The sequence below is a fragment of the Alosa alosa genome, chromosome 12, assembly GCF_017589495.1.
Source record: "Alosa alosa isolate M-15738 ecotype Scorff River chromosome 12, AALO_Geno_1.1, whole genome shotgun sequence".
Taxonomy (NCBI): domain Eukaryota; kingdom Metazoa; phylum Chordata; class Actinopteri; order Clupeiformes; family Clupeidae; genus Alosa; species Alosa alosa.
Genome location: NC_063200.1, coordinates 25,142,215 through 25,279,975, shown reverse-complemented (window position 1 = coordinate 25,279,975; position 137,761 = coordinate 25,142,215). Strand labels below are relative to the sequence as shown.

Here is a 137,761-nt window from a genome sequence, read left to right as displayed (position 1 = left end):
TTCAACCTTCACACAGAGAGACATGCACAATGCTGCTAGCTTAGACATTTGAATATGAGTAAATCTAACCACCAACACATCCACATCACCCTTGACAGTGAGACACGCACACCGGACACAGTGACATGCGGGGCCACATCTCGCTCTTCCCAGGAAAGTTGCGTCAGGTGTGTGAATGGCATGGTCAGCAGATTCCCTGGACGAGCAGAAGGGTTGGGTGGGTTAGAAACATGCTGAGTCCAGCACTTCAGCCAGGAAAAAGGGACATGACCGATCTTACACACACCATGCCATACGCCATACGCACACACACACACACATCCTCTCCTGGATCACAAGCAAAACACACACACACACACTCTCACACACACACACACACACACACACAGACACACACACACACACACACCACCTCCACTTGCCTATTCCACTCTGCTTCCATGCTCTCAGTGCCTACACTCTTCACCTACACACCAGCTGCAGCGCAGCACTCGCCATTCAAACGCTTTGGACTCTGACCCCACTCACTACGCGCGGGGAGGGGGGGGGTGGATTGGGTTTCCCCGGCGCGAGCTTGTGTTACACCTCCCAGTAGCTCTCCGGGCATGCTACACCTGCACTGAAATGACACGGTGGGAGAACAGCTTGCCTTATTTATGACGACAGTTCGGGGAGAGACCGGGGCAGTCCCTTCCCCAGGAACGACATACTCCCAGCAGCGACACTCCACCAGCCCCACAACCCCTCCACTTCACCCCCCAGCCCCCCACCCCCCGCTGTTCCTCCTAGACCCCTCCCAACATTGGCGAGCACGGGACCCCCCACCCCCCCAATCCCCGGTTTGCACCTTTGGATCCCCACAGCTGTGGCGCTTCTCCGAAACGTTGTTATGATCGTTAATATTATAATCATTGCGCTCATCAATGAAAAATCTGTTTGGTGTCAAATCCCGCTCTGATTAATATGCAGATTCCGACTAATTGGGAGCCTAATTAATGCAACGGGGCCTCCTTAAGGTGTTTGGGTCTGAGGCACAAAAAATGTTTTCGGGCTGTCTGAGAGCAGACCGGGTCCCGCCCTCGGACGCGGTGTGGAGGATGGGAATGGGCTCGAGGAGGTGACATCTAACCTCCACGCAGGGGACATGCAAAAAACCACAACAATTATTCATCACAAGCAAATGAAATGCAAACAATGGGCATTCTGAAAAGGGGCGCTAGTATTGACATACGGATCGCTGCCTCTCTGGCATAATCTTAGACCTCTCATGGTAATGCTGTCTGGCACAGAACTGACTCCAAATAGGAGCCATATTGCGAGTAATTAATGATGCGAGCAAAGCCTTGATGAACCAATGGTGTGATTCAATGCAAATTTATTTAAATGTTAGCATATGCAAATGAGAAGGGGGGGGGGGACCCAGACTATCGTCCTCTCTCATCTCGCTGCTTCGTTTAAGCACCTGCTGAGAGGTGTATTCAAAAAGGATTTCTTCACTTCAGATGTGGTGTTTTTTCTTTCTTTCTTTTTTCCATTTGGAAATTCTTTCTTTTTAACCTCCTTCCCCCTCTCCTCTCGCCACCCCAACCCCCTCCAACCCCCCCCCCAATATCTCATTTTCTGCGAGAGCTCTCCACAAGCATCCCACCACATTAAAAATGAATCTTCCTCACTGCTGAGCAGGAGAAACAGAGGAGGGGTGAGAAAAGAAAAAGAAAAAGAAACAGAAAGAAAGAGAGAGACAGAGAGAGGGAGAGAGAGAAAGGGAAGAAGAGAAGAGGGGGAGAAAGAGCGAGCGAGAGATCGAGAGACCACCTAAATCTTGGGCACTGCGTCCCTTTCCTGCATTATGGAGGAGCTCGTCAGACGGCGAGTGGCCGCCTACCTCCTCATCCTCAGCTCCCTGACTCACAGCTCATTCATCATTTACATGGCCTCCTCTCCAGCCCTCTGTTCCTGCGCCTTAACCCTTCACTGCCCACAGCTCTCCACAACTCTCCACAACAACACCACCACCACCACCACCCCTCCTCCGCCTCCATCTAATCCATTTTGGGTGGTGGGCATAACACATGACAGTCTGACGCCGTAATCACAAGATGCTACACTTAACACCTGTAGTGCTTAGGTCCTCAACTGAGACAAGACTCTTGGCCATCTCTTGTGCGTGGCTTGGAATCATTTAATGAAGGACGCTCTCGACCCAAAGGGAACAGGAGTGAAAGGCAGACGAAGTCTTACGCAAGTACACTCCAACTGTTCACTTCTTCAAACAGTAATAACTCTGCTGCAGCTCCATTTAACCTGGGCTCTGTATTACCTTGACTTATAGCGGCTATGGAATTAAGTATATTGATATGAAGTATTCTCCGAGACTCTACGCAAAGACTACAAAGACTACAAAGCTATGCGTGCAAACTGATTAGCTACAACCCAGAAAAATGGCAAGTGTTTTGAAAATCATATTGAGTGGAGCCCGTCGCTGAAAACGAAAATGTACCCAAAACGTAATGCTCAGAACACCACACAATGTTTTTTTTTTTTTCACTGCCCCCTAATCCATTTTAAAAAACGAGAACATGAACCGGACAGGAAGCTCGAAGCAATTCAATCTCCAATTCCCCAGCTTATTATGAGCAAGTGCCTGAGTGCTGGCTAGCAATGAGCTCACGGCTTAGAGATGGCCTGCAAGACTGAGCCATGTGTCTCAGCCAGCCAAGCCCATGCAGCGGGAGAGGAAGTGATGAGGGAGAGAGGGAGAGAGAGAGAGAGAGGGATGGAGAGAGAGAGGGAGAGAGAAAGGGGGATGGAGAGAGATGGAGATGGAGAGAGAGCGAGAAAGAGAGAGAGGGGAGAGAGAGAGGGAAGGTGGAGAGAGAGATGGAGATGGAGCGAGCGAGAGAAAGAGACTTGGACAAAGATAGAGTTGGACAGAGATGGAGTGGAAGAAGGACAGAGGGTAAAGGGATTGAGAGAAATCTGTCTCCACTGGTGTCCCACACAGACTAGAGAACCAAGAGGCACAGCCCACGCCAGAGCTGGTGGTTCTGCTTATCACGCGCCTCTTGCCTGTCCTCCCAACAAAGCCTGGCACAAAGCGCCGCAGCAGTGAATACGGTCCCCCCTGATCACCCGCACAGACTTTAATCCAGGGAGAAAATACCAGATCAGGAGCCCCCAAACACAGGGGCTCAGAGCACGCTTCTGATCCAGACACCAGAGCACTTTGAGAGATTCTTAGGGAGCACTTAGGAGTATTTTTCCCTTTTTCTCTCTCTCTCTCTCTCTCTTTCACTGCAGGCTAGCCCTCTATGTGTATGAGTATCTGCAGAAAGGACCTGTAGACCATGGGCTGGTACTAAGGCCTTGTGGCCACCCATTGGGCATGGTGTTGCCTGCCCTGTTTATGCCCTGCTGCTGGGTGTTGTGGTCATTTCTATGGCATGCCTGTGGAGTATGCTGGACAAGAGGCATGGTACAGTAAGTGAACCGATATTCTGGGGATGGTACCACTACAGTGTGCTTGTTGAATTCTGAGTGCCGGCCTCAGCTGCTTCAACCAGGCACCATCAAGAGTGAATAAGGAATGAAAGCACACACACACACACATCATCTAATTTACTCCTGCCAACGCAAACACACACACACACTAAACTTACAATATGGCACAAGCTGACAAAGTCAAAAAACAGCAGGACCCACATCAAAGATGTACATGTCAAATTCTCTTTATCAAATAGCACTTGGTGTCAGCATCAATTGCTACTTCGACTGACGTGACCCACTAAATCTTTTCTTCAACTTAACTTTGCTATATGCTGACTCTCTTTTATTGACATAGGGAATAAATGAGACATTTGACAGTATCCACACTTTTTGTCTTTGAATTTGATCTTTGAGGCTGTCAGCTATCTATCAAAGCACAGATATTCTTTAGGACCCTTAAAAGAACCCCACCTCCCCAGACACCAAAATACTATCGTCCGTGCATGCATGTCTTTATAACGGATACTTGTGACATGCATGCTTGTGGTTTTCAGAGAGGAAGTGTGGAGCCTTTGATGCAGACCGGAAGCAAGTTCTTGAGGGACGGGCCTCCAGTTGCTGATCGAATTAGACCCACATTTGGGTCAGATGATCGGCAATTATCCTGGAATTCAATACCACTGCAAGTGGAGGGGGAAAAAGAGGGATGTCAGATGCACGACGATGACGCCTCTCCCAATATCTCAAACATCCTAACGCACTGTAATAGGCAATAACTGGCCCAGTTCCATTCATGCTATGCTCTACTGGCAGAAAATCATTACATCAGATACAAGTCCATGCAGGAGAATGAAGAAGTGACAGCGCAGTCAGAGATCGGGCTTGAGGTTTAGAACTCAGCGGCCAGGGCTAGTTGCCCTTTTGATTCAGCGGCCAGGGAGAAGTAGCCCTGAGTTCAGAGTGCTGTGATCCACTCCGCTGACCCTCGACAGGAGACACTGACTGTTTGACCTTGTCTAGAGTAGTGCCCTCCAGACATTTAACTCTCACTCTCTCTCTCTCTCTCTCAAGCTCTCGAGTGTGCTCTTGTGTGTCTGTCTGTATGGCTGTGAACATATGAACAACTCTTTGCTTGAATGTGCTTGTTACAATATTTATCCAGCCTTTATGTATGTGTATGCGTTTTTAAGTGTGCATACATTTGCATATGTGTGTGCATGTGTGTATCTGTATGTTTTTGATTGTGTGTGTGTGTGTGTGTGTGTGTGTGTGTGTGTGTGTGTGTGTGTGTGTGTGTGTGTGTGTGTGTGTGTGTGTGTGGTGCACTCTCCCTTAGGGAGGATGAGGAGAGGGGAGAACAGTAGTGAGCACTTACACAAACACTAACAGCACAAACACAGACACACAGAGCAAGAGAGAAAAACTGCCGCAATTATACTTCCACACCAAAAAGCAAATTGAGGGACACACAATTATCTCCAGTGAATAGCAGACATTCTTTCAATTGTTTGTGAATGCAACACAAAATAAGATAAAAGATTACCATTGTAATGACGATTGTAAACAGGATCTGCATAATTATTGACTGGCTCATATCGGTTCATTTGTATGTCACCATGCCAAGCAGTTAAGCCCTGGCAATTTGGAGTGATTTACAAGACGAACAATTCTTCTGCCCAAATATAGCTGTATAATAAATGCCTTTTTTATTTTCTGCTGTTCATTCGACTTGCAATTAGCCGTACACAGAGGATGATCTCTTGCTTGCAGACAGTGTAATTTGTGAATCTAAAGCAGACTGTAATTACTCTTGGTTTGCTCGCACTCCAGAGGTACTCAGAGGCAAAGCAGATAATTGGCATTAGAGGAGGAAATATGAACTTGGGACTGAAGCACACTCACACGCACAGACCCACACACACTCCCAGAAAACTTCTTGATCACTTTATTTGAGTTGTGAAGTTAAGAAAATGCTGTTTGGTGAGAATTTGGTGAATAGAGGCCAAACTATTCCAGCCCATATTCTTCATATGAGCCCAAAAAGACCGTAGTGATTCTCTATTAAATACCTTCCAAATGACAGTGTGCCTTCCAAGTGCCACTTTAACTGCATTCATTTGTCTGTTTACATCGCAGTGGCTTTAATTGCTGTTATTTTGTAATCAGTCGCGCACATAAAGTGTAGGTCTGATTGGAGTATTTTCCCTGTCACCAAAAAGCATCTCAAAGTGAGCACCACTTGTCTCGTTTGGTTTATGCATCTATGCTGCAGATGACCGCTGACCAGCACTCCACTGCTGATCCCCAGGGGCTGCATGAGATCAATCCTACAACAGAGGTATTTGTGGTGCAGTTTCAGAAAACAAAAATCACTTAGTGTCAACCACAACAGCGTGCAGTCACTATCGGGATGACTTTCATTATTGCTATGCGATGAGAGGCAGGAGTGCCAATGGTCGACACATGTGAGCCTCTTCATATTGACCTCCAGTGACCTCCAGTCAGCCCACTCCTGCGTGTCCAGGGACCTGAGCTCATGTCACTTCTGGGAGGAGGTAAATGAATACCACTTCCTCCCTGAGACATACGGTCTGCGGCCGTTGCATCACGCCTCTATCCACATCCTGTCTGACTGACACATGTTCTCGCTGGCTGTCCTGACCTAATGCTTGTCCAATGCAACGCTCTGCTACAAGCACCCCGCAAATAGAGAGAGAGAGGGGGGTGAGAGGGAGAGAGAGAGAGAGAGAGAGGGAGAGAGAGACAGGGAAAGAAAAAGATAGAAAAAGAGAGGGGGAGAGACAGAGGAATCCAATTTGCATAGAGGCTCCAAATTCGTTATGAGAGACAAAGCTAAACCACTCAGTGACACCTGGTCCATGCAAAGCATCAGCTACACTTGCACCGGGCAACATAGAGGGAATCCAAGCAGCAGGAGGAAAGCTCGCCCAGTCATACAGTCACACATTACTCAATGGTTTCTCTCAGTTTCTCTCTGTTTACTGACTCTGAGTAACATTCTCACTCAGTGACCAATTCAACGGACACTCCAAGTATGTCCTCACTCGTGTCACTCTGAAACTGGCAGACTTGCCCACCATTTGTCTACTGATGACGTGCGATGCAGGATTTGTGTGGTGATTGCAGTGTGTTGACAGACATCCTGGCGTAAGTGTCCAGTGTACTCACGTAGTCATGGAACGCCTTGGCTTCGCTCGAGTGCTCGCATGTCTCTCGTCTCTCAGGTGCCGCACAGTACAGGTCCCAGAACACACTACGAAGAGCAAGCAACACTCGCAACATTACTATCAGGCACGCTGCTTATTAAGTGTATTTATCTAAAAAATACAATAAAGTCTTTTTATAACATGGCCATGCTGTGTAAACCTATTATATCCCACCTAGCTAAGCACAAGAATTATATTGAAATTGTACATTAAGTTTTCATAACAGTTATCAGAACTCCCCCTATTACCGTCGGTCCCGTATTTCCACCGTCTTGCGTGTATGTCACTTAATATCTATTTCTATACAAACCAAGACAGCGGATTCCTAAAGAAACGCAACCACCCAAACTATAGGTGTATCTAAATTAGCTATGCACCAAAAATGAAATTTTACCGTGACTAGAAGAGCTGTAAACAGTGTTGTAAGGCTGCGTGTACACAACCGCTTGGAGCTCCAGTGGAATTTTAATTTCATGACGAGAATTCTCGGTCTAACCGTTCATGTGCCGTTGAAACGGCGTAAATACGGCGACCCATCAGGCCAGCACTATAACTCCGAGTGTGGTAAACAAAATCAGATATTTCAGGCAGTAAATGCTCCCTTTAAGAACCAAACCAGATTTTGTTCAAATCTACACACCTATGGCTACTGAATAATTTATCAATTTATCAATTTCATTTAAAAAATGTTATTTTGAAGTGTTAAAAAACATTTCAACGTTGTTTTAGAATTTCTGAACAGAAGTGGTGATAATTGGGGGTGTTACGATAGCAACACTGAGTATATTCTCATTTGAGATTTCAAGGATTCAGTCTAATGAAGGGCCTTTCTGTTTGAATCACAATCTCCCTACATTTTTCATTGACAAGCAAACTAAAGGTATTCTGGCTTCGCCCACCTTCTGCACCTAAATCAGTTTTCGCTGGGATCACTGCTCCCAACTCAGATTTTCGATGGATTATTTTTTTGCAAGAAGAATCGATGGGCCATTCTGAGGGGCCCACCAATCACTGACCAGATGGGGTGGCTAAGTGTGATGATGCCTGAATGAACTATTTGTTTGACATTAGTTACAGCAATGGTGGCACTGTGGCAGTGTATGGCTAAAGCTAAGTATAAGTATAAGTATATATATACTTTTGATCCCATGAGGGAAATTTGGTCTCTGCATTTATCCCAATCCGTGAATTAGTGAAACACACTCAGCACACAGTGAGGTGAAGCATACACTAATCCCAGCGCAGTGAGCTGCCTGCAACAACAGCGGCGCTCGGGGAGCAGTGAGGGGTTAGGTGCCTTGCTCAAGGGCACTTCAGCCGTGCCTACTGGTCGGGGTTCGAACTGGCAACCCTCCGGTTACAAGTCCGAAGCGCTAACCAGTAGGCCACGGAAGCACTACGAACAGTAGCACCGCACCGCACCACAGTAGCACCGCTACTGAACTGAAGCTGGAGCAAATAAAAAAAGAATGTGTAATATTATTAATTGAATCAACAATGTTCCCTTACTGCCTATGGGCATACGTCAACTTGCACCAAAAGTGGTGAAGTAGGGGAAGCAGAGCAAGCCCAGAAGGCTAGTCCTGTGGTTTGGCTGAAAATGAACCCCCAGTCTACACCCATTTGTATACACTGACAGGAGGCAAACCCCTCTGGGGTGAGGCCCGGTTCCACTCACAGAGTGAGTTATATCAGGCTAAGTGAAACTACCTGTGAAGGTTTCATTAAGAGGTGACTAAAACTGAGAAAAGAAAAGGAAACACATACTCACCACCACCACGAGTGTAGGAACCCAGGGGGCTCCCCTAACGTGATGTTCTTCTCCCATCTTATCTGGAGAGGAGGGAGAGAGAGCACAGGGTGAGAGCATGGAGGACACAGCTAGGGACAGAGGAGCCTTGGGTGTCCATGAGGAGGGAGGCACTACAAATGGCTGGCTAATGGGCCTGGTCAAAATGCATGGAATCTGCAGGTGTGTGTATATGTGTGTGTGAGTGAGTGAGTGAGAGAGAGAGAGAGAGAGAGAGAGAGAGAGAGAGAGAGAGAGAGAGAAAGAGTGTGTGTGTGTGTGTGAGCAACTGCATGCATAGCCAGGAATGTGTTGAATGCATTTGTATATTCCTTCTCTCTGACTCACACACTTGATCTTGTGAGAGCACTAATAATCTGAGTGGCAGTAGGTGAAACCTGAAAGCAGTTGAAAGTCCCTCAAAACCCTGTGACGATGCCATTTTTTTTTTTTTTTAACTGCCATAACCAATTTGGTGAGGCTCTGCTCAGTGCGGTGAATGTCATGGCATAATCTGTGCAATACCTACAGCATTTAAACACTAAATGCTACCTAGATCATCTCTATCCCACATTAGCTCCTTAATCAAACCACATTACACAAGAACTGTGTAAAGCTTCGTCCTTCGTTGAAATATAGAAATTAGTTGAAATGTATTGTACATGGTCTGATGACTCATAAGTAAACATAGGAGATTAGTATAGGAACTTAGGTCTTAGTGACTAAAGGCAGAAGAAATGTCAGAGTTGTCTATTTTTGAGGACAGAGGCACTCACACAATGTGTTATACTGTGACAGTATTGTCTTCTTGGGAGGGTGCCACATTATCCTAATGCTGACAAGCATACTATACCCGCGGAAAAGCTTTATGATCATTATGCTGTTGATGTCACTCCGCACTCACTTTGCCAAGGACATTTCCTATCAGTGCAATACTGAACTGAGAACTGAGCACACACACAGCCTTATGGAAAATATATGGAAAGCTATTGTGACATTTACATTTAAAGAATGAGATCTCAAGCCGATAATCCTCATCATGCCAAATAGCTGATTGTCTTTGCTACTGTGAGAGTTTTACCAGTTTATAAGCATGCACCACCTCGCATCCAATCCCATTAAGTGGACACCAAACAACTAATGCGTTCTGCTTGCTCAGCATATCGCCTGCATGTAATTAAATTAGCCGCCAAGGCCCCAGGAGTGCCCGCCCGCCCGCCTGCCACTGCTGCCTATGAGGCTCCGAGGCTGCCTGGATGGCACTCCAATAAAGCAGTCCTTACATACACCCACCACCACCCATACCACCCCCAAGCCCCTAATCCCAGTGTGTGGCTTACCTCTGACAGGAACGTCTGTGCTGACTTCTGAGCACCGACATGTAGCAAATACTCGTACACATAGAGCGCTAACCTAAAGTGAGAGAGAGAGAGAGAGAGAGAGAGAGAGGGAGGAAAGGAGGAGAGAGAGTGGTGAGTGGGGGATGAAAAGCATCAGATGTGTCTGAAAGCTCTCAAGGCTGATCAGCTGCCAATCAGCACACATCAGTCACTTCCACCTCAGCCTCTCATTACAACCCGGGGGAAAACAGTTATCAGAATATTTATTTATTTGTTTCGAATGTGATTACATCAAATGTGTCGTCTTCATCTAGTCCAAAAAGGTCTGTTTACATCTCACTCTAGCTCTCTGACTGATCTTCAGCTACTCAGGGCTGTGCTGGGCCGGCTCTGCTCTGATCCAGACGTTAAGCAGAACAAGAGCCGGAGCTGGAAAAGGTTACGTCTGAGATTGCAGTTCCACTGAAGCCGACTGAGGAGGTCTGGCAGTCGGCGCACAAGTGTGCCAGATGTAAGTGATCTATCGGATAACACGGGAAATAACTTTTTACTGTCAGCAATGCGTTGAACACATCACTTTGTCTCAGTGGCGGACTAAATGACAGGGGGGGGGGGGCTGGAGAACATAGCAGGTACAGTAGGGCCTATTGATCAGCCGTGCTTTACTACAGTGGAGGAGATAGAGTTCGCGTCAGGACACCCTGCAGCAACACCAACACTCCAGTTTGAGCCTTCACTCTGAAACATTTCTGTGCCATAACGCATCCCTCTCCATGTGCCTTATTTTCTTCTAAAAGTTTTGTCGCACACATATCTTTTCTGCCTACCGAGACAAGAGAAACCCACCGACAAAAAAAAAGAGACATTAATTATTTACACACAAAACCACTGACAACGAGTCCATTAACCAGTTGTTTATTTACCTCTGATCCACTAGTATCTTTAATGTCTCTATAAACTTGGGCACCTTTGATGGAGTGAGGCCAGAGGGTCAAATAGAGGATCAATATTGCATGGAAAAACAGCCAGATGCTTTGATCAGCTCCTGCAAACAGCATGATTGAGTCCCTGACCTGTGCTCAGGAGGATCAGAGAAGCAATTCTGCTGCCCGCTGAATTATGGAAGAGTCCATCAAGCCGTGAGTTGACCTCAGTGTTATAATGCAGATGATCCATTAGTCGAACACCACCACAGCACAGCGCAGGCAGCAGAAACACGAGAGCGGCTTATGTCTCAAGGGCAACACACTGTCGGTTCACGGCAATGCCCAACCTGTGCAGATCCATGTCGACACATGCAGGTTAAATCGCTCCCCATGTCTGGTCACTACGTTTCCATAAGCATGGAAGAAACAAGAAACTTTTGGATGGGAGTGTGTCAAGAGTGTCTTATTTCTAGTCCTTGCGTCAGCTCTACATGACAGAGTGTCTCTTACAGGAGAGGCGCATGGTGGCTGGCTCCCTGGCTCCTGCCTGCCGCCGTCACCATCGGCAGAGTACCCACCGCGGCCTCTGAGCCCCGGCGCTGGGAGCGACGGCTGCCGTTACGTCACCGGCGGTCCCACGCCAGGGCTGTTTCATAAGTGACGCTCGACCGGGTTGTTCACACATGGCACACGGATGAGCTCTACAAAACATCGGATCGGATGCTCGGGATGCTGGACCGATTCACCTGCCATAAAGCCTCACTTTATTTAATACTTTGTTACTTCTTTTACTTAATACTTTTTATTTTATACAGAAAGGAGGCAAACAAACTGGGGTGCAAAATCCCGTTGGATTTGTCCAGTTACACAGTCACCTGTGCCCACTCAATGACAGTAACTTACGGAGACATTTCAGTCTCTTTCCAGGTACGAGGGTGGGTTAAGAGAGAGAACAAAAGGCATCGCGAGAGTGGGAGAGGAGACAATTGTACTGGAACAAAAGGATTGCGAGCTGGATAATAACTGGGGATACTGACGCAAATAGTGACAGAGATGAAAGGATCTGGGTGGGAGGAAGTGAAAGGGAGAGAAGAGCAGAGGAGAGGAGAGGAGGGGAGGTGGAGTGAGGGGGGGGGGGGGGTAGTTGAAGGGGGAGGTACCAACTAATACTCCAAAGGTCTGTAAACTTTTGGTATCGCCATGGTGATGGGTATGACAGGGGGGAGTGGTATGGTTGCGAGCGGCATGCCCCCTCCTTCCCCCCAACCCTGCTCCACATAACCAGAATGGAAACGCTGGAGAGGAAAGATCCAGAGCGCAGCGAGAGTCCTCACTTCCCCCACTTCAGTCCCCACTCCACACAGCGACACAAAAATGTGGCTCACAGTAACGGGAGGGGGTGATGAAACACCGCTCAAAGATTTATGTCCAAGTCTCCTTGAAATGTACATCATACACAACATATTCATATGCTACAGAGAGTGAGAGCAAGAGTAATCAAATTTGTTGTTGTTGTTGTTTTTTAAATTAAAATGCTGCCATGTTGCAGAATTTTACACCACTACTCCAAAGCAGAAATCTCTACTTCAACTTCAACATCCAACAGAGGGGCTTGGCACCGTGGTACCATCATGCCATGTGGTTTGCCTTAGTTTCACAAAAAAGTCCAACAACATAGGGGGCATGGAGGTGCGGCGAGGGTTTCATTACAGAGCAGGGTGGTCTGAAAGGATCAAAGGAATACGTGAGAGAGGGCGACAAAAGAGAGAACAGGTGACCCGAGCGTGTCTACATGCTGCTTCAAACGCCTCGAGTGGTTCGGGAGAGAAACAGTTCCGCTGATGTCACTCTGATTCCCATGTTCATTCAGTGGTAAAAAATATGCCTAGAAACATGTTCCAAGGTGTCTATGAAATCAAATTCACAGAGTCCAGTTGGAACAAGTCTCACAGGTTTTTTTCTTTTTTTTTTCCAAATCAAAACAGAGCCTTTCTTTCATTTCTCCTCCCTTCGCTCTCTAACTGTCCACCTTAAAACTCCAGACTCCTTTTGCAGACTGCCCGGACATCAGTAAACAACTCCCCCCTCCCCAGTCGCCCTTTTGGAGGACAACAGGGAGGTCTGTTCAAACCTAGCCGAGCAAAACAGATTGTCTGGTGTGCCGTGCAGGTAGTGGCTGTCAAGCTTTGTCATGTTCACAGAGACAATAGAACTGTGTCCCTAAGGGGAGAAATAAGGAAATCCAGCTGGCGTTGCTTGGTGATGGTTAGCAATTGTTCGGTAAAATATTAAACAAGGTAATCACACCATCACTTCACCAGATGTGATTGAGCATAGAGGGAGAGTCGAACTGGGGGAAAGTGGGGGCTGATTTTGGCTGACTCACAGCACCTGAGTCAGGAGAGGAGTGTGTGAGAGAGAGAGTGAAAGAGAAAGAGAGAGTGAAAGAGTGAGACAGAAACAGAGAGAGACAGAGAGAGAGAGAGAAACAGGAAGAGTTGAAGAGAGAGCAAGCGAGTGAGAGAGTGAGAAAGAGAGGTCAGGAATATTTTGTGTCGCAGGCGCAGTAGCCTCTCTCCAATCTGCTCACCCCCCCCCCCCCCCCCCCCTCCACCCCCACTCCCCGCAGATCCCCTCTCCAGCCCAGGCTCCCATTATCTCCAGCAGCAGCCACACTCGGGCAAGCCGCAGCTCTGTCAGCCTGGGGGAGCACAAGCTGAATGGGGTGGACTGGAATACGCAGGAGCAGGCTGGGCTGGGCTGTGTGCTGGCCTGGACTCGCCTGGACTGAACTGGCCCGTACTGTGAGTCAGGACTGCAGGGGTGGACTACAATTACTAGCCCACTGGGTGAAACAAATAGACTAGACTTCTGGATTTGTCTTGACTCCTTCACTACACTACTGGGCTTCACCTAAGTCGACCAGTGTTTGCTCCATTATTTAACTGGACATGAATCCTTGGCTTTGCTACTAGAATGAGCTATTGGACTGAAGTTGGAGCTGATCTCGCTTGGGTTGAACTGTCAACTAAGGTTGACAAGAGCAATGGTGAAATATCTGTTATCTGTCAGGCCCTTCTGCCCACTCTTGCCTTCTGCCCTCCAACTACCCACCCATCCTCTCCCCATCCTTTCCTCCCACCACACTCCGAAAAAGCTGGGCAGCAGCAGACGGGCACATTGTTTTGGCATCAGTGCCGCCATAAAGGAAAACAAAACAACATAAAACAGAAAGATAAATAGCTTTCGGACTGTGTTAACCTCAGGGTTTGCATTAGGCTGCGGTGCCTCCCACATCACAGAGAGTGGCACAGAGTGGCACGGCCCTTTGAAGCTGAAGTGGCTCAGAACAAGTGCTCAATGTAACAGGCTGATAGCACTAATAGCAGGGACAATGATGTGACAAATTGCTGGACCAGCTTTATGAAGATGCGTCTGTAAGTGAAAGCCTCAGGTAATGACTTGGCTCCAGAATAAACAGGCTGTAACACAATAATCAAACCAACATTAATTCTGTTCCATTTCTAATCTCTGACATGCTAAATGCTGACACATTGACAAGTGGTACAGTAGACTTCAGTTGATCCAATCTGCCATATCATACAAGCTTACAAGCCAAATGTTGACATAAGGTTTGTCCTTTTCATTTTTAAATATTATGTCAACACTGCTGAGGAGAGTAAGCCCTAAAGTAAATCAATGTCGTCTTGGGAACCAAGTCTTAACCCAAAACAGTGATCACTCACCGAGGCTATGCAAAATCAGCGTTGACGACTGACCTCAGATTACCCATGCCACTGACAGAGCAGCAGGGTGAGAAAGACATGGCACGTAAACAGACGGTGGCATTAAGTGGCAGAGGTCAAATGGCCAAACTGACGTCTGTGCTCCTGATGTTTGCCTTTGATTTGCTGCATGCGCTATGATTCAGCCAGTCAAAACGTTATGAGTTGAAATTAGACAAAAGCAGCAGTCTACCCAAAACAAAAATGTCAGTCGACAGCTCAAACAATGCAGTTGTAAAAATGTGACTGGGCATGGAGGCTAATGTCTCTTGGCAAGACAAATTACCTTTTTGATCTGATTTGACCATTACTGAGTGTTTTCCTCTCAAACGTGGAGAACAATTCATGTGTTTAAAAAAGTAAAGGGCTATCACTTCAAAAGCAACCGTTGTTTCCTCAATTAGACTTCTGTTGCATAAAGGAGAATCATAACAACTATTTTTCTGGTGGGGATAACAGGAAATGCCCCCAGCTTTTCGAACAGAGAGGAAGAAGAGAACCAGGAGTCCATGACTTCCTGTAAAAAAAAAAAAACTATGGAGAACACTAAATAAGTTCAGCTGTGAACTTTGGTGCATAATGAACACAAACTGAAGAAATAAGAGAGCTTTTTAGGTTGCATCCACTAAAGGCACTTAACCATTGTTCAAAAGGATCATAATTTGAAGCCTGCTAAGCATCTCTCCAAAGTCATATCCTCAGTCTGGTAGAGAGTATTACTAAATCAACTAAATTAATCAACAGTCAATTAATATTGATTGGTCCAAACATATACCTTAGTTAAGACTTTTCCAGAGACATTGTCTGCAGATTTAATTCTCATAAAAATGACAAAAAAAATGAGTTCATATGGTGCATATCGTGTAATGTACCACTGGACCCAAAATGGTATTAAACGCAAGGTGAGTTCTGCAGCCCCAAATTGTCAGTGGTTCATTCACCCCAATCAAAAGGGATTCATTCCAGAAAGAACACTTGCAAACATGGAGTGACAGTGAGGATCGAGCCGCAGTTCTACAGCACTGCCTAAGCTTCTCTCCGTCACGCATGCTTAACCTTGCGCCGCTGTGTGGACGATGCCACTTGCATATTAATGTGGGCAGATATTACAGAAGTCTACTCTCACCCTTCTCAGCGTGAACAAGACAGTGAGGAGAGGAGAGACAGAACAGTGGATTGAGAAAGACAGGCAGAAAGCAGGAGAGGGAGAGATAGAGAGAAGGGGATAGATAGAGAGGTGTTTAGAAAGAAGTCAAGTGATGGTGACAGAGAAAGAAATAGGGAGAAGACAGAGAGAGAGAGACAGGAAAAGGTTGGGAATGTGCTACAAAGACAAGGATGTAAAGACAGAGTAAAGTGATTACAAACAGGACAGGGGAAATGCAGGAATTACCAGAGAGAGTGAGAGACTAACGTGAAGAGAATTAAAACAGACTTCACTCCATCACAGCAATACACTCCAAAAAGCAAACAGAGTGACACATCAGGTTACTGATCCTTGGGGTAAGGAGAATTTTAAAGTGTAAATAGGATCAAGTGGTCTTTAACACCATGTGGGCTAGAACCGTCACCCCAGCTTATCAAGCAAGGTTAAAATTTGCCAAAAATGTACAATATTACAATATTTGATAATGCTTCAACGTCAAATCCCCAAAAGGATCAAAGGTGTAACTTTTCAGGCTTTGTCAGGCTGTCAGTTAAGCTAAATGACAGAAGTCTATTGGTTGCATACAAACTATAGCCTATTAACTCTACAACTCTACATTAACCCACCGAAAAAGCTTCATGGACTTTTTTTTTTTATCACATCTGACACTATCACTGAGATATAGAAGAGAAAGACAGCTTTGTTGGATTTCAAATTTACATTGACATGTCTTGTTCAAGTCATTTATTCATTATTCAGAGACTGACACCATTGAATAGCCTATCAACATCAGGCTCTGATAAGGCCTGGATAATGAAATGTCATCAAAACCTTAAAAATAAAAATAAACAGGCCTAATGTAAAATTCTCCCACACATAAAGCAAAGTTACAGTTAACAAATATAAAAATATTTGTGCTGACACATTGCCTGTGAGTATCTCTGTAGTTTACCTTCATGACTATAGCAAAACATTGTCACACAAGATAACCATATCTCTACTGTCAAAGTAAAAACATTGCCATGTAGTAGGGGGGCCTATGTGTCTAATTTGGAGGCTTGTGGGATTCCCATGTTAATTTTTGGAGAGTATTATATCTTTGTTCTAGGGGTTCTTAAGAGTAAAAAAAAAACATGTTTTGAAGGTTTTGAAGGACCCAAATCAAAGGTCAAATTCAGGAAAGGTCAAATGTGGTGTTTTGTTCATAAACCTCACATTGCTGGTATTATAGCATAGGGTTTGGTGCCAAAAAAAAAGCAAAGATATTCTACAAGGTAGTGTGCAAAAATGGACCACATAAACAATACAACATTATAAAACATTTTTAGGCTGATTGATCTCTTTAACAAGACATTGTGCCTAAAATGCTCAAAATTGTCCGCTTAAAAAAATAATACTTCAATATCAATACTATCAATTCATGCCTATTTGTGTGCTTGAGTGTAGGCCTAGCCTGCTCTGCCAGTTCTTGTCTACACCCATTCAGAGCGCAAAGTGCGGAGATCTCTGTTATATCAAGTTTAATAGACTTTTACATAGCTTGTACCAGCTGAAGTCTGTAAGGCCTTCCATAGCCTATGTAAGTGTGAAGAAAAGAAAGGGTAAAAGGATCAGATAGAAAAACAGACAGGTGAGTGTGTGTGTGAGAGAGAGAGAGAGAAAGAGAAAGAGAGACACTAGCAGTGACAGTTGGCTGTTGATAGCTGGCAGTTATAGAATTTAGAATATCGAATTTTCATTTTCATTTTCATGGTTCATGGTGGCACAGTCTAGTTAGGTTATATTCTGAGGTGTGTCTTTCTGTTAGTCAGGTGATGGCACACATATTCTCTACAGCAAAAGAAACAGATTTTGGGCTATGTATCCAGTGCCAGATATGTGTGGACTGGTGAATGACCCTATGACATATGCCAAATTTCTTGTTTTTGTCCATGAAAGAGTATGGAGATGGTGATCACAGATCACAGAACGATTACAACGTTACAATGCAGTTATATTACAACAGAACAAAGCAGTTTGGCACAGGAACTGCTACAAATCCACCTGTAACAGTGAGCATTTGCTGCATGCTAAGATTCGCTACTAGAAATCATGTTAAGCAGGCACGACTCAGTGGCTTCAGAAAAGACGTGGTAGACCATCTTCTGAACCTGCAGCAACACCTGCAACTGCATCAAGTCCATCTAGAGGGACTTTGTACACTTGTTCAGCAGCAGCTGCCAGCATAAATGCTTCTTCTGTCAGAAGCAGACAAAAGACCATCTTCATGAGGTGTCCTCTTTCAATGCAGGCAACTTTTTACAGGTAGCCAGTGTAAAGATGCTAGGATGGGGGAAATAATATGTTCATATTTTTTGTGTGTGTGAGCAGCTACATTTTGTATAAGCTGTAAGCTCTTTAGACAGGTATTATTACAGCCAGCGTATAGAGCATTGCAATAGTCTACCCTTGAGGTGACAAAAGCATGGATTCATTTCTCAGCATTTGGTAAGGATAAGGACTTCCTTATCTTGAAAATGTTCCTTAAATGGTAAAATGACGTTTTGGTGATCTGTTTTATGTGATTATTTAGTGCTAGGTCCTGGCTTGTGGATGAAGTCAGTGGAAGATCACTATATAGCCTGTGATGTGGATAGGATATCCCTCATCTTTTTAGGACCTAAAACGATGACTTCTGTTTTATCTGAGTTCAAAAGCAGGAAATTATTCGTCATCCATGTCTTTATATCTCTTATACATGTGTCAAGTTTGGCTAACGGGGTTAATTCATCAGGTTTTATGGAGAGGTACAGTTGTGTATCATCTGCATAAGAATAATAAAAACAACAGGGGCCCCAGTATACTGAGCCTTGAGGCCCTCCATATTTTACCATAGTCAGGGTAGATGGCTTATTATGGACCTGTACAAATTGTTGACAGTTAGGAAGGTATGTAAACCAAGCGAGTGCTGAGTTTTGATGCCTATCAAATTTTCAAGCCTAAGTAGTATGTCATGGTCTATGGTGTCAAAGGGAGCGCTGAGGTCCAGGAGGACCAGCATTGCTACAAGGCTAGGTTTTTTGAGGGGCTTAATAACAGATGTCTTAAACGACTGCGGTACATGCCCTGATAGCATTGAATTATTTATAATCTAGAGCAAAACATTATCCAGGAAGGGGAGAGTAGTCTTAAGAAGGTGAGTAGGAATAGGGTCTAGTAGTTGTAGATTTTGATGAGGAAATTGTGGAGGTGAGATCTAATATGTTTTGTATATGTAAATGAATTAAATGTTGTTCGAGGTCTCATCTGTGATTCTGTTATGTTTCTCCTATCTTTCAGCAATGGATTGGTTATGTCTATTTGGTTTGAAACAATCATAGGGATGACATACATTTATAAAAATAATCCCCAGTCCCTGCATTAGGCTACATGAAGTAAGTTTGTTCTTCAGACTTTGGGAATTGTCAAGAGGAAGTGAGGTGGGTAAGACAGCGAAGCATTTCTCTGATTGACTGACAGAACATAGCAATAAAGAAAATATCACTTCATGCAAGTTGGATTCCTTACTGAACGAATAGGGATAGTTTCTAAACCTCCAAAATGTATTCTTATCCACAGTGATGAACGACATAGACTTTCTCATAGGCTACAGAGCCTCACTAATAGAGAAAAAAGCCTACACAAAGCGTTCCATGTCACAATGTCAAACTTTTCATGCAGAGCTAACACAGCAGTTGTCACATAAAATTGTCATTCTTGCAAAATAATTGTCAATCAACTTTTGAGACAACACGTCAATCTAGCCAACAACATAAACGTTACATAAAACTAAACTGACAGCAAATCTCTGCTGCCGATCTCTCCTGTCAGTTTAAAACGTCCATACACAAAATCAGCAAGTCTTCAACGCGAAGCACCACTAGTCTCTGGTAGGCTACAACCTTGCACTTAGTCGTAGGCTACAAGGCTACACAGTGTTATCGTACACATATTCGCCTACGTGAGATAAAAAAATGAATGGTTTCCACTTCCAGACAATATGTAATTTTAAGAAACCGTCGTAGCCTAAACACAGCCTAATCCCTGTTGTATACTGGCATACCTTTTGACACTGATGCCCATGTATTTTACCTGCAACCTGCCAGATCATGTAAACTGGCTATCATTAGGTTATGTCCCGTTAAGCGCTAACTCAAAACGCACCTATACAGTTCGAATTCATGGAATGAAACTATATATCAACTCACCTCTTCCCAGCATTCGCTACAATTACTCCATCACGCGCTGAAGAAATCCGCTAGATATGTCTGCCTTAACTTGATTGAAACTTTTGACTGAACGCATGCTTTCATGATGAAGACAAAACTGCGTGCATAAGTTTAAAATAATGTAGCCTAGGCTACACATGTCAACCGTTTGCATTCACACAACTAATTTTCAAAATCGACATTACCAAACAAAACCCTTGCATTGCCTATGCCGCAACAGAAACTGTTGAATATCATTATTATCTCCACTGTTCTCACTTTTCCAAAAGCTGACAACTGGCAACAACTTTCTACAATCTAACCAGCTCTTCTGTTTCTCCATTAAGGGTGCCGTGGTTATGCGGCGGAGTTTGGAGTCTGACCGCCCCGCTGTCTTCATTACAGTGATTTCCCCTCATAAATAAAACTTACTTTTCCCTGGCTTGGCTGTCGGACGGCACGTTGTTACTCTTGCCTTTGGCGTACATGCTTACAGAGAGCTCCGATTGTCACGCACCTGTCAACCCATCACAGCCTCCCCGGACACAACCCCGTCACCATGGTGACTGCGGGACCGATAGCTCCCATTGGACAACGGGCACAGAAGAAACGCCCATTCTGTTTGGTAACCCCTCTGACTGACATGCCTGGCCCCGCCTCAACTGAAACGAAAGCCCTCTCTTATCTTTCTTGCTCTGCCTGGCGCGCACACGGACGATGTACGCATTGGCTACAACGACTCCCTCTGCCTCACTCCTCCCCCTCTCGCTCTTGCTCGCGCGCACACACACAAACACGAACACACACACTAGCCATAAAGGGGAATTTGAAACAGTTGGAGAAGGATTTTGAACAACTGGCTGTTCCCTTCGCAAGCAAACCCTCCCTCTGCTATCACAGAAGTGTAATGTGTGGTGAGATGGAAAATACGGAATGGAGTTTCCGGGATTAGCCAGTTTGCCATGCATAGGCTATGTCTAGATGTAGCCTCAAAATCCTGGAGATGTAGCCTATTTCATAGACATATAATAATCCCTGCATACTTAGAATAGGTAGGTTATAGCACCTTTAATAGGTTTACAAATCCATAGATTATGAAGGCGTTTAAGCCTTTGAATACTCCTGTTGAACTGTATTAGGCTCAGTGAATACCTTCTTGGCAGGTAGGCCATGGCTGTAGTCTAAATTGCTCATTATACCCATTGTACTCATTTTCTTTATCTTTTTAATGGTAGAGTGCCAATGATTGTCTGCCTAGTCATATTCAGGCCAGTTCGTCTGAGAATATCAAATAGATAACCCAGTGGTGCACTTGCAATCGCACTGACAACATCTAGCAGTTTGTCGTTCAGTGTTATTTTAAACCGGACTGTATCAAATGAACCATCAGGCAACCAACTCTAAGGTTATTTGGTTATTTGGAGAGTTACTGTAACAACAAACTTGTTTGATTATTAGTTCATTTGTAATTTCTGAAGTGTTTAAGCAACATGCACTAGCTCCTGTTTAGCCACGTTGTTAGGAACCTTTTAGGCTAAACATCGTATTTGGAAAAGATGCAATACGCAGGCTTTGATAAGCCAAGTCAAGTAAGTTACAGTGATGTCTGTCCTCTACCGTTCTACAGCCTCCACTGTTCTTTTCTCTTTTTTTCGAAATGGGCAACTTGAAACCGTCCGTGCTGAATAACATTCGCTGTTCCAACAACCTCCCTCCTTTTGCTGGATCCCGGAAGTGCCTCGGTAAGACACGAGTTCTGCAGACTCGTACTGTGTTCAGCTGAGGAATTATATCCGTAGCGTGTTTTAGAACAGGGATAATATATGATAACAAGACTGGGCATAGGCTGTATGTATGGCATACATTGCTATTCGTGGCATACTTTGCAGGACATCGTTGGTTCTGTGCTGTCACAAGACGCTGTCCAACAGCGGTTACGCGCCGTAGTTTTGCACTTGGGGCCCCTCAGATGCGTCGAACTCAGCTTAGATTACATTAAATACTCATTTTAGGTAGGCCAAAGATGAAAATGCCATGAATTGTCTGCCTGCCTACGTGATCTTTGTGATAACAATCCAGACAACATCACTTCACCTTTCACAGCAGTTCTGTAGCATATAGCCTGATGAAATCATGCTGTACCAATGTAACTGAAAATATATGCTCAGCGTTGAATGAAACCTAGAATAACTGTTAATTGATGTTTAGTTACATAGTCTACTTCAATGCGGTGCCGTCTTTTGACCAGACTTATAAGATAAAAAAACATATATGACAGATATGATATTGATAAGGAATCAGCAGTATTGATTGACAGTTTACACTGACTTTTTTTGAATGGTTCTTGCTCTGCAACTTGATGATGTGGGCCTTGAACTATGCACTTGACTAAAGACAGCTACACTCCATGAGGAAGAGATTGCAAGAACTGAGTTTCCTGGATGTCAGATGACACAGACTTACCAGGTTCCAGCTGTTACCTGGATGAGAGGACCTTCCGTCTCAGCTGCGGACTCTTCCTGGAGCATTCCCATTCCCTCAATGATGGATGGGCCTGGAAGGAAGTCAATGTATGTTCTAAACCAGAGCCTCTATTTATACACCCACCTCATTGTCTTAATAGTATTGATAGAAATGTACTGACAATAACGCATTCATATAATTGTCAGGCACCATCCAGATATAAAGTGAACAATTGTGCATGCATGCTAAAGTTACATTTGAGTCCATGTCAATTATTTTATAAGGGGTCAGAGGCCGAAGGCTACATGAAAAAAACAGTGATGGTTTCCTGTCAAGTCAGTGGTATGCCATACCAGAGCAGCCAAAGCAAACCAGTGGAAGCCAGTGATGCCCTGATGGAAGATGAACAGGTACTGCAATCTTGTATGCATGTAGGCTATCAAATGCCAAAAACGTTGAAAAGGCTCGGCCTGGTTCAATTTGCGCTAGAAAACTTTGAAAAAAAGGCCCTGATTCAATTTGCGTTAGAAAACTTTGAAAAGGCTCTGGTTCAGTTTTCACTAGAAATTGATGCCATGTCCTGTAGGACTTGATCACTTAAATATGTCTTCATGCATTTGCTTTTTGCACCCTGAAATGATTGAATCAGGTAATAACAGGACCGTGTTCTGTGTTCCTTGTATAGTTGATGTAAGAATGTGGTTTGGTACTTTGTTTGGCAATCTGTAGACTGAATTTGTGTTTGTGTCCCGAAGAGAGCGGGGAAGGCAGAGAGGGAGAGGTGGATAGATTTGTGTTACCCTCACACACTGAATCAATTACCTGAAGGAAACACTTTAACTAAATCCTGCCATTTACAATGGAGGTCAGTTAACTTCTGAAAACCGTACTAGAGTGGGCATTTTCTCTCACTTGACCAGGTGGGCATCTCAGTCTACTGGTACACACATCCATGAGATTGCACACACTCGATCTTTTCTTTTAATTTCAGTTTGTTTTTCTGTGCTGTAACATACAAGGGCAAATCTGCATATTGCCTCTTAGCTACAGCACATGAGCAGCAACATTACTGAAATCTTGTTTCGTGAAGCACATTATCATTTTTTATTTATTTTTAAATGGAAGTTGTGCCTAGTGAATGATTATTTTTTTCCTTCTCGCCCATTTCATTAGCGTGGCCTTCCGGCAGATTGCAAATGACTTGACTCCCCTGGATATTTACATTCCACTCACACACGAAACAAAAGAGCCAGCTCCTTTTCCCATTCTATGAAGTAGATTCCATATTTGGCTGTATTAATCACAGTAGAGCAAAACATTATGATGTTTTTCCAGCCTCTACCTGTTAATCTATTGTGCATTTAAAGGGTCCATCCCACACATCACAATGATTCAATTTAAAATTATTATTATTATTATTATTATTATCATTGTTGTTGTTATTATTGCTAGATTCTTTTTAGTCAGTTTCACCAACTCATTATTGTGTCTGCCACACAAATTGTTGGGTGGTCGTCAGTCTACCATGTGGATGAGCAACCTGAAATGTGTTAAGCATTGAGAAGAATTCTGAAATACTCCCATAAGTTCCACACAACGTTTTCAGTAGTAAGTCAGTGAGTCAGTAATGTCATCCATGCAGTGTGCACCATTAGCACCTCAATGCTTCAGACATAAACTTCAAATAGAGCCAGTGCACCTATTGAGAGGAGGAGAAATGTCAATCAGTCTGAGTGGACTATGCCTGCCCCGATGCTGCTGCTTCCTAAACAAATACTAGCCTTAGAGAAATTGAGCATTTGCATAAAGAGGACCAGAATGCATTAAAGCGGCTGTTTGAAGGAAGATTTGGTTGAGGGAAGGCATAAAATCAAAAATCATAGCAATGAAAGTTCATATCAAAACATAGTCATTCATTTTTTCATGTGTATTCATTTGCACACATTTCTAATTGTATATAATAATTTCACTGGCTAATGAAAATAAGTTGTATATACCTTGGCTCATACACTGTCTCCATATGGACATTTTTACAAAACAATAGTAGAACTTCAATTAAACTGTGGTTTTATTGTATTTGCTTACAATAGAATTTTAAAAAGGAAAGGAGTTTTAAAAAATGTAGTTCTTGTTTGTTGCTGCTGTTTTTAGAGTTTTAGTGCATCAAAGTTAAACATGCAACAAAATCAAGGTGCTTGCAGATTGCTATCAACATGTCTATACCAGATAGTGCTGGAGAGAGGCATAGGTATAGTTTTGTGCTTTTGATGTTTTGATGCTTTTGAATAGAGAGGGAGCCCAACGCCCTCTGTGATTCTTGGTTTTGACATTTAACTTTCTCTATGAAAGGAGTCATCATGTGTCATCTGTGACAGAATATATTTGCTGTAGCTAATATTGACGTGAGGCATTAGTTTTATGAAGCCTTTACAATTAATGTCTACCAGTTGCTACTTACTAGTGTTATCTTAGGTATATACAGTATTTGAATATTTAAAAATGCAATGTAAAATCCAGTGTAATGTCTAATGAAGCTCTGTTATTCAAATTAACCTGACCTTTTCTTTAAGTTATGCCATAATCAGTATAACATTGTAGTCTTACAGAATTGTTTGTCTTCCTGGTTTCTTAAAACTTAGTCTATGAAAAAAGATTTGAGGGGAATTGTATTCACTGATGGTTGTTTGCTCCTGAAAATATCAACAATGACATTGGAGCTACATTTCAGAGAGGTCTAGCAGGCTGCTGCCTTGAGTGACACAGATGTGTTTTTCACCAAAAATGGCAATTTGGTGTTTATGCCAAGCAAATGGACGCTCAGTGACTAGTCCCTCAAAGTGCTTTATAAACTGTTTGTACAGCTTGTACAACCATTGTATAAAGTTTTTTTCAACAGAGCTTGTAACATTTTTGCTACTTTTCTAAAGCCATTGCTTAAATGTCCATTGCAGGATAGCAAAAGAGAAAGCTGAATATTGCCCCTGAAATAAAATTAAAAAAACAACAATATGGTTCTCAACAATATTTTTTAGTGTTGACATGTGTATTGAACAAGTTTAACTGAGGACACCATGCTATCAGAAAGAAGCATCCAGTGTCCATGAAGTTGATTGCCCTTGTCCTAAAGCATATTCCTTATGGAAAATACACTCCTCTGATTGATTCAGGAGTCAGATAATAATTGCTAGTTTCATCAGAAAAAATGGTCTATTTATCTTGAAACCTTTGGCCAAGTTCTTCAGTGCATCTGGCACAGTGTTGAAGAAGACATCACATCTGTTGAGCTAAGCCTTCCAGACTCGCTGTGAAAACGGATGTGCTTCAACTCTTGAATAATAAGTGTGAGTCAAGGTCAAACACTTTTCAGTGGCAGGTTGTGCTTTTCTTCCCTGAGTACCTGTTTTATATAATTGAATTTAATATGATCAGCACACCACTTAACATTCTCTTAAAAGTACACAGTACATTGTTTGACCTTCAAAAGGACTCCAAACTTGAAGGCAGCAGCAGGCAAGAAAGCTCTCCTAGCCATTGTCCAGGAAAGAGAAAGAGAGAGAGAGGGGGGGGGAAAAAAACAATTTTCCAAAAGATCTGTGGGGAAGATTAGGAAAGCCAAATGCCTTTTTTGTGGCTTCCTGTTTTGGTGGAGGAATTCTTTGAGGCAGCGCATAAATGTCTCACTCAACAAAAATCCATCAGGGTTAACCCTTTCAGCGCTTCGTCCCTGAATCTGTACTATTCGTCTTGAATGTTTGCCTTTGTCTTTGGGCACCTGTAGGAGGACAGGTCATCACCTGCAAATCAGTATATCCAGACAGAGAAGCCACTCTATGTAAACTCTCTATGTGCAGTTGCTGTATATTGAGAAGCTCATTTTCACTATGAACCAAGACATTACAATCATTCCTGAACATGTCTGCCTGAAAACACCCATTATACCTACTCCAAAAGAAGCATGAAAAAAACTGTGATGTTTTTAAGCCATTCAATGCAGAGGCTACAAACAGAATTACTGAGGTAATTAAACCTGTAATTAAGGCTTGTATTTAAATTAATGAAAAACTCCCATCCTTCTTTTTCCTTTTAAATTACACACTTTTGTTGAGTAGAGTGCAGGAAACGTCTGATGAGATGTTTCCCCACAGCCGATTGTGATCCTCTTGTCTTTGTGGTGAATGAAGAGCTATTTCATGTAAATGTTGGGCTTTTTGAGATCAGCTTAAATGTATTAAGGGAGCCCATGTTAAGCAGATTTTGATCTGAGTATGGGACTTTTGGATTGTCAAATGGTTTACTGGAAACAGTTTCAGTTTCAATATGTACTATCAATTTTTTTACTTGTATGTGTGAAATAAAAAATGGCTAGTTTGTTTGTTTTGCTCAGTTACATTACCATAGCTGTATTGAGACAAGTGGCATGTCCAATGAGGGCTTTGTGCAAGAAAGCCTAGGCAGCTAATGCATGAGAGGCTATGAGTAGCCTTTAATTGAACTTGACCTCTGGTGCCATGGCCACCATGTTGAACACAGAGTTAGCAACATAGTCAGGTCAGAGCAGCCTGATTAGAATTTCTGCCTCACATTTGAATGCCAAATTCCCAGAGTGCTGAGGATAACGAGTGGACGAGTCAGTTATGCAAAGGATCAGTGTGCAGGTGGACCTCTCGTGAATGCCGTCGCATCATGTGAAACGGCATTTGTGAAAAGGGTTGTTTGTGCAGACTGCCATTTCTGTCCTTGAACACAATCAAATGTGGTGATTTCTGATAGTCTTTACCATGTTTCCATCAGTTGGTCTTCTTTCATGTGTTTCTGTAATAAAAGTGTAGTCATGACTAATGCCTGCTTTGGTCCCCTATGGAACATCCTGTTGGGAGGTCTGAGAAGTTGAGACGAGGTCTGGAAGCCAGAGCCCATGTAAAAGGGGTGGGGATGGTGTGTGTGTGTGGGGGTGTGTGTGGGTGTATGCGGGTGTGTGTGTGTTTGTGTGTGTGTGTGTGTGTGTGTGCGTGTGTGTGTGTGTGTTTTTGTGTGTGGGGGGGGGGGAGCAGCACTAGTATGTCATTGTTTTTATAGCTTACGTGCCTGTGTCCCATTCTTCCTGTCTTGACAGACGTCGGATGTGAAACACTAGTAGTTTGTTTCTGGGCTTTGCCCGTGTAAAGGAAAGAGGAGATGTTATCTGTGTGTGGGAGGAGTACTGAGACAGCACAGAGATACATGGAGAGACTAGGAGCCCTGACTCCTCCGTAAGCAGGACGGCAGCTACACACCAGCGTGTGTGCACATTTGAAGTGCTGCTAGCACACTGTCTTTAAATCAGAACATGTGTCTGTGGAAACAAATATATTGCTTCCTTTAAGAGCACTCAGTTTTCCTAGCTGTGGTTTGACATGTGAAAAAGCACATGGCAACCCATGCTTATGAGCCCAGTGTTAAGCCGTCACAAGAGTTTGTTGACTTGTGCCTCCCGCCCTCTGTGAAATAGCCATATCCACTTAAAACTTTTGTGTTTTCTCCTAAAACAGGGATTCCCAAACTGTGGTATGGTACACGAGTTTCCACTGGGGGGTACGCAAGATGAAAAGGGCAATGTCGGAAAGGTGTTGAATTTTTTAAATCTTAAGCCTATATCTATAGCCTTTAATTATGTGTCGGATGGTGGTGGTACATGGGGGGACTGCTGTCCTAAAACATTGTTTTCATTGTTTCTGTGCATGTGGACAGACCTTTAGTCTGCCATCTTGTCTGTTGAAGAGGACTTACAAATAAGAGGAAAAAAAAAAAGTGGAGGTACAGAATATATGTTGTGCTTCCTGTGCTGTGGTCCTCAGGTGTTCATCTGGCTCCAGTACAGAATACAGGTCCTGTGGCTGTCCTGTCAGAAAATGAATGAGTGATGGAGGCAATAAACAGAGAAGTTTGGGACTTAACAGAAGCTGACACGAAGCGATGTGAATATGAGTTGCTCTCACTGATTTCATTTTTAAAGATGCCTATAGCCCGAAGGTGGATGTTGAGCTTGAAGTTTTGTATTCTGTCTGCCTCTTCTCCTCGTCTCAGTGAGAAGGAATGAGCTTTGGCTGTAAGGCTTACTGGAGGTACTCCCACCAATTCATATCAAGTGATCGGTCTCAAAGCGACTGAATGATTGATGTCTTAACATAAAACAGAGTGTCACGCCAGCATCAGATTTTCTTTTATGCCAGAATCAACCTATGGGAAATAATTATTTCTGATGCAAACTCTTGACAAGACCTTTTTCATGAGTTGTTTCATGATTTGTAAAAAGTACTGACTCTCCAAAAAAAAAGTGTGTGTGTGTGTCTGTGTGTGTGTCTCTCTTTCTCTCTCTCTCTCTCTCTCTCTCTCTCTCTCTCTCTCTCTCTCTCTCTCTCTCTCTCTATCTATCTATCTATCTATCTATCTATCTATCTGTCTGTCTGTCTGTCTGTCTGTCTGTCTGTCTGTGTGTGGTGTGTGTGTGTAAACTTCTAAAGTCACAAAGTTGTGCAACACAAGTCAAGTCCAACTGTGTGTATCCCCCTGCAGTTGTGTTGTGATCAGGAGGAGGCCGGAGGCGAGCAGACAGCAGTGGCTGAGGGCCAGCCTGTGGTGCGGTACGAGTACCACGTGCTCTACTCCTGCAGCTACCAGATCCCCGTCCTCTACTTCAGGGCGTCCACGCTAGGTACAGTACGTGACCATGGGCCTCGTCTCAAAATCTGGCCAGCCTCAAGGCCAAATTAGTCACTGCTGAGCCGCCATGCCAAATTATTTGTGGTCAGACAATGCATCAGAATGACCATGAAGGAAAGGGTGTAAGCAAGCATCAGTTCAGTTTACACAAAGGATTTTACAGACTATGGAAGACCATTCACTTTTTTTATTACAGAGGGACGATCACTGTCATTAGACGAGGTGTGGAATAATGTCCACCCCAACTACCAACAGAGGCTACGGCAAGGTCCATGGGACACCATCACCCAACAGGTTCGTAGGTTTCCTCTTATTGTTTATTTAAAATATTTCTTGTTGGTGCTAACCATGTTTTGGTGTTTTACTGCCATCTGGTATCAGTGTTAGATTTACAGAGTGGTCTTTTTCATTCAAAGATGGAGAACATTCACAGTGACGTTGAGTATACATTGAGTCACTCATATATACAGCTGGTAGTGCTGAGGTCTGTTTCCTGGTTCTCTGTAGATATTGCTGTGGAGACCATGAATGTTCACATAGAATGAGTCTCTTGTTTCCAGTAGGTTCTTCTTAAAGCCTTATTCTGGTATCAGTGGAGAATATCTTCCCTGAAAGATCTGAATTGTGGCTGATCGAAAATTGTAATTGCTGAGAGCAGTTATTTTTGTCGAGCAGTATCTAATCATCCCAATTGGAAAAGTTATAGTTCCACACACAATCCTCCTTAAGAGCACTGATGTAGTCCTTGATGCCACAGACAGTTCTAAATGCAGTCCATGATGACATGAACACTGATTGCACAAAGTCTGAATGACAATTGAAAGTTGATAATGATCGGAAATTATGATCGGAGCCTGTCTACTGCAGTCTCTTGGCCCACTGTGTAGAAATGGTAGGTTTAGTCTAATGTGGTGCCGGCGGGTTAATTAAATATGAATGGAAATTAGGAGAGGAGTGACGTCAGCGGCGAGCTTTATTAGAGGTGGGAGTGGAGAGGGGCGGCCGGGCCGAGACAAAGCAGCGGAGAGCCGGGCGATGGCAAGGGGGAAATGTCAGGAGAATGGAAGCTGCTGTGACTGCGTGGCAGAAAAAACAGTGGTATGGTGTGGGGTCACAGGGGTGAGCAGGGTGGGTGGGGGAGGACTGTGCCATCTGACGCAGGTAAACATGGGTGACTCACACCAGGGGTTTACGAAGTGTGACGCCAACACTCTCTATCTCTCTCCCTCTCTCCCTCTTTTTCTCTCTGTTTCTCTTTCTCTCCCTCTCTCTCTGTCGCTCCCACCCCTCCTCCTCTCTATCTTTGCACTCATCCCCATCCCCCCTCCAGTCGTTCTCAGTTTTCTTAAATTCAAATTGGTTTCTCACCGTAACAAATGGGATCTTGCCATTGCCAAAGTAGTTCAGAGGGAGACGGTGTGTTCTTACTTGATTTGTTACAGCCTATTTCCGAAAAAATACACAGAGACACTAATGTTACAATGTACCATCTACATAAAATTATCTTTTATAGGATGGAAAATAAATATGTGCTCTAAATTAGGATGACGCTTGAAATCATTATCTTTTTGCCCATCAGCCATAACAGCTTGCTAGGACCTGTAGGGGAAAATATTAGATGTCCTTTTTCATATTTCATGTCTTATTCAGTAGTTGATAGCTGTCTATCTGGAGGCAGGCATACAGCCACATTTTTATTTGAAGAGTGCAAGCTGTTTTCATGCATTTCAAGCCTTTCACTGTTTCCTTGGTTCCCGGTGAAGGCAAAAACAACCGTCTCCACAATCGGAGCAGTGGGATATTGACGACGACAACTCTACTCTTCAGATTAATAGAATTCCTTTTGTGAATTAGGTGGTGTTGTGCCGCCGGCAATGCTATTCATTTATGCTCACAAAGGTCAAATCCTCCGCGCCAAATAAATAAAGAAATCAACGTGAACAGAGAGCGATAAGTGGGAATGAATCATCGTGACCCGCTCATGATTGAGACGGGAAACCGAGTGGGTTTCTGAAAGGCTGCAATCCGTCGCCATGGAACAGTTTGCTTCTCTCCTCCCCTCCCTGAAGGATTACTGAAGTCATCTCTGTTGCCTAAGCTGTGGTCCAGGAAGTCTTGGGGCAGGGCCACAACTAGGGAGGGAGTACGGAGTGACAAGAGAGAGAAAGGGAGAGGAGTCTTTCAAGAGGTCTTTACATTACCTCTCAGAAGCTGTGAGGCACTACAGACAAAGGGGTGTGCCATGCTATAATTACCAACTGCTAAAACTGTTTGCAGATATGTCATGAAAGGAATGGAGGAGGGCCATCTTGAAAGCTGGTGGACTCCAAACAGTTTGTGCTTTGCTAATGCGAATGCTCATAGGAGAATTAGTCCCATGTCTGAGATTGTGTCACAGCAGGTGACCGTATCACATTATTCATTCAAGACATCCTAGTGTGATGTACACACTGTGCAGGGTGATGTTAATGTTCTCACAGTGAATGTTTTAAGTGATTGTGTGTATTTAAATGCCGTCTGTAACCAAAAGTGACTTGTGCTAGTCATGGATTTTTCTTTTTCCAGGCTGTGTAAGCCAAAGCTCAGACAGGTAGAAAATCACAACACAGCCATTGTTCATTTCAGTGCAGTCTCCCCATTCCCTTTCAACCGCCACGATCCACATTCACGTCAGGTCAGGGCATAGCGTAGGTGCTGTATGTATGTTGCTCTGTGTAGAAGGAGAAGTGCTTTGTGGAGGTTAAGTGCTGTCGTAGTGCTTAGGCACAGACGCTGCGGTTCGCTCCCTCATTGTGCTTTACTGCCCCCCAGTGCATGATGGGATACCAGCTGAAAACAGCGCAGCGTCGCCCCAAGCAATTCAATATGGACACAATTAGCCTCCAGTTGTATATATTTGGGTAGACTAAAAAAATGACACTTTTAGAAGTCTGTCCTTTGATATACATTTTTTTTGGTAGGGGTGGGGGGTAGCTTTGAATTTTATTCATCTGAGCAATTAGGGTTTGGTTTAGTCTAAGTGTTTGGGAATGGAAGACCATCTGTTTCACACAAATTGCAAAGATTGGATTCTTGTTTTGAAAAAGTAACTTAATCACACGCTTCCTAGTCACACAGAAGAAAGCTCATGTCTCATGGCTAACCAGAGTTCTCCTGGTCCTCTCCATCTCCCTTGCTATCCCTCTCTTCTGTCCCTTCCACCCACCATCTCTCGGCTCTCTCAGTCTATATGTTTCTTCCCATTCTCATCTCTTGTGTGTCTGACGGCATGTCAGTTTGTCAGTACGTGTCTGCAGTAACTGCCTGTCTTTGTCACCGCAGGAGCATCCACTGCTTGGTCAGCCGTTTTCATGCTGCACCCGTGTCGGACGGAGGAGTTCATGAGGCCGGCGCTGGAGACCGACGCCAAACAGAAGTAAGTGTGACGCCATCGCCTCGCTGTACCGACGATTGTCTCCAACTGGCGCCATTCATTCATTTTGGTCGTCTTCACAACAAGTTTTCCAGGGCTGGCCAGATTAGGATGATCAAGCTGACCTCTCTGTAGTGGGTGGCAATGTTTGGACAGAACTTAGTCAAATCAAGAAACACGAAATGAAGGGAACCACTATTATTCAAAACAGTGCTAGTCGATTGGATTTTTTGACAGTGTTCATAGATAAAGGCAATGCCAGTGAGAAATATTTTCCCCCTTTTTTTTCCTCAGGCAAATAGAAGTTTCATTGTCTCATTAAAAATGTAAAACTAACTGTACTTTGAATGAAATTAATTAATGTTATAGGCTGATGGAACAAATTTGCCAATGTCTTGGCAAACAAATGTGAATTTTGGTGGTCACAAAAATGTAGACTAGAAAGTTTTGGTGTTTTAAAGATTACCATTCTTATAGATATTAAGGTTAAGGTTTTGAGTGGAAATATTTACCCTTTATATCATGAACACTGTGTTTAAAATACTGAATATATACTGAACACTATTTCCCCTTCATTATATGATGGATTAGATTTCTTGTTTCTAAATCAGCCAGAGCCTTGGAGTTTGCCCAGTTTTCATCTGCCAGTGTTGGGTGAAAATGCCAATCCCTTCCTACGAAGGCAGCACAAAGAGCAATCTAAAAATAAGCAGGAACATTTGATTTTCAGGCAGGGACGCGTCACATTGTGCACCCAGCACAGACAGAAGAGAAGTCAGTGCTTCCTCACGCAGCACATTATAAGTGCACTAAAAAATCACTGGGCCTTAAAGATCAATCCAGATAGCAGCGGATTAAAATGCTGCTTCATAATTTTTTTTTTAGAAAAGTGGCAGCGTTCTTTCCTGATGTCTCCTCCAGCTTGTCTTGAACAAGCCCCTCTCCCCCCACCTAACAGGGAGAACAACTTTCACCCTCAGCAGGTGTAAACTTCCTCTTCTTCCTCTTCCTCCACAGGGGAGTGAATTACATTGTGACGTGGTTGAGTGTGGTGGGACCAGTGGTGGGACTGGATGTTCCCCTCAGCTACGCACTGGCAGTGGGCACGCCTGCACCGAAGGCAGTGGCAACAGTAGCAACACCAGCATCAACACCGGTGTCAGCAGCAGCATCAACATCAACATCTGTCCCGGACTGAAGCGAGCCCCCGGTCTCTCCCACGCCATCTGTGAGAGCCCAGGCCCCGCCACCACGTGGGGCTCACACGAATGGAGCCTCTCAAAACAAGCTGCCTGCTTGCATCCCTGAAGAAGATGTCGACTCTGCGCTACCCCCTGCTGTGGCGTGTGTGTCTGTGAGGCGACCCTGCACGACCATGTCGTCTCAAACAGAAAAGATGACTACTTTAAATGGCTGGAGATCACATCAGCATGTTGATATTTTGCCACAGTGGCTAAGCATGGTGTGCTTTTAATGCTCTTGACATTGACTTACAAAGGCAGATTACTGTCTGTTCTTCAAAGGGTAATAAACATATTGATTTCTCGCTCTCTCTCTCTCGCACTCTCGTTGCGAGCTGCCTCGGAGTGAGTGTTCCTCCATTACGTGCCTCACTTGACATCAAATGGGCTCCAAATGACATCACTTTTTCCCAGGAAAAAAGCACAACGTCAGTTTCCTGGTGAAGCCCATTTCACGGCGTCAGGAGTGAACAAGCACTGCGAAGCAGCTCACTGCGGTGGTGGTAGTGACGGTGTCGGCACTGTTCCCCTGTCAGTGTGACTGACTGGTCAGATTAGCCTTCCGACATGCTCCCCTCCCCACATGCAGAGATGAGAGGCCCCTGCCCGGCTGAATGGGAGCAGAGGCACAATGTGTTATTGCACGGCTTGTTTGTTTTTGTTTATCTGTGGGTGGGTTGTTTGGTCTGAGAGAGAGAGAGAGACAGAGAGAGAGAGAGACAGAAGCTGCCATCTTATGTGTAGGTGCCTGTGACTCACTTGTTTTTTTTTTTTCTGCTGGTTATTTTGAGGGAAGGTTAGCTTTTGATGTTGACAATAATGAAGGGATGTTCTTCAGTGTTTATGATTGGAGTATGAATGTGTGGGAAGACCTATAAATAACATTCTTACTGAAGATAAAGATGGAGAAATGGTGAGGCAGAGTAAAACATGTGAGAAGCCACATTCTGTAAGCAGATCCAAATGAAATGGAACATGAATGCCAGAGACATAAACATGCAGTGATGTTGGGGAAAAGGTAGGGACCTACTGTACTTTATAAAAGGTTCTCTTGCTTGAATAATGAGGGTTTGTTTTTTTTTTTTTTCAACTACTGCCACTCGTTGGCCAAAAGCAGTGAAACTTAACAGATACAGTCCTCAACAAAGCCTCGTTCACAATACAGAATTTGATTAAAAAAATCAGCCTACTAGACTAGCTTACTACTAGTCACAAAGACTAGTGGCCTCATGAGCCAAGGCCATTGGACATTTGATTTGTGTGGAGAAGTCACAGAGACTCTGAAATCCTTTTCATCATGTTTTTTTTTTATATATACGAGTAGATTCATCTGAGTATGACCTCATAACTAAAGCTCCTCATAGATTGGGAAGTGAAGTGAGATGAGGGCAAACTTGGCTTTCATAGGTGATTTTCAAAGTCCTGATGGTTCTGGCCCAAGGTTTCTGGCGTTTTTTGAAACGGTATGTATTTGTGTTGATTCATTTAGCTGATGCTTTTATTCAGAGTGACATAAGAACTAGCATTCAAGTTATATTGCAAAGGAGTCCTTAGTGTAACAACAAATACTACGTTTACAGCCGCCACCAGACTATCAGAGGATGAGAGTACAGGAGTTTAAATACTAGTCAAAGGACATAATAGAAGTATGTAGAAGGTTGTAGAAGGAAGTGCATGGTGTATTGGATGAGTTAGTTGAAATGAGTTACAATTGGAAGAGTTGGGTCTTCAGGAGCTTCTTAAAGATGGAGATGGACGCCTCTCTTGCAGTAGCTCTCGTTCCACCATCAGGAATTGGCTGGAAATACATTCAAATTGCTATCCTAGTATCTGAGCACATTTGCAAACCTATATACAAGGACAGAGTAATCAGCAGGTATAGTGATTTGACCCTCAAAAGAACAGACTGAGTAATGCACATCATTCCATCAGCCCACTCAAATTATATCAGTTTCATTCTGTGTAGGAAAACATTGTCCTCTAAAGGGAAAGCTCGAAAAGCTAATATTAAAGGCAAAATGTTGTGGTTGAGGATGTGAAAGTGTATTTGTGTTGTGGACTGCTGGTATGTTTGGTTGGGGGAGGGAGGGAGAGTGCCAACAGGGAAAGTCCTCACTCAGCAGGACTAAATGGGTCAGGCTTCTCTCCTGGGGACAGATCTGTATCGGTAAGGGGGTCAGGCTGTTACCCAGCACTGCAGTACTTATTGGACAGGCTGCTGTTTGGGTGGATGGGCTTAAATGAGACAGCTTTGCATCCCGGGCAACACCTGTACTACTGTGCAAAGACCGATTTTTGAGAGCAATAGAACGGCAGGAATCAGAGACCATTGTTATTGAATGTGAAATGGAAGAGTTGTAGAATGATAGAATTGAAGAATGATAAAGCCAAGTGCTGTTATACCTTAAATAAACCACCAAATTTGGCACCCTTGAATCTCTTTTATAAACAGATACACTTCTTACTCCAATGCTTGAAAAGATTCGTTATTATTCAAAGTCAAAGGGATTAGTTTTCATTTATGTCAGGGTAAGCCAAATCACCACTGAATGGGGGCTGTGTTGAAAATGACAAAAAGCACTACTGACATCTGTTGGCAGAAGAGCTCCCTTACAATCATGTTTAGTTGTAGCTCATTTTGAGGATCACCACTAGATGGAAACACGTCAATATGGGAGGGATATGTTGATATTGGAACCACCGTCCAAGGACATAAAAATGTTTTAATTGGTTTAAGAATTGCTGTTGATTTTGGAGTGTGAGATTGAACTGTAATTCGAACCAGGTTGTTTGCTGTTTCCCGACGGTGTTTTCTCTGGCCGTTGGAGACAAACAGGAGGTTGTGCATCCCCTGATTACCGGCATCCTTCAAGTCAGGTCAGATTGGGACTCTTGTTTTGCCTAGTCTGTGAGATTAGACAGGACATCGTAATAAACTCCGAAACTCCGTCCAAAGTCCTGTCTCTGTTGTTAGGGGTTTTTTGCTGCCAGTGCTCCCATCATATCTCTGAAGATGTAAGCCCGCGGCCTCGTCCGACTCCAGTCATCTGCGTTTGATTTTCCACTGCTCTGTTCTCAGAGCATTACAGCGCTCTCGTGTCCAAGAGCGTCCAGAGAGAATCATCTCCCATATGCATTAACAGGGAGTCTAATTCAGATCAGGAACATTGGCACAAGACCCTAAGACGAACATCTCTCCCCCTAGACTGCTGGATGCGGCAGAAGGGAAGAGGGGGCTTTGTTCAGGTCGAGGCCTGTTTGATTCCAGGTACACGGGCATCAGAGTACAGGTAATGTCAAAAGATCTCTGGCTGACAAAAGATGCCAACAGGAAAAGGGTATTTTATTTATTTTACATAACATAAAACACCACTGCTAGCACGAAAGGCTCAGGTTTCTTATGGTTAAGTAGCACCAAGACCATAGGTGTAAGTGACTATTTCAGCATGTCAGAAATAAGTATGTATTCACACACACCTTTACATATCATTCTGTAAGTGATAGGGGGGCACAGCAACAAGTATGATTAAGGTATGATTATGCATCAATATTTTAATGAATGGAAGTGATCAGTGCAGTAGAACATGAAAATTGCAAATATAAAATGTATAATGTCCGGTGTCTCTTTACTCACAGTGATGGGCAGGGTCCACTGTTGAGTACAATATACATGCTTAGGTCCTGAAAATAACCAGTAGGCCTACATATAATGTAAGGTGCATCTGTCATGCTTCTGTCAAGCTTGTCCAAATGAACTTGTCTGACCTGACAACAGTACCAAAGGGGGCTGAGACTTGGGAATGGTCAGTTAATCATATGAACACTGTAGGCCTAAAATTACAGCAGAATGGATCATTTGTGATGGACATTGTTGGGGTTTCTCACTGTTGTGGATGAAATCATTGAAGTAGGCGATAGTTACTTCTACTATTGACGGGTGATAGGTGAGCAGACTATAGGAGATGTTAGTTTGAATACCTCATAGGAAAAGATCAATAAAATATTGGAAAGAGCTTCTTTGTACAACTTCCTCGTAGACATTCAGGAAAATTGTCAGTACCTGTTCATATGTGGAATGACTTAAAACATGATAAATGTGGTAAGATAGAAGCTTTGTTTTATTTTAAAGTTACCTAGGTATTTCAGGTGAAGAAAAAACTGCAGAAATGGCACATTTGCATAAGCAATTATACATCTTGCCATAGGCACCTTTCAAAACACTCCTAACCTTGAAACATGACATGCCTTCATGATTAAGGAAAAGGGTCAAATTAATCAGAGCAAAACATTTTAAAAAACGGAATCCAAGCTGACTCTCTCTCTCTCTCTCTCTCTCTCACACACACACACACACACACACACACACAGGCAGAAAGTGTGTCCGTCTCATGTAGAAATGACACCACTCTTATACAGCTTGTTCTGTATTTCCCACAGATATTCACAGGCACACATGCAAATCTACATGTCCTCAGGGAGTTTTGACAAAGGCAGATTACTCATTTTGAGTTCAATCAGACTTTTTTCTGCAACTTTTAAAAGGAAGCATTGTTTGCAGAGTTTATTTAATGCCAACCTACAAGAAGCAGCAATTGAAAACATATGGCTCTTTCTCAAGCTACTCGTGAACATTGACCAAAACGCTTTTTGGTGTGTGTGTGTGTGTGGGGGGGTCGAGTTGCCTGGCTGTTGTGCTTTGTCCTTTTAAAAGCAGTCGGCTTAGCTTTGAATAAGAGGACCCTTTTGATTCCAAAGGTTTTTTTTTTTTTAAATAGCAGCATACTGCACATGTTATTTGTCAACAAGATGTCAAGCAACTGCGGTGGTTCTCACAACAGTGGACTCACTCCCAATACATTTGACCTACATAGAGAGTTTTCCCATTAAAGAAGCATGCCTACTTAATCTCAGTCATTTTCCTGTTATGTATATCCTATATACATTGCCTGGCATGTTGCTGTTTGCATGTTGCTATTGTGTAGTATAGAAAAGCGGACCACCTGGAACGATGACCCACCCGGCATGTAAAGACATGTGTTTATCTAGCACTTGGGACTGAGTCGCTGACCTTGTGTAATGTTTTCATAAATATTACTGGTTTGGTTACACTGCAAAGCCAATAAGATAGATCTCATTTCTCACATGCTTTAAGAAATCTGGTTGGGTATCCAGACATCCACACATCCTATTTACACACATAACACAGATGGAGGTTCAAATTAAAGTAGCCATGTAATGAAAATGCTTACATCCATAAAAGATTAAAAGGTTGCCATCACATCCACTGTAAAGCATGCGATATCCATGTTCATGTGTTTGATTGGCACTCTGTGAAAGTACGGATGTATTTCACCAAAAAGGTAGTTCTAACTCATGGATGTTTGATCAGTAAAGGCTTGAATCCCAAACTGATGATCCCAAAATGAATTACCTATCTTATGGTTGAACTCTTAAGGTGAACTCTTGGCAAAAAACAGGGCAATGGTTGAAGAATCTATTGTATTTCCTTTCAGTAGTCTTTATGAGAACAATTAAGTTAAAGTGCTGTGGTGTTGCCATCAACAATCCAAACGATCGATCAAAATCAAAGTCTCACAATCATGGCCCTTTCTCCCCTCCCCTCTCCCCCTCTCTCTCTCCCTCTCTCTCTCTCTCTCCCTCTCTCTCTCTCTCTCTCTCACATACACACACCACTTCCCATTTACATTTATCGTCCCCCACACACACTCACACCACTTTCCATTTACATCGCTCACATTTCAAGAGTGCTTTCATTTCAAGAGCACTCTGCGCAAAACTGCCTACATGGCCGGTATGACTGGGGGCACATGAACCAGTAGATGGCCTCACAAACCATGGCATGGCCAGCAGTCTCACTCCAGTGACTCAGTCTCCATCCATTGTCACTGCACAGGCAGTCTGGTGTTGCCAGACTCTAGCAAGAATCAGCTTCTTAACCAAACATCCGCGATAAGATATAAAATAAACAGTGGTGAAATAAATACCATGGCTGAATAGTTCTGGTTCAAATCGGGCAGTGTACTAGTAGATGTTTCAGAATAACGAATCAGAACAGCCCATTGTTATTGTATTACACCCATGGTGGAACCCAATCCTGGATGACCTGCGGAGTCTTCCAAATAATTTCAAGCAAGTCAACAAGTTAAAATGAACTATCTTCCGTTTGCATAACATTGTTTGCTACTTGATAATGTTGTCAAACCTAGTTGGAATCCAGGTGGAGTTGTATACAGCATCAGGGGCGGGGGAAATGATCTCCCAAATGGGGGCGGGGGAAATGATCTACAGGAATGAGACAGAGAGAGTAGAGATGCATACAAGTAGTCATGATACTGGACATGATAAAGCCAGCATATTCTCTTGACTAGAAACAGAGCTTTTGCCCTTAGAGTTTTTGTAACCCCAAATTGCATGGTCTGACCTATTGGTTAACCTTCATGTCTAAAAAAGGGGAACAGTGTCAGGTAGGGTTCCCCAAAGTGTGAGAGTGTCAGATATCACCTCTCCACCCAGGGAGACATAACCCTCCATTGTTATTTCTATTAGTTACATACCTAGGTGCAACACGTGCCATAAAATCATGCCGATTATGGGAAACTGTGGCAGGCCACAACTGTGTAAATTTTGGACGAAAGAAAAGACCCCCCAGGGAACCAGAAACAGGCTCCACGTCACGGATGATGTAAGATTCTGAATGTCTTGTGCTGACTGCCAGTTTTACTTTCTCTTTGCCTTTTTGTCTTTTCTTTTTTGACACTTGTGGTACACCATATGTTTCTTGTTAAGCACTAAGTTGGACCTAGTGCCCGTTTTTATACTAGAGCTGTACAGAGGTATGCCAGGATACAAGAGAGGGATAATAGAAAATGACAGCCTTGGTTTTATTCATTCTGTTTTTAGGGCCATTGTTAGCTCAAAAAACGTGGTACGATGAGTGACTAATCAATAGGTTTGTCAACAAGTGGTCCATCGGAATCAAATCAAATATCTTGTTGATTTACACTATGATTTACACACAATCCATTGCCTTCATGTGTGCTTCTACTGGTGTTCATAGAACACCCTGTTTGATTCTGTATTGACCCCACTTTGCCCAGCCGACTAACCCCCACACACACACACACACACACGACCACCACCACTACCACCCCCAAACACACACACACACACACTCATACTCCTACAAAGCAGCAGTGGTGAGGGTGGGAGAGCGAATCTCATGCTGGTCCTGTTAAAATCACCCCCTTGGGTTTGGCAGTCACATATGGACCAAATTACTACCAGTGAAGTTGACACATTCAATTCACCAAGTGAGATAGGGAGAGCCAGTACTGCAGACTGTGTGCTGCAGGTAGACCTCACACGGCCACCCTTAATGTTGGGGAAAGATTTCATACACCTACAGGTTTTGAAAATATGACTCTGTAGGCCATAATTATAATCAGGACTTGGCCCAGGTCCTGGCTAGAAGTACTGCACAAAGGAAAAAAAAATAACGTTCCACAAGGGATGTCAAAATAAAGAGAATTACAATATATCAAAAGACCGAGTGAGAAAGGGGTCGAAAGTGCATGTTTGCTTTTGAATGTAAAGTGTAGATTTCCCCATTTGGAATCCAATACCCATTTCCTCTCCAAACTATGGACACTGTAGTGAAAGCAATACTTTATAGACACATGCGATACTTACTGTAGCCTACTGTCCACTGTCTTCATTTGAACCTATTTCCAGGTTTGAAAACACTCTGGACTAGGATTTCATTATCAGAAACAGGATGCATTGGAGTGTTGCAAATGTGTGTTCTACCCTAGCACAGCTTTAACCTCTGCCAGTGCATTGATATAAGACCTTGAACTTTGACTATGTTGAGAGTGCCAGATCTAACAACTGAAGAGGCGGGAAACATTATGAGCTCTGTATTGTAGCTTTAAACAAACATGCAGGTGTTTATTTATGTGAAAGACATGCATAAATATGATGTCAGAGAACATGGTCTAACTGACTGGGAATCATTTCATTCTAAAGCTCCCAGAGCCAGTCCAATCCACTCTGTTAACTAGTGGCAGCTGTGTGTCCTCAAGCAGTGTGTGTTTAGAGATGTTGACCGATCAGACTCAGTTCAGAATCAGTTTCTTGGTAGACATTAGATTCATACGTAGAACTGATTATAGTGATGAAAGCAAGCCATAATCATAAGTATGTGTCAATTATATGAAATGATTCATGTGTTAAAGATGTCTGCAGATATGTCAGGACCTGTCGTGCGTCCTCCACTTATGTACAGAGAGGGGTGTGGGGGGGATTTGGGTCAGCCACTTGAGATGAATTGACACAGTGCTCACAACTGTTGCTTGTTAGTGTGCTTTGCACAGGATAAATAAAGTAGAAGAGGAAGGACAGTCACATTTAAACGTCAGTAAAAATGAGTTATGTTCAGTTACCCAACTCTTTACGTCCGAGCGGCCGCAATGCACAACGGTGGAGAGCAGCAACACATGTATGTCTGTCAGTGTGTGTGTGTGTGTGTGTGTGAGGGCCTCAGTTGGGCCAGCATAGTCACTCTCCCTGCCTGCCCTGTTTGGTCTTCATTAGAGAGGCCGCCCCACGATAGCAATCAGGACCGCTCGGCCACTTCCCCCCCATCGGGGAGGGAGACGCTTAACCTGTTTCCGCGAAACCCAAGATGCCGCTTGTTAAAAGTTTACAGTCCCTTTTCAAAGAGAGGACTCATGTGTTTCACTGAAGCTGTGTGATGAGTCATTAAAAATACAGGCCACATGCATACAGTGTACGTATGCTGGAGGGTGACTCGCAGGATACAAGGGAGGCATCATCCCAAACTGTGGTTGCATGCTAAGAGAGTTGGTGAAGCAACACACCAGTGTGCTGTTTTTGGTGACATTTGGGGCGTTGAGATGACTTGCTGTTTGCCCAGGCATACCTTATGCAGATTAGCACATTTATGCTGGCATGGCATGGCATTCCACAGACAGAATATATCAAGTGAATCGAACATGGACAAGGGCCCTTCTGAGTTGCACATCTGTGGGCAGCAGAGTTATGTCCAGCATGGGAAGCCCCAGTGATGTCTTGAGTCACGTCTGAAGGTCTCGCAAACACTGCAGCTTTTGTGTGTCATTGGACAGATATACTGCGTGGCCACGTTCAACCAAACACAACATTGCCAAACCGGGGAGGGTTTAGTACTCTATGGACACCCCCAGTGTCAGGGTGAGATTTATTTTAATAGATTTTGGGCTGAGCGGCTTAATAAAGATGCAATGTCTGGCAACGGGGGCAGTTGCTCAGCGTCTGTCAAGTTGTAAAGAACAGACAGCTCGTTTGGGAAACTTGGACTGGATTGAGGTGATCAGATTACAATTACAATGCATTTAGGAGGGTGAATTGCAAGCACATTTGTGCTCTCTTACTGCTCTCTGACAGTTCACTTATCCCTCTTCTATCTTTTCACACTTTTGTTTACTAAACAACAACTGTAAAATATCTCTTTTTTTATCAGTCTGTCTGTCTTGTCAATTGTGAAAATAATGTATTTAAAATAAAGTAAAGAGTGTTTGATGTCCACTGATATATGCACTCCAATGGAGCCTTCTGCTCAGCCTTTATTTGCAGACACTTCATCATCTGTGCTGAACTGTTTAGTGGACCTGGGGATCTTCCTCTGTGGTTGGTTGTGGAACTTAGGAAACATCTGCTTGACTAACCTCTGACCTTCCATGTCTTTCACCTTTCACCTTCCAACCATATTTTCCATCACCAAGGTAATTTATAATATAAGCCCCATAGACCAGGTTTTTTTTTTATCAGGCTGTTAAATACACCAGGGTGAAACAGCATGGGAATCTAAACAGTTAAGATATTTGTTTGTTTTCTGTCTGTTGTCAAGGCATTATTGAGTTTGGGAGTAGATACGGGAAATACATTCACTGAATAATCCCCTAAGTATAATGGCTGAGAATTAGGCAAGGCTAAGTAAGACTTTGCTGTCTTCAGTATAGTTAATATTCTTGTGAGTCAAATATTTTCTTTTACATCTGCCAGCTAAGCGTTGTGCCAGTAAATTAAACTTTAATTTACATTTCAACACTGTACAGCTGAAAAAGAACAAACGAACAAGAACAAAAAAGATGAAAAACATCTTTTACCAAATCGAAGTAAACTATGAATCCATGTCGCAGTGAGTGTCTCACCTTACCAACCATAAACAAGGCCTGGCACAGGTGTTCCTCCCCACACTTTCATGTTTGACACCGCATCACAAACACATCCTCCTCACTTCCACCTGCGCGCTGTTAGAGCCTTCGAAGCTCACGTCACCAGCTTCTCCAAACCGTTTATTACAAGGGCATCGCTTCCTGCTGGCCGATAAAAGAGCTTGAGATTGATACCCTGCTCTGACCCCATGGTAGCATGCGCTGGAGTCATCAAACGCCGCCGCTGGTACCGAGCCAGATCAGGGTCACTGAGTGGAAGAACTCTCAGGCTGAAAGAGAGTAGATAGGGAGAGGGATAGAGAGATAGAAGAGGGGAAGGGAGAAGAGGCAGACTGAGAGAGAGTGGGAGAGGGAGAGAGTGCTCCAGTGTGCCAAGGCAGGCATGAGGAAGCTTTATTCCAGTGCCTGGTAAGGGTGCTTGCTTGGCTGTCCACAAAGATGCAAACTATTCCCCCTTGGATGAGTGAGACTAAAGGCAGCTGACCCTACCAGCTCAGATCTGCAATATTTATTATGTGATTCCAAAACACATCTAATCTGCAGGAGGTGGCGTGGAAGGAGGAGAGGTTACATAACAAAAGGACAGAGGATCCATTCACCACAATTTGCTTTGTCGCATCCCCTGTTTTCAATTAAGTCCAACAAGGGGGCATTGCAATCCCCAACAAGCTCTTGTTCACTGATTGTTTCCTTTGTACCAGGCGACCCCCCCTACCGCACAAATCGTCTCAAAGGTGCCAACAGTTGTGGACCTGTGGGTGATTAATTTCAGGGGTCCTTTTAGGTAATCTCTCAGAGGATGGTTTTTCTTTGTGTTCTGATCCAAGACCCTGGTGACATTCTGGAGGGCATTTGAAAAGCTTCTTCTTAGTGGGTGAGCATACAGTATGCTCTTGTGAAAGATTTCTTAGAGGAAGTGAAGCCACATTTCAAATTAGGCTGCCTTCCCTAGTGAAAGAATTTAATAAATGTAGATATTGTGAAAGAAAATTGAACATTTCATAAAATAAATATAAACTGACATTATTTTCAAAGACAGCTCAATTCACCCTTATGAATAGATTTGACGATATTTGACTATTCATTCAAAATAGCCTGACATTGGAAAGTGCAGAGTGCAAATTGATATTCTCATTTCCAAAAATTACTGTACAATGTTTTGAAAGGAACTGTAGAAAGTACAAAGTAGCCATTAACTTTTACTAGCATAAGCAACAGATATCCATCCTTTCCCCTTATTCCCTATGGTGATTTCCTTATCTCAATATTTGAACGTGAATGGATGACTAGTTCAGTTGAGGCCTTGGCCAAATACAAGCCCTTTATTAGTGAAAGCGAATTTTACAAGAGGAGCACTCATGAAATACTTGGTGGCAGAGGGAGTTAATCTTGGGCCTGAATGCACACAGCGTCTCCTGTTTCTATTTCTATGCGTATTATGTTACATTATGGCCCTCAGTGAAACGTTTTCATATCCTTATAAAAGGAGAGGTAGGGACAAGGTGCTAGGTAGTTATTTCCAGGTCAGGTGATTTTGTGTACATAAACTGGTTCAGTGCATTTCCAGAGGTCCTAAGGAGAAGTGTGGAAACAGAGAGGACTGGGAGTTAATCTAATAATGTTGTGTAAGTAAAGTCGAGCATAAAAAAAAAACAGAATGCAGCCGACACCACATAGGAGTCCTTGAGGTACATCCACCCATCCACCAGGAAGGGAGCATTGCCATAAATTGCACACACGGTGGCATACTAGTGAATTATCCCTCAGATGAATCAACTTTAATTTTAAACTGCACCTCATTTGTCTGTTTTTACAAATCAACCATGGACACTGAAATGGCCTGTTTCCTGCAGCCATTATGGGCAACTTCATCTGAAATGTCTACTAATTTCAAGTGTTCTAAGGTATTTATGTCGATAGATATTGCTAACGATGTATGTGCATGCAACTCAGTACACAGGCTTTCACTGACACTGTGGACACAAAATGTATCTGTGTTGCAACTTTTGCAACCTTTGATCTCTACTACTCTACTTAAGTTGAAGTTAATTTAAGCTGGATAATCTTGAGAAACATTCTTCTATTCTAATACACTATTAATCAGTTATTTATACATATCTCTTTGACTCTATTGCACTACTTAATTGTGACCATGTTGAGAGAGTGATTCTCTGGCCATCCCAGGTCAAGCACTTCCAGTTAAAACAACTATGCCCCTTAGCTGTGTCTGCAATGTGTGCAAAGGGAATGACAGATTCATGACCCTTTCTTAGAAACACGCTTCTAATAGCCTACACAAGCTTTCCTGCAAGTGGACAACTGTATTTTGTGTTCTATGCTCCAAGACACACTTATCTCCATTTTATTCAGTATCAAAATGAACCGCATCATTTGACTGATGACAAGCTATTATGTTTTGTATGCCACAAAAGTTACATGGTTCATAAAGTTCTTATCTATCCGCCCACTGCATTGGAAACATGAAGGATAAATACGGGTCTGCCAGTTTAAATACAGACTCCTGTGCCAGAACACATAATGATTCTGTGGTAAGACATGTTGCGTTCCACCGGTGTAAATTATCTTCTCAAGTTGTAAACTCAATTGCTTTTGTAAGCTACTTAAAGCAAGGACTGGCAGAGATTTATTGATTGAATGATCATGCAACAAAAGATAAATAAGGATAACAGTGATCCATTTTTTGGATGGCCTTAAAAGTCAACCACAAAGCGTATTCTCAGAAATACAGAAGCATCGACTAACCGTAAGTAACTTCTCTCACCAGGTTGTCAGTAGAACACTTAAGGTCATACTGATCATACTGAATCAAGTAAGACTGAAAGATTTTGTTAGTATCCAACCATCTTCTCAGATCACTTAGAAAAAACAAACTCAGTACAAATACAACAAATATGTTTTTATTGACATAACAGACTGTTTTGGTGTAATAACCATGTGTCTTAATGAAGAAAAAAAAAACTCACAAAAACACTAAACAACCTGTATTATGATCCCGTCCATCATGATATCGCTGTAAAACTTGGTCTTATGATTTGAAATCACAGGAGCATCATTTTGGTAATAAGGAGTGCACATCTGTAAACAAATGTACATCCATATAGTTACTTAAGAGTTATTGACATCCTCAACAAATCTGCAACATTTGCCCCCCAAGAAATCTGGTTTGATAAAGTGGCAAAATAATGGTAGTGACATGAAGATACACCAACGGTACACCACATAGGGAGCAACAAAGAAAACAATCATGTTTACAAATAGCAGGTCCACGAGGCAAACACTTGCAACGCACAGGATGTACTTCAGTGCACTCCCTGTGCAGAACTACTGTGCTTCAATGAGACCCCAGCTCAGACCAGACAATTGAGTCCAAATGTTGATAAGTCACATATCGCGCCGTGGGGGAGACTGCAGAGCCTGGCCCTCAGCCTCCCCCTTAGATGTTAAAGTGTCCGTTTTGTGCGGTCCATTGCTACTCCGAGAATAAGATGGTGAAGGCCATTATGACACAGCAGACGGCCACGTAAGGACTTTTCCTCTCACCTGAAACAGCGACAAGCAGAGACAAAGTCAAGGAGGGTATTCGATTATTGGATGGAGAATGGAGTTGCATTTTCGACGGATCATTCTTACCTATTCTTGCACATTTCCAGAATATGCCCAGGAACCTGAGAAGGAAAAAGAGTTGCAGGATTAGTAATGCCGAAAGGATAAAGAATACACATCCACCTTTCTCCAGTTACCAATAATACTGATGTAGAAAATTAAGGAGAGTCAATATGATGATGATGTGATAGTTGATCTGACCATAAACTGGCACTGAACATGTACACGAGCTCTAAACTGATCAAACACTCAGTGATACATTTCACAAACAGACACGATGGAGGATCATTTCTGAGACAACCATCATTTAATTTAAGAATCTGAAAAGCAGGGACATTATCAGATGGGAACTGACTGAGAGGCTCAAACTTTTAATTGTATTTCCTTTCCCTTGAGCACAGCACAGAACAAAAATTCAAAAGTGCATAAACAGCAGTGCAAGAGGATTAAGAACTAATGAAATTACATTCCCTCACAGTTAGATTAGATTTCATTTCAGCTCAGCAATTAAGGGATTGAGGTTTGAAAATGGTCATATCGCAAAACTGTACGACTGCAACTCATCTTACACTGGTCTACCTCTAAAACAGCCACAGTTAGGGGAACCATATAAACCATCTGACTTTCCAGTTCAAACAAAAATAGTGACCACTCACTCTTCAATACCAGCATCCCACTAGCAGCAATGTTGAAGAGAACAATCTAGTTTGTGTGTGTGTGTGTGTGTGGAAGGAATCAGGGGTGAGAGAGTTTAAACGACTGATTTGCCTTTAAGGGCCAAAACAAGCCTACATGACTACAACAGCCATGATTGCGGCAGTAAAGACAGCCCCTTGAGGAGATACATTCTTTCTCTTGGTTGAAGAATTCTCCTTTGACAGAAACAACAAACAGCAGTGACAAAGTAGACCCCCAGACAAACACCGGAGGTTTCCTCTGGGAGGCCGAATGAGTGTTCCTCACTCAGGCTTGTCCATTTGTGAAACTCCCTCATCATGGAGTTTATTTTTTCGTTTTGGCAAGTAGCCGTATAATAAGCAGGATAATGTATAGAACTAGTAAATTCTCAAACATCAGCACACTTCTTCTCATACTACTGGGCAATGTGTTGTACATATTGAGGGATCTAAAGCCATACAAACTGTATGACCTACCAACACCTGAGAAAGATGTTCAATTCCACTACCACTTACATCCTCAAAATGACAGTGGTAAACACAATTCCCAACAAAGAAAGCAGAACAAAACAGACTTTGAGGTGCCATCTCTATTACTGTAATAACAAATGTGGATAATTTGTCTTGGAAAATGCATCTGTTTGTGGGGATCAGGCCACTGACTGATAATAATCCCCTTCATTTCCTCACCCTACCATCTGACATCCAAACATGTGGCAAACATCTTGCTGTCTTTAGCCTCACAGAAACAGCGTCTTTGAAAGTGTGTGTGTGTGTTGGGGGTAGCTGGGGACAGAGATCCAAAATACTGAACTAAGGGAAATCAACATGTTCACACCTTTGACCTAACAATAATATCACTGACTGAACAAGTTAATAGCCATTAACTGGAATGTATGATTATAAGTTACCAAGCTTTGAACCCAATAAATCTATCCAAAGTAGCCTATCATGCAATTCGTTGAGGTGTGCCACATTGTTTGATACATACCCAGTAACCGTGGAGGAGGTTCTTAAGTTAAAAATGGCAGACTCGGCGCTAACAGAAGATGACTGTAGATTATTCATATGAATTATACCTATCAAATATACTAACACAACTTAATGCACACATGATGCATTCACATTTTTTATTAGGAATGAAGACCTACGTTTGTAAAACTCTACCCAAGGATTTCATGTACTTAAAGCCGCTTGTCGGAAAAAATGCTGCTTGATCAACGACAACAATAATTATATTACGTGGAACTGCACTGTGACTGCAGAAGATTGCTGTTCAGATTAAGCCTGATATACTTGAAATTATGCATACTGCATATCAAAAATATACAGGTCACACAAGCTTAAGTTTAAACTTCATGTAACTGTTAAGACTATATACATATACAACACAACTTTTTTATATATGTCCTGAATTTTGATACATACATGTTCTATATTTCAGTCTTGCACTTTAATTTAATGTTTATTGTCTATGGCTATGTCTATAGTGTTTTGTCTGTATTTAAAGCATGTCTATGTCTGCATGGGAAAGTAAGAAACGAAATTTCAATTCTTTGTATGACCAGTGCATGTAAAGAAATTGACAATAAAAGCCGACTTGACTTGACTTGACTTTTTCCAACAAGAAGGCAGGACAGTAACTTCGTAATAACTTGGATCCAATGCCTTTTGGACCACAATAAGTGGACCACCTGGATTGTAACCAACATTAACATAAACAGTTCGGTACACGAATTAGTTGACCGAATTAAGTGTTCTTATTTTGCTGCCACATCATCCATCTTTCCAGGCTAGCACTACCCAACTCCTGCATACGCTTGAACGATACTAATGCCTGCTAGTCCTGTTGTTAACCGTAACCGCTTATAACGCAGACAACCGTTCCCAGTTTGGTTAAGGTATCATTTTGTTTGACAATCTACGACTCAGACACTAGTTGTCAATTAAGTGATATAGCTTTTAATGAAGTAAGGCAAACTGTTGTACACTGAATGTGTGCTAAAATAGTTAACGTTAGCAGTCGTGGAATTCAACCCAATTAACGTTAGCCATCTGTCGTTAGCTAGCTTTAGACATGTTGTTTGCTCGACAAAAATATTCCAACTGCATAAAACAACATAAAACTATTTCCGTGCAGTTATTTTATGATCCAGTTTGTAACGGCGATACACTTTTTAATGGAATTAAATGGGAAAGCTCCGACTTATGTTTGCCACAACAGCTGTCTTACCATTTCGCTTCTAGCCCAGACAGCCACCTCACACTTCCTGTGTTACTCTGGAAGTGACGTAGTAACATTTTAAAGCAGCTACAGAAGCCGGGACGTTTCGCCTTTCCCCATTTCATGGGTAAGACACTGGAGGGATCCTGCAATTCTAACACAAAATATGCTATTAAAACTTCGGGGAATTTGTTCTGTTCGAAGTGAGATTACTGCTTGTTTAAGTCCTATGGTGCCAAGATGATAATTGACCATTTTTATGTTTTGTAAACTACTGGATGTTCGTGTTGGTGTTCCACAATGTGCGTTTGACGTTGGATCTCAAACTAGTCTAGCCAGTATTCGTTTTCAGTTTACGCATTCTAGAAAATATTGTCATAAATGTAGTGAAAGCGAGTGAAAGGTGAATACGAGTTTACACAAACTGCTGTGTTTATAACGATGATACACTCATGCAACATGCAACTTATTGGCTATTTCAAAAGTAAAGACGTAGCGTTAGGCTAAGTGTGTTCAAAGTGAAATAACCGAGATTTAAACGAGTGCACACCATTATTGTAGATAAAACAATTTTGTATCTCATAACAAAACACCCCAAAAGTCTACTAGAGTCTGTGCTAAATTCATACGAGTCTAACCTTAACTATGTCATCATGACTCTCCTGAGAGGATTTCTATAGCATGAACGTTTTCTCTTCTTCTGAACTGTTTGATCTAGGCAAAGACGGCAAGATCCCTCCAGTGGATCTACCAGAGATGTTCAGATAAATTAGGCCGTTGATAGATTAAATGTGGTTTTAGAGAGGTGCGAGAGATTAGAGATTAGCACTGAATGTTGGCCTACACAAACAAGAAATTGACACAAAAATGCAACTGATATAGCTCATAATTGTCTCTTTATCTGCAGTTGGTATTGACAAACTTCTGGTTTATGCTTAGGGGTGTACTTGCCTTGGTCTTAGTCTACATAATTGAAATGTTCCATCAGAAGTGACCTCTCTAACATACTTCTGCAGACAAAGTAGTTTTTTATATAATTATTATTAAAACAATGCTTATCGAACTTTGATGGTGATGGACAGCCCTTTCCCTTGAGGACAAACCTACATGCTTGAATTTAGTTTGCTGCTATAGTCTTCAGAACCACAAGGGTCTGTCTTCAGTAGCCTGCACCCAAAGACCTGACCCTCATGTTCACTTCTCAGCCTGATCCCACGACTTTATCTCTGCCTCTGACTGGACTTGTTCCCTGTTTAGAAAGTGACTAGGACCCCAACACGGCCGTTTGGGAAAGTTGTTTGTTCAGCCCTGATCCCTTTCCCCTCTGCAGCGTGTGGCTGGGGCGGTGTGGGCCACTAGCTGCTGCTTGTCTGCTCTCACAGGCTCATCAAGCTGCCCTGCCTGACGCCAGAGTGTTGATAGTGGCCAGCTTTGCTCCCACACTTACAGCCAGAGCATTGTTTCCTGAGCATGATGGATGTGTGGGCCCTCAGCAGAGATAGTACCCCTTATAAATGGGCCTTGTCCGAGTTGGAAGAGTTCCGTTGTGGTGGCATTGAGGTGTGCTTGATGAGTTAAGTTTAGTGGTCGCTATGAAATGTTGGTCAAGAAGGTTCATGGCCCATTAAATAAGTCTGACAGTATGTTGCCTAAACTGTCTGCAGAGTCCACTCATACCTACACTGAGAGCATGGTATGCAGCTGACCAGAATTCCTGTTGTGGATGTCTTTGATGTGCTTCCCGTCCTAAACCCCCTATGTTTGCTAGAACGTCTGTCATTACTGAGAAGGACATACTTTCTGTGCAGATGTTGCAGAGGCCGTAATGAATGGCTGTCCTGTTTTAAAGAGGTGAAGGTTTAATTCTTCTCCCTGTATGTGTGCTGTCACAATCTTTGCATAGAGTGACTGCTGTCCAGTGATTTACGCTAGCCCCTTGCTTGGTGTCATTGGAGAGTCAGCAAGTTCTTCTTCCACTGTTTAGTCTTCAGAACAGGTGATAGCCAGGGTGATGAGGAGCCGTGTAGATGAACCAGATGTGTTGATGATTTAAATAACTTGAAGGCTCAAGCTAATAGCATGTTACTGTGTTGGATCAGGTTACAGAATGATGTTGCAGTCTTAGCCTAATCTTTGAAGCATAAATAAATGCAGTCTACCTGTTTGCATATCTTTTTGCTAATCAGACTCTTTTATGTCTGATGACTCGGCATGTTACCTTGTAAGAATGAATCACTTGATAGACTACATGACTTGGGCAGCCGTAGCGCTTAGGACTTGTAACAAGGGTTGCACGATATATCGGCGGCCGATATATTATTAGCCGATAAGTGAAAAAATGAAAATTTTATTATCGGTCCGATAACAGAATTCTGGCCCATAATTTGCGCCGATATTTTTTAAAGTCCTAATTTAGGCCTATGTAAGGTCCTTCCTGCTACACTGAGCTACTTGAGCTTGGTTGGCTATACTTTTTCCTCAATATAATGTTAGCGGTGTGAATGTATTTCACCACTCTAACAAAATCTGTGGATATGCATGCATGCAGTTCATTTGGGAATCTGTGCATCTCAAACAAATAAACAAACTCGTGGGAAGAGTACATAAGTAGGCGTAGTTCTAAGTTGTGTTTTAGTATTATATTTTCATTACATTAGCTTGGGTTTTGTATTATTACCTAGAAATATGCTAACCATTCCTGCTTCAGTTCCAGACAGGTCATCATAATAAGTTATTAAAACCTTCGGGGCTAACCCCTTTCATTTCTGCTGCAGCAGGTTGTGCGCAACAGAGTAGACGGACATAAGATACAGTCTGAGGAGTTGCAGCTTTATTCAGCTACCCGCAGTTGAAACTAAAGTTTCCCTCACAAACTCTGATTTGGTCGCTATACTGTAGCTTATTCCCAGCTGAGCCGTTTATGAGTGTTTAGTCCTAAATAAAAACGATTCATACTCTCTAGCCACTCACTCGCAATTCACTGACGTCAGGTTCACTTAAAGGAGCCACACATACTGTAGGGCTAGGCTACTGTTATGTTGACTGCTGTACTATTGAAGACTATTATGAGTTCTGTTCATCATTTGGTGGTAGGTAAAATGACTAAATAATAAAATTATGCTTATTAAATGCTTTCCCCAAATCACTTTTCACAATTTTTTTTCAAGAGTAATATTATCGGTTATCATATCGGTATCGGCAACAAACCAATAAATATCGGTTATCGTTATCGGCCCTAAAATTCCATATCGGTGCATCTCTACTTGTAACCGGAGGGTTGCCGGTTCGAACCCCGACCAGTAGGCACGGCTGAAGTGCCCTTGAGCAAGGCACCTAACCCCTCACTGTTCCCCGAGCGGAGCGCCACTGTTGTAGCAGGCAGCTCACTGCACCGGGATTAGTGTGTGCTTCACCTCACTGTGTGTTCACTGTGTGCTGAGTGTGTTTCACTAATTCACGGATTGGGATAAATGCAGAGACCAAATTTCCCTCTCGGGATCAAAAGAGTATATATACTTATACTTATACTTACTTGTCACATACATAAACAGTTATTTCATTCATTTTGCTTAAATATGCCATTTAATTTCCACTAAATGTACTATTTTTGTTTTGTTTTGTTTTGCAGTTGCGTACGGTGATGGAAGTTAGTCTCCATCAGATCACCGTTGCCTCTGACCCCGAGCGCACTTTTTTTCTCAAGGTCGAGTGGAAAGAGGACTTTGGAGCTGGATTTGTAATTCTGCTGTGTGATGGAACCTCTGCATGGACAGGAGAAGGTAATGGCTACGGTCCTGTGTCCTCCTTTCTACCTCAGATTGGTTGTTATTTACAGTAGAAGGCAAACATGCAGTATGTTCGTATAATACCCACTGACTCTTATCAAAGTAACAACAGGTCTGAAGTGGAGGCTGAGTGGGAGGATAGCTCAAGTTGATAATTGAAGCTGTCAAAGAGGATGAAGGGCCATGGCTTGATTGTATAAGGCCCTAGATTTTAAATAAAGTGCAAATATAGTGATATTAAGGCCGGTATTATCAACAAACAGTGTCATGAAAAAGTATGTGAACCCATGCTAACATTTGTAGCTACATTTGCTTGGTCTTAGTATAACTTTTCAGTTGGTTGTCATGGCAGGAGAAGAAGGTTCTGTGCCTGTGTGAGGCCATGTACTCTCTGTTATGTGCAGTAACCTGGTCCTCAGATTTGGCCCTCTGCCTCCCCACCACTGCCACTGTTTGATAAGCACCAGTATAATCATGACATGGACTGAGTACAATTCCTTAGTCAGATGTTTTGAAGTACCTTACCTGACTAAGGCCCTGACTCACCTGAGCACAGCTGATTTTCTGGATCTTAAAATATCCCTGATGGTTCCAGACCAGATCCATTCAAGTGAGGGAAGGGATACATTCAGCCCCTCAGAAATATTATGTGGATCTGCTCTTTCCTTGGACTTTTGAGAATATCATGCCTGTGGTCTGTGGAGTCCTTGCACATCTTGGTATGGCATTTAGTCTGACTGATATACTGTATAACTCACCGGTGGGATATTTATCCACATGTGTGCCTTTCTAAAAACAATTTAGTTGAATTACACCAGATTAACTCCACTAAAGGGCAAGCAAGGGTCTGAATTCTAGGCCCATCCATCCTGCTTATATGACTGGTTATTACTCATCCCCCTGTTTTGATATAGGCTACATATCCTACATACAGCACTGACATTATCCAGTTCTAATGTCATTTTGAAATGTGAAAGCACATTATGTGTGTGTATGCTCTCATGCATGTATGTCCAGTCTCTGAATGTGTCTGTGCCTTGCCCAGTCTCGGAGGAGGAGGTGTCCCGCGAAGCCCAGGAGATGGAGATGGCGAGGGAGCGGTATGTGGATGACCTCCAGGTGGCTCTGACCGGCGAGGGCCCAGCGGCCCTGGACTACGCCTTCCACCTGACAGCTGAGCGGGGCCAGGGCCACGGAAGTGCCGGGGGACTCCACCTGTCTTACGAGAAGGTGCAGAAAGACATCTCGGTGAGTACAGGGGGCCCCCTCCTCTCTCTCTTTTTCTCTCTCTCTCTCTCTTTCTCTTGCTCGCACCATCTGTCCCTTTTTCCCCCTTGCTGGCTTCTCTCGCCCCATCACAATGATGTCATTCTCTGGGACTGATCATAATGTTGACGTTGTGGTAAACACTCCCATGTAGATCTGACGCGTGTGTCAAACAGAACTGCTTTCAAGTCGTCGATCAGAGAGTAATACTCTTTTGACCATCTGCCTCCTTAAAGATGCAGTCCACAATTTACTGACTTCAACAAAAAAGTGATTAGAATCACAGACTCCACCTTTAACTATGTATTCTCATGTAGTCAATTGTATTAAGAGTGTACAGACTAAACAGAAATGTATTAATTTCTCTTTGGTGGGCTACTGCAGATAAACAGCTCCCTGGGTGACTGGCAATTGTGAATGTTTCCCATTACGTAATGTATGCTCCTTTATTCACAGTTTTGCTTTTGGTCTGAAGGCGCTACTAAAGCTAGCCCTTTGGGAGCTGTTATTTCAGCAGAGCTGCTAACGGAGGTTAGACGGCTGTCCTTTGGATAGGAAGCTTTGGAGTGTCCCCATGCTAAGCGTGTGCGTCTGTGCCTCAATCTGTTACTTGTCGTTAACAAATCTGTTGCAAACCTGTTCTGCACACTAACAAAGTCCTCTCATGCTGAATGCATTAGGGTTAGTAACAGGACATCATAGCTTTTGTCTCGAGTCGTGACACACATAAACACCTGCCTAATTAATGTGCTTTTGTTTATGGAGTTTTAAAAAAATGAAGACCTTTAAAAATCACTTGATCTGTCTAAAAATCACTTGATCAGTCTGGTCCAAATTAGTAGTGATAAGTAGTGATTGTGTTGTTCATCAATGGATAAAAAAAGACTGAAATTGATTGTGTACCAAAGGCCCAGAATGTAATGTCACATTTTCACAGTTCATTTTTCAAGTGTCCATCTTGGTTCTTAAAAGGACTGGGGTGAATGGTTTCATAAATGATTATTATTCCACCTACTATCTATGTGTCAGCTCAGCTGCATGAAAATCATTGTGATATTTCCTTTTTCATAACTTATCAGAAAGTGTAAGTATAAGAGTTATGTATCTGTCTGTAGTAGGCAGACAGACTGTAGTAGAGTGTTCTACAGTCATTGCTCTACCATAGAAATGTACAAACCTTGATCTCTCCTTTCTTGCCTGTCCCAAGTAGTTTTTGAACATGCTGGCATGTGGATGTGGGTATCTGTAAATGTCCGTAGCATGTGTGGTCCCTTAGGAAGAGTTGTCTTGAGAGACAGAGAAGAGAAGAGGCTCAATTTCACTCTAATGCTCTCTGATGCTCTGCCAACAGAGGGAAAGTGTTTTGGAAATCTACAAGTTGGCCCTATAGTGATCAAGAGCAATTCCCTATAAATGTGGTTTGTGTGTGTCGTCTACCAGGAGCACTTTTGAAAAAAGATTGCTTCTAGAATGTTTGTGAATGAATCTTCCTGGCTGGCCGACTCTCAGTCTCATCTACATTGATTGATTGATTGATGTTCCATCATAGTAAACGGACCATGAAGGGCCATGATGGCCTTAAGCAGAGACTTTCTCAAAAAATCCTCCATAGAAATGCATGGGGTTAGTTTGTTTTCTACACATATCCCACCCCTTCCTCGGCAAAACGTCGACATGTGAATACATTGAGCCAGTCATGTGGTGTGATGTGAATACATTAAGCCAATCATTTGATGTGTTGTGAAGACATCGTGCCAATCATGTGTTGTGAACTCGCCGCTGGAGCAAGATTGGTGTTGTGAAACCTTGCGCACGTGCATTTCTGCCGAATAGGATGCCCGATAAGAGTGCCCAAAAAGCGTTGCAATATGGCAGCCGAGTGGAGGGACTTGCCTAAAAGGACTTTGCCTTAAGTCATACAACTTGTGTGACTTAAGTGACAAGGAGCTCAGGGAGCATAGTCTTCTAGGAAGGGAGAGGCCAGACGCCTCAGTGGCACAGGCACTCTGAGAAGCCTGTCGTTCTCCAAAGCCTGGCATTCTCCATAAAGGCAGAAGTGTCAGACACACTGCCAAGCCAAACAGTCCCGTGCTGGGAGAGAGGGAGAGTGAGAGATGAGAGATAGATAGAGAGAGAGAGCGTGAGAGAGAGAGAGAGAGAGAGACAAGTGCTGGGCCTGTTGTACTGTCCTCTCTGGCGCGGGGCCCATCCTGATGTTCCTCACACCTTCAGTCCGCAAAGACACAGCTGTGACCAATCACCCCCTTACCCCCCTCATCCCTTTCCTCCTCTTCCCACTAACCGTCCAGCACCTGACCCACCCACTACACGGCCTGGATATAAATATTATTATGTGGAATCAGTACTGATGACCCTCCAAGAGCTTAAGTTTGAACAGTAGCAAAGCATGGCAGCGACTCAGTGACTCAGGCTAGTGTAGGGCAAAGGGCTGTGTGAGGGGGGAAAAAAACCCTGATCTGACATGTTAAAGCTGGAGCGTGTAGATTTTCTTGTTGTGAATGCCTCCACACTAGCTCACAACAGCCTAGTTTTAAAGGTATAATAAAAGACGACGTTCCTCAGTATTCCCAAGCACTCTGTGGGCCCCATTTTAATGGTGCCGAGTGCTGGAGGCAATTGCAAGGGCAACCTCTTAAGTACAACATCAGTTGGTGGGGCACAGGGAGAATTGCTTTTCATATGTAGTGGCACTGGGTCTGTATGAGTGAGGAGGAGAGGAAAATAAGCAGAATATGAATATGAAGAGAGTGCTGTGATAAAATGGTGTCCACCATGTCATTTTTAAATACAAACATTATGATTCTGTACATCACAACAGACACGATGAGTAAGATGAGGGTAAGTGTTATTGCATAAATCAGAAAATCTGATTTTTGGGACACAAATATAGGCCTAATATAGGGAAACAAACCACATGGGAAGACTGGCATTGGTATTTTAGGCTATATTTTGACAACGGAAACTTGACAACAGAAACTTTATTATATGATAGACTTGCGAAAGCTGCATTTTGCCCTATTCTTCCTTTGTACTGACAGGAACATCTGGTTGAAATATAGCCTAGTAGTACAGACCATTACAAGATTGCAGGCAACACAGTTGTGAGCTTGCCAGTGCATTGAAGCATTTAGGCTACAATATTAGCAGAAGGAACCTTTCCCTAGAGGAAGGAAGGTCTTTGATCATGTGAAATAAACAAATTAGCTTCTCATGAGTTATGTTATGTTTTTAGCAGTTGTTGGTAACTTGATTGTTAATATTATCAGTCAAGTTCAAAAGATGCACAGTTACTTGACATCAGGGGTGTTATTTTCGCATAGTTTGGTAGTGTAACCTTCCTCAGTAGCTATAATTTTGCTTTTGCTTATAAGCCTGTTGACTATAATGTATTCCTGTTCTTGTTTTATAGTCAGTTGCCTATTCATTTTGTAGCCTAATGACAAGAAAACAGTAGTGTTTTTAGGATTGTGTTCAATTGCTGCACTGCTGGGAAGAAGATCGCCTTGTAGGAAAGAAGGCTGCGTTGTCCAATCACATTCTCTACTGGGCTTAAATTGATCTCCTCTTCTGAGAGGCCTACTGCAGATTCTCGGCAGTATGTTGCATAACATCCTCACTTTCACTGATGCGGGCCCAAACTTTTGCTCAGTTGCTAATTTATAATGGCTTGTTGGCGCCGTTTGCTGTCCATTTTTCTCAGCACCACCCAAAAGTCATGACCGTTGAAGGTTCAGGGGATTTTTGTGTTTCCTCTCTCGCTGCGACGCCAGCGTCTGACCACAGCTGAATACCAGAGCGTCGGAGGGTGAAGTGCTCGCTGATGGACGTATCCTGTCCCTGTGCTGTCTACCCTAAATCTGGAGCCATCCCTATAAAGCCGCCAGCTGCCCGTTCCCATTGTCACCTCCTCTGGCTCCTGGCAGATTGGCATTGCTTTGGCGAGGCTTTTGCTCCACTGACTGACAAGCGGCCAGACGGGGCAACAGTTGACCTCATTTGACCATCGTCTTTGGTGTCCGTCCATCTATACACCCATCCCATCCGTCCAAACCATTTGCCTGTGTTTATTTGTGGTTTTGATCTGGTTGGCTTCCAGACCGAAGATTCAGTGCCCATCATTGGGGCGTGTGAAAAGTCAAATATGCACACTCATGCAAATTGTGTATGTGCTGCAAGATCAAGGTTTAACCTGTGGTGCTCTGAGCTCGAGCCTCGCCCGCTCACACAGCCAGTTGGTCTGCTGCTTATAATGACCAGGGTCACTGAGGAAGTCATCGGAAAGGAGGCGATTCAGGCCTCGTCCTCGACGCAAGTGGCGCAAACGGCAGAGAAGAGGCGGAGGGGGCAGCAGCACGGTACGTGCCGCGACGCGCCGGGACTGGGACCGGTTGTCAGGCCGATCAGCTTTCACATGGCAGGGAACCGTCTGAGACAGGAAGGGTTATCGTTGTCGCGGCGGGGAGCGCCAGCGGGGGTCCTCTAAAGTGCGCGCCATAAGCCCAGGCCGCTTTGATCACCGCTGTGTGGCCACTCTTTCACGGAGCTTTACATAAGTTTATGCACTTCTGCGAGCGAGCGCCCCGAGCTCTTTTCCCGTCTGCGCTTCAAAAGGAGTGGGCCAGGGACACATAGATGTCCCAGACGGCCTTTTTTTTTTTCCCTAGTCTCTTCTAGTAGCCTATTGCAGCTTGAATCTGGTTGTGTTAAATGTATTAAGGTGACCGACCTGTCCATATTCCCCTTTTCCATACAGCTATGCATGGTAATGATCATGGATAAATGATTAATGCTGATTGTGGTTGTGCTATGTCCAATATTTTATTCCAATCCTACAAAAAAGAAGTTCCTTTGTGCAAATGACATCATTTGCAGTCATTTATATGACATTACATTGTTATACACTGAGCCAGTGGTTCTCACCAGCTCCTTCATTTTGTTGGTCTGTCAGATAGATCTCACTGCCAGGATTTCTTTTCCACTGAAAATAAACAGGCTGTCCAGTAGGCCACATTTTGAGATAAAACAGTATAGTTTACATTCAGGGTGCTAGCTATTAGATATAATTAGCAATAGATAGCAGCAGTGCCACATTGTTATTTTGCCATTTCCCTGAAGAGCTATTGGCGTGTTAAAAATGGTGATTGCAGAAGGTGACTTTTCAAAGATGGCGTGTTTGCCCTCCCCTGCTTCTCTACGGAGGCCAACACATGTTTTGTGTTAGAGAGCAAGAGACATTGAATCGAAATACTGGACACTGGAAGGGCATGTGTTACAGAGAAAAGGGAAGTTCTGACAAACTTTCAATTTTATAGAAGTGTGGAATGACTGTTTTTCGGTTTCATTCTGTATTTTCCAATGAGTTTTTCTATGATGACATACATTTCTGTGTTGCGAAACGTGTACTATTATCTGATGATAAAGTGCATGAACAGTAGCTGCTGAACAAACCCTCTTCCTGTTGCTGGTTGGATAACTTCATTCATAGTGTGCACCTGTTCTGTGCTCTCAGAGGGACTAGAGGGAGTTAAAGACAAATGCAGCCAAATTCTCCCCTATGCAGTGACTTGATAACTCTTAGGCCCTGGTCCAGTTGTAAGGGGGCAGCTAAGGTTATGCTCTTGAGTAGAAACCCATTCACCACGGCTGTAATATGGGATTGTCATGGTTGTCATTAGATGTGTGGTTCAAATGTTTGCTCTCTCTAGTTTACACAGAAAGTGTTTATGATTATGCTGATGTCTTTAAGCCTTTGCAGCTGTGTGGAGCATTTCGCAAAGCCTCAGGACAAACAGCACGGCCGGGCAACCGTGAAGGCCCCCCTTTGAGCTCCATCTTGCTCCTGCTTTCACCACCTCATTCACTTTTGCCCATTTTTCCTTCCTGATGTTTTTTTATCCATGATACTTTTGCTCCCCCTCATCCTAGCTGCAGTGCAGAGTTGGTGAAATGCATTAGGAAATACATTATCTTCAACATAGAGGTATTATATGGCATACATAGATGACAGTATCTTAGGTAGCTTCTGTACCGAATCACTCTTAAATTTGTGCACATCTTAAATCATGTCTGTTATAGAAATGATGTGGGATTGAAAATGCTGCCTGCTCACTTTGGACAACAAAGATACACTATGAGTGTAAAATCTCTCAGGGTATTGAACGTGTACAAATAGTGGATAAAGAACAGAGAGGGAAAACACCTTCTGACCCATACTATTTTTAAATTTTAAAAAATCAAACAATATTTAAATAGCTCAAGGGGGCTCTACCAATTTATTAATATGGGGGCAGCTGTGGTCTACTGGTTAATTATCAGACTTGTGACTGAAGGGTGGCCGGTTCAATCCTTGACTGGTAGAAAAATTGAGGGGGTGTGCTCAGTGTGTGCAGTGTGGTTAAAATGCAGAGAAATAATTTCCTTTGGGATCAATGATAGTTTCTATCTATCTATCTATCTATCTATCTATCTATCTATCTATCTATCTATCTATCTACCTATCTAATCACTTAACAGACGTTTTGCCTACATACCTATGACAAAAACATACTGCAGCATCTACCCCACAGTGAGGAGTGGAGCTGCAAAGATATGAGTATTAAAAAGAGAATGTGCAGCCATGTGTTGAGCATTTACAAACCAGCACTTGTGTCTTTGTTTCATTAGTGTGAAAGGTCTTTCCGCAGGGGGAAGATTACAGGTCCTGCTTATTTCTCTCTCTCTCTTTTTCCTCCAGCCTGCTGATCAGCAGCTATTACAATACAGCCCCCTACCTCCCCGAGACAGTTACCTCTCTGTGCACGCTGGGCCCTTGAAGAGTGGCCTCTAAAAAGTCCTGAGCAAATGGTCAGGTTCAAGTTTACTAAAGCAGGTGTTTGGCCTGCCGGGGCAGCGCGGCCTTGCTGAATAAATGAAACGTATTGACATGAAGTGTTTGAAGACGGCAGGTTTATTATAGCTGAGGACTCAACCCCACTGTAACCTTCTGAAGATTTAGGAACACCCTGACTTCTGGTTCCCCAAACAGTTATTAGAGCTCACTGACATTTCAGACAGGTGGACTGTCAAGAGGGGCCAGTCATGCAGAGTCAGCGCACAAAGGCACGTGGACACACACACACACACACACACACACACACACACACACACACACACACACACACACACACACACACACACACACACACACACACACACATTCTCAATTGCTCCTGAATTGTGTTTGAAGGCATCTATAGTGGTCTTTTTACTAGTTTATCCCATGTGAATTTTCTTGTTACTTTGGTTGAGCACACACTTTTTAGAGAAAAGGGAAGTTGTTGATGTTCCCTCGACTCTTTGATATCGGAATAATGACTATCAGGCTTGCTTTCGTCTAAGTAGTGCCCTGCAGAAAGACTCGCTTTGCTCAATGGCCTTGTTCCTCACACTGTTAATTGTTTAGTGTTTCCATGTGTTGGCACTAGCCAGGCTTTTACAAAAAGACATGTGGGAGCATTACTGGACCTGTTTGGAGTATTAAAGTCCTAAATGTCCCAAAACACAAAGCCTTGAGTTTAGACAGCACCTACAGTGCAAGGGACATGTGGATACATTTAAACCAGAGTCATGAAGAAATAAATGGTTTTCAGTGCAATGCCACCGTTTGCGCTGCCCAAAAATCATTTTTGATTTAGACTATTAAGAACCCACTCTCAGTGCTCAATGTCTGCTGTGTCTCAAGCACAAATACACAGTGACATTCTTGGAAGCTGAACCACTCAGGTGGCTTCTTCAAATTCATTCACTGTTCTGAGGCGTGACCATGCGTTTTGAGCCTGGACATGGAAGCTGGATTTGTTTGCCAGAGGGACATGATGCGAGACCGTCTGAGACTGTCTGAGACCGTGTGGCCTCCATCCTCAGGTGACCGGTGTGTTTTGGACAGCTCCAGGGTTGGCTGTGCGGGGCCGAGCGTGGCATTAGCACACCCCGTGCCACCTAGAATGAGCAGCCCTCCGGGAGCCACACAAGCCACGTCTCCCAGTGCTCTCCCTCTCTCCCCCCCTCCCCCTCTCCCCCCTCTCTCTCTCTCTCTCTCTCTCGCTGGGGGTGCCCTGCTGACGTCTGCTGGGGAGTCACTCGGTCCCGGGCTGATTGATTACAGAAATGTGACCGTCCTTAATACTTTCCAGACCGCGTGCAGAAACAATGCGCTCTCTGTCGGGGAGGTCTCCCCCAGTGTCACTCTCGGTCACTGGTAGGCGTATGGCAGCGTGGCACATTTCCTCTTTCTGCTGTCATCAGGAAGTTTCTTTGTTTCCAGGGTGTCCCCCTTGACTACCACCCAGGGAGGACACCGACTACCCTGCCCACTGCAATGGACTGTTTCAGAAAGAGGAAGGCAGAAGTAGCACTGCAAGAGCAGTTGTGTAAACTGGTTTTGCGTTTAACAGATTTTGCGCACAAATGATTGCATTTTGACTCCAGTGCGTATACAGTTATATTGAGCTGGGAGGTGGTGACCATTCTAGCCTTCTGCAGGGGGCATGATCCTGGTGGGGGGGGGGTGCTGATGGACACATTGCTTCCATGACTGGACACACCTGATTGGCAATGATGTGCACGCATCCTGTAGCCTTGACTGGGCAATCGTAAATTTTATGTTTATGCATTGTTTGCAATGCTTCTTTGGGTTTGCATTAAGTTTTTAAGAGATTGGGTTAATTTGAGTAGGCCGTGCACCACATTTGTCATGCAATCAACAAGGCAATGAAATTGTTCAACTTTCAAGTCATGGCCACACTTATTGTCCTTTGAAGTAGAAACTGCTCATTTAAAACAATGGCACCTTATAACTTGTAGTCATAATATTAAGCATCATCATTTTCCCTCATTTGTCTTTCAGTAGAATGCCTTTCACTGGAGTTGATTTATTGCTTAATGTGATGACGAGTCTGTTAAAATCCCTTCAGTCTGTCAGTTCAATATTACATTTCATGGAAATCTAGGCTCCAGAGCAACGTGCACGCAAAGTTTTGCTCAAAATAGGATGGAAATCGGTGCTTCAGGCCAGCCCCACAGCATGTGTAATGGAGGACCATTAACTCCGAGTCCAGCTGACGTTCAGTCACATTGGTCAGCAGTAGCATTCTCATTGAACATAATGAGGCGATTTTGTGTGAAAGTATCCATTAGAGATATTAGTCATAGGAAATGAACTAATATTTGGCTGTGGAGGAGAGTCCCGAGAGGCTTGGTCGCCCTGAGCCTAATGTCTCATGGGGTTGGCAGCGGCCACTGGAGGCTTGAGTCACTACCCCTCCCTGTGTGTTCCTACTCTCCTGGTTTGGAACGGGAGCCGCTGTGCTGCTGCGGACGCGTGGTGGACAGTGGACATGGACAGTGTGACAGGACACCAAACCAGACTGAGCCGCAGTGCCTTCTGGTGTTCCAGAGCACAGTGCCGTAGCGTCGACACTCCCAGGTGGATTGGAAATGAGTGGAAATGAGGATGGATGACCATTATAGCCAAGACGACTTTATTTTTAGATCTGCTGAGCCGAGTACATAATTTTTGTGCACTGAGAAGTTTATTCGTCAGTTAGTATAAAAATAAACAGAAAATGGCGCCCTTAATTATGACTTCTGACTGAGCCAAGAACTGACACAATGCCTTGAAATGCTTGCATCATGTGTATGCGCTCTAAGTGTATTGGTTTATTGTAAGGCTTTGTGACAGAATATTCACACGGTTTCAGCCCTTGTCTGTGTCGGGGCATCTGCCTCCATGTTTTCTGTGATTCCATGACACCCGCCGTGTAGTGTCGTCCTTATCGTGACCCCCCTCCAGTCTAGAGTGGCCAGGACGCTCCTGTGTGAGAGTGTCCGTCTCTCCTTATCCTCGGCGGGGTGGTCATCTATTTGCGGATCAGGGGGCCGATCGCGGGCAGCTGAAGTGTCTTTGTCGGAGGCCAGCTCGAGATCACAGCAGTCTCTCCTGCCTTATCTCTCTCTCTCTGGAGTGGCCGGCCTTGGCACAGCTTGTAAGAGTCTGGGCTGGTGTGGCGCGGCCCTGGCTCCACGTCCAAAGACGAGGCGCTACTTAAAACTCGGGGGCCCGCTGGCGCTCCGAGGGCTGGACGCAGAGGCCCACGTGGAGTAGGGGCTTCAAGTGCCTCGTGTCTGGCCCAGCAGGTGTCAGGTCCAGATGCAGCGATGAATAGAGGTGTTTTTGTCTACCTCTGTTTCACACTTTTTCCACTCTGCTTTTTATGTCCTTTTTGCAACTCCACATTTCATATATCTCTTTGGTTTAATATTTCTTATTTTATTTATTTTCTTCCTCTTTCTTTTTACATCCTCTCTCTCTCTGCTCTTTTGTTCCTTTTAACCCCCCACCACCCATCCCTCTCTCCATCCATTTCTCCCTCTTCCTCTCTGAATTACACACTCTCTCTCTCTCTCTCTCTCTCTCTCTTGTGCTATCTCAGTTCAGGTTGGGGGCGGTGGAGCTGACGCCGGTCCCGGAGCCCGCGGCGGTGGTCAGGGGGCTCATCGCCCACGGGCTGGAGCGTGGCGGCCGGCTCCACGGCAGGAACCAGCGGCTGCAGCAGGAGAACGAGAAGCTGAGGCGGGAGCAGCAGCGCATCACCGGAGAGTAGGTCACCCCCCCCCCCCATTTAAGCTGCAGTTGTCCAGACACACTTCCAACTGCCATAGGCTTATGTCTTATTAGTCATTCTCTGAGTATACATAAACAGGTTCACTATCACCAGCATCAGCTCATTCACCTTTTACATATTGCATATGTACATGTGCATAATGTTACCTTCATCAACTTTCTGACACACACACTGACTGGAGGTATGTATGCGGTCCCTCACCTTTCTCATACACTCTCTCTCTCACACACACGTTGTCATCAGTTTACAGACTCTCACACAATGACATACTCAACTGTGTGTACATATACTCACTCGCTCTTTGAGGTTTGCCGGGCGTGGGTAGACTGGGTGCCCTGCCCCGGCATGAGGCCGTCTGCAGCCACAGGGAGTGGCCTGGAGCCTGGTGGCCCGGAGTCTCCACCAGCGCGCCGTCCCCACCGCTGACTGCTTTTTATTGTCATTCTGGACACGGGGCTCGGTTTGCATTCATCTGTTCCATTTGCGTAATTCAACAAGGTTACTGCTCTTGTTGTTGCTCGTGAGACACAGCAACTACACCCCCCTCCCCATTCCGCCCCTGGCCTAACTTTGTCGTCCGTGATTCAGCTTGGAAGAGTAGAAACCCTGCTGTGTCTGTATCTGGTTGCCAGGAGACAGCAGTCACTTTCTCTCTTTTTGCTCTTTTTTTTTCTATCTGCCCTGTTTCTGTCTATGAAACACAATGCCTCTGATGTGAAATGAGTGATGTAAATACACAGGGCTTCTCCCGAACTCTCCAAGAGCCGACCCTGACTCTGTGAGGGAACTGATTAGAACCACATGTCAAGGTGGTGTGGGTGGCTTTTGGCTGTGGACTGTTGTCATTCTGACCCAGACCAGAGGGGAGCTGGGGGAATCCCAGAACTCCTCTGGATGGCTTCACCTCCCAAAATGAAATCAGGCAGTGGCTTTTACAGCTGCTTGTTCCCGTCCCTTCATTCATCCATCCAGTGGATCCATCAGTGTGCTATGCTACATTCTCATTTTATTCTCAGATTTGGGGCCACGTTTGGCGGAAACTGTAATAGTAAAATGCCCAATTTATTCCCAAAAACAATAGAACAGAAACACTGTTCTTTCCTTTGTTTTGTTTCTGTTATAAATCGTTTCTTAGTCATGAGAGTCAGCGATAATAAGTAGCCATCAAAAAAGCTGAGGGCACCTAGTTTATACTGGAAGCTTTGGTGGAGAAGTGCCATCACAAGTCCTTCTCCTGGAATACCAGTATCATGGGGACGCCTCTTTTGCTGTAGTTGCAAACTAACCATGGAAAAGCAGATGCCATTATTATAGCATCATTTCAAGTGATGAAAACTGCAGTGGTACTTAGGATTTTTGATATGTAGACTAATGTGTCTATTTAATCTAGTTTCTAGATTGCCCGCAAAAAGGAAGTGTCTCTTTATGTGTTCAGCAGTATACAGACATTCAGATGTAGAAGTGGAACAAGATGAAAATGCCATTCTATCAATATCAATAAACAATTGTCACATTTGAAATAAAAAGAACATTGTTGCAATGCACGATTACACACTGAAGTGATTTCACTTCAAAGCATTGTTAAACCATTTAAATATATTAGTAGTCCCAACTACTGTTGCTGTTTACTTTTATTTATTTCTGTGTGTTTCAATCTCTTTGTACATCAACTTGCACTAAGACTCATCGGAACAGACCTAACCACCACATAAATATACACTAGCACACTATAAAACAATTCACATCATGCGTAGGAAGGGCATGTTTACTGTGCACGCATATATATATTGAGCTGTGTTTGTGTGAGCATGCTTGCGTGCATGTTAATGGGTCTCTAAGTGTGTTTATTAAAGAGTGTGTGAATGTATCTAATTTGGAGATTGACTGGTAATGTGTAAACAAGTGATCACGTCCTGAGGATATGAAGTTGCTTTGTGGCCTATGTCTGCGACTCTCACTATCTGGGTGGAGGCATTCCACCTGCACACTGGGCGGAATGCTTCACCCTCACGTCGGGATGACATCACCTCACAGCCCCTGTCTGACCACAGTACCATGACTCCACCCAGACCAGTAATGCACAGAGCTCTCAAATAAGACTGTTATTTTATGGCTGTTTTCTCTTTTTGCTCCCTCTCTTTGTGTGTGTGTGTGTGTGTGTGTGTGTGTGTGTGTGTGTGTGTGTGTGTGTGTGTGTGTGTGTGTGTGTGTGTGTGTGTGTGCCTGGGTGGTAGTGTGTGTTTGTGCCTGGGTGGTAGTCAGCCTTGGCCTGAGCTGTGAGCGAACTGACGCTATCCCACAGGTGTAGTGCCTCTTTAATGGCCGTGTTTTTTCCACTGCTGGGTCTGGGAGAAAAGGGCAAGAGTGACCGATAATCCCAAACAGGCCATGACGTCAGGCCCCAGAGTTTGTCTCAGTTGCCCCCCCCCACCACCACCAGTGTGTTCTATTACACAAGCCGTCCATGCCCATTCCCCTCCAACCTCGGACCGGCCAAACAGGAAATGAGATTAGACGCGGGATATGGGAATAGCTCTGTTGCTGTATGGACACGGCTGCATCCTGATCACCCACCCCCATCCTCCTCTTCCCCCCCCCTCCACCCCTCTGCAGTATGGAGCGCTATGTCACTGGGAAGGAGACCCTGGAGCAGGAGCTCTACAGCCGCTTCGTCCTGGTCCTCAACGAGAAGAAGGCCAAGATCCGAGCACTGCAGGCTAGGGTGAAGCAGCTGGAGGAGTCCCTGGAGGAAGAGCGCGAGCAGAGGTAAGCGCCACGCCTGACCTCCAGTGACCTCTCACAACTCATCATGACTCACTCCCTATAATGCAAGATCAGCACTTTTGTAAGCGATTTGTGTCATTCACATAATGCAATATGGGTTTTTGGCAACCGTGTGGAAATCTGGCTTCGTGACTTATATCAGTCACAGAATCACTTCTCACTTTCTTGTTATTGAGAAATGGATGATGTGATTCTGCGTTGTTAAGGAATTAACTCTTGGATACCATCCCCGATTCACCTCATTCAGATCTTTTCCAAGTCAACAATGACTGGATACAACGCAAGCAAAAGAGCGCTATCTATCTAGCCAGGTTGAAGTCCCTGATGAGAATACACAAACTGTGTCAGTGTTCATGCTTCATTAGTCCCCAAACATTACCAACCAATTTGCTGCCCAAGATGGAGGACCAGTCAACTTGATCCACCGTCATGGCCCTTAAACTTAGTGCTTAGTGTTTTTGAGGGTGTATTTTTAGCCTACGTGTGCATTGGTTCTCCAGAATGCACCGATAATCAAGTGCTTCTCACATGCCTACCACAGGAAAGTGGCCAAGGCAGAGTGCAGCAAGGCAGCGGAGAGCACGGGCCTTGGGCCGAGTCCAGCGAGGGAAGAGAGCGACTATGGAGCCAGCACTGAGGAGGAAGAGGAAAAGGAGGAGCGGCCATCAACCTCTGGCATCAGAACCTCTGCCAAAGGTAAGAGACTAAACCACACTCCTCATTGGAAATGATGGGACGAGTATCCAGTTGCTCACCGGTGCTAGACTCTTCCAGCGACCTGTCTGTATCCATGCCTAGACCTAACTGAGCTCCTCAGGTTGCCTTCGGAACGTTTTACCTACCTAAATGAAACGACCCCTACCTAAATGAAATGAGTGACACCTTTTGAACATCCAAATTCTAAATTTAGATGCAGACGAGAAGGAATTTGGCTCGCACTCTTTCCCCTCAATCACACACATATTATACAAGCATTTACAAAATGTACATGCATTTTCAATTCAGTATCCACCTTTTCTTAAATCAATGCGCTATGCAAATACCGGTAATATGTTGTGCTCCATCACCAGTTCATACAAAGTGCTTTTCAAATAAACACTGTGGAACATCTCAGTTTCTCTCATTCCTAGAGGTTGCTTTGGGTCTCGCCCCATCCAAATTTTCCATCAGCCATCTTGGGCATTATACTTTAATGGATGAGTGGAACCAAGTCCTCTGTAACAGCTGCAGTTCTGATGAAGGCCTAACTCACTAAAATCATTCAAGACGCTCCCCTGCGTTAGTCCGAGCCTCAGCGCGGGCCTCGAGTCTGAGTGTGTTGGAGATGAGCAAAGGGGGAAGCCGGCCCCGATCTGAAGAAGCCGCATCCTGAGCTTGTTAAGGTCTTGAGCTCCTCATTACCATTAGCAGAGCCAGGCCCAGCCCGAGGCCCCACTCACACTGACGCAAACACCGGGAAAGGCCCCACGACTCACCAGCAGGTAGTCCTTCTTGACCTAGAGATGCTTGAGTCTCTACTCCCTCATTCACTTACTCACTCACACACACACACACACACACACACACACACACACACACACAGATACAGACACGTTCGTCATCAAGTCTGTGTGTGTGCGTAGTTAGTCCACAGTGACGACACAAGCCATAAGATTATTTGTTTCCTGGACACCTCATCTGTATTTAGCCGATTTCGACATCGTCTTACTTTAGGACTATATTTGGGAGGGTGGGGGGCGTTACTATGTCTGCTCTCCATGTTGAGTCATCCTCAACTCCCCTCAGATGGACCACTTGGGTGGAGCGGGTGGAAGAGATTCTTTATGTGTTGCTCAACCTCTCCCCCCAACATAAAAACTTTTGGAGTAACAGTCTTTCTTGGAAAGCTACACTGAAGCTAGTAAAAAATGAAAGCTAGCTTTCCCCTACTCTCTGTCAGGTTTGTCAGTAAACAAAGTGAATGTGATAGCTGTGATGGGTGGTTGCTAGGTGCTTAACACTTTTGTTTAACTTAAGACTGAGCTTGTAGGGTGAGCACTGAGACATATATGGCTTTTTAAAGGCTTTCTGGGCAACTCTCTGAGCACTGCCTGTGCCATCCTTGAAACGTGGACTTTTCCTTTTATGTTGTCATAACCATGTGGTGTGTCTTGTTACTCCACACGCTGAACGCACGCCAGGGGGGAAGGTAGCATTTCACCCCGTGAGCCAGAGCAGAGACGTGTAGACATTTCCACATAACGTTACGGCACAAGTGACCATGCTCGATGCTCACCCGCGGCTGCTATGGAAACAGCGGCCCGCCGTCTGACCGAAAGCAGTCGGGGGATTCCGTTTTTTTATTTTTCTTCCTTTCCCTTTTTTTTTGCCTTCACAAAGAGTCAGAAATGACCTAAGGCTGGTATTGCGTAACACAAGCGGACAAAATCACCTATAGCACAAGAGCATAACTTCAAAGAGGAGGATGAAGGACCTCAGCATAGTGCACATAGTGCTCTGGGTAAAATCACCAGGGTTAACTGTGGAGGCGAGTGAAAAGAAGAAAAAAAAACATCCCCTCTAGCTCATGGTGCCTCAATGTGATTGATAGCCAGTTGGGAGGAGAGAGGCACCCAGGTTCTCATGTTGTTTTCCGTAACCACGACAATGAGTCAGATGTTTTGGTGTGTGGCCAGTGAGAACGAAGGGATGATGCAGAACACACAGACGTACGATTCCAGAATAAATCAGCCTTTATTCCTTGCACTGCAACACTGCCGGACAGACTTTGCACCCATCAAGATGCACTCGTCCACTGCGGGACACACAAATAAAGATCTGTATGTCTCTGTGCATGAAAAATAAGTGGGGAGGCTGAATGTGTCTCTTGTGATTTTATGAGGTAAATGCCAGTTAAGTTGTGCAGGCAGGAAGCCCACAAGGCCAGCTGTGCTCTGTGAGCATTAACATTACCCCTGCACTCTCTTTCTCCCTGCCTCTCACTCACACACACACACACACACACACACACAGTCAATCAATCACATACACACTCACACACACTCTTCTCTTATTCTCTCTCTCTCTCTCTCTCTCTCTCTCTCTCTCTCTCTTTCCAGCCCTTAAAGCTTTAGAGTTTGATGTCTTCGGTCAGAGGCTTTACAAGCCATTACCAATACAAATCATACAATCTAGCCATGGCCTTTATATTTCCTTTATTATTGTGATTATTATTCAACTGCTGTTTTCATGAATGAAGCCTTTCAGGGGGATCCTGCAAACAGATGTTGCTGCAGAGTTTAAGCAAACAGCAGACGTCTACGGTGATTATTTGGCCAGTTCCACATTTTCACGCTGTGATTCAGTGGACTGTGTCCGTGTGTTCTCTTGTCCCCTCAGACGCGTTCCGCTGCAGCCCCATAATGGAAGATGGCTCCAGCGACATCACGGACGTGGCGCCCAACCGCAAGCGCCGCCACCGCCACCTTCAGCAGTTGGAGGCCCAGGCCAAGAGGCAGGCTCTGGAAGATTCGCATAGGTCCAGGTACGCCAGAAACCACTGGCCTTTAAAGTGTTCAGCCTTTCAGGTGCCATCAACTGAAGTATGTAAAATCAATCCTTGCATTTCAAATGTTCTCGTTGTCAGTCCAGAACTTCACCCTCCGCCTCATTTCTGGTACGCATTTGCAAAAAAAAACCTTTCACCCCCCTCCTTATCCTTGTAAATCTGTTAAACTGTGACTTTCATTTCTTAGAGTCGCTCAATTTTTCCAACTGTCTTGGTCTCTGGCGTTTGTTTTCGCAATTTTGGACAGAGTCTACCTTCTCCCTCGAATCGCAATTTTGGACAGAGTCTACCTTCTCCCTCCAACAGTCCAACAGTAGTGATGCGGATAGGGTGTCTGTTTCTCTGAATCAAACTCCCCGCAGGGGTTTGCTGCTCTCTCTGCCAGCACCTCTGCTGCTGTTCGAAAACTAAATATAATAGCTCTGTAATCGAGCGTTCCCTCTCATTTCTGAGCAAGAAATTGGAAATTAGTCATCAGACTATATTATTCTTCTCTGAAGACTCCCTGGGCTACGATAGTGCGCTGTAAAAACAGCCCTTGATGGGGGATTAACTTTCTGTTGAGTAACACCGACAGATCCTTACTCTGAATCCTGTTTTAGTATTAGGCCCTTACTATGTTCCTAAGGGAAAAAAAAGGACAAAATCCAATCTCCCTGCCAGCTACCCAGAAATAAAACCGCTCTTCACACCAGTTGTGTTGTAAACCAGATCTGGTTTTCGCCTTAGTGATAAACACCTTATTAAATCACATGGCGAAGTGTCCACATTCAGTCATTTGGTTGTTAGGCCAATAATCTGTGGGCATGGGAGTGATGGTTTGAGTTCTACCCCTGACTCAAAACACCAATTTTTTGTGTGTTAAACAATGGAGTATTGTATTTTGTCATATTATAGCATTATCATTTGATGAACTCTCGTAGTCATGCCCAATATGGCTCATGGCAGAAGAGACAGTACAGTTCTATGATGTTCCTTCAAGTATATCTTAACTCCTATTCTAATTTCTGTTGCAGGAAAAACTAATTCTTACTACAGAAACAAGCACAGAAGTAGGGTGTTTATTATGCTCTGAATGCAGCAGTTCTTGAAATCCTCACTTTCAGACGACAGCTCTACCCCTTTTCATTGCATCATTAACATGGTGAAGAGCCATTAAACAAGCTTACACCATGTCACTTAACGGACATGGAGCCTATGTCATCCATTCTGGCTGTGGGACTTTGTGTAACACAGAGTAAACCGTTTCTGTCGAGGGGTCATGCCTGACAGAAACAGAAAACATTTCATCAGGCTAACAGTAACTGCTAACCACCATTCCAAAGCCATTAAATTTAATTGAGTCACGCACTGACTTAAACATGGCATTGAGTTATTGGGCATTATATATTACACCTTACACACACTCCTTAAAACTCAGGCACAACCCTTGATCGTAATAGTGAACCATTTCATTAGATTCTATGAAGGGATTTGTTTCAAGTCCATAACTTAAGCTAGCGCTGGATATTAGCGTACTCAAAGACCTAGCAACAGCAGTCAATGTCGCTCTGTTTCGCTTGTCAGCACACACTTGGCTGAATGACGTCCACCTATCCCCCTGCTGCGTGCCTGCCGGCCTGCCTGCCCGCCTAAAGGCTCGCTCCCTGGCCGCACCACGGGCATTAGTGAGCCTGGATGTGGAGCCAGGTTGGGAGTGTGCATCAGGTTGATGCAGGCGATGGAGAGTTTGTCTTGGACAGCGTCTCTCTCTATCCGAGGGGTCTGCACACACACCCACACACACACACGCGCGCCACTGGCCCAGCCTCAGTACCAGAGTAAGACTTTCCACTCCTTAATGGTCCAGCAGGACATCTAATGGAATAAATAGTGGCTGTTGTTCTGCATCAGGAGAAATGGTTTTAATCAGGCCCACAAATTGAAGTTCTTGGGACCATCATATGCAGCTTTGAACATGTATAGCCTGGAGATAATGTTTACATTCCTTAAGATCTCAGCATGCTGTTGTTCTGAAAGGCAGCTTTTTACTCCTTGCTGTAAACAGGTTTGATTTATTGCCAAAGCATGACCAAATCTTTTTTCTCACTCCCTTTATGACTTTGTTTTATTGTGAGCCTTCACATAGATAAATAAGAGATAAAAAAAAAATACATCCCTTAAATCAGTGTTGTTCATTGTTCAGTGTCTCCCTCTGCCCAGCTTCTCCAGCACACTGGATATTGCGAGTGATTCCAGCTACCCACTAAATTCTGTAACTAATGAGTCATTTAGAGGCTGTTTAATGGTCAATTTACAAGCAATGGGCACAGTTTGAGGAGCTTCAAATACTATGACAGAGCAGCCACTGTTGGTCGTCTGGGAAGTGGCCAGTCTCTGACTTGTTTAAGTCAGGTGAGGTTACATCTCCCACAGGCTCAGCTATGATTTTTCCACCACAACACAACTCTTTCTCCATCTGCCAAGAGATCTGAGAATTGGCCAGTCACTAAAGGCAAGTCGCCTTTCTGTGTACATCTGCTCCTACAAAGCCCATTTTATTATGATATAAAAAAAAAAGATAAGCAAGCAGCTGCAGTGACTCAGCTCGCTGGGTGAACCTTCATCACCTGATTGGAGTGTGCCTGCTCTAGATCACTGTGGTCTTTTCTGCAGACCCTTTCTAGTTCTCCTTCAAATGTCGATGCCACCATTTCATTTGGTTGTCTTTCCAAGCAGGTCGCCTCAACAGAGAAGGGAAGGAAAAGACGGGAGTAGATCCAGAGAGAGAGAGAGAGAGAGGGTCCAGAGAATCTGAGAGAGAAGAAGAAGAGAGGCGAAACGGAGGGAGAGACAGAAAGCAAGAGAGACAGAATGAGTGAGAGAGAGATGGAGAGAGTAGAGAGAGTATAGAGAGTAGAGAGTAGAGAGAGAGAGAGAGAGAGAGAGAGAGAGAGAGAGACAGACAGACAGAGGAGGAGTGAGTGAGGACCAAGGAAGATGGATGGCCATTGAACTGAGGTTTTCTGTCGTCCTTCCACAGCTGACTGATTGTGGAGTTGGCGAAGTGTGGTCACAGACAACAGAAGATCCCTGTCAGATGGCATGACATCAATGTCTTCACTGTTTTAGTATCACTTCAGAATGGCTGCCATGTTCTAGGCCAGTAATGAAGGATTTATTACTATTTAATTGGCTCTCTATTCACCATTGAGTTAGTGAAGAGGGTGTCGCTTCATTGACAACTGAATATTTGTTTATTTCTTTGGTGAATGGTTAGTACAATGTATTTGTGACAACAGTGCTTGATCTGACAGAGAAGTTTATGTAGCAAATGTCAAATACACTGTTTTGGCATTAAACTTTTCCCTTTGGAAAGTCATCGTCTTGCTCATACAAGCGTTCTGGTCTCCATTTAAAGTCAGACTACTTGTACTCATTTAAATTGCACCAGTAGAGTATTTTAGCTGCTGTATGCAGTGGCCTAGTTTCCTATGCATTCCCTGGTTCCCATGAAACATTTTGGCACAGGCGGGTTTTGATTCTTAAGCCGGCTCATAGTTCAGTGATATGACTGGCGGGGAAACTTATAAGCCACCTGTGGCCCAGGTCAATGCTTTTGTCAGTGGAAACTGACTGGCAAAAACACTGCCCTTAATAAAGAGATTTGACTTGAATCCAGACACAGATTGCTCCCAAACTAATGATGAGCCGAAGACTTTGGCTCACTTTATTATGTTGTGGATTCGGAACACTACAACCTGATCCGAGGGGGGAAATGTTTGCCCTCAAATAATGGGAATGCCATACTTTTAAGGTCAATGTCAGAGGCTGTGAGTGTTTTTTCTGGATGGTGTATCCGTCACATCAAAGACAAGATGGCATCAGACATGACGGCGTGTACAGTGTTTCTCTTTAGTGTCTTGAGTGTGTCAGCGTTCTTCTCCTGGCCTGGACTGGATGGTATATCCCCTGGAGAGCTATAAAGTTCTAACTGCTTACTGCTCTTCCTCCAGCTTGACTCCTGTTTCATCCTGTAACTGCTTCCAGAGGGTTGTGTCATACACTTGGTAATGATTTAAAGAAAAATGAAAGTAAGTGTGCGTCCCTCTTTCTTTAAAAAAAACAGTGACAATTCCCACCCTTTCCCCTCAGCTTGATGAAGTTACAAAAGCCAGTGAATGGAGTCATGGAAACAGGCAGAGCACAGTTCAAAAGACACACTGAGTGATAGACTGAACACACTGATGATGCTCTGTGTCCAGTGTTTCTTTTGTTCTAGGGGCTTTCCCAAAGTGATCTCTTTTATATTGAATGGGTACTGATGTTGAATGCAGCTGACTAATGAATGTGGGTGCCCTAGATGTCCGCTTCTCAGCTGTATTGACAGGAATGGCTTCCAGATGTTCCCAGAACAGGAAAGCAGTTGATGAGCAGACTGGTATTTACTAGCCTGTCTCAGAGGGCCCTTTTCTGCAGGGTTTTTGCTGAGTAACCATACAATATGGGCTATGGTGTATATTACGGGAAAGTGGTAGCCTAGATAGGTTTGACTATTGGTGAAATGTGATTTGAGTAAGGCTGTATGTGGTCGGCTGTGTTGGTCAGCTTCTTAGGATATTCAAAATATTAAGTTTGGAAAAGAATACCATGTTGATTTAACATTGATAAACAATTGTAGAGTTTAAAAGGGATTTGTTTACTATGATGGATATCTGGAGGATATGAACTATTCAAGTCAAGACATTACTATGTAGAGACGTTCAACTGTTTTGTGTTCACAATCACCAGGACATGATGCTTCATGGACACAGCCGAGTGTTTTTTTCCACAGCAGTAAACAGAATGTTGGATGTGTGCTTGTGTGTGTGTGTGTGTGTGTGTGTGTGTGTGTGTGTGTGTGTGTGTGTGTGTGTGTGTGTGTGTGTGTGTGTGTGTGTGTGTGTCACCTGTTTTGGAAGGCCTGAGTTTTATAGGACTTCCTTTTAAAGTATATGAGCCCCACTTTGTCCTAGATACAACATGTCTCCTATTGCAGCAATCAACACCATCAACAGCTACTATTTAGGCCAAGTCTTAGCCTACATCCAAACAGTAGTTCTTCAACTCGCATTTTAATTGCAGGACTTAAAGGTATGTGTGTCAAAATTAACTCCTTAAGAGAATGACTTAGAATTGTTTTTGTTTTGTTTTTTTGTTTTCAAAGTTTCTTACAAACCTTTTAAAATGGTCACCAAATATGACAGCCAAGTGGAACAATACAGCTCAATACAATACAATGCAAATTGTAGTTGTGTTTACAGTCAGTAATAGCCTACAGCATTACAATAGCAATAATGGAATTTTTTTTATAAATTGTTAAAAACAATATGTATGATAGTAAAGTATGCACAATTACTGTGTGGGTGTGCAGATATGTGAGGCATTTAAGTTAAACAAAAAGTCATGCTTTCTCAAAAACAACAACAAAACAAGAAAAGAATGGTTTACCATGTTGTGATCTATAATGCCAAAAACAGTGGCCTCCTTCAGAAGAAGCAGATGTATATTTTGTCAGCTATTCCCTGTAGTCCATGTAAACATGGTGTGTGATTTGTGGAAAATAATGCATTATATGTCAAATATTCTGGATGTTATAAACTTGAAAGCAGTGGACATGCTGGCATAGGAGAGCATAGTTACTTACAATAATTACTTACAAGAAATACATAAAATAAAAATGTGATTCCAAATAATGTTTACTTTCCCAGAGTAGGCTTTCAATTTCAGCAGTAAGTGTAAACAAATGGCATTGGTTGCAGTCCACTTAAGCATACAATGGTAAGGAATGCATTCATTTGAGGAAATCATTTTCCTGAAGATTTTGTCTGGAGATTTTTGAACGGACTACAACTCATATTACCATTATTGTTAGACGACAATTTGATAAGCTACATAGGACAAATTATGTTTATTTGTGTTGTTACCATGATGCATTAATAACTTTTACTTCTAGCAACATTTGAATAAAATTAATGGTTGGCTGAATTTAGCACAAGTAGCATAGGTCCTTAAAATGCTTTCACGAATTTTGATCTTTTTATCTTAGAGACACCATGCTACAGTGTTTCTTAATTCTCGGCTGAGTCCAAAGCCTTTCCTACCACACAATAATCATGACTTGACAGCGATATTTATATTTCCTTTTGACCATGGGGTGTCCACTCAAGATATGTAGACTAGCGCCAGCTCTATTTAGGCTTCTCCCGATAATGAAAATTATGGCAATATTTTATGGAGAAACTTCATGAAATGGTCATTGTATTTAAAAAGTTAAAGGCTATTGGAGCTTACTCAATTTTATGAGTAATCAGTCTGTAAACCCCTTAGCTGAACTTATTTACTCATTACAGTATTCATTTACTGTAATATATGACAGCCAAATGAATGCACTGAGAACAAACCTGGTTCTAATAAGGGAGACCTTGGTTTCCAGTGGCGAGCTCTTTTAAGAGTGTGTGAATGGGTTACGTGTGTTCCGCTAACTTGTTAATGAACTCCATCTCTCCCATGGTTTGTGAGCCTCTGAATTATTTGCCACTACCATGGTGCAGATTATCTAAGCACTGTTTTTGACAAACTTATAGTGTTTAATTCAGATGTGATGGATTTGGTAATGAGGCTGCAAAAAGCATATTATGTAAATCATTGAACAGCATTGAACTTGCCAGTTGCTGACAACAAAAACGTGTGAAGTTCTCTAAGTGAACACGCCAACATGACCAGGCACCTCCAGTGTTGGTGCTTGACATGGGACAGGGGACTAGTTTGCCATCATAAAAGACTTCCTGTTCTCTCTCAGGTTCATACATGCAAATCACAGTGGTCACCACGTGCCAGTCATGTCTCCTCTGTGGTTTCAGTCCCTTGTCCTCAGTGGACACCTGGTCTTCAGATCCTCAGTGTTTTGCACCCTTCTCTATTAGCAGACATCCACCTTACCCGTTCCCCTTTTAATTATTTGGTGGCTGTTTGAAAAAGTTGGTTGTCGAAAATGAAGGACTTTGCTCGAGCAGCTGCCAATTGCTTGTGTCCCTGGCATTATCCAAACTTTCCCATATACGCTGCATACCTGTACGCCATCATCTGTCAGCAGTTTCAACCACAGACCTTTACTTTCAGACTAGGGATTGTATAATTCCTCAGGGGTTTACATTTTCACAGGCATAAAGGATCACCAGTGAACCATAGGTAAACTGAAATTTGAATTTCTATGGACTGTATCTTCAGGACCCTGCACTCACAGCATTGAACAGTAACCATCAGGCCTGCCCCTGGTCCTTGTTGAGTGTGAGGGTTTTGCATTGAAGGGCAGTGGAGTAATCAGCTGACATATGTTTTGTTGCATGGCACAAGTTGAGACAGAGCTTTAGAGGTTACATGATACTCATACATCCTGAAGTTCACTGGGACGAGGAGCAGTAAATCGCTGTAATTGCCCTGATGGCCTGCGTTCCTGTTGGGGTTTCAAATGCCTCTCTCTCTCTCTCTCTCTCTCTCTGTGGACTGAGCTGTGTGTGAATCATTGAAACTTTTTTAGTTAAATTTGTGTACCATTATGATTTTTCTTGGCTCCCGAGAAAGGGGTGGTCCAATCAAATATAAAGTTTTTTATATTCTTAAAATATCTTAAATGTCTTATAGTAAATCTATGACATTTTTGTGATACAAATAGATGTTTGTATTTAGGGTAAAACACACCTAGATCAATGAGAATGTTCTGCAGGGGATGCTTGGGGACATTGTGTGTAAATGGTCACTATCAGTTCTTCTCAAAGGAGCTATCTGTTAGAACATCACATTCTTTACACTGTAGCATCTGATGCCCTTGGGCCTTTTCACAGATAATTGGCCAAAGTTTTGCTTTATCCTCTTACTGATTGGTCCATCAGATAGAGTTTCATGTAATGGCTTTGTTTTTTCATCTGCCAACTCTAGATGGCTACTTCACATCAAAAATCCTCTTTTTTGCCAGCATCTTATTTTTAAAATGGATTGTGTGTTGAAGCTCTTTAATGTTGTTTTATTGGTGTTGTTTAGAGGGAGCTTAGTCTGTTGGGGGCATCTTGATCTCATATCATGCTCTGCCACACTTCTCCTGTTCTCCTCTAAACATCGCCCTTTCATTTATCTTTTCTTTTGAATCCCCTGCAGCCCTGTGCTTGGACACGTCGGTTAGAGATGACCATGCGTGACGTGCGCCTTAACTGATGATCACAATGAGGTTCAATTACAGTGGAGAAAGCCAGAGGAACGGGCTGACCTGTTCAGTACCTTGACAGCCTTCGTGTTTAAGCACCATGCTATTACGGCCCAGAGCCTGTGGCAGTTTCCCATTAGCATTTCTCCTCCCGCTGATCACAGAGAGCCCAGCGTCTATTATTACCATTATACCGCATTACCTGTCACAGTCAATCCTATGGGTTTCATTTACTGACGAACTACACACATTTAGGTGGTGGTGGGACTGTGCTTACATGAACATGTGTATAATTTTTGTGTTAGCCCTGTTAGTTATATCTGTCTGAATCATTTTTTTTTTTGTTAGGAATGAGCAGACACATGCCAAGGCAGAGGCCAAAGAGACCTCCCAACGTCCAGCAGAAGTCCCTAAAGCGAATCCGGAGCCAGAGGACCTGTTCGACGACTTCTGACCTCTTCTGTGTCCATTTTTCCGCATATCAGTGGGAAGGATGCTGTTTTTAACCATTCTTTTTTTAAAACTATGAAGAAATCTGCTGACAAACAATTTCCATCATTAATTTAAGCACTTACATAATTCTGTGAATAGGCAGAACATTTGCAGTTTTATAAGTCAGGGTTGTAAACACTGTTTTTTTAAGCTGTATAAATGTCAATAAAATATTTTCTTGTTACATTCATTTGTTTTTTTTATTCTTTGCATCCTTTATGTATTTTTTTCTCAGATTAATTCATACATTTTCAAATAATAATAAATAACATATCTTGGGGTTATTTTGCATCATTTAAGCCTTTTGCATTAGCTAAGATGTAATGTAATATAATGAAACTGGTCTGCAGATGAGAGTGGTCTCCATTTCAAGAATAAACATATTTCCCTAAGATGATTGTTAAACCATTATCTGAACTTTTAACTGCACAATCTTCTGCACAAGTTAATACTTTTAAGACACTAAGCATGTTGTTGGGTATCTATCCTCATTTATTTGCTTTTTAATGTTGGTTACTGGCCACTTCAGGACCGTTGTGAGATCGTTTGTCAGATCAACATAGAGAGTAGTACCTTCTCTCCCCCGTGTGGAAAGTCTTCGTAAACTCTAGTTAATACTAGAGAAGCACATCTGTGTGATTTCATTTGACATTTCGGTCGCATGCGGTCGAAAAATCTGTAGATTTAATGTATGTTGACAGCAGGAAAATGAATAAGTTTCCAATTGATTTGTGATGGGACCATATGGGATGCGTTCGACTGTATAGCTGTCATAAGTCAGTCAACATAGGTTTTGAAGTTCTTTAGACATTCCAAATGCAATGACAGTGGTTTCGTATCTCTCTCTCTCTTTCAGTCTTACTTTCTCTCCTCTCCTCCGCGGAATGGGTAGCCTACTGTAGCCTATACTTATTGGATGGGACCAATCTGCTCCTCCCTTCCAAATGACGATGCTAGTGAGATTTGAACTTGCTGCCGGCTTAGATGATTCTTTTTGTCAATATCAGTGCAGGTTACATTTGTGGTCCTGGAGTTTAAGTCGACAGGCTGAGGAGTACACATGCGCGTATTGCCATAAGCCCTCATTGGAACATATTGGAATTGCTGTTGGAAGAATCTTTCACCTTGGGACTTTAATTTAAAAGGTATCCTGTCATTTAATACCATTATGTTCTAGTATAGATTGTTTAAAATCATATTCATTCTAGTTTATCTGTTTTAGTATCGTTATTGACTAATTTCTTTACGCATGATGGTTTTGTTGCATCGATTGACGAGCGGCAGTTTTCTCATATAAATTAATTCCAGCACCATTTCATTTTAAACATTGTATTTATACTAAATGGGACTTTATTTACAACCCTTTTTTTTTTTCTTCTGATGTCCACTCTTTTGTTTGCTGACAGTGTGAAGCAGGCTGATAAGGACATTATCGGATGATCAGATATTTTATCAGTGCGCGAGACTTGCTTGGGGACTTGCTTGCACTAACGCATCAGTCGAAGCTCAGCTTTTTGTTCGGCTGGACTTCATTGACGCGTTTAGCATTCCTCACTTCACACCATCCAACCCTCTAATACAGGCGTTGCTCTCATTAAGTCGGTCGTCTGTTCCTTATGGTGTAACATCTATTCACAGTTTGCTCTACACGGATGATGTTTTCACCATCGGGTCTCTTCTCTGATGCTGTGTAAGTGAGAGGCAAAAATTCTGCCTTTAGGGAGTTTGTTCGCTACCTATGGATGTAGTAGGCTATCAGAGAGCGATGGTGAATAGCCTGCTTGGGTGAAATGGGCAGCCTTCCATACTGACATTAACACATCTGTTTGGGATTGAGCTGAAATTGGCAAAATAATGAGTTGGTTGGAAACGCCATTCCGTTTTTTCAAATTGAAATGTATTTCAACTGTACAACTTTTTTTGTTTGTTTTACAATACTCTCGGAGAGGAGGCTGTCATTACATAGGCTACAATTTGGTACACACATCTAGGCTTTGTATACGGATGAAAAGTGTCAGTTAAACAAAGCGTTTCTCTCTGTTTAAATGTTAACGAACTGTGTTATTTTAACAGATTGAAGATGCGTCTTTACATAAGGCACATACTTTGGCTATTTTGCGCATGCTGTGTCATCTCTGAATATGGTAAGTTAAAATATATGATTACATGCATAAACATGTGTTGAGCTAATGTTACCAGCAAAAATAGCTAAATTCACTTTTAACTAGCACATTTTATTTGCTTTATGTTTCATGTAACTTAGCCTATAGGCTACCATTAACACATTTCCCCGTTTGTGATGTTCTCTCTGACAAGTTCTTAAAGGCTGTGACAAGTCATTTTTATTTTATCATACTACAAGGACAGTGTGCAGCTGCATGTTGGGTTGTTCAGAATTGCTGAAAAATTACCTCAATGTTAAAAAAACATCTGGCTTATCCAGACAAAGCCAGGCATGATTGGAAAGCCAACAAACCAACTCTGGCTAACAATATTTTGTCAGGGTGTTGACTGTTCATCCAACTTGTTGTACAGTTCACAGATAATTATTCCAAACTTCAAAAAGCCCCCCCCCAACAACTACAATAATCATCGCCACACACACACACACACACACACACACACACACACATCTCCTGTGGATTAAAGCCTGGGAAACTGATTCAGAGTACTTTGAGTGGAACATGACTGATGAATGAACAATGCATTGGGTCCAGTCCCTTTTAGCATGTGCATCCCATAAGTTGCCAATGAATTCACTCCCTCTGACATTAGTCGGGTATAACCAGACCCACGTTGACTTTGTGTAGAGTCGAGCAAATGTCTGAGCTCTCAGATGCCTGAGTCTAACTCTGCTTTGCCTGCTGTTTGTTTGTGTCCAGGAGAAGCCATGGTGATGAAGACCAAGACCAGAGGCCCAGTCCAAGGCTCTCTGGCCAGCAAAGCGCTCCTGTCGTGTCGCTTCTCCACCACACACACCGCCAAGAGCGCCACTCTGCCACCCACCACCACCACCTCAGCTACCACTGCTGACCACCTGCGAATCAAGTGGACCAAGCTGGATGGGGATAGCGAGCATATCGTGCTGGTGGCTCAGAATGGTATCATCAAGATTGGTCAGGGATACCTGACCAGGGTGTCAGTACCAACCAATGCTGAGGACGCAGGAGATGCATCTCTCACCATAGAGAAACTCCGGGCCAGTGATGAGGGCATCTATCGTTGTGAGGTTATGTTCGGCATTGAAGATACACAGACCACCGTCTCCTTGGATGTCAGTGGTAAGTGCTAATGACAACCCACACACACCAGTGTCTGAAGGCCTGCTGCTAGGGTTAATTACTTGAGCTGTGTGTCTGGCCCCTGTTTGTGACCACAGCCATGGGTGGCTCATAAAGTTCATGTTTCCATCGTGTAAGTGGTTATACATACGTTGTAGGTGGAACAATGTTGTATTATGTGGATGGTTTTGTGTGGGTGCTGAGTTGTGCAAGTTGAGTTCTTAGAGAGCAAAAAAAAGACAACATTGTTTGAGCAGAAGGTAAAGCTATTATGGAAGCTCCCGCGTGTGGAAATTCACTCACACTGTGTAATCTCTTGGATTCGCCCCTTGTTTTTTTTTCGGAAGTATCCTTTTAGTACTTTTGGGGAATGAAAACCAACTGAAACAATCGCTGTCTTTTGGTTACTGTTTTAGAAATAAACATTTTGTGTATTACGGTGTAGAATGTAGAATTTTTGTTAGCACTCAAGCAATGGTATTTTTATTAAAGCACTCAGCCAAAAATACTTAAAGTTTTATAGGTAGACAAGGGGCATTTGATCATACCAAAGGTAAAATGCTCTCTCCAAATGTTGTAAAAGTCCTCCATATTACCTAATGTGTTATTGTTATGCCTCGTGTTACACTGTGTTCCATTATGTTGTTAAAATGTAAGAACCAATCATCTACCTATGTGACAAATTCTGCCTGCCACTGTTGAAATGATGCCCGAAACGCACATTTGCCAATGTATACCTGGTTGCATTGTTAAGACACAACATCCAAAGCATGCTTGGCACTTTTCAACACAGAGAGCTGGGAACCACCGTTTGTTGGCCCATAGGGGGCACTATGCTTTGCTTGCCAAGTAAACTCAATGCACTTCTGTTGGGCACTCTGTTGGTTAAAAAATCCCTATGTAGTAGGTAGTATGCTGTCCTCCAGCCTCTATAAGAAGCGGAGAGTATCCCACTGGGATTGGGTCATCCGAGGGCACAGACATTCACTGCTGGCCCTGAAAAGAGTCATCAGAAACGCTTGTGTATAGATCCATCATTTCCTTTTTTAACATATTTTGTATTTAGATATTTATGAACAGTACAACCACCCACTGGGCTTCTGGAGCAAAGCAATCACGTTTTACAGTCCTCAGGCTTTTTGATATTAGTTCATTCAGAAGCAGTTACGACCAATTTGGCTCTGTGTGTAAACCAAAGTGAATTACTATGCAACTCGCACTTCACAGCAGACAAGTGAGTCCCCAAGATAACTAATATAAACAAAGATGCCTCATTTACGTAACACAAAACACCCTGTTGTTCCTATGCTTAGACACTAAAGAGCCTTCATTAGCACACACACTAACAAACAATCCTTTTATACAGAATCAACTATAGAGAGTTACTAAATATAGAGAGTATTTCTATTCTATCCTGCTGTTCAATTGTCATTTTTATTCTTCCAAATGTTTGACTCACAGATTGACAAGGCATATTAATAATGATTGCTATTAAAATAACATCTATACACCAAGAAAAGAGAGAAAAAAGAGCTGGCCACTGTTTTAGTGTACTGTAGCCTAATGTGTCCACTGCAGTATACTATAGCCTAATGTGTCCACTACTATAGCCTAATGCATCCACTGCAGTATACTATAGCCTAATGTGTCCGATAGGCTAATGTGTCCACTGCAGTATACTATAGTCTAACACAGAATGGTGAATTACTGTATCTCCATAGTGTCCACTACAGTATACTATAGCCTAATGTGTCCACTACAGTTTACTATAGCCTAATGTGTCCACTACTATAGCCTAATGCATCCACTGCAGTATACTATAGCCTAATATGTCCACTACAGTATACTATAGCCTAATGTGTCCACTACAGTATATTATAGCCTAATGTGTCCACTACAGTGTACTATAGCCTAATGTGTCCACTACAGTATACTATAGCCTAATGGAAATGCAGATACTTACGCTTAGATTGCTAATACATAATGGTTTTGAACAGTTTACTTAAAGAGCTTCTAATAAAAGTAGGCTGATATATATGGGCCTTCAGTTGAGTTCAAGGTAAAATGGAAAATGGCACAACGAAATAACAAACTTTTTTTTTTAAATAAGTCGTTTAGTTTAGTCGACTAATCGAAAAAATTAGTTGAAAGATTAGTCGGAAGAAAATTAGTCGTTAGTGGCAGCACTACTGATTTTCAAACAATAGTTTGAAGTTTTCTCATTGTTTCTGTATGAGATCTTGCAGCTCCTCCATACATAAACACTCAGCACTTGACCAATTCCTTTGGAGCTCAGAAATGACACACAGAGCAGACTGAATGGTGTGCCCAAATACTTCATATGACTGTGTCATTTATTTTCTAGGGGTTGTATTTCACTACCGGGCGGGCACCAGTCGCTACACTCTCACTTTTGAGAAAGCCAAGGAGGCCTGCCAAAGTGTAGGGGCAACCATTGCCACTGAGGACCAACTGACGTCTGCCTTCGAGGACGGATTTGACCACTGTGACGCTGGCTGGGTCGCAGACCAAACCGTTAGGTAAGTGTGCTGCAATTACGTCGCCAGTGTCAGAGTTACAAGTGCGCAGTGGTTTGGGAAGCAGTACGTTTGCGTTATTAGTGAAATGATGGATAAAACCTGCTGACATTTTGCAGATATCCGATCGTTAAGCCAAGAGCAGGTTGCTATGGAGATAAACTGGGGAAACCTGGCATCAGAACATATGGAATTCGAGATGTCAGTGAAATGTATGACGTGTACTGCTATGTGGGAAAGCTTCGAGGTGAGTATTAGCACATAACATCATGAGGTTTGTTTATTGATTTTCTGCCAGAAAAATATAAACAAATGTGTAAACATCACATACATCATCAAACATGTACATCATGTATGTCTTATTTGCATTAGCGTTGTTTTGATGTTGTATACAGTGTTAAGGTTTTATATTTAAGTTGTAGTATTTGGAGGTTGACATTTTGCATTCAATGTTTCAAAAGCCTTTCCTAGTATCTCATTTCAAATCTCAGTCATTTCATGTTTCAAACGGTGAGTACCCCTTACAGATTGAGGTCAGCTAACAGTAGGTGGTGTATTACTCTGCTTGACATCTGGAAGAGAGCTTACATTTATCATTCACCAACGAATCCAACAGATGTTGGATCCAGTCAGATGTTCACATGCTGAGATATCACATACTGTATAGTGCACCTGTCCTTGTATTTGTGTGTGTGTGTGTGTGTGTGTGTGTTTATGGAGGAGAGGTGTAACACACACTAAAACGAGGTGCTGGCTTCCAGTGTGTAAATCTAATGTAAAGAAAAGATGGTGCCGCACACTCCAAGTTCCAATGTTACGTTTCGGCCTACAAGGTCTTCATCAGATGTGTTTGTGTGTTTAAAATGAAATTAGGATCTTTCCATGATCCTACTTGTCAATCCAAATAAAGATTTAAAGTGTGTGTTTGGAAGGTAGGGAGTTGCTCCAGTATCATATATCAAACATTTCCTTTCATGAGGGATACACAAAATCCTTTGTATATGCACATGATATTGTACAATACTTTCCTGAGAGGCATCAAATCAAAAACACATGCCTATGATTATTCATCTGAACCTGGTATCTGTGTGTTTGTCCTGCAGGTGAGGTGTTCTACCCCCCCAGCACTCAGTTGACTTTTCAGCAAGCCCGGGCCCTGTGTGAGAGGCTGGACGCCGAGCTGGCGTCCCCCGGCCACATCCACGCCGCCTGGAGGGAGGGACTGGACCGCTGCGACTACAGCTGGCTCTCCGACGGCAGCGTCCGCTACCCCATCTCGGTCCCCAGGTTCCAGTGTGGCCGCGGCACGCTCGGCGTCCGAACGCTCTACCGCTTCACCAACCAGACCGGCTTCCCCCTGCCCACCGAGAAGCATGGCGCTTTCTGCTTCAAAGGTAGCCATTTTATTCTTCCTCTCTGCGTTGTTTGGGGGGGGGGGTTTGCAGTGTAACATGTAACATGGGTAAATTCATGTGAGGGGCGGCGCCGTTTTTGCAACGTGGTGGTGGCGTGAGCATGAGCGAGTGCATGAAGTGCTGAGCAGGGAGAGAGAGAGAGAGAGAGAGAGAGAGAGAGAGAGAGAGAGAGAGAGAGAGAGAGAGGGTGGCTCCTGCTAAGAGAGTCTTGCGTCAGGGCTTGGCTTGGACTGGACTCTAAGTGAACTCCAGCCATTGGGTGGAAAGCTGAGCCAGGTCGCTCTGGCTCTCTCCAGGGCATCATCAGATTTCGTCAGCTCCGTCTTCCTCGTTCCTCCGCGCTGGCGTTAGGGCCATCAGACTCGGCCTTTTTTTCTTTCTATGGGAGAGAGGATTCGGAAAAGAGAGCCTGTCCTGGGTTCCGCGATAAATCACTTGACTGGTGTTTCCTTGACCTTTGACCTTGTTTAGAGTCCTGCCGAGGCGTATTTAAACAGTTTGAGCGATGGGTCTGCATTGGCTCTATCGTCGCTTAAAAAGGGAGAGAGGAAACAAGGACCTCACACAAGTGGCATACTCAGCCGTGCACTCAACGTTTTTTTTTATACTCCTGTTCCCTGGTGACACTGCAGTTAACTGGGCGAAGTGAGTTTTTCTATCTTTCAAAAACATGCATTGCCTCAGTGTCTTCCATCAAAGCAACCCAAAGCAAATGCTGCATGCTTAGGCATGGGGTGGGAAAGAGAGTGATTGGTTCTTTCACACGGTACACAAAAAAAACCAAAGGCGGGGGGGGTCAGAGGGGGTATTGGTGGATGCTGGAGTGCGGATGTCCCCTCCCCTGTTTCAGGATCAGTGACTTTTTATTGGGGAAAAAGCGCCTCATGTTTTACATCAGAGATAACTGCTGAGAAAAGAGGACGTGTCCCTAATGCCTAACAGCTGGCTCCTGGTCCAGACAGGGAGTACAGAAAGCAGAAATCAGGCACGAGAGAAAGAGAGAGAGAGAGAGAGAGAGAGAGAGAGAGAGAGAGAGAGAGAGCAGGCAAGGAGCTACAAGAGCAAGGCAGACTGGGCGGGGTGCCTCCACTTCAGCTGAAACATCCACAACGTCCACAGCCCGTGGCTTTAGCACTAATACAGTTTTCCATCATAAACCTTTACTGCAGTGTAGGTGTCTCAGAGTTATGAATGAATATTAATTAACTGTGACAGTCGACCACAAAGTCAAAAGGAGAATACATCAATAAAATGAAACAGTACTCTGTTCCAAAAGTATTAGAAAATAGACTCTATTGCATGTATAGTGTATGAAGAAAAAAACGTCCACATGCATCACAGACAATTGGCTCTTTTTTTCTCACAACCTACAGAGCAATCAACTAATGTGAGGGGCATTACAATACGCCTCCAACGCCCAGATGGCCTGCTCTCAAAATATATTACATCATAATGGCCAGGCCTCAGTTAATGTAGTGTTAAGTCTTACTGAATTTTCCTCAGGGTTGGAATGACAAGGGTGTAAAACTCCCCAAAGTGTCTGTTCTCTGTTCCCTGGATCACTGCCAAAGCCAGCCCGGCAACACGGCCATATGTTTAGGGAGCCTTGAGAGCGCACATAGGGTCCAACATGGAGAACGTGCATGAAAACGTGCATATTTTCGGTACTCAATTGAGAAACCATATACTTTTCTTAATGACGCCCCATTAACCCATTGAGAGAGCATTTTGATTTGATTTAAATGAAGATTGATGTGTGTGTGTGTGTGTGTGTGTGTGTGTGTGTGTGTGTTTGTGTCTGTGTGTGGTGGGGGGGTGGGTGGGGGGGTGGACACGTGCATGTATGTACAGTTTTTGTAAACAAATTAAGGAATCAGACACAACTGACTTTTAAATGTATATAAACATGGGCTTAATAGTTCTTAACAAAACTGTTTCAGCTTGAGTATGCTCAAGTGTTTATGAAAGGAAATAGGGGGTTGAAAATTGGCTGAAATGGGCTCAGTCAAAACTAAGAGGTCATGTCACCGACTAAAAATATGGCCTCAGTGGAAAGAAATGCACAGCAATATTGAGAACAATTCTGACGTTACTGGCAGGATCCAAGACTTGGTAACCCTTTGCCAAAAGCGGCACATAAAAGGTTATGCTGTGGTAACTATATTTTCTACATACCGGTATTTAGATTTTCAGAATATGCAACACTGCATTAATCTACATTTGAGAAAATATTAATTGAAGTTCCACTTTCATAATATTTAGGCAAATCAAACTATGAGATAACACCAATGTGTTTGGATTTATGATACATTTAATGTCATACTCTTATAAATCATTGAGATGTGTTTTTGTCCACAGCACACGAGTTCACCACAACTGTAGCAGCGCCAACTACAGAGAGTCTCACCACCGCTTCACCCAAACAACGAGAGGAAGAGGAATCTCAGGCATCAACCGTTGAACCGCCCTCCATGTTTTCCGCCACCATGTCTGCCCCGGCCAGCCGAGTCTCCCCAGACGAGGACAGTTCAGTCAAAATGACCACGCGCATGCCTCCCTCCAAAGATGTCACCGCCTCTGGCACCCCTGCCCCCACCACCACCTTTGATGACTACACAGACGAGCTGATGAGCAGAATCCCCCAGCTTGAGTCCCTGCCCCTTCCTCTTCCTCCTCTCCCCCCCAAGACGAAACCCAAGCTGGACGTTGACCCAGAGAAGGAGAGCAGCGCCGATGGCGGCAGCGGCGTGGAGGACATTCTGCCCCTGGCCACGCCAGGATCGCCAGTCATCGTGTACAAGGAAGAAGGAACGGGAACAGAACCCTCCACTAGTGTGACCCCCATGCCGGGCGTCTCCGGAGGTGCTGAGAAGCTGCCAGAGGGCAAGCCCGGTGACAAGGTCGAGCACAGCACCCGGGACACGGTGGTCATCGCCGAGTCTGCGCCAGCAACCACAATGGGCCCAGACGTCCAGCTGCCCTGGGTGATCGGTGTTGACAGCGCGGGACAGACCGACCTCAGCCCCTCCAAACCACCCTTCCATCTCATCATCGTCAACGTGGATCACAAGAACCAGTCGGGTAGGCTTGCTCGCCGTCTTCATGTTGGCTTGTTTGATTCATTGTTTGCGTAAATGGACCATGAGTCTAAATGACCAGTCAAGCGTGTGATGAGATTAATTTCATGCATGCATGATGTTTCAGGTACTATAAGTGTCACGAACAGGAAATCCTACAGTGGTCAATAGGCATTAGAATGAAGGAGGAAAATGAATAAAACAGATGCCTTGGGTAATCATGAGAGAGCTCTTGGTGACCTTACACAGCTTGAAGACCAAAAGAAATGTACAGTGCAGTCATCGCTTCACTGTGGATGTGTGAAAATTGTTCTCTATAATAATGCTACACTTAACTGGTGGTGTATGTAAATTGTCCCTACATGTTTACACAAAGACAGCAGGCACTAACCTTGGCAGATGAGTGGCTGTAGTAGGCATAGTGTTAGGTGGGATCACATCATAGATATATAGGATCACATTAGCCAGCGGCAAGCGTAACACAACGCTCAGACCATAATAAGTTCTATCTCGTTCCTATGGTAACACAAACGGTTTGCGTTAACTGACAATTGAATACGCTCGCGTTGTGCTTTAAAAGTTGAACCAAGTTCAACGCTCAGCTTGCTCAATGCTAGCATTACGCCACTGTTGCCACCGCTCCGCTGCCGAACCATAGAGAACAATAGGAAACCTGCCGCTTGTCGCTGCCTAATGTGATCCTGTAGTGGCTAAGGAGCTGGGCTAGCATGCAGTAGCCTGAAAAATTGTAGGTTCAATACCTAGAAGTAGGCCTAAGCATACAAGTACCTACAGTAGGTTCCACCGTGCCGTTGTGCCCTTGAGCACGGCACTTAACCCCGAGTTGCTCCAGGGACAATGGCCCTCGTAATATGACTGACATGTGTAAGTCGTTTTGGATAATAAAAAAAAGTGAAATGAATAAAATGTGCATGTAAACCTATGCAGAAGCAGAGTAGTGTTGTCACCAAAGGCAGTGTGTTGAGAGAACTCAGATGTAGGAGCATCTTGGCTTCGCCTGCTTTCTCCAGCCAGCCACCATGTTTTGCTCCAAACATCTAGCAGAAACTGTTTATTGTCTGGGTTTTGGCATCGCCAGACCGGTGCCATGGTGCATTTCACTGTTTGGAGGAAGAGAAACAGAAACAGAGAGCCCCCCCTCTCCTTCTTTGTCCTTAATTACCTTGCACTGTGAGGGAGTTGTGTGAGCAACTCCACACATATTCATGTTATCGTAGCTTACAGTGTTTATTATCCATTTAAAACACTTCCTCTTGCTGTGGATGGATGTCTTGCGTGGTGTTGAACTCCTTTAACACGGAGTGCATGTTAACACTGAGTGACTCCCAGTGGAGTGCTCCTACAGTATTGTTTGTGTGAATGCGCTGGTTTGTCAAACTTTTGGAGCCACATGGAAGAAATTCCCTCAGGGGTCAAATGGCCAAATCCCTTGGACATCAATCAGCAATGTAATCATTCTTCACTAATTACTTTCACTCGAACCCTCAGCCCCGACTCCCACCCACAAACACACACACATACACACACACACACACACACAACACACACACACACACACACATACACACACAGATCGGGTTGCTGTAGATGGCTGCCTTTGTACCCAGCAAGGGAATGACAGAGAGGAGGAATATTGTTTAGCGTTAAGCAGTCAGAATACGTTTATATATTACCAGTTTTCACCGAAACCTAACAGTGTTCCCCAGTTGGTATTGTCTGAATGCTGTGGTAGTTTAGAGATTGGGTTGGAGAAATAGATAATCCAGTTTTGTCAGTTATCCCTCCACCCTGCAGAATTGTGAAAGATTAATAATTATATTATAATGAATTCTTTGTATAGCTTTCAAAATTATTTTAGACTTGTACCCAGACATGGCATTCATGCCTTAGTGCACCAGTTATAACTTGTACCAAAAAAATCCTGATGATGATTTTAACAGCAGTAAAAAATTATTTCTGGATTTTGTCTGCACTATTAGTCATTGAATGTTTTTTTGAATGTTTCTCATTTTCTCTTTTTTCTTTGTGGTAGCTGACGACATTGTGCAACTCATTGGCGGAATCTCAGCCCCAGGGATCACATTCCCTCTAATCCCACCATTTGATGAACAGCCCACCAAAGACAGCGAGTCTCCTCCTGGAAGTGGTGATGGTGGTCCTGTAGCTGCTGCTGTCACCATTAGCCCAACGTTGAGTTTCATCAACGGCAACCACGAAATCACCATCAAACCAGACGAGGCAGACAACCAGGAAGCGAGGGGTGACCAGTTCGAGGTGGTCACTCCGGCCGGAACCCACCCAGATGGAGTGGACGGCACGGAGACTGAGACCACGACTCACTTTGATTACGTGATCTTAGTGAGCACGGACGAGGGGGGCGAGACGTTTGGGGTTGGCTCAGTCTCGCCGACATCTTCTTCAGTAACAGCTCCAACTAGCACAACGCTGACTGGCCCCGATGCAAGCCTCGAGACCACCTCTGTGTCCACACAGCAGCCCGCAACTACACTGGACACGTCAGCAAGCAGCAAAATGTCCGGACCTGATGCACTCTCTCCTGCCTCAACAAGCAGTTCGACCACGGCCGAGGTCGTGGAGGGATCAGGCAGCCACCCGACAGACGACGACGACGACGTTCACCGCGAAGGCTCGGGCGAAGAAACTCCTCCGACCACCACCACGCGTGGCCCCATCACCGTGGCCACGGACGAGGCCGAGATCGCAGAGGGCGGCAAGACCTCGGAGACGCTCGGAGTGCAGCACTCCACAGCAAGCACGCTCAGCATCGCCACTCACACAGCCGCGCCCGGGGATCTCAGGAAGCCGACGGGCCCAGAGGACTACGAAGGCTCCACGTCGACCGACCAGGATGGGTCCGGTGGGGATCCCTCAGAAGAGGACCAGCGCCCCACATCAGCTCCCACTTTTACCGTTGTCTCTCATGGCCCTGTGGACAGACCAGTGAGCGCTGGTGAACCCGGTGAAACCCATCGGCCAGTCACAGGCACTGGCTCCCCGCTTGTAGTGCCTGGCGTTGCGGTAACACTGACGACCACAACGGACGAGATTGTGGAGGAGGGTGCCTCCGGAGACCGCAGGCCAGAGGACATTGACAGCGAGCTGGGCAGCGGTGATCAGACGATCAGGGAGGATGGCAAGGACACGACAATGGAGAGTCCTCTGGCTGTTCCGGTGACCATGCGTGAAGGTGGCTCTGGGGAGGACATTCGCAAGTCAACTTTGGAAGAGTCTGTTGTGACTGCTACTCTGACAACCATGCCGCCTGCATTGGGTCCTGTGACTGGAGACGTTGCTGTGTCCACTGCTGATGACCGTAAGGAAGTGCAAACCACAGGACCTGCTGATGTCTCCGTGGATGTGGCTGAGGGCACTTCCCCACCTGTCACAGAGGTCATTCATGAAAAAGAAGTCTCTGCTGAGGACACATCTTCACTGTCCGCTGCTGTGACCTCTAGCCCAGAAACCAAGGTCACTTCCCTCGCGGCTTCCACAGAGTCTAAAGATTCCGCAGTGTCAAGAGAGGTAGACGTGACCTCTAGCCCAGAAACCGAGGTCACTTCCCTCACGGCTTCCACAGAGTCTAAAGATTCCGCAGTGTCAAGAGAAGTAGACGTGACCTCTAGCCCAGAAACCGAGGTCACTTCCCTCACGGCTTCTACAGAGTCTAAAGATTCCGCTGCGTCACGAGAGGTAGACAAGACCCAGTCGGCTGTGGTCACTATCAAGCCTCTCACCACAGGTCTGCCCATCACAACCACATTGAGTGCCACCCCCCCGTATGATGATTATGAAGACATCACCGATCGCTCACATATTGTAGAAGCTGGCCCGCCTCCACGAACCTGGACAACCGCAGAGCCTGAGACGGACACCGGCCATGGCGTCGAAGGGCAAACTGCGGACCTTCCAGGTATTTACTATAAACACTCGTTTTTGACAGTAGTTTGTTGATTTCTTTCCATTGCACTGGCCTGAGGCTTGGCTGCCAATGTTTTGCCATCTCTTGTATTGGTTTTTGTATGAGATACAGAGTATACTTTATAGATGTACTGTAATGCATTATGTGTATTCATTAACGTCATACTAAATGAAAAATCATTCCCGCCATTCTTTTCCCCTCCTTATCTCTCAGCTCTTGTCCTGTGTCCTGAGAGTGACTGTGGAAATGGAGGCACCTGCTACCTGCAAGGAAAAGTCACCACCTGCCTCTGTGCTACAGGATTTGAGGGAGATCGCTGTGAGAAAGGTATTGTGTGAAGCCAGTGTTGCCCCTACCACTGATCAAACCAGGTGACCTTCCTGTTTAGTGAAACGCCAAGTTGCAGGAATGGTCAGGAACTGAGATGGAGAAAGCATGTAGAAACATTTGCCAAGAGACCCACCTCCTTGATTGAGCTATGAGACAGATTGAGTCACTTGTTTCTCTCAGGCCTGTTACCTGACCTGAAAACAATCAATGAAAAAACAGGAAGTTAAAGAGCCTCTTTTGATTATTTATTTTGGTCCAAGTTTGTTCTCACTATGATCATTTCTCCATCTGTCTGATCCCTGTTATGTTATATTGTGCTCTGCAGACCTTGATGAGTGTCAGTCAAACCCTTGTATGAATGGAGCTACCTGCATAGATGGTTCAAACTCCTACACCTGCGTCTGCCTGCCTAGCTACTCTGGTCCCAACTGTGAACATGGTAAGACATTTTCAGGCCCAGAACCTCATCTCGTCAATGTTTTTTTATTCAACCAATTTCTTAAAAGATTTATTGTATTTACAATATATTGTAACAGACTGATCTGTTACATTCTCTAATTGATCTGTTAGAGCTGCTGAAGTGTGTTGCTCCATACATTTGCCCCCCACCCATGAGAGTGTATCGTTGAACTCAATGTACAGGATACTGTATGTGCTCCTCCCAGTTTGCTGTTCATTTTTCACATGTGTTGGGCGTTAAGAGAGGGACTTTAACCGTGGCCCCACGTGCTGCCCTTATACTTTCCCCATGGCTAATAATGAGCCTACTTAACAAAGAGCTACACAGAGAGAGGGCTGACATTGGAACCCCTCACAATAAAAAGCCCCAAACATGCCGCAGCCCGCCTGCCACCCTCCCTCAAACAAGCTCGCCTCAGTTGAGCGAACATCTGGCCAGAGTGATGAACTCATGGTAGACTGGAGCGCTGTGACGTCCAGAGGCGGATCCGGTCCGGGATCGGCGCTCAGCGAAACGCACCAGAGCTTCTGGACTCTGTTATTCGGGACCTGTCACGTGGCCCAGACCGGTCTGGGAGCTCACTCTGGCTGACTTAGCCAACGTCTACGGATGTGTCATTGCGACGGTGTAAAGGATTGCCAATGAGTGACCCCAACCTTTTTGTATTTGTCTTGCTTGCTCTCTTTAGTTGTCCACAACAAAGGCCAGCTTTGTTTCTCTATTTGGGTCAGGCCTTTGAGACATCTTCTAAACACAACGTGCCGCCGTCACATTAAAGGGCAGTGAAAGCCATTAGCTGCAGGGTGCCAAATTTGTCATGAGAATTAAAATAGCCAGCCACAGGATTTTTTGTTTTTGTCCATGGAAACATTGGTGTGATGTGCTTAAGATGATTAACATTGTGTGTAGTATATTGTCCCACTGAGAAAATCGAATTGATAGATAAGATCAGAGCACATAAAGCTAAATGACTAAAGGCTAAACTCTGAGTTTGACCCCTCGCATATCAAAGATGAGGTTCTTCACAGTTTCCTTGAGGTAACTCCTCTCTCTCTCTCTCTCTCTCTCTCTCTCTCTCTCTCTCTCTCTCTCTCTCTCTCTCCATCCCTCTCTCCCTCTCTCACACTCTCTCAATGCACAAGTATCCTTACAGAAACACAAACACACACACACACACACACTCCACACAATGAAAGCTCTCGGTTCTTTTACTAATAATATAAGCCAAAGCCAGCATATTCTCCCAGCCTGATGAAGTAAAGCTCTTGCGTTTGTTGGCGTTAGCGTAGGGCGGTTGCTAATTCCCGGCTTGCCATTGTGCAGCCATTGGGCTGGGCTCTCCCAGGGGTTGAGGCCCCCAAGTGCTTCTGGGAACGCGATCACAACCAGCAACGGCCCCCATCAGGGTGATGGGAGAGTCCAGCTGCAATCAATTTCAGCCTCGTTGTGTCAGACTCACAGACACCTCCTACAGTTTGTGTTACGGGACGATCTTCGGAAACAGGCGATTTGGTCACAACTGAAAAAAACACCTGCTTCCAGAACCGAGAGGGATGAGGATCGCCCCTGTGACCACTGTTGTTTGTAAAACATGGAGGTAATACGTAATTACTTGTGTGTGAGTGTGCAAGTGGTGATGGGGAGAGTGTTGTGAGCCCTTTTTCTGAAAACTAGGCTGCTGCTGCTGCTGCTGCTGAACATAGTTATGGCCAAGGACAGTCTTTCTGGGTGTGCCTCCCCAAATGGAGCCGTGTCCCAAATATCACAGCTGTTACTCAGCCATTCTTCGAAACACGTGCGGACACAGATGCACCCCAACAAACATGCATACGCACATGCAAACACGCAGACAAAAAAAACCCACACACACACCCACACACACACACACACACACACACACATAAACATACACACAAACACACACACACACACACACACAATACACACACACACACACGCATAAACATACACACACACACACACACACACACACACACACACACACACACACACACACACACACACACACACACACACACACACACACACACACACACACACACACACATCTGCTTTCTTATACTAGTTTGCCAGCATCATGGAAATTTAGGGGAAAACAGCCCATTCTTCTTCCCAAAGACTTGAGCAACTTTACCAAGAAACTGGAGAGAAAATAATGGCTTTGGTCCGTGTTATAATCCTTACAATAAAATTGTTTCTTCCATCAGTGACAGGGCTTTTGGTGGGAAAAGACAAAAGACCCCACAAGGACTCAAAATAACACAACAGTAAAGCATCAGTCAGTCTGTCAGTGTCAGTCTCAGATGAAGTCCTGGCTAAGACAACTCAAGTCAAGTTGACTCAGATGTGGTTTTGATGTTTAGTTGGGAAGCACATCTCCCACTTTATGCTGTTTATGTATTTAATCAGCTTTTCAATCCATTTTTTAATCAAACTTTTATCACGCTGATCTCCCTGTTTTGTCTGTGTTGGCTGGATGTTTGCACACAGGATGCACGCTAAGTGTGCTTCTAATCCTTTTAGATGCAGCCAGTGTGCCATTTCCAAACACTCTCCCCACTCTCCCCTGGAAAGCTCTGCCCCATCAAGTCCAGACTTCCTGTAAGACCTTCCAGGGCTGAACAGGCATGCTCACCCTGGGGACGAGGGTTCTCAATTGCCCCCTCCAGCTCTTTGCACCCTTTGTGTGTTTCGGGGCAGGCCACTGCTTGTCCCCTGTTGACCTCTCGCCACCCCAAACTCACATATTATTTCTGCCACAGTGCTGGTCCCTTTCATGAGTTCTGGCGTGAGGTTAATGTCAAGCCACCGTCGGGCGCCTAACCCTGACCCAGGGTATGAAGAGAGAGCAGCAGAGGTCCTGCATGGGCCTTGAAAGTCCATAGTACAAGTTCATGATCAATTACTTTTGGTTACAGCACTTAAGACATACATTTTCCATGTCATGGCTTCCTGTGTGGTTAATGTTTCACACAGCCTTGGGTGAGAGCATTGCTCAAGATTTGTGTAGAAGTTGGCAATAGTTCTGTTTGCATTGAGGCACTCTTTGGGGTTTAATATGTGATAAAATATGTCCACTGTAACAACACCAGCACAAGAGGAGCCTATAACTCTTTTACAACAGCCAAATGTAAAGCATTGCTGTGAGTGCAACATTGAAAAGCCATTGATTCAGCTTCATTCATAAAGACTTTCCTTTTGCCCAGTGGGGGGCTGGGATCCCACCACTGTGTGGCTGTTAGACCACACTGTTGGAACTGCTCTCCACAACGATGGAAGGCTTAGAGAAGCTGTCGATGCCCATTGTTGTAGGGCATAAAATAGAAGTCTTCCACATTTGGTTGGCCTAATTGCTGGTGGAGGCTTGGACAGAGGGGTACTGTGCCCTGCTGTTGTCTGCACCAGTTACATATTATGATGGATCTGAAAGACAGACTTGTTCAAACAGCTGAACATAATGATGCAAATGGAGATATATAGCCCTGCATGAAGTACTATGGAAAAACACAATCCATCACAGGCATGTTCAAAACCTATTTTATGTTAACCATTTTTTAACCCTGTCTCCCTATACTTTTCACAAAATGTTTTTGATTAACGAAAATGTCAGTCTAAGAAACCACCTCTGATTTACAATGTCCTCAGACACCGAAACATGCGACTACGGCTGGCACAAGTTCCAGAGTCACTGCTACAAGTACTTCAGCCACCGCCGCACATGGGACGCGGCCGAGAGGGAGTGCCGCCTGCAGGGGGCGCACCTGACCAGCATCCTGTCCCACGAGGAGCAGAACTATGTCAACCGTAAGCAGACGGCTCTGAACCATCATTCAAAACAGAAACGTTTCTAATTCCTGTCTCAAGCAGTTTGAGAAATGAAATGTGTATCCAGTATTTTTGTGTCGACGGCAAACCCGTCTGGAGAGAAAAATCTCAAATCCAGTTAAACATGAATGTTGTGGGTTAATGTAAATGCACTCTCCTCTGTGCATGCTCAGGGTTGTGCCTGCAGGGTTTAAAACCACCCTAATCACAGTAGTTTTAGTGGATTAGTAAAAACAGAGTCTTGGAGAGACGAAAAGACTTCCTAATCGCCTGTTTCTGGAACGGGGGGCCTGATTTATGCTCATAAAAAATGTCTGCCTGTTTTCATTATTGTAGCCTGAAAGCCTAATAAGGTAGAGGAATGACTGTTATGTTTTTCGTTGCTCGTTGCAGGTTTGGGGCATGACTACCAGTGGATTGGGCTGAACGATAAGATGTTTGAGCAGGACTTCCGCTGGACTGATGGCAAGCCCATGGTAAGACTCATCTCCCCAGGTCTTCTCAATGACAGCACCCCTCGGAGCACAGAACGTGATTAAATCAAGGCACACCCTCACACAGACTGACCTACATTCTCTAATAACTTAAGTCATTGTTGATCCTGTACCATACTCTTCTCTATTGGAAGGCCATTTCTTTCACACGGTGGAACACACAACCAAAATCAGATGGGATCCTTTGTTCTCGGCAGTAATGGCTTCTTTATATAGACACATTTGCCAAATTTGTGCCTTATCTAAAGCTGGAAGATAAATATTTACGCAGAGTCGCAGACTCTGGTTGTATGCCATGGGAGAGTGCTGTAATGCCTTAGCCTCTTGCCAGCTGTGCCTTTTCTCATGGAGTTTTAGCTCAGCTACAGTGGCAATGGTGGAGTTTAGGCAGAAAGCAATACATGCAAGTGGCCTATGTGGTGTTGCTCTGAATTCAGCTGGCTCTTTCTGGTCAGTGAGGTAGCCAGGTCTTAAGAGAGTCATTAATGGCGGTGAGAAGGATGACTGAATGGGGTTGTGAGTGTGCGTTTATTCATTTATTTTTGCTGCGGCAGCAGTTTGCTGCTTGACTGTTATCCAGTGTTTCGCCACAAAGCTCATCTTCAGTGCTCTACATTTAATTAATTAGATCTTTAGAGAAAGCCAATGAAGAATGTATAGCAGGTTTTATCCTGATCTGAGAAAGCAACTAGATTTTGGTACATAGCATTTCAGAATCAACCCCCCACCCCCTTTCCCTTAACTGGGAAACTCCCCTGTAATTCTGCCAGATGTTGACCAATAACCAAGAGAGAGTAGTGACTACATGATGGTAACAGCCCCCTCATGTGGTCTTAAAATGAACTGCAGAAGCAGGTAATTTATCTGCTTCGAATATGTATTTGGTATTTCTGGACACTTTCTTGACCAGCGACATTAATTCCTCCGCTGATGATGTATTGGTTTATTTCTTGCTTGTAAAGATGTGCCCAAATGGCTTATTATAAGGGAAGCATGTGTTTGACTTGTGTCAAAAAGAGGATTAATTCCCCTATCGGTTGCCAAATGTAGCTCTGTGACAACATTTGAAGACTTCAGCGCCTTATTTGTTAAAGTGGCAACCACAGTAGTTTAAGTGTATGTATAGTTTTAGCCTCCTTTAAGTAGCCTACTGATGCTCTATCTACAGATGACCATACTAATTGCTAGTTATCTATCTCCAGTTTTGTGGTGATGCACACCAACTTGTCTAATACACTCAGTCCTGGCTCAATCACTGGATGGGGACACATCTGCAAACACTTCTAATGATGGCAAATAACTTTTGCATATATGTGTACAAACAGCTAAAACACAATATGTTTGTCTGTCCTTCAGCAATTTGAGAACTGGAGGCAAGGACAGCCAGACAGCTTCTTCTCGACCGGTGAGGACTGCGTGGTCATGATCTGGCATGAGGACGGCCAGTGGAACGATGTTCCCTGCAACTATCACCTGACCTTCACCTGCAAAAAGGGAACAGGTGAGTCCAGGCACACGGCACACTCATTCATACTGCACTGTCCCCTCGGGGACCGGTGGAGTGAAATTGGCTGTGCATGAGTGACCATCTCCTCTTCCCTTGTCCTCTGACATTAGTGGCTTGCAAGCAGCCGCCCGTCGTGAAGGACGCGCGGGTGTTTGGCAGCATGAAGGCGCGCTATGAGATCAACGCCCTGGTGCGCTACCACTGCAAGGACGGCTTCATCCAGAGGCACGTGCCCACCATCAGGTGTCGAGCGGACGGCCGCTGGGACACTCCCAAAATCACCTGCTTGAGCCGTAAGTGTTTGCAAATTGAGAAGTGATAGGACTCAGGGCGCACTCCATCTCAGAGAAAGTTGCTTTCTGTGTGTGTGTGTGTGTGTGTGTGTGTGTGTGTGTGTGTGTGTGTGTGTGTGTGTGTGTGTGTTTGTTTGTGTGTGTGTGTGTGTGTGTGTGTGTGTGTAAATACAAAATAGGAAAATGTACCTAGGCATAATTTACCTAGACTAAATAAAGCCCTTTTTGACATATTTGTCAAAAGACCTCATATTTGTCGAGAGACCTCATACATACATGTATATTTATGAGATCTTTCGACAATGTGTCAAAAAGATGTTTTAGTCCACACTACTTATGCTGAATCGTGATACGTCCCAACGGTGTGTCCACTGTGGTGTCACAGTCCTTCTGTTAATGGGAGCAGACCGCATTTTAAGTCCACAGACAACATAACATTCAAGCAAAACAAAAAAAGGCACACATATAATAATTGAAAAAATAAGAGAAATTGTGCATAGACCATATAAAAATAAGTCAGTGTCCAATGATCAGCTGAGGGTGGAGGGGGGAGAGAGGAGGGAGAGTCGCATCAAGGTTGCTCTAGCGAGTCCTGCTCTTGACAGCCTGTCTTCTCCATGCTGTTTCTTTCCCCTCAGCTTCCACGCAGGAAGTACAGGCTAAGCTGAGCCACCAGTGATGCAGTGCGGTGGTCCCACTGATGAACCCCAGGAATTTGGTGCTGCTCTCCCACCCACCAGCACCGCCGATACAGCAACAACAATTCTTTGGTCTTGCAGGCCTGCAACAATGTCCGCCCTGGTGAAGACCCACCAGAGTGACGCCTGCAGGGTTGCAGTGCAAAACAGCTGAGCACCAGTGTGATGCTGCTTGAGGTCAAGCATTACTTGGGGCAGCAATTCTCCAGAACTGAAGTCTATAAACAGCACCCTCACATATGAGTCAGGTGGGTGAGGGCTGGGTGGATGGCAACATGATGGGTGTCAGTGCCACACAGAAGCAGTCCCACAGATGGTGGCAGCTTTGAAACAATGGGACGTCTGGACCTGTTGCTCATGAATGTTTGAAAATGGGTCTTCTGTGGGTATTTTGCACAGCTGCCAGGCTGTTGAGCAGGGATGTGCCTCACAGCTCTGTGGCCTGGGCTTGTAGTCCCGTGAGGCCTGAATGCCCTGCCATAGGCTTTGTGGAGTTCCTTAAGGGGTGGATCTTGAGTATTCCTTTTTTTTCCTTGATGCCACGGGACACACCACTGAACTGTAGTTATTGTCGTTTGACTATGCAATAATATGTTTTTTTTTTATTTCTGTGTTTTTATACTGGGGTAGGGTTTACCCCATGGGAATCAGATGCATAGAGTTGTAAAGGACGTGAAGCTTGTAAATAGGCGATCATGCTTATTCAAGGTCCATTCGGTTTGCATTCCGAGTTAGAGGAACTGGAGTTGTTGTTGACCTGTTTTGGCTCTTTGGTCCTTCAGTTTGAGTTCCCCAGTCAGTCGTTATTTTAGCTGACATTCATGACTCTATTTGCATTGAGATTGAGGGTCATGGTGGGCGGGGAGGGGCAGTCACTGAAGACAGGGAGGAGCTTAGAGCGTAGGGAATCTAATGACTGTACTGATATGATTGTCTATATAGTAAGAAGCTCTTCTGCAAACTCAGAACAAAGGGCAACCTCTCTGCTGAACACATGAGTATGTATAAGGACACTATTGGCCTCCTGAGGAGGTAGTGGAGGATGCATCACAAGTGTCACTTTTGTAATTCTTTGCTTATCAAGGTCAAAGTTATATTTACTGTAACTATTCTCCAGTATTTACAAAAATATAACACCCAAAACAATTGTAACTAGAAATATGATAAATAAGGGGGTTGTATATATAGGTAGCCATTTTTTTTTAATGAATGTTATAACAGACAGAAAATGCTGTATGTGTGATTGCGTCAGCCAGAGATATTTTCCACCAGACAAAATTTAGACAAGACCATATATGTTTAATTTATTGCAAATGTTTTCTTATAACAATGAACTGTGAGATTTGAGTCTTTAAAATAATTATTATTAAATAAATGGATGTATTCCAGATCCGTAATCGTAGCTTTCATTATGTGGCATGTATGGGTGGCATTGGTGATAAAGTTCTCACTAGCACTGAATAAATGGGGAATTCTGATTTAATTTAAGGCTACATTATTAAAAGTTTTATCGAAAATAATGGCTTCAAAATAATTTTGATGGTACACTACACTGACAAATAATAGTGTGAAAGCCATCTGTGATTGGTACTGCACCCAGAACACCTGCTATTGGTGCCGGCATGCAGATAAACACCTGCTATTGGTGCCGGCATGCAGATAAAGTGACCCTTCTCGTCACTTTTCAATGCACTGGATAGCCCTTACAGTACGCACAGGGCTCTCAAGTTTTGAAGTTTGCAAGGAGTGAGACTTTGTTTCTCAGGGGGGCCAATGTGGCCACATGTGCCAATGCCATGCCCCCTCCCCCCTGATCGAAGTACATGAAAGTCCTACGTCTGCTTGAACTACTCGTGGCGCCACGCCCCCTCCCCCGATCAACAGACCCACCCTCCCCATGTCCCATCGATCCAGCTTCATGAGAGAGCACAAATTCCATTATTTCAAACACACTGTTTTATTTATTCTAGAACCCTATAGTAAATAATAACAAATAATAATAACATAAATTATAATAATAATTTCACCCAAATGGGCCCTTTGAACAGCAGTGGCTCATTCTTCTCTAAACAAACAGAAAACAACCAAATGAGAAAAAGCACATTTAGCCCCAAAATGGTCTCTTGAACAGTGGTGGTTCTGTCCGTGTGTGTGTGTGTGTTTATGAGTGATGTTGTGTGTTGTAAGTGTTTGTGGCAGATTTTGATGCCTTGATGACTGATACTGGGGGCTCCCATTTGAAGCACTGTGGTTCAGTGTCAGCCATTTTCACAGTCATGAGGCCATCCTTAAAAATATTCTTGTTTGCAGTAACAGCCAAAAAAAAAAAAAAAAAAGGTCGGTAGGTACAGTAGGTATATTTTTTTTTCAAGATTCAAAGTAAAAAAAAGTACAATTTTGGTCATGGTGATTACGTAGGTATGAATTTAAACAAATGTGCATATTGTGACGTAACTGACTGGGTCCTCAACCCGTGCCTTCAGGCACATCACTGCAAACCTCAATCTGATGCAGGTTATGTAGACCAGCCTTTCTCAAACTTCTTTGACCTGAGGCCCAGTCATGGCAGACTTTGGGGTCATAGGGCCCATCTACACGTACCCAACCCCACTCCCTCCAAATCAAATTGTCATTATCATTATCACAATCATTATTATGCCTATATTGTTATACATGCACTTTCACTTAAATGTTTTGTGACATGCACATCAGAGGACTGCTTTACTAATGTAAGATATAATTATTAGTTTCATTGCTTTTGCATGGTTGCATGATGCTTGCATAAGAACAGAAATACTTCTCAAAACAGCAACAATTATATGGGTGCTATTGTTTTGGGATGTTTCCCTCATGCAAGCATCATACATTGGTAGGAAATGGAGAAAAAAAATACATGTTTTTGTAATTAAGTTTAATTTGAATGCCTGAATGTAAGGATTCAGGAAACACAATACCAAATGTTTTGGCGAGCAGATATAGGCGTAAATCACTGATCTGTTGATCTTTAACAGATAGAAAGAAAGCTACAATAGCTTTTGGCCACGTTATAATCAAATTTGACTATACAATACTCAGTGCTATTATGGTTTTGCACCTACGTCATAATGTCATGTGAACGTTTGTTTACAACTAGAGTGGTAGGCAAGAATGGTAGGCAAGGCACTGCAGAGAGTGGTAGGCAAGCCTACAACAGTCGGGTTGCATAGGCTACACATAGTTACAAATAGCTTCAAAATTGAAATTTTAATATCAAATATTGACCGGGATGCCGACCACTTGTGTAGGCCCTAACAGTTGGTTTTACAATAAGAAGCAAAAAGGCGACGAACGACCGTTTAGCCTACCTATCCTCCTGGTTGTGGAGGATGATCATTAGCAGCTGTGAAGTCTTTAATTCTCAAGATAGCCTAATGGTGTAGCCTACTGTCTACGAAGACGTAGGCTAAAATACTACTATCTACAGTCATCCAAAAATGAATTGCCAGAGATGTGCAAAGTGCAGCATTTTAAACATGGCAAGATTATTTTTACCGGAACAGTTTGTTCTAATTTGTCTCGTGAAATTCGTGCTTGTGGACATCAATCACCTATCTTCTGTCCTTCTATTTCAAGTTATCATGAGTGTCATTTGATTATATAATCACAACAAATGCTAATAAATGAAAACAGAATAGGCTTATGTGCTATAGGCTAACGTTACAGGTCAGGCTAACTCCCATATGTCAAAATAAACTGATTTGATCCTAATTGTTTAGCGATCACACACAACAACTTAACACAGCAACCTCAAACACCACTGTTGAACCTAGGCTACTGCTTCAGTCATGTAAGAAATAAGCAGTTTATGAATTATCTTTATTCGTTTAATCAAGTCCACATGACCAAAATAACAACATATTTAAAGGCTGAGCTAGCATAACAGCCTAATATAGGCGATGCTGCAATGGATAACTAATAAAAAGTTTCATACAATTAATGAACTTTATCACTCACATTCTGAGTTTTTCTGGGTGGTTATATATCCATGCAGATCGTCTTCGAATAAGCCATCGCTGTTATATGATATAATATGTTACAGGATTCATGACTAACGCCATTAATGTTACATGATGCTGACTGACTCTGGCTATAACAGTAGGCTACCGTTTTAACGTCTGCTGAGTCTACTGCCTACCAAGACCTGTCGCTGTTCAGTTGAAGTTAAATGATCATATATTGTTTGATTTTGTGTCAGCTTTCAGAAGGAAGACATGTTCCTTTCTGGTCAAATTTCACAAATATAGCCCTTAGAAATTTCTGTGCGGGCAAGTTAATAATTTCTCGGAGTGAGAAATGGCATGTGTGGCGTGTGACCGTGTGAAGTCATTGAAATGCGCGAGACTTGAGAGGTCTGAGTACGCATCATTTTCAATGTCCAAGGCAATCTGATAGATTTTCATGATCTCTGGATTGGTATAGAATGTGATGTTATGAATGGCATTTACTCAAAAGTGCTCAAACAGGTTACATAAAACATATGTTTGTGTGTTTGAAGGATACCCTTTCAATCTACCCAGGTAGGTATTCTTTCTGCTAGGCTCTAGGCCTGCCAAACTTCCACTGGTGCTCACATTGTTAGCCGCAGGGAACCACCACTCAAAGATGTTTTGTCCCTTATCCCGGAGCATCTCCTGGTGGCGGGGCAGTGAATAGCGATATCCAATCCAAGTCATGCCCTGCTGCAACTCATCATTCTACAGGAGTTGCTTGCTCCCCATAGCCTGGGTGTTCCCATGCTGCCTTGCGCGCGATTTGATTCACGCTGCTAAGGCAGCCTGGAGACCATGGAGCAAATTTTCGCCTGAGATAGGGAACCAATCACAGAACAGGGGGGAAAGCAAGACGATGATGAGCTATGCACAGACGCATTTGATAGACATCCGTGGCACCCAATAAACGGATCTGGGAATTTTTTTCAAATACGAGAAAATGAACGTTTGGTTCCCAGACCACGTCTCATTGAGAAGTGGTGGTGCTAGCCAGGCTATGCTCCCCATGCCTTGTCGCGTCTTCTCAACCAGAGCCACAAGCTTGCCTCCTCCACCTCCTCTGATACTTCCTTGGTGTCCCAATGCAGTCTGGCTCCCTAACACCTCATGTCCTCGTATAGACACATCACTGAGTCTCCAGTAAAGCCACTAGTACCCACCTCTACCAGACACTCATTTACTTCCAAAGTTAAGGAGCTTCTCCTCAACTCCAGTTTTTTAGTTGTCTACTTTTCAGTTTTCTAAGTGCTTAGCTCAGCCACAGGTTGTTTTAACTACCCAGACTACCCTGCAGTGTGAAATAGTGTTAATTTTGTCACCTATTTTTAATTTAGTCTTAGTCTTAGTCTTGTGACAAAATGTCCTTTTTAGTCTTTGTCATATTTAGTCATTCAAATATAATTTTTGTTAGTCAAGTTTTAGTCGACTAAAAGTCTCGTCATTTTAGTTTTAGTCAAAAGTAAACTAAAGGTATCTTAGTCTTAGTCAGTTTTAGTCAACACATTTCAGTCTTTTTTTTAACAAATTATTTCTGATCAAATAGTGTTTCACACATCTCAATTTTCCAACAATATTGTGTGTCCACAGGGCTACTCGTCTGTTATAATTACTCATTCTGATTTTTTGTCAGTCAGTATGTTTACATGCACAGGTAAGTCGAGCTACAGTTATAGCTCGGCTGGGATTGACCATAGACAGTAAAAGATTTGACTGGACCACTGTCATATTCATAGACCAGTGTTTCTTAAAGTGTGGTCCGGGGATCACTGGTGGTCCTAAGCTATCCCAAGTGGTCTCATGAGCAGGCGTGGTAAAATATAATATAGATGAGTTGTTTGCCAAATAACTTGTAGTTAAATCCAAACAGTTCTGCAACACTGTCTATGTAAGATATGCCAGTTTAAATCATACAGAATGAATCCTCTGACACAATAAGCAAAGTGCAAAGACAATAAGCAAGGTGGTTCAGTGAGTAGGCCTATAGACTAATTATAGGCTACTGTTGAAGTAGGTCTAATCTTTTTTTTTTTTTTTTAGCTAGGTTAGTTAAAGTGGTCCTGAAACTGGAATAGTTTGAGAAACACTGTCGTAAGCCAAACTATTAATGTTTTACTCCGCCTAAGCTAGATGGCGATATCACCAAACACAACACATTCCCCCAAACAGACTCTCCATCTTAGCCATAGCTAACTTGCTAGCAAACTTTCTATATTAGCTTACTTGCTAGCAAACTTTGCATCATCAGTCTAACTAGATGAATAGTTGACATTTCATGCTGAACATTTTCATATGGACATTCTGGGGGATGTTAATTTGTATGAGAGAAGCTTCAACTTCTGGGTATATAGCATTGTGGCATAAAGCTTAGGTAGTTAGCTTGCTAACTCTGGCAGAAATCTCCAGTGTTCTTGTTCCATGTAGTTTCGTGTTGCAGCCACAGGGTTGCAGCAGCAGCACGTAGACTAGCCTACAGGAGAGCTGTTGCGTATGAACTCATTCGGAATATTTTGAAAACGTAACAGCTAGATATTCTGTCTTCTCATTTTGTAGGCGAACATGAAGGGAGATTTTATCTTAGTTTTTATTTCATGCAAAACATTTTAGTCTCGTCTTTTTTCGTCAACAATAATGCATCTTAAGATAGTCTTAGTCAGTGTTTCAGGACATTACTGCCGTCTTGTCATCGTCTCGTCTTAGTCATGAAAAAAAAGGTCGTTGACGAACATATTTCCTCTCGTCTCGTCTGACGAAATTAACACTAGTGTGAAAAGGGATAACATGGGGTGCTAAATACCAATTCTCGCATAATGGGGCTTTATACCTTGACACTCTTGATTAGGCCTTATTACAATAAAGACAGATCACATCACTTGTAATTATGATGTAATCTAAAAAACACATTTATGAAAATCATCAGCTGAAACCTGTACAATTTTCTAATGCTAATACACAGGAATTCAATGAAATCACTCAGCATGGGCTATTGAAGCCTCATATAAGAAATACTAAAAAATACAATTGACTGAGGGCCAAACATGGTTTAAAATTGCATTGGGGGGACAAAAAATATGTGATATCTCCTTACCTTCCTTATGTTTTTTTATGATTTATGATTTAGTTTTAATATCTAAAATCACACTGTTCTCTACAGTGATTGTGGCTTGTAATGCATTTGGACTGAGTCATGAAGAAAGCTTTTGGTGATGTCAGAGTGCTTATTTTGAATGTTTGGCCGATGACTGCTTGCCATGACACTGAAAATATCCATCCATGGGGACTTATTACAAACAGTGAGTTGCTAAATGAGGTCCTGTCCTACCCATATTTCTTTCCATCATCTGTCCCAAAAAAGGTTGTTGTAATGCAGTGTGTACCTTTGTTGATAAGGAATGTCTCTACATTCTCAAGGTATGAAATAAGCACTTTTATTGTCTTCAGTACAGCTCAAAATCTATTTTTGTCAGTTTTTGTTCTTGTGGTTTAGACCTAAAAATAGGGCCAAGGTCTCAACAGTTACCATGATTCAATGTTGTCTACTGAAAATTAATGAGAACCAACTTAAAGCAGATTTTAATCACTCGCCCACTCACAATTCTGAGTGCTTGCAAGGCACAAACCAAAATGTTTGTTTCAGCCAACTGACACTTTAAACACTTTAAAAATAAGTACCGTATTTTCCGGACTATAAGTCACACTTTTTTTCATAGTTTGGCCAGTCCTGCGATTCAGGTGCAACATATATACAGTATATTTATATATATATGGTTTTTTCCTCTTCATGAAATTTTTTTTGACTGGTGCGACTTATCCTCCGGTGCGACTTAAAGTCCGGAAAATACGGTACAGTGACTGTGAGACATTTTATTCCTCCTTCGGTTCATTGCTTCAGAGACTCAAAGGAAGCTTTAGAGTGACTCAGAAATGAGGTTTTTATTGTTCTTTTAAGCTTCAATAACCAACATGGCTTTGATGCATCATGCTCACAATGAAATATGCCAAACGATTTGTATGTCTATGTCTGCATGTGTGTATGTGTATGTACACAGTGTGTGTGTGTGTGTGTGTGTGTGTGTGTGCATGTGTTTATGTGCTACCTTTACCTGCAAGGTCTGTTCATACAACTGGTGTGAAATACAAGGAAGTCTTTCTCGTAACTTACACTGAAGTATTATCTTCGCTAACTATAAACTAAACATGTACAGTAGCTGTGCTATTGCCATAGTTCTGCTTGTGTTCTTGTGTTGGATTGGTGGTACTGGAACATGTCATCTGTAATCTTTTCGTTTATTTTTGTTTATTTTTCAGGGGATGTCACACTTAATATGACAATACTCTATTCCTGAGCAAAATCTGTGTATGGACAATACAACAAGGACTTGAACATGATAGTAATGAAGGGAAATGTATGGTAAATTTACCTATGTATATCATGTATCCTAATGCCAAACAGAACACACCACACAATTGAATATTTTACCTATGTAATAATCAATGTTTTTACAGGATGTCTGGTATGTTAACCTACGGTCTATTGATGAAAGTCAAGACCAGTGATCTCAATACTTGTTAGGATTGTCCCTACATGATTTTCACAGTGAAGTGAGTGCTGCCACATAATGTGATCTTCATCCCTTTAAATCTGAGCGTAACAAGAATCAGTACGGTCCACCATTGCATTTTTTTTTTACTACAGCTGAAAGTTAATTTAACACTAAAGCATTGAAGCAAGAGCAGAGTCATTGGCAGCAGGCAAACTGAAAAATAAGACCTTATTAGTTTTGTTTTTCTCGGTGCAGTGTATGTGCTTCCATTGGTTGAGATACAACAACCCAGCTAGGGCGTAGCATCTCTTTAAGTAAGCTAGCTTGTGCATAAGCTCTACCACAGCGAGCTCTCTAGTTTTGATCATCGCTGGATTTTTGGGGGCTGCTACTGCATGTAAGATCACAGATGTGAATCAAAAGGAAAAGGACAACAAAGAAATGAAAATAAAAGAAGATGCTGGCATTTGAACAACATGAAACAGTAGGACTGATGCTTATGCTGCAACACATTTCTCTTTGCATCTGAACATAGATCCTCAGATTTCTCTGACGGATTTCAGTTCAACGCTTTTTATGACTTACTGTTGGGGGGGGGTCATATGAAGGAGTATAAACTACAAGGGTAAAGAATGTCGCTAAATAGAAAATAAGGAAAATAGTAGGAGGGATTAAATTATATAGTCAACAGGTCTATTAAATTATCACTAAACAGAGACATTATAAATGCTGACATTCTATATTGTAATATCAAATGTAATCAAAATGTCAAATAAGTTCTAAATAGTACAACATTTTTTTTACAAGATGGCTAATGTAAGGCTGACAGTTTGGTCCACACACACTATATGATGTCTGTAATACAACACAATACACAAAGGTAAGGTCAAAGGTCAAAATACGTCATTTGTAATAGCACCCTGTTATGATAATAAAAGAAAGAAACGTGTTGTGCTATGCTTTCATGCTGTAAGTATAGCATCCCCTTGTGGAACCATATTTCCTCTTGTATCAGAATCTTGCTCCTGTGATCTCTTTGGATGTTGGGTCAATTTACAAAATAAAGCTAAGTGCCCAAAGTATCAGTCCAATATTGAGAAGCTATAGTGTTTCACCAGTCCATGGACTTCCCTCAGAGAATTGGATAACCACTGTGTCATGGCCTGTTAGTTTTTCTCACAAATATCCCTGACCCTAACCACCCCCCTCTTGACCAATGATGTGGAATTAAATAAAAAATATAGATGAATTACACTGAAGTGAAAGAAAATATGTTTTTAAAAAAGGTGATACTGTATGAAATGTACTCTCACCCATCCCTATGGCATCCATTCTTTTACAGTATTTTAAAAGAAAAAAAGAATCACAGTTTGAATGCATTCCTAGTAGCAACTCCTCTGGCATGATCTTACTGTTTCTCTCTCTCTCTCTCTCTCTCTCTCACTCACTCTCTCTCTCACTCTCTCTCTCACTCTCTCTCTCTCTCTCTGTTTTCAATAACCATTGCTTGCTTCTCGATGGTTCGGATGTTCATTGTCGCTCCCTCCCTTCACCGCCCCTCTCGTCCCTCAGTCGTGCCCCTGGCCCTTGAAGCAGTAGACCCCGTAGAGCTTGTGCTTGCGGTCGGGGAAGCCGGAGAAGCGCACTGCCGCCTCGTCGGGGCTGCAGCGGCGGCGAGGTCGGCTGACGGGGTAGCGCACGCTGCCGTCTGCCAGCCAGCCCGCGTCGCAGCGGTCGTAGCCCTGGAGCTTCCAGGCGGCGTACATCTGGCCCACTTTGGCAATCTGGGCACCGTCGCGCTGGCATGCCTGCACGGCCTCGTCGTAAGTCAGCTTGCCCGGGTGGATCAGATAGTAAAAACGGCCTGAAAAACAAATCGTTTTTATAATTTATCATTTCAGGAATTCAGTGAGGCTACTCACCTGTTGAGGAATGACCACCAGTTGCCTGTTAGGGAGTTCAGCTATGTTTTTAAGGAATTTTGAGTGTTTCTGGGTTTTACAAGTTATCCAAGGTATTACAAGGTACCCTGCAAAAAAAGTATATAGTATAAAGCTGCAATAACACTAAAGCGGAAATTAAAGTTTTTTGTTTTTGAAGAGTTCCCCAATACAACCAATAAGTACACTAAATGGCATAATAATATTGTCATAAGACTGTAATATTGTACTGAAAACTTCAAAAGCACATGTTGCAACTTTAATGTTTGAATGCTCAAACAAAATGGCATAAGCTCTAAGCCTCTTGAGGCCCCCTAGAGTTATGAGGCTGTAGCATATAGGATAGGATGTTCTTCATGCAGCTCAAACGATGGACTGTGGGTGGGTGCACAAATTCAAAGTCTTCCATCTCCCAAAGGAACAGTGGTGTGGTGTACTTTAAGTCTGGGACATAGTCCAATCAAATCACTATTACTTTAGTCTACTCTACTAACAGCATATGTTTGTAAAATGAATATTGAAGAAACATTTCCATAAATGTCTCTACTCTTTTCAGCACAGGGCCTGTCCTAACTAATAACAGAACAATAACAATGTTCTGAGAAGCCATTTTATTCTGCACATAAATCTTGCAACACATTATTAATGACCCAAATTACACTGCCTTTAGCTGCGGAGAGTGATTAAACATTTCACCAACCATTGAAATTTGATGTAAAACAGAAGACGTCGTAGCGGTTCTTGTCCTTGTCACGCTTCCCATAGTTCCTCACTCCCGGTACCGTGTTCCTGCCCCCGCAGGGCTCTCTGGGTTTGGTGATGGGGTACTGCACGGAGCCGTCGCTCAGCCACCCGGCGTTGCACCAGTCCATCCCCGCTCTCCAGGCGTCGTACAGCTGGTCAAACGAGGCCACCGCAGCATCCTGGTCCTGACAAGCCTTCTCTGCCACATGGAAGTTCATATTGTACCTACCCAGCCGTGGGAAATAAGGGAAAACCACACCTGTGGACAGCAAAGAAAGCACATCCACATTAGAAAATAGTACCGTATTTTTACCGTATTTTACTATAAGTCACACTTTTTTTCATAGTTTGGCCGGTCCTGCGACTCAGGTGCAACATATTTATATATATATGTTTTTTTCCTCTTCATGAAACATTTTTTGACTGGTGCAACTTATACTCCGGTGCGACTTATAGTCCGGAAAATACGGTATATTATATATTCCTAACTAATCCCCTTTTGAGCTTCAGATTATTTTATTACTATTAATTAGATCAGCTCTTATTTCAGATATTCAGACATTTAATCTAGAAAATGGTGAGAATATTATCCTCCAATGACCTGCAAAATAAGAAATCATCTGTTCATTGTATCTATAGAATCGATGGATTGCATAACATACTGTAGGTGGAATGTGAGAAATGTAGCCTCTGGGCACCCCTGAGCAATGCTACCTAATCATTCCTCTGTGACAGCTCTCACAGGCCCTGGCTCCCTCTCTAAATTTAGCTGATACATTATGCTGCAGCACAAGGGCAGACTGTTAAACAGTGTTTACAAGGAAAACAGGAACTGCGATCATGATACTACCTTTTTACAACCTGCTGGCCCAACGCCATGCTGTGAATTATAGATGATACTGTGCACGCTTAATTTGATTGGGAGGTCTCTATTACCGGCCGTAAATCGAAAGCCAAAATGAAGGTTGATGCCTCTAATTTCAAGTTCATATATTAAACGGCAGAGGGAAGACAAGTGAACATTTCTTTATTTATTTAATGCCAGTGGGAAGGCTGAAATAAAGGTGCAATTGCCAGGGAATTTTCCAGTGCCATGCATTATTAGCTTACAGTGTGAAGGCTGGTGATCCTCTGCACCTTACTTTGGGCCAATGACAAAGTGAGATAAGCTTTTGACTTAGCAGATGCTTTGGATTCAAAAGTTTTTTCAGAGCTGTTTCAGATGCATATTAGGGGATTGTTAACATCTACCAATGCAGTCAAATGGCCCCAACATAATGCCATGAAGCACAGATACTGACCTTGGAGATCAAGGGAGACCACTACAGTCGCGTCTTCCAGCCCATCAATGACTTCACACTTGTATCTCCCATAGTCCTCCAGGGTGATCTCATTGATGACCAGTGAGGCGTCATTGTTACCATCTCCCTGAAGATGCACTCGCCCGTGGAACTGGCCGTAGCTCCTTTTGTGGTAACCCATGGCAACAAAGACGTCAACCTCTTTCAGGTAGTCTGCGGTGAGCTTAGTCCATTTGATCCTCAACTTGGGGTTGGGGGCAGAGGCGGGGTCCCGCTGGAACTTGCACGGCAGTGTTGCGTTGCCTCCTCGACGAGAGATGACCTTGGCTTGGTCTGTCACCACGGAGAGCTTTTGGCCATTTTCTGAAAGACAAAAGGGACCCAACAGTGACCGAGTGACAGAGGATAACCTCTTACAAACAAGAGCAGAGGATAACCTCTTACAAACTCAAAACAAACAAGAGCAGAGGATAACCTCTTACAAACAAGAGCAGAGGATAACCTCTTACAAACTCAAAACAAACAAGAGCAGTCAGACTCAAGAGCAACAAGAGCAGTCAGACTGCAGAGAGTCAAACCAAATTTCCAGCATCTGCATTCTGAGTCAGATGATCTGGATGCCCATGTACAAGGACTAAGATACAGTGACTGCCTCGTTTAAAAAAAAAATTGAAGGACATTGGAGCTGTGCTGTTAAATTTATGTGAGTGGACACATGACTGAATGGATGGACTGAGCCGATTACATTATCCTTTTTTTCCCTGCTAGCGAGAGAGGGTAATAATCGAAGACCCCAACTATATTTAGAAAAAAGATATGGGAAGATATGAGTTTCCATATGCAAACAAATGGACATAACGGTTTAGGATGAGTATTTAACATAATTTAAGTGAGATGTTCTCTGTGTTACACAATTGTAAAATGTCCAAAAAATGCATGTGTCAAGATCATCCTTCATACATTGCAGTTCTGGCTGGTGAAATCCAGTCTCCGGGCGCTGTGGAAAACTAAGCTGTCAGAAGAGAATCCATCGCAGGCCAAATGTGGGATGGCATGAATCATCATGTTTTGTCAACAATCGAAAGCTGAACCTCCTCTGCATATTTCACATAATATTAAGTCTTGGGTGTTGCTGCCTTTGATGAGATTTAAGGGTTTAGTGTATAAACCGTCTTTTGTATTTACTGCAGCATTGGTTCTTTAGTCCCATTTCTAAAGCCACTACTATTTGGATGTTATCATGACACAGTGATAGCTACCTTTATATTCAAGGTTACTCTCTCTCTCTCGGTAACCCAATTCAATGTTACTCTATCTCTCTCTCTCTCTCTTGGTAACCTAATTTTTTATTTGAAAACTATTTGTCAATCAGTAGAATTTGCTTTAAAATGTCCTTAATGTATTAGGTATGAGGTAAAGGGAACTGATATGGAGACCATTTCTGGCATACTAGCCTAGCCTGCCAATGGCACATAAACAGACACAGAGAATGCAGAACACAGAGATGATACATGGGGTATAACAGTTAACAGTCCCAACCACAACCCCTCACTCACTACTTCCACACTCTTAGTCCTCCAGTGATAACACATTCCAACATAGGACAGTTAGCTGGCTAACTCTGGGAAATGCAAGACTTTCTACAGACTTGACATGGTATGACAGTAACATTGACAAGTGAGCTCTTAATTGTAGGCAAATGAAGATTAAAAAATAATGTGACCATTTGAAAAAGTGCCATTTAAGTTATGAATGTGGGCTGTCTTCAATTTAAATAGCCCATCAAACTACCAATTCCTTGCCAATCTTATTCTATAACATCTGCTTCATTTAAAGTGGATTTAACTGTTTTTCACAGGTGGCTTTTATTCAATAAAAGATCAACAACATTGTTGTGTGAGAAAGAGCTTGCACTGTATGTCCCAAGGGTTGGGACTTATTCCTACACTATCTAAAACACATGATATGACTGTCATGCATTTCTGATTACTCTCATTGGGCTGGACAGATCACCTCACATTTAATGTAGGTGCACTAAAGAACACCCCCTGGCCTCCTACACACATTTCACATATAATGACATATTTACACAGAATGGTTGGATTAGTTCTGGTGTCAACTGTGTCTTACGCACAAACATGGGAGACACAGGCACGGTCAATCCATTAGTCATGCCTGACTGGACCACAATAAAATCAAAGTGTTAACTCTCAGAAACTAATTTGCCATGGTGCGGACAGAACATGACACCGACCAAGAACAACATCCGAGGCCTGCAAATCATTTCAACAACCAAGGGCTGTTTACAGCTTAGTCCTGTTTGTTCGACAACTGTCATGAGGGACTCATCTGTTTCTTATAGAGGTCATTCAGTAATAAAAAAAAGTAAAAGAAACATTTCTGTGCTGTAACTGTTTGAGGTATGATGTAAATTGAAAACAAATAACACTAGCAATTTACTCTTTTGGCGCAACTACTATTTGGAGGCTGATAAAGTCTACAATGCAGATGCCTTTTTTCAGGCATCATTTTTCCCTCTGCAGCTCCAAGGCAGTGGCACTTAAATAGTACAACGCCGGACACAGTCCGCAAACACTGAGCACTGCAGATTCCCTAATAACATGCATCACTGGCCTCGCTAAACGCCATAGTGGCACTGGTCTGATGCAGTTTCAAATGAGCACTGCTCAATACTCAACTAACCTTATCCAACCCATAAACATTACAACTCACTACAGGGAATCAGATCATTTCACCGGATGTGTGTTCATTTATAGGATGTGTGCTGTTTAGAGGCGACACTTATCATCGCAGAGCCATCCTGGGGTAAATATAGCCCAACTTGGGTGGCTTATCAATAATTAAGCTGCTGTAGTAAAGGGGCAGGCGGCTCAGAGACGTGTAGTGTGATAGGAACCAGAGGCCACTGGCCTCCACTCCCTGCAGACGACACCTAATCAGATTGGGCTTTAAAGACTCTGTCCACTGAGGGAGGATGGTGAGAGGACACACACACATACACACACACACACACACACACACACACACACACACACACACACACACACACACACACACACACACACACACACACACACACACACACACACACACACACACACACACATTCACATACACATTCCTAGAGGTAGATGTAGGTCACCTGTGATGTAGATGGTCCTGAGATTGTAGGATTCCAGGTCACTGTAAGCCTCCTCAAAGTTCTGTGCAATGCCCAATGAGAACAAAGCGAAGAGTAGCAAAGCATTCATAGCATTCATCTTGTCTTCTAGCACCAGGGGGGGTCCCTTCACTGTGGGAGGAGAGGAGGAGAGAGGCATTTAGAGGGAGTTCACAGAGTACTGCCACCTCAGACAGTTTCTACGGTACCTACTGTACCACATGCCACACACCGGAACAAGCACAGACTCATAGGCACACTTCACACTGATGAACGCACGCACGCATGCACACACACACACACGCACACACGCACGCACACACACACACACACACACACACACACACACACACACCTACACACACACACACACACACACACACACACACACACACACACACACACACACACACACACATACACATACACACACACATATATACAGGGAGAGAGAGAGAGACATGAGAGCATAAACATTGACTCAGCTGAAAAGTTTCCCGGGGGTCCAAAGTGTGATGCTGCCTACACATTTGCAGTGTGAGAGTCGCGTGGGTGGGGGTCATGCTGCTGGGACAGTGAGCTAGAACTACCTGACCGGCTTGTGAGCCTCCATGCACACACATTCCCTTCTGCAGCAACCCCGTGGGCGAAGAGCAGAGATCACACTGGGAATGCAGATCGCCTCGTGTCCTTGTAAAGTGACGGCGTGATCCCTCGTCACATGCGAAAATAAGAACGCGGATAAATAGGCCAGTGATAGAGAGGGAGAAGAAACGAGCAGTTGCCAGAAATAGACAGTGCCAACTTCCAGTGCATCCGTCACCAAACAGAACAATCACAAACCTCTCTCTCACACACACACACACACACACACACACACACACAAACACACGCATACACCAAAGATTCAGAGACCACACACACACATACCCAATAGATTCAGAAACCATAAACACACACACACACACACTCAAACACACACACACACACAAACACACATACACCAAAGATTCAGAAGCCACACACACACACACATGCACACTGACAGAGCCCACTGACAGAGCCCAGAGCTGGAGCTATAAGCTCCTGAGGTTTTGGGGCTGGAAGGCAGAGAAGGGGTCTGCCTCTGCACAGAAAGACCACTGATAACCAGCCCACTGAAAACTTTGCCCAAGCCACGCGCCCAGCGCACCCGACCCCCTCGTTTAGTTTAGCAGCACTGCCTTCTCCCCACTACGCACCAGCATTCTCCCAAGGCAAAGCGAGGACTTACCATTTTAAAGGGCGCACTCTCCCAGCAACTGTCCTGTGTGCGTGGACGGTCAAACAGTATTAAAAAAAAGAGAGGGGGGCTTCTCTCTCTCTCCCTTTCTCTCTCTCACTCACTCACTCTTTCTGCAGTCACACTGATTGATTCCTCCTTCTCTCATTCATTTCAAGCGAGAGTGCTGACGCACTGGCCAAGACTGCCAGGTAGTGCTCCTGCAGTCAGCAGAACAGTCCGCTGCAGAGCAACTGCCTCTCTCTCTCTCTCTGTCTCTCCCTCTGACTCTCTCCCTCTCTCTCTCTCCTACACATACTCTTTCTCACCCCCTCTCTCTCGTTCTCCCCCTCTCTCCCTCCCTTGCCTGCAAATAGTAATTACGCAAAGCAGGATCCGAACGTGATAAGGCTAAGAGGACATGCCAGTCGACTGTCCTCTCTCCTTGGGTGTGTGTGTGTGTGTGTGTGTGTGTGTGTGGGGGGTGCAGTATTGCTGGCTCGAGTTAAGATTCTGCTCTCCCCCGTGGTGGGGTGCTGGAAAGCGCAGAACAGAAGATGTGGATGTGGATTGAAACACATCAGGAGAAAAGCTTCCTCTCTCTCTCTCTCTCTCTCTCTCTCTCTTTTTTCTCTCTCTCTCTGCAGCAGAGAAGCAATGCAGAGGACTCCCGGTCCCTGTGTCAATAAATGTGACACACTCCATTAGGCAGGTCTTTGGGGACACTGCATAGACGTAGCTACACAAATTCCACCCAGGGGCCTGTTTATGACAGATCCGTTACAGCTGGGGTACGTTTATTCCCACCCAATAGCTGAAAGGGTCTTCACCGGTGTAACGACAGTCAAACATGGGCCCTTTTTTGTATGGTAACACTTAACCAAACATGAACCTTTAAACTCTAGTTCTCTAAACAGAATGCCTCCTCGAGATAATGCGAGCACATGCTGAACAATACATTCCTCTGTGGTGCAGGCTTTGTTTAGAAAACAAGCCATGTTGAACTAGCCCGAGCTGGTATCGGGTTGGGAGAGAGCTTCAGTTTAGCCTGAGGTGAGGTTAAATGGGTCTCTAAATAACAAATATTGTAGATTTCACTCAATACAAAACAACATCTATTGTTATCAAATGCAAAGCCAGATCAGTGCTTCTCTCTGTTTCTGTTTGAGTCCATCTGTTCTCACGATGAAATACAAAAAGGGGGAGCACTGATTACAAACTGTGAAAATATGTCACAGATGAAGATTGCACTGATCAATCACACATTTCAATGTAGCCCAACACTCTATCCAAGTTAAACGACAAAAAGACAATTTTTTTCAATCAGAGGTACAATTAGTGTTTTGGGCCTTGGTAAGATATTGGCAGTTATAAACTTCAACTATAAACATCTGTCACGCTCTGATCTATTATAAGCGCCTGGCACTGAGTCAGAGTATGGACACTCTCCAAATACTGTGGCTGAAATGTCAAAAAGTGTTACGGGGGCCAACTGCCAACTCACCCCATCTTGGATTATGGCTCAAGTCATGTACATAGAGTCCAAACCAAACATTGACTAATCTGGCCTTTTTCTTTTCATCAGCTCAATGAATAACAAAGAGTAATGGTGCGATTTCCAAAGCCTCTCAGCAGCAAGCCTCAGCTGTGATGTGTGTGCAGGCGTGTGCATGCATACGTGAATGCTGGAGATCTCTATAATACTGACTCATTGTACTGTAGTGTGCTGTAAGTTATTACTTGCACTATTTCCTGCAAAAAAATGCAAACTTAGATGCAGGTGGAACAGAGCTGTCACAAGGTTAATGAAGATGGGTCAGATGCACTGAACAGACACTAAAACTTTAGCCCTACAGCTGGGCCAGGGGTGGGAGGTAGGGATGTCTGACAATAGGCGCAGTGGGTAAAGGTGGGAGGGGGAGGGGAGGCTGCAATCGTCAATTAGATAGATAGATAGATAGATAGATAGATAGATAGATAGATAGATAGATAGATAGATAGACACTTTATTGATCCCCAGGGGAAATTCAAGGTCTCAGTAGCATACAGACAACACACACACATTCATAGCAGAAAAAGTCATTAAAAAGTATATAATATAAAAACACAACTAAGCAATAAGGACAGTAGAAGATAAAGAATATACTAAATATACTGAAACACAAATTATACTAACTAACACTTAATCTAAATCAATTCTAAAAACAATATCGTAACACCCCCAATTATCACCACTTTTGTTCAGAAATTCTAAAACAACGATGTTTTTTAACACTTCAAAATAACATTTGCTAAATTAACCTGACATTTTTCAGTAGCCATAGGTGTGTAGATTTGAACAAAATCTGGTTTGTTTGTTAACGGGAGCATTTACTGCCTGAAATATCCGATTTTGTTTACCACGCCGGAGTTATAGTGCTGGCCTGATGGGTCGCCTATTTACACCGTTTCAACGGCACATGAACGGTTAGGACCGAGAATTCGTCGTGAAATTAAAATTCCACTGGAGCTCAAGCGGTTGTGTACACGCAGCCTTACAACACTGTCTACAGCTCTTTGAGTCACGGTAAAATGTCATTTTGGTACATAGCTAATTTAGATACACCTATGGTGTGGGTGGTTGCGTTTCTTTAGGAGTCTGCCGCCTTGGTTTGTATAGAAATTGATATTAAGTGACACATACACGCAAGACGGTGGAAATACGGGACCGACGGTAATAGGGGGAGTTCCGATATCCACATAGTGGTGATTAATCAATCAAGAGGCGCTTGCAATGACTGAGGCAGGGACTGAGCCTGTGATTCTCTGTGCATAGTAAGGTAAGGTAAGGTGCTCTGTGTGAGTGAGTGTGTAGTGCAATATGATAGTGCAAATGAGTAAGTCCAACAGTGCAACAGTGCAAGAATAAGTCTATATATTTATATATCTATATATATAACTATTTTAAGAAAAGGTATAAATGTGGCCACAGTTCGGCTGTGGCATGGGGGGAGGGGTTATGCATATGTGCTAATGTGCTAATATAGCACGCAAACAGTGAGGCAGAAAGACAGTGGTAAAAAGTGGCTAGTGGACAGACAGTATCCAAACATGGAGGGGGTGAAGAGGCAGACAGACTATGCAGAGATTAGCTGCTAAATGGTAATTTGCAGATCGGCCCTTAAAAACTAAATGGTGGATTTCCACCAGCTATGGATCGGGATATCTGAAAAGTAAACAAATGAGCTAATGGGAGTCAATGGCTTTGGGCACGCTCCCATAAAAGCACTCTTTCCTTTACTGTTGTTTAGGTATTCATACACAAAGGCAATCTGAGGAGAACAGCGTGCTTTCCAGCCCCCATTTGGTGATGGACACCACCCTGGACATCACTCTTGTTAAATACTATTTACAGCACCACTGCTAAGAGTCAGAGCAGTCATTACTGATGGCTGAAGTATTTTGCAACAGTGAATGTTGAACATGTGATGTTTTAGGGAAAACAAAGATTCCATTAGCTGGTTTTAAATCACGGAATTCAAAACAACTGCTTTTTAATGGCTATTCTTCTGGCCCAAAGACAACATGTGAGCATACAGGCCTACACTATCAGTCAAAAAGTTTCACAATGTCATGAAAACAAATGCCATTTACCTGCCTGCTAGTTAGGTAAGTCAACCTAGGAATTTCGGAAAGTGACCCATTAGGCCTAGGCCTACCGCCCGTGCCCAATTTTTGTGTCGGCCTATGAGTCACTTAATATTCATTTAACCAATACGGCGGATTCCTAAGGAAACGCAAGCACCCAGCCCATTTGGGTATCTTACTATATTTGTACCAAAAATAACATTGTAGCCTACAGTGTTTTGAAGAGCAGTAAACAGTGTTGTAAGGCTGCGTGTACCGCTTCTTTACAGATCAGCTGGCCAAACCTGCTTTTGCCAGCTGCCCGTTACGCCAGGTCAAATTTTGTATAATTTTATTCAGACGAGAAAGATACTTTTAGATTCCCATGTGAACAGTTTAGGAAAAAAGTACCTATTTTGAAATTTGCTTTGCCATTTTTTCTACTGTCCCAGAGTTGTCCCAGACATCATTCTATTGTGTCCCGGAAGCATTTTTTATGGTCCCCGGGACATCGGGACATCGTTAATTTCAAGCCCTGAGCCTACTTGAAACAAGATAAACTATTTAGCAATAATAATAAGTCATGCCGTTAGTATATAGAAGTGTACGGTATTTATACTGTAACCTCAAATGACCGTGCTTACGGTCTCCAAAGACGCAAATGTATTTGACTTTTGACTGGCAGTTTAAAATGAGACCCTCTCAATAATTAACACCAGTGATGTCCCAGTTTTTTCTCTCTCACCAAATGTCTTTAACAACCTCAGTCTGTTTGGCTCCAACCTTCAATCAACTGACTCACTGACATTTGAGATTTCATCACCACCCCCCGCAAAATGTATACAAATAAAAAACCCGAAGATAAATCAGGATCAACACTATTTCAACACCATTTCCCAGCATTATAACCAAAACAATGCTTTCTAGCCACACCTCGGCCCTTGGTTTTGCAAGACCGTATGTCCCCCTCAGGGTGTCTCTGTAGTTGTTGAAGAAGTTGAAGGGGGGCTATTCAGCCCTGGCCAAACTGCTGTCCCTTTGACCCTGCAGTTGTGAGTGCCAAACAATTATTGCACTTGAGGCACTAGCCTACAGCTATGAGACTTGCTTGCGCGCCTTGCTGGTGGCTGTGCGCTGTGGCCAGTCCTCTGTGGTGGACGAGTGATTTGTTTGTGTGGCTCCGTGTTTACAGTCAATCGATAATCACTGTCGGTGACTGAGCCTCAGCATTTTGCTGTGGCCGACATTCTCTGACAGAAGACAAACTTAAGGGTTGAATAATTGAGTCAATACAGTAAATAAATGGACTGACAGAGAGAATCATGGGATAATCAACTCATAAGGAGTATAATTACCTCTCAATTAAACAAACAAACACAGAACTACGGGAACTGAAGCACAGAATGGAATCCCCCACGAAATAAATGCCATTGACGTGTTCGCCAACAAATTGTTTACTCTACAGGCTGCAGTCATACCTGAAGAATTCACTCTGCTTGAGTCATTCAGACTCACCTGTCTGGCAGGACAGGTGGTGTTTCTGATGAGCACGCTGTGAGGCCCAAAAATGCTAGACAGACGCTGAAACCTACAGTACAACATACCTCTGAGCGGGTAAACACATAATGTTTTGCAGAATGGGTGTTCCCCAAAAATGTCACAACATAGTATGTGAAGGGAGATTTAATTGATTTTTTTTTCATATTCTTGGATTCTTGCCACAACCCAAGCTCAAATAAATTTGAAGAGTGAATGCTAATGTCAATGCACAGCAATTGACAAATGAGTCTACAGAGACTTCCTGAGACTTTTTTCTAAGGAACAGAGTTATATAATTATACTGTTAACTGTTAAGCAGCTTTTGAAATAAGTTTACATATGCCACTATGCACTGTTACAGTTGGCTTTTCTAAGTCAAATCACTGTGTATACTGTACATGTGGAAACAATTTTAAATGTTAACCAATCTAAAAATGGCTAAGATTTAGTGGGAGACTACATGCAAAGCATATCTTGCACATAAGTGGAGACAATCATAAATGCAGAGGGCATCTAATAACCATGCAGGGAAAGAACAACATATCTATTTCTCTCTAAAGCAAACAATGCCACCACTAAACCATTAACGTCTTCTTTGGTGATGGGATGATAGTTATCGTATGATCCAAAGTCATCATACAAAATCCACAAGGATCTAAACAGGACATTTTTTTCCCACTTTTAAGATCATATTTCCATACTGAGGTCGATAAGTATTTGGATATGGTCCTGGACCTTTAGACCCAGTCAAGCAATTACCCTCTCAACATCACCAGCTGATAAAGGTCTGTTTCCTGCCTTCAAACAAACCCCTCTATTTGGGAAGCAGTATGTCTCTCCTCACCAGATATTGGGCAAATGACAGACAGACAGAACAAAGGAAAGAAGTGTTCTCACCAGAAAATAGGACATACTGTTTAATGGGCTTCAAAGTCTAACATGGTGGGAAATTTAATATGGATCAAGTCACTCTTTGACATTCTTTCCCAAATGTTTGTCAGAGAGATGCTTGATTTACAACACACTGCCAAGCTGTATGCTTTATTAAAAGTGAGAAATCACAGGTCACATATCTGGCCATGTTGAAATGTATTCCACAAAAACCTTAAATGGACTAGTGGGTATTGCTGAGACAGGTGAGACCAATGACTCACAGTTCCAAGCAGCCTAGTTGAGACTGTGAGAAATAAGAGACAGGAGACATGATAGAACACACATCTGACAAAATGAGAAAAATAAATTATTCTAATTCTGCTTCAGCCAAAATTATATTAGCCACACATAGTCTGTATATAAGCCTACTATGTATAACAGGCATTCAAGAAAACAGGACTTTTACTATGGCCAGCTTTCATTTGGTTTTCAATCCATTTCCACAAACAAATGTGCTCTTTAAAACCGAAGTCATATGGCAGAGAGCCATAACACTCAGTCTATATGTGTACTACCAGTGCAGTCGACAGCGTAATAGCTTTAGCCATTACATCACCATAAGGAACCAATATACCAGCTCCATCAACTTGGAGTGCCTTGTCAAAATATGGGAAAACTTTCCATTTGCTATATGATGAGAGGGTCAGGCATGTGAGAACCTTCCACCTCTGAGCGCATTACATCAGGTTTGCCCAGTGATCTGAGCTCTACACCTGGAACCAGAGGGTTTCCTGGGGCAGGTCCCATGGGGTCATGTATGGAAAGACTGAGCTTGTGTCCACGGGATGGAAATCCACTGCCATTCAATCCCCCCTGGGTCACTGGGTTCCTAACCTCCAGAAATATTCCCTGGTGTTTCCCCCGTCCGTCTGTCTGTCTGCCTGCCTCTCCATGTTTGCTATTTGTCTCCCCACTCTCTCAGGGCGTCACTGTGTTCACTGTGGTTCTCAAATGCTCTACACTAGTTAAATAAATGTTAAATATAGCAGTTTGGGTCATACACACTCCATACACAGTCCATTATACCTCACAAACATGCACATTTCACAAATAACAGTACATTCTATCTGCATCATTTTCAAAAAGAAATGATGTATAGTACTTCACACTAGTAGTACTATGCTTCAGTGTTTGTTTCACTTAGATGGAAGTTCAATAACATACAATTTAAATTTGTCATCAGACTTAAAGACACTGATACAAAACACCCAACTGTTCCAATGACGTTCTACTGGTTAATTCAACCAAACCACAGGAAACTAAAGGACTTCTTTGTTCTGGAATTTGTCTGGAACCGAGCTGAGTCACAATGGCCTTAGAGATTGATAACATTCAAATAGTTCAAAGTGACTAGGCCTTTTTATCTGACACTAGATATCTGCCTCTTTCTATTTCTTCAAACAAAATTGATGTCTGACAGTCTCTGATACATGTGATGTTGATGTCACAACAACATGATCAGTATCACAGCCCATTGGGCACAAGTCAGGGCATGTAGGTCTTTAGGGCCACCCAAAGGCAAATTGCTTTCCACTTACGAACCGACACCTAAACGTGAGACACTAAAAGCACAGCACTGAAAGGTACTAAAAACATGACAGCAGCCATTCCTGTCAGAGCTGAACCTGAGGGCGTTGTGCTGACCAGAGCTGCCTGTCCCTATTCATTCACTTGGGCTTTGAGGGCAGTTATGAATGACATAAAGGGCCATTGAGACAGAGAAACCTCTATGACTATGTGTGGGGTTGGTATAGACTCCGCTTGGATGGCTGGTCTATAACGGACACACCTCAAGTTTACAGGCACCATTTCATGTTGCATGTTTTGCTAACAAATAACCCCTCTCTTTTAGGAGGGCCAGATTTCATCCACAGTAACGCTACCCACACGCTGGGGGAGTCAGTTAATTTCAGCCGAGGTATTTATTTGAATGCAGAGCTAAATACCCCGCATCACAGAGAGACTCTTCATTTGAAAAGTCTTCGTTTTTTTTTTCCAGTGGTGAAAAATGGAAGGGGTCACTCTGGTCCACCCTCCCCAGAATCTCATTAGAGTGCTGCACGTTTTGACGTCACTCTCGTACCACCTTGCCTCAAACAAAGAGCACTCAGTATGGACGCATATGCTGGAGCCGCTGCTCCACAAGCGGGTGGTTACGCAGAGAGCTACTGAACCAATCCTAGCAGCAGGCCTCAGGCACCTGGAAACACTGTTGCCAATAGCCACAGGTCAGCCTGTTTGAGTCCATAATGAATTGGAGTTAACTCATATTTCTGGAACTGTAATTGGGATGTTGGTTTACTGTCATGGGATTGTCAGTCAAAATTTGTAAATTTAGAGTCTTAGATGCAAGTGAAACATTTGTAAAACCAAATAGTCTGACATACATTTGACACTGATCTTGATAATTCCATAAAGCATACTTTGGATTTGCAAAGACTAAAGCATTAAACAAATACACAATGTATTCTACGTATCTTATACTCTATATACATATCTAACCCTCTGACCAAAGGTATAGGGCTTCAATCTATTCTGTTCACACTTAATCTATTCTGTCCACCTTCAGTTTGTTCAAATAGAAGGAGATGACTTTCACACAAAAGACAACATTGCTAAATTTCCATTCAACCTTGTTATACCCACTATTGACTCTTCATGTCATAATTTAATATCATGAGTTGTGACATGAATACTACTATCAATGATTGTGTTGTTAATAACAATAACAGTTCTAAGAATAATACAGTAGGCCATCCCACTTCCTGACAGCCTATGCCTACTCAGACTTGGGGCTGAACCACACTGTCATCTTCCGTTTTAATAAATCACAATATCTTCTTGATAGAAATGAAGGAGAAGCAGTAAAATCCTATGTACAAAGCGATTTGTTAACTGTTGGTGGTGTGGAAGTTGAAGTCAGGAGTGAAATTGATTTGACACAGGTGGATGCATGTGGCGAGTCCATGGTTAAGAGCAGATCAAAGGTCACTGTTGAGGTAACATAGATGAGCCCCCTGTTTATAGCACAGGTGAAAGGTCAGTCACGCTGACCAGTGACCACAGGTCTAAATCATGAAGCAGTGACATGCATAGCATCAATGTTAACCTCAAAGCGTGTCAGTCACTGAGTTCAACTTGATACCTAAACCCTTGGTTACAAAACATGGCTGTGTGGGGGCGTTGATGGGCCAATCCACTAGAGGGCATGATGTACACATGAATAGCATTGTATACTAGTAGTAAGTATATTTGGAATCATGGTAATATCAGCTAACCGTTATTTAAACAAGCACGTTATCACACAGGCATTATACACAAAAACTGAAGTGTCCCAGAAATCTATAGTAAAATCAACCTCAGATCAGCCATGCCACCGACAGCTGTCATGTTACAAGCTCCATGTTGGGGAGCCTTTACATCCTGCTTGAGCCCTAGAGGTTCGCCGGCTTTAACTCATTTAGCACTGCAGAATGCTCCATTCACCAGCCCAAGAAAGAGCTGCATTATTAATTTACACTATGACACACTCTGTGGCCCCAATATTTGTTTTACCAGCTGTTTCCTCCACCAAGCTTTCAAACGGCATTGAAGTGGGCTCTCTGTGTGTGCCCCCACCCAGTCCATTTGCCCCCACGCCCAAAAGAGCACTCTGTCCCTGCGACGGGCTACAAGAAGCCTTTTCACTGGTGCGAGTGAGGGCTCCACTCACTCACTGGTTAGACTGAAGCCAGCCAGTTTCATAATTCCTTGCGAGGACACAGGGGGAAATTTTCAGACTTTGTAAGGACAAAATAAAAAACAACTGGCGGAGTTAATTAGACTAATTGCAACAGCTGGATCAAGTTCTATGGTGCACCGCTGGATTGGGTGGATCAGATTAAGTGGGCTCATTCCTGTGCATTGGTGATTTATGGGTTTGACAGGACCCTGAAAATTAAACTGTTTTCTTTCCTACTCAATGATCTGCTTTGCTTTACAATAACTGGCTCATTCATGTGTTACATTCCAAGGCATATACTGGCACTTCATAATCAAAAATTCTTCTCAACTGTTATTTATTATAATAATGCCATCACTTTCTTCTGGAAGTCACTTTTCTATTGCTCAATAAGCATCCCAGAAAATCTTGTTTTGAAAATAAACTTACTTGGGATATCTAATAAGAAACAAGAGCATATTTGCCAAAGATATAGAAACCATTAAAGAAAAGTAGATATTGACCATCATGGCATCTCTGATAATATACTGTTTGTTCAGTTACAATAAAGCAACACAAAACCTCTATGGGCTGTTCAATACACTAGCATATGATTTGTAGGCTACTTAAGTGATGCTAAAACATTTTAAGATGAATTGACTTAGCGTTGGCTCAGAGAGAACAGAAAGGAATAGGCACAAATCATATAAATCATATAATAACCTTCAATCAACGTTAGAAATATTAGAGATAGTGGTTACATTTCCCCTATTAGAAGGCAAAAAGAAACAACTCACCATAGAAAGTTGGGCTCCTAAAGCTGAGTAGGCTATGTGTTCTGCAGTGTGCAAGTGGGCATCCAAACTGAATGCTCTTTCTCAGTCGGAGGGGACCGACGTCACAGGCGGTGCAGCGAGTCCACAAAATTCTCCTAAGGTAGCCTACCTCTTCTGACTGGCCAAACTCTAACTGCCCTAAGACACACCCGATTAGGCGATCTTTTTTTTTTCTTAGTTCATTTTCCCGTTTTTCCAAGACATAGGATTTGAAAACCGACGTCACTAGTGGGCTACTTCAAAGTTGCCTAGAAGTTACTACATCAGTAGCATCCTTTGGTAGCCTGTTCGTCAATTCGCAACCAAGAAAAAAAAAAAAAAGAAGTTTTACACGGACATTTTCATGATTATCGTCGATGTTCTTCAGGTCCCCGAAATCTTGAAAACGGTATTATCTTCTTAACTGTCTTAAAAACACTCAACAAGTGGGATACTAGCCTACTCTGTCTTCTGTCACATCTCCATCACGGCCATTTCAGTCCGTCATGTAGGCCTATCTTGCGCCAGAGGGCGATATTTTGTGAATTATGATAGGTTACAGGCATCTTGTTGTTAAAGAATATGTATCAGATATACATAGTATTTCAATACTAGGAAATGCCGATTAATAAACAGCAGATGTAGCCTACAGATTGTTCATTATTTCTGAAAAATTACGCACTGTCTTATTCTCTCTCCGTAGCCTCTTGTAGCATTTGCTCAGTGTTCTTTTTAAGTTGAACTAGGGTAGTGCTTAACTAGGCCTACTAAATACTACAAAGTATTTTTTAACTAAGTATTTGTTAACTATTGTCTCACGGGGGAGGTCTTACATGATCTTATGTGATCATGTTAACAATATTCAAACCAAAACAACTGCACCCAGACTAAGCTATGACACTTTTAAACAAAAATGAGAAAAACAGTAGGCTATGCTACAAAACATTATTGTTTAAAGAAAACATATAGGCTATACATACTATGTGCAGTATAGTAGGCTATAGTTACATGTTAACTCTGTAATTCTCCTAGGCTACATATTACCATAAACTGAGTTATTCTACAATATTCACTTGTGGTTTTGTATTCTTTGTGAGCATATGCCTGGATGTTTTTTCTGCACTTGTGCTATGATGTGAGGGAGGTGAAGAGTTGAGATACAACAAAGACCATATTTCCTTTTCTCTGCATTCACCTGGGTATGACCCATTGTTTCTTTTTAGACCTCTAATTGCAGAAAGGGATATGACATCATGCTTAGATTGTGCTTGTCCGGTCCTTACACTATAAAGTGGAGTGTTTAAGATCCAGTGTGAAATCACATAGGCTGACCTTTCCTTGATTATTTCCCTAAACTGACTTCTCTAAAGCTTCTTAGCACAGTCCTCCACACCAGGCACTGGCCAGAGCGTAGAACAGGATTCATCAGGGTTGAACAGTGCCTCTCTTTGAGTGATCCTGCCCTCTCTGCCTCTGGCTATTCACCACTGAGGTACACACTCTGTTGGCCCAAGTAGTGTGATTACAAACATCCTTCCCCTCTGGCCCCATCTGCAGAGATATGAACTCACACATGTGAGGAATGTTTGTTGACTCTGGCGGCGGGCAGCTCTCTCCAAGTACATCATGTTTGAGCCTGGAGTTTACTGATATAAATATGTCATTTGTTTCATAAATATCTTAATGTATATTTACTTTTGGAGTAATTTTGGAGTACATGAATAATGTATTGTTTCTTTCTGGTTTGTCTCTCTTTCTCTCTTTCTCTCTCTCTCTCTCTCTCTCTCTCTCTCTGTGTGGGTGACACTGTGTGTCTTCTTGTATGATAAATGTACAATGTCAGTAGCAGCAAAAGTATCAAAGGTTCCTAACTGGTCCATCTTTGTTGTAGCTTTTGCCATGCACACTGACTTGCATATGTCCCATATTCCCTACAGTGAGCTTGTCAAATGTCAACTGAACTCACAGTCAGTGCTGTATCTCTTAGACTCTCCTGTATATTTCAGTAAACAAACACAGATTTAAGATTCTAGAAGAACCTAGTAGCCCCTGCTGCCTCATACCCCTGTGGCCAGTGTCCTTGGGGGCTTCTCGGAACTTGCTGGCCAAAAAAGATTGGCGCAGAGTAAAACGTTTCATGTTCTCCCAGGGCTGGACTGGACTTGAACCCCATGTGTGCGCTTTCTGGATGGGGGGGCGTATGAGTACCACTACTGTTTACAATCAGCGGGCTGCACAAAGACCCCATTTTGGGGGGTCTTGAAGCCATTGCAGGGGAGAGAAAAAGAAACACACACAAACACACACCTCCCCCTGAAGGATTCCATCTGCGGTTCACCTAGAGCAGGCAGAGGCTCAAGGCTCAGGTTTTATTTGATAAAGCAGTCACTGTGTTTTCTCCACAAGGTTGGATTGATTTGGGAGAAATCCACTGATGGGAATTGCATCAGAGGCTGCTGTCAGTTAACTTTAACTTTACTCTCATGAGTCAAATTTTAGAGCCCTGGACACTCGAAGCAGAGAAGCTCTTTCTAGATTCAGATGTTTTCTAGGTGGAAATATATCAAATCAGTGGCACATCATAAAGAAACATATCATTCTTATAAAGTACAGCTTTCTTCTCATTTGTATCTTGTTCATCTGTAAATATATTCATATGTGTTTATGTGTAAATGTCAAGACATGGCAACTTGTTTAGCTCACAGCAGGAGACTTTATGACAAATTGGGTGTGTGAAAGGGAGGTGGTTTACCTCCAGAATTTTTCGCTGAATGAACCTAATTGGTCCAAATAGCTGCGGACAGAAAGAAAGTAGACTTTGTGACCAGAAAAGAGGTGGTGCTGAGCAGCATTTGGACTGAACGGTCAACAAACTATGTTGGGACACTGAAACACACCTATGTGTATTTGGAGATCAGTCACCACACTCCCACCACTGGCTCTTGTAAGTTGTGTAATTCAACCAGTGTGTGTACCACAAGCCCATCTACATACTGCTTAGAGCACTTGGACATCTTTCAGATCTTTCCTTCAAATGGGAATCTTGCTAAGGAACCACTGTGTTTCATGTTTGGTTTTAGTGCTGTATCAAAATTGTATCACATCAGGACTGCTGCACAGCCAATGTGAAATGTATCAAACAGTTGAATTGATCCTTGAAATGGAGGTGGACCAGCAGTGAAACATGGTGGATAATTATGAGACATGGCACTATGATCTCCTCTGTGTCAACATGGAAGCCAATACTTTCAACCAATGGGGCAGCTGGCCTACTGGTTAGCGCTTCAGACTTGTAACCGGAGGGTTGCCGGTTCCAACCCCAACCAGTAGGAACGACTGAAGTGCCCTTGAGCAAGGCACCTAACCTCTCACTGCTCCCCGAGCGCCACTGTAGCAGGCAGCTCACTGTGTCGGGATTAGTGTGTACTTCTCCTCACTGTGTGTTCACTGTGTGCTGAGTTTGTCACGGATTTGGATAAATGCAGAGAAATGCTCACGGTATCAAAAGAGTATATATACTACTATACTCAATGTGACATCCTGTGACAAAGTGTCACCTCTGTAGTCTTTCCGTTGAATGTATTGGCATAGGGAACACATGTGGCACAGCACATTCCTTAGGTAAATATAATCTTAGGCCACACTAATTAAATCAGATTCATTTTATAGTTCATTTTAAAATTTTAGTGTGTTTGTATATTTCAGTAAGTGCAGTAAGTCTTTCAAGGCATCATACTGACAGTTGGTATGACTTTGAGCAAAATTACTCACTCGTTTCTAGTTTGGGATTGTGCAAGGGAAAGGGAAGCTTGTTTGTTGCCATGGGTGTTTGTCCAGCAGGATGGGAATGTTAATTGACTTTCGGAGTCAGCAGTTTTTCCGTGGACACGCCTGGTGAGACGCTGACACACAAGGTGCACTGATGACGGCCTGACGACGGAACAGCCACACTGGCTTTTCCACTCCGCCGCTGGACACACACGCCTCAAAAATCAACAAGTGCACTTCTGGCTGGACTGAAGGGGCCATTTGTGTGGACTTCCATGCTGGCCCGAGGTTGGCTAAAAACATACAAGGGAACAACATTCCACAGGCGTGAGGGTTTTGCGATTTAAGCTGCACTAACAGAAGTTAGGCCAAAGTTGGTCAGTAGTAGGACCACAGAGGGGCACTAGTGAGTCACTCTCTCTGGGTGGTTTCAGTGTTCCATACTGTGTTCCTAACGCAGCCTTGCTGACACACTAGGCTTCTTATGTTGTAGTACATGACAGAATGTTTCTCTGTTTGTAACTATGTTGTAATACAAGTACACCAAACTAAATTTCACACTACGGTCCACTTCACACAAGCTACAAAGCACATGGGGAGGTTCAGATGAGGACGTAATTATCAGACTCTTACTTTACCTTTCCTCTTCCGGGTGTATATCTCTCCCTGGTGCTCCAGAGGGTGAATGATTGGGGTATTTCCAGTGAGCTCATAACATATAGGCCTATCAGTGAAACAAACACACACACACACACACACACACACACACACACACACACACACACACACACACACACAGAAAGAGAGAGCACACACAGACACAGATACACACACACACACAACAAAAAAAATCAATTCCTGTCATAATGCTGCATATTAATACATCTGCTAGCTTGGCTTTGATATGCAGAAATAAAGGGTCCTGCTTTCCCATTTTAAATACCTGATCTTTGCTCTAGTGAGCAAAGCAAGTCAGAGGCCAATCACCCAGCCTTTCATAACTGAACATGGGGGTCCTAAGTTGCTATACTGTCTCCATGGAACAACCTCTGGTGAAATACTGTCTGTTTTTTTTAGCAAAACAGTCCACCTGGGAGAAGCATGTCAGAGTCTTATTACTTGCCTAGGTTATCTCCAAGTACCCCACTGAATACTACTTCCTTGCAATGATTTTCTGAGGATAGTGTCAAGGGCAGACTGCTGTAATAACCTACTGCTAAGTGCCTACATATTAGCATGGGCAAGGCAAACCTAAGTATAAAACATTTAAAGGGCAAACTCCTAGTTTCTGTTCTCTCAGGCACTTTTTCGGTTGTAAGTTAAGCGCTAGTAATTGGCTAAAGACTATTAATAGAAAAATGATTCATTAAGAAGAGAGGGGAAAAAATCCAGATTACATGCAGTGCCAGTAATTACCAGAGGAAAATATGACATCATTCCACTGGTTAAATTAATGCGTCATGGTAAAAATTATTTTTTTGGAGATGATGAAAAAACTTGGTGTTGAACATAATAAGTACAACAATTATGTAGCACTCAACAAGTCACAGCCCGCGTCCTGCAGAGGCTTTGTTGCTGAAGGGGAACAAAAGGCTGCTTTGGCAGCTTTGCAGTGCTCTGATAAGATTTTAATGATAATGTTTCACTTTGTTTTAAACCCATTCTCACACATATTCCAGGATGATTTTTCTATATGTGGTATTTGCTTGTTTTCACAGAAGAGCTCAGTTTTATCTGTAGGGGACTTGGTCTTGACTGCCAGCGTGGCCATCTAGTGTTTGTGTAAGAAATGTATGGGAGCAGCTCATGTATTTTTCATGTATCATCTGCAAGCTGGCCAAGGAACAGTGCCCTTCAAGTTCTCAACATTATCTGACTGCACGAGGAACCTAACAAGACATGCTCTTTTTCAGGTGCCAGGATGCATAACCACTATACCATGCAATGCCTTCCACAACAGGCTCAAACAGTCAGACTCACGCCTCCACTTTAGTACACTTGAATAGTTTCCTTCTCACTTGCAAGCCACTTTGTGTAAACTCATCTGCAAAATGAACAAATGAATGAATATACAATGCAACTGTTGCAAGCTGCTGTTTTCCTTCATCCCCGAGAAAGCATTTAGTACCAGACACTCTGGCATTGTTTACCAATTCACAGCTCTGTCACCTGTGTGCAGAAGTCTGCACATGCTCTTTTGCACCTTTTCATGTGTTGACAGTCGACCACCTGTATTCCAGCTTGGTTTACAGCTGATGGTATGTGTGTGGGAGGGAGACCATTTGCAAGTCAATGTATTTGTGCCCCCCACACAAATCATAGAACGTATTCTTCTCACATATCCAGGAAAGTGGTGAGAAGATTAATTTTACAACCTGGCTACCAACATCTAATCGACTATGCAGATGACATGGAAATGTAGATTTTTACCGCACAGCTGCATTATGTTAAATTGGAGAAATGCCTATATGTTTAGAAATTCACCCGACAGGGCTCTTATTCATAGACAATGCACAGTTTTTTTTTTTTCTCTTTTCATCATCTTTCTTTGGTCTTATTCTTCAAAAGCTATATTGCGTGAGGTGACAACAGGAACAAACACTGTGGTTCAAAGACTTTACCAACTGTGAAATCAAACAGATTTCAAGTCCATTTTTTCCCATAAACTCTTTAATGTAAGTTTTGGTTTAGTTAAAAGACTTAAATTAAACTAAACTTTCAGAATATTTGGTAAACATATCTTGAAAAACGTGGTAAGTAAACAGTTGCAGAAAACACACAATGCTTCTTCCAAAATACCTCACTTGTTTCATTTACAAAATAAGTCCTATGATTTCTGCAGTCATGTGGAGGACATTAATGTTTCTCAGGTTTTGTGCATGACTTTGCTGGCCTTGCACTATTTCAAGGAAGGCTTAAACAATTTGCTTCTCTGAAAACTCCCAGGGTCCCTCATGGACGAAAATCAGTGACAACTTTCACATCCAATAAGTCAGGATCCAAGGAGAAACGGGTGTGGCCTCCAATTGATTGGCAGGTGGTGTCATCAGACGGAGCACAATTTGATTTGTCATTGATTTGGCCTTGAGAGACCCTCATACTGTGAGGCCCTGCGCCACCTCATTAATTTAATCAGTTCCATCATTTAGGGTGTGCTGTTTCATAAACCTCATTTGAGACCTTGCAATTTGATATCTTCCAATTAACCC

At 43.4% G+C, this 137,761-nt stretch overlaps 5 protein-coding genes and 1 long non-coding RNA gene across 10 annotated transcripts in view; 3 read left to right on the top strand and 3 right to left on the bottom strand.

Moving 5' to 3' along the window:
* ssbp2b (single stranded DNA binding protein 2b) overlaps positions 1-20,501 on the bottom strand; it is a 46,671-nt gene extending 26,170 nt beyond the window's left edge. For all 4 annotated transcript variants that reach the window (XM_048258647.1, XM_048258648.1, XM_048258650.1 and 1 more), the window contains exons 1-4: positions 20,359-20,501; positions 9,843-9,915; positions 8,485-8,546; positions 6,676-6,760 (exon numbers count right to left, since the gene is read on the bottom strand). In XM_048258647.1, coding sequence (XP_048114604.1) covers positions 6,676-6,760; positions 8,485-8,546; positions 9,843-9,915; positions 20,359-20,414 — 276 coding nt within the window. In that variant the 5' untranslated portion in view covers positions 20,415-20,501. The remainder of the gene's footprint in view (positions 1-6,675; positions 6,761-8,484; positions 8,547-9,842; positions 9,916-20,358) is intronic.
* A 274-nt stretch (positions 20,502-20,775) lies between these two features.
* atg10 (ATG10 autophagy related 10 homolog (S. cerevisiae)) lies at positions 20,776-36,169 on the top strand. Its single transcript, XM_048258321.1, is given in 9 exon segments — positions 20,776-20,978; positions 21,662-21,668; positions 22,321-22,496; positions 22,674-22,799; positions 28,942-29,080; positions 29,285-29,382; positions 32,410-32,431; positions 32,434-32,503; positions 33,518-36,169. Coding segments are annotated over 7 exon segments (765 nt in total). The 5' UTR covers positions 20,776-20,978; positions 21,662-21,668; positions 22,321-22,367; the 3' UTR covers positions 33,699-36,169.
* A 10,730-nt stretch (positions 36,170-46,899) lies between these two features.
* LOC125304237 lies at positions 46,900-49,274 on the bottom strand. The gene is made up of 2 exons (XR_007195213.1): positions 47,649-49,274; positions 46,900-47,558 (listed from the first exon to the last, which is right to left on the bottom strand). It is a non-coding gene; the product is annotated as an uncharacterized LOC125304237 (long non-coding RNA).
* Positions 49,275-50,409: 1,135 nt separating this feature from the next.
* On the top strand, positions 50,410-81,480 carry xrcc4 (X-ray repair complementing defective repair in Chinese hamster cells 4). The gene is made up of 8 exons (XM_048258320.1): positions 50,410-50,649; positions 54,151-54,301; positions 55,353-55,555; positions 66,064-66,230; positions 68,869-69,021; positions 69,581-69,735; positions 72,418-72,562; positions 81,153-81,480. The coding sequence occupies exons 2-8, from the start codon at positions 54,163-54,165 to the stop codon at positions 81,256-81,258; spliced, it is 1,068 nt and encodes a 355-aa protein (XP_048114277.1). The 5' UTR covers positions 50,410-50,649; positions 54,151-54,162; the 3' UTR covers positions 81,259-81,480.
* An 813-nt stretch (positions 81,481-82,293) lies between these two features.
* vcanb (versican b) lies at positions 82,294-111,688 on the top strand. Its single transcript, XM_048259095.1, has 15 exons — positions 82,294-82,441; positions 83,370-83,440; positions 84,179-84,577; positions 86,943-87,117; positions 87,234-87,361; positions 88,218-88,508; positions 90,888-91,610; positions 93,660-95,558; positions 95,781-95,894; positions 96,223-96,336; positions 100,024-100,182; positions 100,597-100,679; positions 102,054-102,198; positions 102,315-102,497; positions 111,529-111,688. The coding sequence occupies exons 2-15, from the start codon at positions 83,377-83,379 to the stop codon at positions 111,564-111,566; spliced, it is 4,515 nt and encodes a 1,504-aa protein (XP_048115052.1). The 5' UTR covers positions 82,294-82,441; positions 83,370-83,376; the 3' UTR covers positions 111,567-111,688.
* Positions 111,689-112,652: 964 nt separating this feature from the next.
* hapln1b (hyaluronan and proteoglycan link protein 1b) lies at positions 112,653-130,870 on the bottom strand. Of its 2 annotated transcripts, none has more exons than XM_048259094.1 (5): positions 130,767-130,870; positions 118,913-119,062; positions 115,750-116,112; positions 114,405-114,707; positions 112,653-113,628 (listed from the first exon to the last, which is right to left on the bottom strand). In XM_048259094.1, exons 2-5 carry the CDS (start codon positions 119,028-119,030, stop codon positions 113,333-113,335), a joined length of 1,080 nt encoding a protein of 359 aa, XP_048115051.1. In that variant the 5' UTR covers positions 119,031-119,062; positions 130,767-130,870; the 3' UTR covers positions 112,653-113,332. The 2 variants fall into 2 exon arrangements, with proteins under 2 accessions (XP_048115051.1, XP_048115050.1); XM_048259093.1 differs by lacking the exon at positions 130,767-130,870 and adding an exon at positions 120,204-120,591.
* Positions 130,871-137,761: the final 6,891 nt, after the last annotated feature.

Excerpts from the sequence above, each read along its gene's own strand:
- xrcc4 (XM_048258320.1), top strand. The coding sequence starts at position 54,163 with ATGGAAGTTAGTCTCCATCAGATCACCGTTGCCTCTGACCCCGAGCGC. Across the intron at positions 55,556-66,063 it reads AGGTGCAGAAAGACATCTCG|TTCAGGTTGGGGGCGGTGGA; the intron begins GTGAGTACAGGG and ends GTGCTATCTCAG. Across the intron at positions 66,231-68,868 it reads CAGCAGCGCATCACCGGAGA|TATGGAGCGCTATGTCACTG; the intron begins GTAGGTCACCCC and ends ACCCCTCTGCAG.
- vcanb (XM_048259095.1), top strand. The coding sequence starts at position 83,377 with ATGCGTCTTTACATAAGGCACATACTTTGGCTATTTTGCGCATGCTGT. Across the intron at positions 95,559-95,780 it reads GCAAACTGCGGACCTTCCAG|CTCTTGTCCTGTGTCCTGAG; the intron begins GTATTTACTATA and ends CTTATCTCTCAG. Across the intron at positions 96,337-100,023 it reads TGGTCCCAACTGTGAACATG|ACACCGAAACATGCGACTAC; the intron begins GTAAGACATTTT and ends CAATGTCCTCAG.
- hapln1b (XM_048259094.1), bottom strand. The coding sequence starts at position 119,030 with ATGAATGCTATGAATGCTTTGCTACTCTTCGCTTTGTTCTCATTGGGC. Across the intron at positions 114,708-115,749 it reads GGTCTCCCTTGATCTCCAAG|GTGTGGTTTTCCCTTATTTC; the intron begins GTCAGTATCTGT and ends TGCTGTCCACAG. Across the intron at positions 113,629-114,404 it reads TTTTACATCAAATTTCAATG|GCCGTTTTTACTATCTGATC; the intron begins GTTGGTGAAATG and ends TTTGTTTTTCAG.